Source organism: Cherax quadricarinatus, chromosome 21 (assembly GCF_038502225.1).
Source record: "Cherax quadricarinatus isolate ZL_2023a chromosome 21, ASM3850222v1, whole genome shotgun sequence".
Classification (NCBI taxonomy): domain Eukaryota; kingdom Metazoa; phylum Arthropoda; class Malacostraca; order Decapoda; family Parastacidae; genus Cherax; species Cherax quadricarinatus.
Genome location: NC_091312.1, coordinates 45,302,531 through 45,446,709, shown reverse-complemented (window position 1 = coordinate 45,446,709; position 144,179 = coordinate 45,302,531). Strand labels below are relative to the sequence as shown.

The window sequence follows — 144,179 nt, the reverse complement described above, 5'->3', positions numbered from 1 at the left end:
GCCCAATAAGCCTGACCTCAATTGTAGGCAAATTACTAGAGTCAATTATAGCTGAGATTATAAGAAGCCATCTCGATAAGCATAGCTTGATTAATGATACTCAGCATGGATTCACAAGAGGCCGGTCTTGTCTAACTAATTTATTAACTTTCTTCAGTAAAGCTTTTGAGGCTGTTGACCACAATAAAGAATTTGATTATTTACTTAGATTTTAGTAAGGCTTTTGATAGAGTTCCGCACCATAGATTGTTAAAGAAAGTGGCAGCTCATGGCATTGGGGGAAAAGTGCTCTTGTGGATCGAGTCATGGCTCACTGACAGGAAGCAGAGAGTGTCCATAAATGGGGTTAAATCCGAGTGGGGATCTGTAACAAGTGGCGTTCCACAGGGATCAGTCTTGGGCCCGTTGTTGTTTATAATATATATCAATGATCTTGATGAGGGAATTACTAGTGATATGAGCAAATTCGCCGATGACACAAAGATAGGTAGGATAATTGATTCAAACGTAGATGTTATGGAACTTCAGGAGGATTTAAACAAACTCTATTCTTGGTCAGAAAAGTGGCAGATGCAGTTCAATGTAGATAAATGCAAGGTTCTGAAGCTTGGGAGTGCCCATAACCCTAGTACTTATAAGTTAAATGATGTAGAACTTAGCCATACAGATTGCGAAAAGGACTTGGGGGTTATGGTGAGCAGCAACCTTAAACCAAGACAGCAATGCCTAAGCGTACGTAATAAGGCAAATAGATTACTGGGATTTATATCAAGAAGTGTAAGCAACAGAAGTCCAGAGGGCATACTGCAGCTTTATACATCATTAGTAAGGCCTCACCTAGATTATGCAGCTCAGTTCTGGTCTCCGTATTACAAAATGGACATAAATTCGTTAGAAAACATTCAGCGTAGGATGACTAAATTAATACATAGCATTAGAAATCTTCCTTATGAAGAAAGATTGAAGACTGTTAAGTTACATTCACTTGTTAGACGAAGAATGAGGGGAGACCTGATCGAAGTGTATAAGTGGAAGATAGGTATTAATAAAGGGGATATTAATAAGGTCTTGAGGATGTCTCTCCAAGAGAGAACCCGCAGTAATGGATTTAAATTAGATAAGTTTAGATTTAGAAAGGACATAGGAAAGTATTGGTTTGGAAATAGGGTAGTTGATGAGTGGAACAGTCTACCTAGTTGGGTTATTGAGGCTGGGACTTTGGGTAGTTTCAAATCTAGGTTGGATAAGTACATGAGTGGGAGGGGTTGGATTTGAGTGGGACTTTCACATCAGAGCTTATTTCTTGGGTGGCATTGAAAATTGGGTTGGGCAAATGTTTTGTTAGTGGGATGAATTGTAAAGGACCTGCCTAGTATGGGCCAGCAGGCCTCCTGCAGTGTTCCTCCTTTCTTATGTTCTTATGTTCAAAAACAGGGCTCAAAGTTGGCGAAATCGCAGATGCGTATACGTCGCCGAGACCGCTAACTTCGCGGTAGCGTAATTCCGTGAGTTTTCAACCAAATTTTGTACTTTTGGTGTCATTACCATTGGGAAAAGATTCTCTATCATTTCATAAGAAAACATAATTATTTTTTTCCAAAAATTTATCGACATAGAATGACAGTTTCAGAAAGGGGCTTGTGAGAGTCAAAGGGTTAAAAGTGAATTATACACTGTTAAGAACTGCCTTATTTTCCACTCCTTTTGAGCCCCCAGTGTTGACTATACTATCACAATATTACAGGCATTATCTCCTAAGTAATTCACAAGACTACACAGAAAAATATTTACATTCCATCTACCTGTACTTCATCCTCTCAGCTGGTTACCAAAACACAGGTTACTTTTTATTTTAAGAAAAAATCATTCTAATAGTTTTCTCTCATTTCAAGTAATATCTGATTTAGTATAAAAATTATTCAGAGTAATTTTCAAGCATACCGTAAATCCTCGGTTTACAAGACTTTAGAAATACAGGACAAAATCCGCTCATTTGATTTGGAAACAACTAACAATCTGTTGGTTACAGAATTGTCTGTTATTGTTACAATCATGGCAACAAAGAATCTTCTCTCAAACTACACTATTTGCATTACCAGCCACCTGCTTCCTGTATTAGTCCATTAAATTAAGCATTTACTCTAATAATTTTAAGAATATAAAAAATAAAAAAATATTAAAAACTGTAGTGTAAAGGACCCTTCTGGCAAGACAGTGATGGAGTGAATGATGGTGAAAGTTTTCTTTTTCGGGCCACCCTGCCTTGGTGGGAATCGGCCAGTGTGATAATAATAATAAAAAAAATATTAATATGGTTATAATAATACTGTAGTAATAACAACAACAATAATTACAGTTACTATTGGAAAACATTTCTCAAAAGTACAAAAAATCTATCCATGATTTTGGCTACAAGGTAGCACTACAGTGATGCAATATTGTTCTAATTCACAAAGATACTTTATGATATGACAGTGTTGCAGTTAGCAATAATACATTATGATACCACAGTGTTGCAATTGGCATTAATTCCACCCAATTCTCAATACTCATATTTAAACTGCACCTCAATATTAAGCTTTTATACATATATGGGAAAACAGACCAATTATGTGAAGTTTACACAAGTACAGTAGCATGCTAAATGCTTATTCTTGCATAAGTATACTGTTCTTCTCACACACTTCCCTAATCAATCATTATTCATTTTCCTTACTACAATTTTTTTTATATTCAACTTCCAAACTTTTATAGCTTGGTTTGTTAGGATATAAGCCTATTGGCTAAATGTAGGTAATTAACTCGTAAACGGTCCAAACGTATATATACGTTTTTTCAACATTTTAAAGTATGTAAAAGAAGTAGATCTTTTTTTTTTTAATTTGAAAATGTGTAAAAAAACTTTGATCTACTTTTTTTTTTGTTATATTTGAAAATATGTAAAAAAACTTAGATCTACTATGTGAACGTAGATCTGCCTGGACCGTTTACGGGTTAAGGATGCAGTTAACCTGTTCCTAACACCTCAAATGCTAATCCCTGAAATAAGGATGCAGTTCTCAGGCTATATATACAGAAAAAATTACACCTGTCAGTGTACTGTAAAAACCCTGATCAGAAAAATTTTGAAGACAATAATACTATATCAACTTGTTGAGGCCAAAATACTAAACATAATAAAAAATCTTTACAAGAATGTTCAGCCATTAAACTGTACTTTGATCAATATGATAATAGATTTCTATGGTCCTACATTAACCTTGAAACTTGTTATATTTCATATTACAAGTTTTTACGAGGAAAATGCATATGGAAGCGCCTGTTGCAAGACTATACTATAGCTAGTTACCTATTTCCCATGCCTTGCTAGCATGTACTACTGATACGTCACACTGAAAGTTTCGTGTAGAAAAAGTCACAATATCGTAGCTGGAACAGTTCACAACTAACAAATTGGAGATAATTGTTTAGACAAAGTTTCATTCCATAATGGACCATTATAAAGTCACAACTTGATAATGGTCCTGAACAGACTGAATTGCTCTCAAAATGTTTGTCTCTAATTGTTGATTAGTTATGAATTTTTTCAATGTAAATAAAACATACAAGTAAGAGATACCTAAACACTTTTACATTATTGTAAACAGATAACAATTAAGCTCTAATGAGTATTACAAAGACAGGTCATATGGTTGCATGCACTGCTGTACATTCAGTAGAATGGAGTATTCTGTTAGGTAATGTAATTAAAAAATAGCAAAGTTTGATTGGGTCTCAGGTTAAATATTTCTGTGATACAATTATGGGAAACATTTAAGATATACAATTTATAAGATACAATTATTCAGTATTTATTTGGTTGTGGGTGAGTAAGTGATTTTTGAGAAGAGACTTGAATTTATAAACAGATAATGTTTCTTTTATATTTACATGTAATGAATTCCAGATTTTAGGGCCTTTTATGTGCATTGAGTTTTTGCATAGCGTGAGATGGACACGAGGAACATCAAAGAGTGATCTGTGCCTTGTGTTATGGTCATGTGTTCTGTTGAGGTTGGTAAGGAGACGTTTGAGGGGAGGGTTTATATCAGAGTTAAGTGTTCTATGTATGTAATAGGTGCAGCAATAAGTATGGATGCTTTGTATTGTGAGTAGGTTTAGAGTTTTGAATATTGATGGAGTGTGCTGCCTGTAGTGGGAATTTGTTATTATTCTTACTGCAGCCTTTTGTTGGGTAATTAGTGGTCTGAGATGGTTTATTGTTGTTGAGCCCCATGCACAAATTCCATAGGTGAGATAGGGGTAAATAAATGAGTGATATAGGGCCAGGAGGGCTGACTGTGGAACATAGTACCGTATCTTTGATAGTATGCCTACGGTCTTGGAAATTTTCTTGGAAACTTGTTGTATATGTGTTTAAAATTTGAGTCTATTATCAAGGTGGATTCCTAAGAACTTTCCCTCTGTGAGCTTTGTGCTAGGTGATCCGTTTATCATTATGTTAAGAGGGACATCTGTGGCTCTGTTACCAAACTGAATGAAGTCAGTTTTGTCAATGTTTAGAGTAAGTTTGTTAGTCCTCATCCAGGTAGATATTTTCTGTAATTCGGTATTTACAGTATTGGCCAGCATGACTGGGCTTGGGTGAGAGAAGACGTATGTAGTGTCATCTGCAAATAGTGTGGGTTTGAGTAGTTGTGAAGCATTTGGTAGGTCATTTATGTATATGAGAAAGAGAAGAGGGCCAAGGACACTTCCCTGTGGGACACCAACTGTAATTGGCTGTGTGGAGGAGTTTGCCCCATTTGTGTACACATATTGGCTTCTGTTGCTGAGGTATGACTTTAGGTAGTTGAGGAGTGCCCTCTTATACCATAGTGTGACAATTTTATGTGGAGCAAGTTATGGTCAACTGTATCAAAAGCTTTACGTAAGTCAATGAAGATCCCCAGTGGGACTTCTTTTTTCTCTATTGCAGTGTATAAATGTTCTAGCATGTGTATAATAGCATCATTAGTATTTTTATTATGCCTGAACCCAAATTGGCAGGGGTTGAGAATGCTTTGGGAGATGAGGTAGGAATAGATTCGCTTATGAATTAATTTTTCGAAGATTTTAGAGAGAGGGTGTAAGTCGGATATTGGCCTATAGTTATTCAAGTCAGTTTGGTCTCCTCCTTTATGGATCGGGGTGACCCTTGCTATTTTGAGAACTGTAGGGAAGGAAGAGGATTTGATGGATTTGTTAAAGTGTAGCAACGATTGGTAATAGCACTTGTGACGCTTTTTTGTATATAAAGGGTGGTAGCACTAATCTGTGTACATACTACTCATAACTCCTATTTTCTATTTTAATGTATACCAAAGCAATTCAACTTGTGGTTACAGGATACAGACATGAGAATAACACTCTGGGACACTTGGCCACTTCAAGAACATCATTAGCTTATATCTATTGTCAGTGAAAACAGATACTGTAGTTTGCTTACAAATACATTTTCCCAAGATTTAACAATTAAACCAGTGTCAAACTTGTATGCAACATGTGCAAGGTGCAAACTAAATGCAGGATGCCAAAGGGGTCAATACAGTCCAATAAAGCACTGCAGATGTTCAGGGAGATGACTCATTACTGAAACCAAAGAAGTTTCCTGACTACTGTATTTTCTGGCATATAAGGCATGCTTTTTTTTCCCCTCACAAAAAAGTCTTGGAAAATCATCCTACAGCTTACATGCTCAGGGTCAGGGCCATGGGTAGGCTTTGCGTTACACTTTAGCAGTTGTTTACTAACGTTACATTACAGCTGCTTGGAAACATCGTGCCAGCAAACAGCCAACACTCATGCACCTCATATGCCGGAAAATACGGTGTATCATCTGATTTCCTAACAATATATCAATGATCAGAATACATACTGAACTAGACCAATTTTTACATATAATATTGAGATCTAAACTTTATTGCTACAGATGAATCTATATAACTGAGGCTAATACAGAACAATATTTACCCCTGGGGCACCAGCTAATGTGCACAACCAACACTCGACTACACTGCTGCATGCAGTGGGGCTCAGCCCCACAAGATCTGTACGTTAACACATATATGCAACATTGTACACCAACAATCACACCACACATTTGGAAAGTTCTGTATATTGGCTGTAAATATGACATTTTTGTATATAAACATGACATTTTATATTGGTGTGCCCTAAAGCATAACAAACTCATCTCCAAGTTCTTTATCTTTCAACTCAATGAAATGTTAATAATCTGTAGTGCTTATAAAAGTAAATAATGTGCAATATTATTACAAACTAAATATCCTATTTACAATTAAGCTGTACAAGAAAAGTGTTCCATGCCAGTGAGGGCACAACACTCCAGTCATCATCTGCTCATATCTCACAGGGTAGTGAGGATGCAGTACTTATATGATCACCATCTGCTCACACTTCACAAGGACACAACACACAGGTGTGGTTATCTACTTACACCTCACAAGGACACAACAATCAGGTGTGGTCATCTGCTCACACCTCAAGGCAGGAAATGGCTGGACTACTTGCTCAGAAATATACTACAAAAGCATGAACCAGTGACTTTACTCATCAACATTATATTTGGTTTAGTTTGCAATTTTTATATAGTATTACCATTTCTGGTCTGAAACAAATTATATAGCTAATCTTGTGCTAAACCAATAATGTCATTCATTTTACTACTAGTGACAATGGTAAAGAAAAACAAAAAATATTACCTAAAATTCTGATGAGTAACATTAACAGTGCAACACTGAGGACCCTCCCCATCCCAATAACTCTTAACAACATTTCAACCTTGGTTTTACACAATAGTTTAAACAAATTGGAAAGAATAAATGATGGAAAGAACCATGGACAAAAATTTTTCACTGCTTTACAGCAAGTGTGGCAGGATTTTACCTGCATTTATTTTCCAGCTCAGTTTAAATCTGTGCAGTGAGGTAAAATGTGACAGTCTGCCTTCAGTTTTTAAGTTAATAGCTTTTAGGTTAAGGTTATAGCTTATTAGCTGCATACAGATTATAAAGGATGCAATTCACCTGTACACTAACATCAGTGTACATATAATCAAAGTATATTCTCAGTGGCAGTGCACTGTGCACTGAGTAATTCATACTTCATGTATATCCCACATTTTGAGATAACTTTGATACAACTGTACTACAGTACTATGAACAAATTCCTTAAGCCTTGGATGAGAGTACACAGAAAAACTTTAAGTGCTGTCTTTTAACATTCCATGGACTGTTAAAAGGGCAGCATCCCCACCTTTGACACAGACTCCCTCTATGATTTTTTGTCAGCAACAGCTTTATTACACCAACTTTGATTATACTTCCTTTAGCACTCCTCACTGCCCTTACTAACTCTACCTCTGTTATACTCTTCACCCTTACTGAGCTCTGATCAGGCATATTATACCTTTTAGCACCCTACCCTGCAGTGCTGTATGACCTTTACAGGTTTAGCGCTTGGGTTATGATTATAATATTAATTACAATATTGCATATAATAGATTTTGCACCAGGAAGACGATTGGGTCCTTCAAGCAGTTTCATCTATGCATAATTCAGTACTCTTTAGCAATATCTGTCTCACCCATGTATATGGTTCTACAGGATCTTCAGAAGTGATGCAACCCTTAGAGAAATCACATTTATTAGTAAATTTAATTCTAAGTATGATGGCCATTACAAAGTTCACACAGGTGTTCATAAGATGCGATACCAAATACGGTTTAACATCTTTCTTGATATGCTGTGTAGTGCATGAACAATGATGATCTCTAGGGTCTGCAGTGTCTGACCAGGAGTGAAATTATTATTATAATCAAAGAAAGTGTTAAACCCCAGGAATGAAATAAAGTGTCCTCTGATTGTAATAAAGTTGGTAGAATTACCGACAATATGTAAAGTAAAAGGACACAAGTGCAACTAATGTGACATTTATTGTGGCAACGTTTCACTCTCCAGTAATGGCTTGATAAAGCTCCTGGAGAGCGAAACGTTGCCACAATAAATGTCACATTAGTTGCACTTGTGTCCTTTTACTTTACATGTCCTCTGATTGCTGATTGTAAATATCTAAACCATTTTGCTCTATCACATAAGGATTTTGATTAAAATACAAATTAATGATAATGAAAAATTAGGCAAGTACTCATGGAAAAGCACATTCTGTTAGTTTTAAGAACATATGTATTCCAAATCAACATGAATCAAATCAAATGACTGTATTAAAAAAATATGCTCCTGATAGTTAGCCTACATATTGAATCAAAGGAAGGAGGACCGTTTTGATTTTCGCATTGCGCCTATCCCTAAGCCCCAACAGCCTGATACATTCAGACCGATCTCCTTAACTAGTTGTCTTTGTAAAACCTTTGAAAGAATGATACTTAACAGACTGTACTACAGAATCAGACACCAACTTTCCCCCTATCTCTATGGGTTCATGAAAGGTAAAAGTGTGCAGAACTGTATTTCCACCTTTCTCACTGCACACACCTCTACCAGTTTTACCACTTATCTTGATCTAAAATCTGCATTTGATATTGCGAACAGAACCGTTATACTACATGAACTAGCCAAAATGAATATTGATGGTAGCTTACTCTGCTGGATAATGGGATACCTGTCAAATAGAGTATCCTCTGTCCTTTATCAAGGCTTTAGAAGGGAGTCTAAAGAAATGTCTTTAGGTACACCGCAGGGAGGAGTTCTTAGTCCTATGCTATTTAATATTCTGATTACTGATCTACCTGCCTCACCTAAACATATAGCTATAAGCTATGCTGATGACATCATGATACATACAACAGGGCATAAGAAGATGAGTACCATTCTCAATGAAGTTCATAGAAGTAGGAGACTTTGGAGTGACAGGAGTGTGTGACATTGGAGGATCTTGAATTGTCCTTAGAGGTTTGATAGTAGGAATTACATGTCTCAAGAAGAAAAGATTAAATTAACACTGAAGAAGTACATAGCACAGTCCGCTAAACTGTATTTTATTGAATAAATAGTTTAGGTGTAGGCTTTTAAATGTTTATACTTCTTGAGGAGTGACTGATAAGTCTGATCATTATTTAGTGACACAGTAGGTAGGGTAAGATGAAGGTGAAGCACAAGAAGAATTATGTCACTATAAAAGAGAAGCCAAAGTGAATGAATTAAAGAAGGAGGTAGTGAATGATATGAGGACTAATGGAAGGAACAGTGTGTCAAGTGTAAGTGGTGAGGAGAATTGTCAGAGATACAGTACAGTGGACCCTCGCCTAACGATGGCATCGCATAACGTTAAATCCACCTAGCGATACATTTTAAAGCAAAAATTTTGCCTCGGCTAGCGCTAAAAAACTCGTCGTTCGAGACGCGTCCACGTGTGCGGCCTGAGCCCGCCTCACTTGTTCCGTGGGTGCCAGTGTTTACAAGGCAGCCACCACGGTAGCTTCCAAGCATACAATCGGAACATTTCATATTATCACAGCCTTTTTAGTGATTGCACCTGCAAAATAAGTCACCATGGGCCCCAAGAAAGCTTCTAGTGCCAACCCTACAGGAAAAAGGGTGAGAATTACTATGGATATGAAGAAAGAGATCACTGCTAAGTATGAAAGTGGAGTGCGTGTCTCCGAGCTGGCCAGGTTGTACACAAAACCCCAATAAACCATCTCTACTATTGTGGCCAAGAAAACGGAAATCAAGGAAGCTGTTCTTGCCAAAGGTGCAACTTTGTTTTCGAAACAGAGATCGCAAGTGATAGAAGATGTTGAGAGACTGTTATTGATGTGGATAAACAAAAAACAGATAGCAGGAGATAGCATCTCTCAAGCTATCATATGTGAAAAGGCTAGGAAGTTGCATGATGATTTAATTAGAAAAATACCTGCAACTAGTGGTGATGTGAGTGAATTTAAGGCCAGCAAAGGTTGGTTTGAGAGATTTAAGAATCGTAGTGGCATACATAGTATGATAAGGCATGGTGAGGCTGCCAGTTCGGACCACAAAGCGGCTGAAAAATATGTGCATGAATTCAAGGAGTACATAGACAGTGAAGGACTGAAACCTCAACAAGTGTTTAACTGTGACGAAACAGGCCTGTTTTGGAAGAAAATGCCAAGCAGGACCTACATTACTCAGGAGGAAAAGGCACTCCCAGGACATAAACCTATGAAAGACAGGCTTACTCTTCTAATGTGCTAATGCTAGTGGTGATTGCAAAGTGAAGCCTTTATTGGTGTATCACTCTGAAACTCCCAGAGTGTTCAGGAAAAACAATGTCCTCAAGGCTAATTTGTGTGTGCTGTGGAGGGCAAACAGTAAGTCATGGGTCACTAGGGACTTTTTCTATGACTGGTTACACCATGCATTTGCCCCCAATGTGAAAAATTACCTAATTGAAAAGAAATTAGACCTTAAGTGCCTCCTGGTATTAGACAATGCTCCTGGACTTGCTACCTCAAGTCGTAATGGAAGGGGATTCCCCTTCTAAACAATAACTTCCACTCTCTCCCCTCCTCCCATCCCATCATCACCAGATCTTCAATAAAGGTAAGTGTCATGTAACTGTGCATGTCTTCTTCAGTTTGTGTGTATTAAAATTGATATTTCATGTGGTAAAAATTTTTTTTTGTTCATACTTTGGGGTGTCAGGAACGGATTAATTTGATTTCCATTATTTCTTATGGGGAAAATTAATTCGGCTAACGATAATTTCGCCTAACGTTTAGCTCTCAGGAATGGATTAATATCATTAGGCGGGGGTCCACTGTATTTAAGAGTGTATATAAGCTAGCCACAATAAGATTCGTCCAACTAGGTATATTTCTACACCATAGGAAGGTTAGCATAGGCACCACTGTGACCACAAATGCAAGTTTTTACAGACGAATCTCTAGCTAGCGTGGCTGTGACGAACTCTAGCTCAAGTCCCCTCAAAGCCGTTAACATGACTCACGAAATCGTAATGACACGATTGCAAACAAACCATACCACGGGCGGGACTTGAATCCGCGGTCAGAGAGTCTCAAAACTCCAGACTGTCGCGTTAGCCACTGGACCAGCTAGCCACAATAAGATTCGTCCAACTAGGTATATTTCTACACCATAGGAAGGTTAGCATAGGCACCACTGTGACCACAAATGCAAGATTTTACAGACGAATCTCCAGCTAGCATGGCCGTGACGAACTCTAGCTCAAGTCCCCTCAAAGCCGTTAACATGGCTCACAAAATCATAATGGTTTGTTTGCAATCGGGTCATTATGATTTCGTGAGTCATGTTAACGGCTTTGAGGGGACTTGAGCTAGAGTTTGTCATGGTCATGCTAGCTGGAGATTTGTCTGTAAAAACTTGCATTTGTGGTCACAGTGGTGCCTATGCTAACCTTCCTATGGTGTACAAATATACCTACTTGGACGAATCTTATTGTGGCTAGCTGGTCCAGTGGCTAACGCGACGGTCTGGAGTTTTGAAACTCTCTGACCGCGGGTTCAAGTCCCGCCTGTGGTATGGTTTGTTTGCAATCGCGTCATTACGATTTCGTGAGTTATTGTGTCTAGAGGCTGCATAAATTCACCAGACATATTTTACTATGTCTGCGGGCAATTCACCCTTTCAGATTCCCGGAGCAACATTACTCCTTTATTGAAGCACTTCTACTTTGCTTATTTTGGTTGCAAACTTGGAGACCAGGATAAACCATTTGCACCACACAAAGCTTGCAAGAGTTGCATCATTAAGCTCCAAATGTGGTTAGCTGGAAAACTTAAATGTATGCCCTTTGGAGTAAGAATGGTATGGCAGGAGCAGATGAACCACCATGATGACTGCTACTTTTGTATGACCAAAGTAGCTTGATTCAACAAGAAGACTAAAGATCGCATAATACACCCAAATATTCCTTCAGCAATAAGGTCTATTCCACTCTGAAGATATTCCTGTACCTGTGCTGCCTGAGACATGACAAATTTCATCAGAATCTGATATCAGTGATTCTAAGGAGATGGAAGTAAGACTGTGAACCACAAACAAATGACAATCCCAAACCCTTCAACCAAGTTGAGCTCAATGACTTGGTGAGAGACCTTAACCTTCCAAAAGAAAGTGCACAGTTACTTGGCTCTAGACTGAAGGAACACAGGTTTCTATCTCCTGGAACAACATTCGCTTGGTACCGTCATCATGAAGCGGAATTCACTCGGTTCTTTGACAAAGAGGAATCTTTAGTTTTCTGTTCAAATTTTTCTGGCCTTATTGAACACATGGGAATGTTATACAAAGCAGATGAATGGAGACTCTCCACTGATTCTTCTAAAAGAAGTTTAAAGGCTGTACTTCTCTGCAATGGCAACACAGCTGCATCTGTGTCAATTAACCATAGTGTCCAAATGTCTGAAACTTATGCATATATGAACACACTAATATCTGCAATCAAGTACCAGAATCACAATTTTCTCATTTGGGGCAATTTAAAAGTTATTTCTTTCCTACTAGGTCTTCAAGGTGGATACACCAAGTGTCCCTGTTTTCTGTGTCTTTGGGATAGTAGAGCAGACAGCCAGCACTATGAACAAAAAGACTGGCCACCAAGAACCAGCTTCTTACCCGGAAATCACAACGTGAAAACTGTGCCACTAATTGGCCCCAAGAAAAATCTGCTGCCACCACTCCACATCAAATTAGAGCTAATGAAAAATTCTGTGAAGGCCTTGAACAAGAATGGAACTGCTTTCAAGTACCTGGAGTTAAAGTTTCCTCGTATAAGTGAAGGCAAGCTAAAGGCAGGAATCTTTGTTGGCCCTCAGATTCGGGAATTGATGAAGGATAAGCATTCTGATGAAGCATTAGCAGGTGTCGAGGTGAATGCCTGGTTTTCATTCAAGCAGATTGTCCACAACTTCCTGGTAAACAGGCACTCCCCCGAATATGAAAAAAATGATCCAAGATCTCATTTCAAGTTTCCAACAACTTGGGTCTAGAATGAGTGTGCAGATGTGCTTTTTGCACTCACATCTGGTCATTGAAACGTAATGGTCTCGATGCACAGCACAAGCGAAAATCAAAAATGGTCCACCTTCCTTTGATTCAATATGTAGGCTAACTATCAGGAGCATATTTTTTTAATACAGTCATTTGATTTGATTCATGTTGATTTGGAATACATATGTTCTTAAAACTAACAGAATGTGCTTTTCCATGAGTACTTGCCTAATTTTTCATTATCATTAATTTGTGTTTTATTCAAAATCCTTATGTGATAGAGCAAAATGGTTTAGATATTTACAATCAGCAGCCCAATAATATGAAAGAGCGCAACCCTGAATAAAAATAAAAATTAAAAACATTCCAAATGCAGACCAGTGTATATAATCAAACAACCATTTTGAAAATCAGACTTATGAGGGAAGAGTTTCAGATCTCTAAAATACCATACTAAAAGTTTGTTAGCCATGCATTCCAACAATTTACAAAAGTTTGCTAGATGGGTTTGTAATGAGAAGTATCTTGGGGCTGAAGTACCTGGCTTATGAAAACATAGGACAACTGCAATTTTCCAATGAGGAGAAAGACTCCCACTAGACCAAACAGCATTGAAAAGGTGTAAGAAGATCACTGTAGGGTGTGAGTGTTGATGCCTATGGACTGGCCCAATGTGTACAGTGTTATGTGAGTTAGCAGTGTGTGAAGGGCACATCATAAGATTCCTCAGTGTAACAGGTAAAAATCTATTGGAGTGGACCCCTTCCTGGGTTTGGACTGAAGGAATGAGGTGAAACGATGTAGCCCCTGGGACACACGTGCATGGTGATGCCAAATTGCTGTGGCAACTTCAACTGGGTTAAAACATTCATGAGTAACAATGAGAGCAGGGTCTGGAGAGCACTTGACAGCCAACTTATGTAATTTTTTTGTAGACAACACACATAGAAGTGGTGGTAGTTACAGTATACATGTAAACCCAGCACAAGTTCATTTTGCCAAGTCTCAGAAGGAACTACTATATTACAAGGCAAACACTGAGCTAATACAAGACATATTGCCTAGGAGGTAATTAGATTTAATCCTAGAAAGGGGAGGAGGGTAGTGCTAATTCTTTGAATTTTAGACACATTCACTGGTATCAAGGCATCCCTCACATCCTCTTGAAGGTATAGGAACTCAAGTTAAACTTTCCACATCACAATACTATTATACAACATTTGTATTTACAAAAAAAATGCAAAATCTACCTGGGGTCCCGAGCAGTTCATAATTGTTAAATAGGTATGCCTGTACACGGGTGTAATACCCTTCCCGATAAGAGTTAGTGGAGAAACATGAGGTAACCATGAAGGTATCTGCCTCAGGAAAGATTAGGAAGAGAGCTAGGGGAAAAATGGGAATATTTCCACTCCTGTTTGGTATTATTAAAGCATCAGCAAAGTAAGTTATGAAGGGATTCAGGGAAACCAGGTAGCCGGACTTGAGTCCCGTAGGTGGGAAGTACAGTGCCTGAGCTCTGAAGGAAGAGTGGAGATATGTTGCTGTTTTTGAACTGTCAGTAAGCCTCTGGCAAGACAGTGAAGGAGTGAATGATGATGAAAGTGTTTTTTCTTTTTTGGGTCACCCTACCTCAGTGGGAAATGGCTGATGTATTAATAAAATAAAAAAAAAAATTATTATAGTTACAAAAAAGCATTCAACTCACACAAATTATTCATGTTTTCTTGTAACTCAAACTATGAAATGATGCATAATGCATAAATTTATTAACCCTTTAACAATTACATCATTGATCTCTGCCAGCACTCTGAATAGCTGTAGTCAAGACTGTAGATGAATGGTTCACAGAACCGACACGTTGATAAATTAGACACATGTGCAACTCTTGGATATCTTTATTAAGGAAACATTTCGCCACACAGTGGCTTCATCAGTCCATACACAGGAGAAGCCTGAAGAATAGGAGGAGAATGAGGTAATCAGTCCCTCAACCTTGAGTCAATGTGGTCAGTCCATCAGTCTTGAGTAGAATACGGCATATGAGCGGAGAAGGAGCTTATAAACCGTAGGTAGGAGAGATGCAGCAGTCATAGGTGGTGTCACATTTGCCCAGTGTGGAAGTAGGTCGTGCCCAAGGGTTAGGCAAGCGAAGAATTCATAAGTATTAAGATCCCAAGAAGTTGCAGTGTCTGACAGGATTGTCGGTTCTGTGAACCATTCATCTACAATCCTGTCAGACACTGCAACTTCTTGGGATCTTAATACTTGGGAATTCTTCGCTTGCCTAACCCTTGGGCACGACCTACTTCCACATTGGGCAAATGTGACACCACCTATGACTGCTGCACCTCTCCTACCTACGGTTTATAAGCTCCTTCTCCGCTCATATGCTGTATTCTATTCAAGATTGATGGACTGACCACATCGACTCAAGGTTGAGGGACTGATTACCTCATTCTCCTCCTATTCTTCAGGCTTCTCCTGTGTATGGACTGATGAAGCCACTGTGTGGCGAAACGTTTCCTTAATAAAGATACCCAAGAGTTGCACATGTGTCTAATTTATCAATGTAGTCAAGACTACAGTGTTCTTCAACTCCAAGACTGAGGGACTGTTACCTCATCTTTTGTATATAATTCTTCACTATGTTCTTGTATTGTACTGATAAAGGCACTGGCTGGCAAAATTTCTATAAATAAAGATACTCAGATGTTGCATGTCTAATTCTGCATCTTGTCGGTACTGTATACAACTTACAGTATTTACATTTTTTCTGTTCCCTGATCACCTGTGGTGACATTTATCTCAAAACCACTAAACTTGGGGTCAACATCACTGTCCTCCTAAAAGAAGTGTTAATACAACATGGCATTAGTAAATCCCTTGGGTTTGCCATGCTGTTTGCTCTAGCTGGTGCCAAACTGAACTGGTGCTCCCACTAGGTATTAAATGGTGCCAGCTTTTTTTAATACTGCACACACTAAGTATTAAGATCAATTCTATAATGCTTAGGCCTACCAGGCCTCTGGTGCCAAATTTGAGTGCAGGAAAAACAGTGCAATGATCTATGTCTGAAGCACTAACAGTAATGGGTAGATACACAGTTGGACAGTTAAAGGGTTAAAATGTTCAAAGATTGTATAAAGACAAAGGGGACAAAGGAGAGAGTAAAAATTATAGGGGAATAAGTCTGTTGAGTCCTAGGTAGTAGGTTGGTAGACAGCAACCGCCCAGGGAGGTACTACCGTCCTGCCAAGTGAGTGTAAAACCAAAGCCTGTAATTGTTTTACATGATGGTAGGATTGCTGGTGTCCTTTTTTCTGTCTCATGAACATGCAAGATTTCAGGTATGTCTTGCTACTTCTACTTACACTTAGGTCACACTACACATACATGTTTTTTTTTTTTTTTTTTCAACAAGTCGGTCGTCTCCCACCGAGGCAGGGTGACCCAAAAAAGAAAGAAAATCCCCAAAAAGAAAATACTTTCATCATCATTCAACACTTTCACCACACTCACACATTATCACTGCTTTTGCAGAGGTGCTCAGAATACAACAGTTTAGAAGCATATACGTATAAAGATACACAACATATCCCTCCAAACTGCCAATATCCCAAACCCCTCCTTTAAAGTGCAGGCATTGTACTTCCCATTTCCAGGACTCAAGTCCGACTATATGAAAATAACCGGTTTCCCTGAATCCCTTCACTAAATATTACCCTGCTCACACTCCAACAGATCGTCAGGTCCCAAGAATCATTCGTCTCCATTCACTCCTATCTAACACGCTCATGCACGCTTGCTGGAAGTCCAAGCCCTTCGCCCACAAAACCTCCTTTACCCCCTCTTTCCAACCCTTTCGAGGATGACCCCTACCCCTCTTTCCTTCCCCTATAGATTTATATGCTTTCCATGTCATTCTACTTTGATCCATTCTCTCTAAATGACCAAACCACCTCAACAACCCCTCTTCTGCCCTCTGACTAATGCTTTTATTAACTCCACACCTTCTCCTAATTTCCACACTCCGAATTTTCTGCATAATATTTACACCACATATTGCCCTTAGACAGGACATCTCCACTGCCTCCAACCGTCTCCTCGCTGCTGCATTTACCACCCAAGCTTCACATCCATATAAGAGTGTTGGTACTACTATACTTTCATACATTCCCTTCTTTGCCTCCATAGATAACGTTTTTTGACTCCACATATACCTCAACGCACCACTCACCTTTTTTCCCTCATCAATTCTATGATTAACCTCATCCTTCATAAATCCATCCGCAGACATGTCAACTCCCAAGTATCTGAAAACATTCACTTCTTCCATACTCCTCCTCCCCAATTTGATATCCAATTTTTCTTTATCTAAATCATTTGATACCCTCATCACCTTACTCTTTTCTATGTTCACTTTCAACTTTCTACCTTTACACACATTCTCAAACTCATCCACTAGCCTTTGCAATTTTTCTTTAGAATCTCCCATAAGCACAGTATCATCAGCAAAAAGTAACTGTGTCAATTCCCATTTTGAATTTGATTCCCCATAATTTAATCCCACCCCTCTCCCGAACACCCAAGCATTTACTTTTTTTTACAACCCCATCTATAAATATATTAAACAACCATGGTGACATTACACATCCCTGTCTAAGACCTACTTTTACCGGGAAGTATTCTCCCTCTCTTCTACACACCCTAACCTGAGCCTCACTATCCTCATAAAAGCTCTTTACAGCATTTAGTAACTTACCACCTATTCCATAAACTTGCAACATCTGCCACATTGCTCCTCTATCCACTCTATCATATGCCTTTTCTAAATCCATAAATGCAATAAAAACTTCCCTACCTTTATCTAAATACTGTTCACATATATGCTTCAATGTAAACACTTGATCTACACATCCCCTACCCACTCTGAAGCCTCCTTGCTCATCCACAATTCTACATTCTGTCTTGCCTCTAATTCTTTCAGTTATGACCCTACTGTATACTTTTCCTGGTATACTCAGTAAACTTATTCCTCTATAATTTTTACAATCTCTTTTGTCCCCTTTCCCTTTATATAAAGGGACTATACATGCTCTCCGCCAATCCCTAGGTACCTTCCCCTCTTTCATACATTTATTAAACAAAAGTACCAACCACTCCAACACTATATCCCCCCCTGCTTTTAACATTTCTGTCATGATCCCATCAGTTCCAGCTGCTTTACCCCCTTTCATTCTACGTAATGCCTCATGTACCTCCACCACACTTACATTCTGCTCTTCTTCACTCCTAAAAGATGGTATACCTCCCTGGCCAGTGCATGAAATTACCGCCTCCCTTTCTTCCTCAACATTTAAAAGTTCCTCAAAATATTCTCGCCATCTACCTAATACCTCCCTCTCCCAATCTACTAACTCCCCTACTCTGTTTTTAACGGACAAATCCATACGTTCCCTAGGCTTTCTTAACTTGTTTAACTCACTCCAAAATTTTTTCTTATTTTCATTAAAATTTCTTGACAGTGCCTCTCCCACTCTTTCATCTGCTCTCCTTTTGCACTCTCTCACCACTCTCTTCACCTTTCTTTTACTCTCCATATACTCTGCTCTTCTTATAACACTTCTGCTTTGTAAAAACCTCTCATAAGCTAACTTTTTCTCTTTTATCACACCCTTTACTTCATCATTCCACCAATCACTCCTCTTTCCTCCTGCCCCCACCCTCCTATAACCACAAACTTCTGCCCCACATTCTAACACTGCATTTTTAAAACTATTCCAACCCTCTTCAACCCCCCCCACTACTCATCTTTGCACTAGCCCACCTTTCTGTCAACAGTCGCTTATATCTCGCCCGAACTTCCTCCTCCCTTAGTTTATACACTTTCACCTCCCTCTTACTTGTTGTTGCCACCTTCCTCTTTTCCCATCTACCTCTTACTCTAACTGTAGCTACAACTAAATAATGGTCTGATATATCAGTTGCCCCTCTATAAACATGTACATCCTGGAGCCTACCCATCAACCTTTTATCCACCAATACATAATCTAACAAACTACTTTCATTACGTGCTACATCATACCTTGTATATTTATTTATCCTCTTTTTCATAAAATATGTATTACTTATTATCAAATTTCTTTCTACACATAGCTCAATTAAAGGCTCCCCATTTACATTTACCACATTTACAAGCACATATATACACACCCCTCTGGGTTTTCTTCTATTTTCTTTCTAGTTCTTATTCTTGTTTATTTCCTCTTATCTCCATGGGGAAGTGGAACAGACTTCTTCCTCCATAAGCTATGCATGTTGTAAGAGGCGACTAAAATGCCAGGAGCAAGGGGCTAGTAACCTCTTCTCCTGTATATATTACTAAATGTAAAAGGAGAAACTTTTGTTTTTCCTTTTGGGCCACCCCGCCTCGGTGTGATACGGCCGGTGTGTTGAAAGAAAGGAGTCTGTCGAGTATACCTGGCAAAGTGTATGGTAGTTATTATTGATAGAATTGCGAGTAGCAGGATAACAGATAAACAAGGGGGGAGGGGGTATGTAGACTAAGTGTTTGCAGTGAAACACATAGAACCGTATTTAGATAAGGGTAAAGAAGTTTTTGTGACATTTATGGATTTGGAAAAGGCATATGATAGGGTGGATAGGAGGGCAATGTAGGAGATGTTGCAAATGTATGATAGGAGGTAGGTTATTGAAAGTGGTGAAAAGTTTTTACGAGGATAGTGAGGCTCAGGTTAGAGTATGTAGGCGAGAGGGGGACTATTTCCCAGTAACAGTAGGCCTTAGACATGGATGTGTGATGTCACCATGGTTGTTCAATATATTTATAGATGGGGTTGCAAGAGAAGTGAATGCTTGGGTGATGGCAAGAGGTGTTGGGTTAAAAGATGAAGAATCTAACACAAAGTGGGAGTTGTCACAGTTGCTCTTTGCTGATGACACTGTGCTTTTGGGAGATTCTGAAGAGAAGTTGCAGAGGTTGGTTGATGAGTTTGGTAGGGTATGCAAAAGAAAGAAGTTAAAAGTGAATACAGTGGACCCTCGGTTATCGTAATTAATCCATTCCGGAGAGTGTGACTAAAGCCAAATTTGGCTATTTTCAAATTCATTTTCCCTATACAAAATAATGTAAATCCAATTAACCTGTTCCAGACACCCAAAAGTATTAAAAAAAAATATTTTTTTTTTCATGAAATATACATTTACCTACACAGAAAACAATGAGACATGCAGAATAAAACAATAACAACATGACACTTACCTTTATTAAAGACTTCTTAGTGCACTGAAGACGGGAGGAAGGAAGAGGATGGAGAAATTACTACGTTTTATTTTTTCTGGCCTAAGATGCCTGGTCAGCATAGAATGGGTCTTAACCCTCGGTTTGTGCAGTATTAAAAAATCTGGGACCACTTAGTACCTTGTGGGAGCACCAGTTCAACTGAGCACCAGCTACAGCAAACAGTGAGGCAAACACCAAGGATTCACTGATGTCATGTCATATTAACACTCCCCTTTTAAGAGGAAAGTGTCATCCTGCCAGAATGCCCTATAACCTATGCCCTAAGTAAAAAGAAACAATTCTAGAACTGTAATTTCGGTAGGCTGGCCGGTGGCTGGCTGACTAGCTGTCACTATCTCTGTCTGTCTGTATCTCTATCTCTTTGTCTCTATCTCTGTCTATCTGTCTCTATCTCACAAGAACACATACATAAATACAACTATACATAGTGTAAATTACCTAGGATAACCCAAAAAATCCAGACGAAGTGCTATACTGTGCTTGTAGATAGTGATCGTGTGTAATACCAGTTGGTTCATGAGCAAATCTCTGAGACAAGAGACACAAGCAGACAGAAACACACAGGCAGACAGAAAGACACACAGATAGACAGACAGATATGTTTATGTGTAGCAGTGAAAACAAATAAAGCAAAAGCTCATCAAATGTCACCACTGTCCCCCTCAGGGAAGGTTCCTTGATGTTGGTGAGGGGCTCTTGATTTAGGGAATTGGATCTGTGCTCCAGTTCCCTGAATTAAGCCTGAATGCCTTACACATCCCCCCCCCCAGGCACTGTATAATCCTACGGGTTTAGTGCTTCCCCTTTATAATAATAATAATGTCACCACTGTCATTAGTGGAGTGATAAGATAAGTGACACACTCTTACACGCTTCAAGGGAAATCATTATTATTATTTTTATTATTACTATTATATATGTGGAAATTACATTTACCTAGATGTAACTCATAAGGTACATACCAGTAAATGGTAACAGAGATAATTATTATTTATCAAAGTTACAAAGACAAGTAGGAATTTTAGGACACCTAGGTAGCAAAAAATGTCCCCCTTCGATACCTACAACTGTCATATACACAAGTTGCTCTAGACCTATATTAACCCTTAAACGGTCCAAATGTATATACACGTTCGCGCTCGTAGTGCCCCAAACGTATATATACGTTTCATTTTTTATTCGTTCAAAATTAGTGCGATAGGCCTGAGTCGCCTAGACATGAGAGAATGGGTGTGCGTACTCAGTGTGCGCAGTATACAAAAAATCTGGAAAGCCTGGGTACCACATGGTAGAACCAGTTACATTCAGCTTCATCCTGGGTCAACATCATGGCACATCCTCGTGATTCACTCATGCCTCGTCATATTAACACTACTATTCGAGGAAAGTGATATAGATCGTGAGTTTAGTGGATTTGACACCAATGGGGCCAGTAATATTCAAGGAATTAGTGAAAACACTGACAATAACCCAGATGACCCTCAGCCCATCACCTTTGGGGTAGCGACACCTGTTCTAGGGCCAAGCACTTCTGGGGTAGCCAATGTGGCCACAGCAGACCCTAGGCCAAGCACTTCTGGGGTGGCCAGTGTGGCCACACAAGACCCTGGGCCAAGCACCTCTGGAGTGGCAAGTGTTACCCATAGGCAACTTCGCAAGAGGAAACTATCATTTTCCCAGTGTTTTAGTAGTGATAGTGAAAGTGATATAAGTGATGATAAAATTGATTTTTTGCCAATCGAGGATTCGTCTAGTGATAGTGAAGTTCATTATTCACCAGTGAAGCATACTTTTAGGCGTCGTTATCTACGTTCAGGCAGTGTGCCATATGCAATCCCCAAGGGTCGTGGCAGGTCACTATCCAAAACCCCGGCCACAGATAGTGAAAGTGATCATGAAGGGGAGTATGCGGGGATGGAGGATGAAGTGGTGGGTAGCACGGTGCTTGGACCACATGGCGCAGTGGGTGGATAGACAAAGGACTGCCCAGCATCCCCACAACCATGTGCTGCCTCCACTCCTGTCCCTCCTCCTGCTCCCCCTCACCCCATGCCACAGGTCCACCCTGCACCATGTGATCGTGAGTGGAACTGGACACAAAGTATATTCATGCCACAGCCTTGTGATTTTGATGCTAGTGGAAGTGGTATCTTGCCAGAATGTCCCATAACAAATGAGTCTACAGAGTTAGACTATTTCCAGTTGCACTGTCATGCTTATGTCACATGTCTATAAGAACAATATACGTAACTACTGGTCTACAGACCACTTCATCAGTACTCCAGTTTTTCGTGACCTCCTTCCCTGCAACAGATTCACTCTGTTGCTACGAATGTTGCACTTCTCAGACAGAAACACGCCAAACAGAAATGACCTTCTATACAAAATCAGGGAAGTGTTTATGTATTTGAAGCAGAAATTCAGTACATACTTTTATCCCTTCAAGAACATTGTTGTTAATGAGTCCTTGATTCTGTTCAAGGGATGCCTCTCATTCAAGCAATATATACTGAGCAAACGTAATCGCTTTGGTATAAAACTTTTTGTTATGTGTGACTGTGAGAGTGGTCTTGTGTTGGATGCAATTGTATACACCAGGAAAAACACACTCGATGATGACAGACGGATGTTGGGCATTTCCGGTGATGTTGTTCGCAGGATGATGGAACCATACCTTGGCAAGGGCCATACATTGTACACAGACAACTGGTATACAAGCCCTATGCTCGCTGATTTCCTATGTGTGAACAATACTGATATATGTGGAACAGTGAGAAGGAATAGGAAACATATGCCAAGGTTCACTGGAGGCAGTGTTGAAGGTGAAGTGCAAGTGTTTCATGTTAATGACATCATGGCACTGACGTGGCATGACGAACATGACGTGACATTGCTGTCAACCATCCACAGAAACGAGATGGTACAGACAGACAGACTGAGCAAGTTCAACAAAGAACCTATTGTAAAGCCAGCTGCTGTCGTGGACTATACGAACAATATGCGACTAGTTGACAAGTGTGACATGATGATAGGGTTTGTTGACTGTGTGCGTAGGAGTCGCAAGTGGTATATAAAACTGTTTTTTCACCTTGTAGACATTGCAGTGCTCAATGCATTCAATATGTATGAAATAAAGACTGGAAAACGACAACGTTTTGCAGATTTCTCTCTGAATCTTGTCAAACAGATAGCAAGAAAGTATGGTACCACACCTGTACCTGCCCATCAACAGCGACCTGTCACACCACAACCTGTCCCCCAACCACAGCCAGAGGGGGAAGTGCCAGACCGAATCACTCCTAACTGTCACTATCTGGTACCAATACCACCTACCCAAAAGAAAGAGAATGGCCAGAAAAAGTGTATTGTGTGTGCTACCACCAAAAAACGACCCCAACAGCGGAAGGACACACGATTCATTTGTCACCAGTGTGGGGTGGCACTCTGTATGAATCCATGCTTCATGGAGTATCATACAATTGTGGAGTACTAGAAACATAAGTGGGACATGTAAATACTTGTACATAGTTGTAGATAATAGAATGTGATTCAGCCAGGTGTGCAAAATCACCTGTCAGTGTGTACATGTATGTTTATGACAATATGATAATAATTTCGCATATAATATTGGTGTATAAACAAAAATTGGCATTGATATCAAAAGTTACTATAAAACATAATTATCATATCATGAAAACCAAGAAAATAAAAAAAAAAAAAGGAAGAAAACGGTAAATACGTTGAATTTCTGGAAGTGGCAGCGCTCCATGTTGCCGTCAGGTGATCCCCAAGTACCAACTTCGCGGCCTCACATCTCGGTAAGTACTGGCCCTAAAAATTTTTTTTATGCTAAAACACTTATAAAAATATTCTCTTTTTTTATAATTTTTTTTTTTCAAAATATTCGGGGCGCTGCGCGAGTGAACGTATATATACGTTTGGACCGTTTAAGGGTTAATTGCAAATGAAATATTCATCACCAGGAATTCTGGTAAAATTTATTATAAATTTGTGGACTGTATGTTAAAATTAATAAATGATTACATATACACATTTGTAGAACAGAAGGAGAATTTATAATCATAACACTCACCAATTTGTCTGGAGATTACTGTGTATCATACTCAAAAACCCCTGCCTAATGTTTATGAAGAAAATACTCTCCAGAATTTCTAAACATAAACATAAAGACATACTTGCTGGGGTTCTGAAGCTGTCCTGTCCAGTCGCCTGAATTACCATGTTATGCAGGACTGCAATTCCAACAATTTCAGCTCCTATTTGAGAGGTTTTAAGCCCAATATAACCCCTAGAGCGACGAAAATTATACACATTATATTAGCGTGTTTGTATCACATTCAGCGCTGTATAGCCCTTGTGGCTTAGCGCTTCTTTTTGATTATAATAATAATGTATCACATTCAAAAAAATGGCGACTCTGGTTCCAACAACGCTTCTCCCTGTCGCTGGTTCCAATTTTCATTTACAAATTTTACTAATTTTAATAAAAAATACGCTGGATTTTTTCGGAAAATACATTATTTTCCACAATAAACTCCTGTGTATCCAAAACATTGCAGGGGCCTATAAATACTATGTACACCTACCATTCGACTTATGACCTGCTCGACTTATGACCATGTTTTTTTTTGCCAAATTTCTGGGAAATAAACAACTATTTGTGTTGTACACAGTGTTTATCCTAAACCTTACAATATAAAATACAGTACTAACAGCATAAAAAGTAAAGTAAAACATGAAATACCAAAATAAAACAATAAAATAAAGTCATTACAAAAATGTGATGTTGATATTCAGTAGTAAAGCTCGACTTACGTCCATTTTGACTTACGACTGGTTTCTCGGAAACGAACTCGGTTGTAAGTCGGATGGTAGGTGTATATATTTCTAGACAATAGTATGTGACTAAGGTAGGTGAAAATGCTCACCTGTCATTGTGTTTGTGACTATTTGAGTACTATTTCAGTACCTAATATTAGTGTCAAAACAAAGACTGGCTATCAAATCACAACTACTACTATAAATAGAAATTATCAAACATAAAAATATAAAATATAAAAAACAAGAAAAAAATGTATATCGGCAACACTTCTGAAAGTGGCAGGAGTCGAAACTGCCGTCAGATGAGCATCAAGGGCAAACTTCGTGGGCTCATATCTCGATAAGTACTGACCCTAAAAAATTTTTTTTTTATCCTATGACATGTAGAAAAATAAGCTCTTTATTTCTAAAAAAAAAAAAAAAAAAAAAAATTCAAAATATTCGGAGCGCTGGGCAAGAGAACATAGATGTACGTCTGGACAGTTAATGGGTTAATGCCACTAGGACCAGCTTGAGAGTCCAGTTGGACCCCTGTTGCTCAAAAAAGTGTTCCCGAGAGGTCTGCTTCTGGTGTATGTTAGGAATTGTGGCGGCAGTAGGGGAGTGTGTTTGGAGTTGGGACAAGACAGTCATTCAATATGACACTAATATCAACTCTACGGCTTATTTATCTAGCACAGTTCATCTAATATGATATAATAAGCAATATTAATAACACAGAAACATGATATATACTCTAGAATGAATAAAATATGTTATGTCTCTCTCCCTAACCAACGAGAGTTGCTGTGTTATTTGTTTAGGTGTATATGGGCCACTGAACGATAAGCCTTACATAGTGGTGGTGATGGCAGCAGCAGAGACGGCAGTGTTGTCAGTCACCCTATATGACTCCAACAACATTGGAGGAGTCAGTTTTGTGCTGTCCTTTTTCTTTCAATTAATCCCTTAACTTACTTGCTACACTGTTAATGCTGAAGAAGTCGATAAAGGCTGGCTAGGTGAAGTAGAACTTGATCACACAGCCTTTATCGACTCCTGCTGCTTTAACCCTTTGACTGTTTACGCTGTATAAATACGTCTTACGCGCCAGTTTCTGACGTATACTCAATAATTCTAGCGGCTTCAAATCAAGCGGAAGAAAGCTGGTAGGCCCACATGTGAGAGAATGGGTCTGTGTGGTCAGTGTGCACCACATAAAAAAAATCCTGCAACACACAGTGCGTAATGAGAAAAAAAAACAGAGTTTTTTTTTTTGGATTAAAACGCCGACTTTGAGGTGTATTTTCGTATAGTATTTATCGATGTATTTGCGTTTTCATGGTCTTAGGTGATAAAATGGAAAACATATTACAGAAATAAAGATGATTTTCATTACTTTGACGATGAAAACGACCTTGAAACTGAGCTCAAAGTAGCGGAAATGTTCGATTTTTACCAATGTTCAGGAGTAAACAAATCACACCACATGTCCAGTACACGTCAACTGGGGAGTCTAATATTCTTTCACTAGTGCACTGATATTATTTATACCATTTTTATAATAATGCAGTAGTCTGCATAACAGTAAATTTTGTATTTTTTTGTATGAATAAAAAATCAAAGTAGAAAGCAATAATAATATAAGAGGGGCCTAGAGATGTGACTAATGAACAGAGGATATGTTATTTTAGTGCCAAAAATGTCTACCTTGTTTATTCTGGACCCTATTTTGAAATTGACATCTTTTTTAGTTTGCATGAAACTGGCCAAATTGCCAATTTCTGACTGCTATATTGGGTAGTCCAAATTGGTAAATGGGAGGTTTCTTGTACTCAGCTCATAGACAAAATGTAGTTCTAAAGAAATAGCTATGAGTTTGGTCAACTGGAACAACGGAATTGGCTGAACAGAGGGCTCAAAGTCGGCGAAATCGCCGATACGCATATGTTACCGAGACCGCTAACTTCGTGGGAGCGTAATTCCCTGAGTTTTCAGCCAAATTTCGAACATCTGGTGTCATTACCATCGGGAAAAGATTCTCTATCATTTCATAAGAAAATTTTTTTTGTTTTTTTTTTCAAAAATTTATCGACATAGAATGACAGTTTCAGAAAGGGGCCTGCAACAGTCAAAGGATTAATATCGTACATATCACAGAATCACTGAAGAAGGCACATTCTCCCCTCTCTCTCAGCCCTTTACCAAAGGGCTGGCTGGCACTAGGAACTTCCTTGGGGCCCCATGGTGGCTTATTTAGTAATGTTGCAAGCACTAAAAAGAATGGAATAATACAAAATGTATCGTATGAATGTGTGGGATCGGGCTCACTAGCTGATAAACAATAGCACACTGAGCATTGGGTCGCTGTTGCCATGCGGATGCGTTCAGGGCGAATGACTATTACCGAGCTCAGTGACGATCACCGAGCCAATATTTTTACGAAAAAATGTTATGATTTCCGAATGTTACGAAATCCGACCACTACAATATCTGGGGGGTCCACTGTATAGGAAATAGTAAGGTGATGAGGATAACAAGAAAAATTAGATAACGGAAGAGTGGATATCAGATTGGAGGGAGAGAGTATGGAGGTGAATGTGTTCAGAAATTTTGAAGTGGATGTGTCAGCAGATGGGTCTATGAAGGATGAGGTGAATCATAGAACTGATGAGGGGAAAAAGGTGAGTGGTGCACTGAAGAGTCTCTGGAAACAAAGAACTTTATCCATGAAAGCAAAGAGGGAAATGTATGAGAGTATAGTTATACCAATGCTCTTGTATGGGTGTGAGGCATGGGTTGTGAATTTTGCAACAAGGCGAAGACTAGAGGCAGTGGAGATGTCATGTCTGAGGGCAAAGTGTGGTGTGAATATAATGCAGAGAATCCGTAGTTTGGAGATTAGGAGGGGGTGTGGGATTACCAAAAGTATTATCCAGATGGCAGAGGAGGGGTTACTGAGATGGTTTGGACATGTAGAGAGGCTGGAACAAAATAGAATGACTTCGAGAGTATACAAATCTGTAGTGGAGGGAAGGTGGAGTAAGGGTCGGCCTAGGAAAGGTTGGAGGGAGGGAGGTAAAAGAGGTTTTGTGTGTGAGGAGGTTGGACTTCTAGCAAGTGTGCGTGAGCGTGTTAGATAGGAGCGAATGGAGATAAATGGTTTTTAGGGCTTGACGTGCTGTTGGAGTGTAAGCAAGGTAACATTTATGAAGGGATTCAGGGAAACCGACAGGCCGGACTTGAGTCCTGGAGATGGGAAGTACAGTGTCTGCACTCTGAAGGAGGGGTGTTAATGTTGCTGTTTTATAACTATAGTGTAGGCATGCCTCTGGCAAGACAGTGATGAATGAATGATGAAAGCTTTTCTTTTTCAGGCCACCCTGCCTTGGTGGGAAATGGCCAATGTGTTAATAAAATAAAAATGTTCAAAGATCTGAGAAGCATTTAGAAATACGTATACTCATTTGCTACTGAAGGCAACAAATTTGTGCATGCCATAGCTAAAGCCAGATTGTCCATAGCAGCTGGTCACGTATCTTGTAATAAGAAATGTACCTAAATGTGGCTCTTGTCTGTGGCTTCAGTTCATCTAGGAGTCCAGTTCTTACACAGTTCTTGATTTACTTTTACTACACTATGTTAGCAGAGCTTCACATGTTCTCTTCAAAATATCAACAACAATTTCAAGCCATGAATGCTTATTTTCTTATTCAGAGAAAAAAAAATTGTAAGGGATACCAAACAATTAGTGTTGTGAAATGTAAACATTGTATTTGATAATCTAATCTTTGACCAACTTCGTTATGTGAAACTTAAAATTCAAATCTAAACTCAACTATTCAATGTTAATTTTAAGTTCTAGTTTTAGTCTGCCCAAAATGCTCTGCATAACCACTGGCTTTTCCTTGTAAGAAACTACTAATGCAAATCAAAATTTAATTTTATTGATTGTGTGTATTTCTTTATTTTATCGTTCTGAACATCAATACAAACAACACAAACATGTAATTATATTCTTAATTTCTACTTCTGGTATTTCAGCTGTGTTTGAGAAGTTCTCTTTCCTTCAGGTATGGAGCAAAGTAATTTGGATTGTTGGTAAACAGCTTTATCTTTGTTCTGATTTGCTTCCATGTGTCCTGGAAGTAGTTCTTGCGATCTCTGGCCATGGCCTGTGTGAGACAAAAATGATTATAAACATAATGAACAAGATATACAATGTTAAGAACAGCCTAAACTTCAAGCCAAACAGGGCTGGTAGACTAAGCAATGACTATCTGCTGTCCAAGGCCAAAATCTGAAGTGCTGCTCAAGTGTCCAAGAAATTCTGGAGAGAAAAAAAAAAAAAAAATTCGTATACAGAATTAAAGAGTATATTTTTGTGAAGGTAATAAGACAAAATTTTTTTTTTTCTGATCAGTACTTACCGAGATACAGTGCCGAGAAGTTTGTCCAAAATGACCTGGTGGCGGCAACATTGACGTTTTCCACATACTCACATTACTTTATTTAGCAGTTTTTGTAGTTTTTTCTTTTCTTTTCCAATTTTTTTCTTTTCCTACTAACATTTGGAGCCTGAGAGACCAATACTGTATATAATGTATATGTATAAACTCACTGTATTGAACACAATAACCGCACTAAAGTTATTATCATATTGTTTACCACTTTTGTTTATTACAATAAACATGCACAAATCTTGTATAATACTAATGTTCTATCATGTATTTACATATTTACAATCACTGGACATGTTTTTAGAACTGCTGGAGCTTGTGGAAGTCCTTGAAACAAGGCACCATGCACATAGGTACCTTACATTCCTCACACATAAACCAAGTGCCTTTGCGTCTTTGTTGCCGGCGTTTTGTTTGTGCACAGACAATGCATCTCTTCTGAGCAAATTTCTTCTTGGTTGAGGGAAGCTGTATTATGAAATGATCACTGTCCCTCCTCAAACGCATGGGTATATTCTGAGGAGTTCAAGGACCTTGTTGTATAGCAGGTGTTGTTACCTGGTACTTCATTATGAGTTGTCTGACAACAGACAAACAAAATTCACCATACGGTGGTCTGTTGCCAGTCTTCATTTGGTACATATTATATGCATTGAGCATTGAAATATCCATGAGATGGAAGAAAAGTTTCATGTACCACTTGTAACTCTTACGAACACAATCAACAAAGCCAACCTGCATGTCACATTTGTCAACCAAGCACATGTTTTGTGTACAATCAATCACTGTCACTGGTTTTCGAATACGTTCATTAGCCACTCGATCAACTTTGCGACTGTTTTGCATTTTGTTATGGTGAATGGTTGTCAACAATGTGACATCTTGTTTGTCATGCCACCGTAATGCCATGATGTCATTGGCAGTAAACACCTACACGTCATCACCATGAGCACCTGCATTGAACCTGGGCATATGTTCACGATTAGAACGCACTGTGCCACACACATCTGTCTTGCTCACTTGCAAGAAATCACTGAGTAAAGGGCTTGTGTACCAGTTATCGGTATAAAATGTATGCCCCTTACCAAGATAAGGTGCCATCATGCTTCTCACTACGTCACCTGAGATACCCAATAACATCTTGGTATCTTTCAATGTTTTACTTCCCGTGTATACAACAATATCCAACACCAGGCCACTGTCACAGTCACAGAGTACAAACAGTTTTATACCAAAGTGTTTCCTCTTGCTCGGTATATACTGCTTGAATGACAGCCTACCTTTGAACAAAATCAAAGATTGGTCAATTACAAGATTCTTGAATGGATAAAAGTACATGTTGAACTTCTGTTTGAGATACATAAAACATTTCTAATCTTGTATAACCTGTCACTTCTGTCAGGCCTGGTTTTGTCAGAGAAGTGCAACATATGTAACAGTAAGATAAACCTGTTCACTGGGATGATTTCACTGAAGACCGGGGTAGAAATTAGCCGATCTGTGGACCAGTATGCTTTTATATTATGCTTATAGACATGAGGCATAAGCATTATTGTTGCAAAAAGCAAATACATTTCTGCAACAGTTGTCTCTTTCCACTGGTGTAGTTTTGACTGTGGTGATATCATCATATTTGCCATGGTGTACTCAAAATACTTGTTACTTTCCCTGACAATAATTTCCATCAAGGGCTGGTCAAAGAATATTTCAAAAAATCCCAGTTCATTGGCCGTGGTTCCAAGGGAACAAGTAGGTAGAATCCCACTTTGAGAGTCATCAAATTGGTGGGGATTGGGAACAAAATTGGGATCTTGCTGCCAATCCCAGATACGGTTTGCTGGTGGATACTGGACATGATAGGCTGGTTATGCAGGTGGTTGTGGTTGTGGTGGACTGGTGGCTGACGCTCTGCTTTGTCCTTGAACTGCGGAGTCAGCAGCGTGGGTTCCAGCCTGGGCTGGTGAGTCACACATGGCCGTGGCACTACCATCACCACTACCACCATCTACTGATGCCTGTGGTCTATCCATGCCAAGTGTAGCCACATTATCTTCACTATCAGTCTATACCTGGTGTAGGGCCACGGGATGTACTCCGGGATGTACTCTGTCCCCTGGGCACTGCATAGGGTACACTACCCGAGTGCATGCGGCAGTGTACATACCGACGCTTCACTGGTGAATATGTTTCCTCACTATCACTACTCGAATGATCGTCAAGAGCAATAAAATCACAATCCACGTCACTATCATCATCATTACTGAAGTCAGAGGTCTAGCCATGCGAAAATAATAGTTTTCTCTTGCGTTGAGGTACAACTGACCGTGACTGAGGAGTGCCCACACCAGAGGTAGAAGGTTGAGGAGAGTCAGGGTTTTCTGTGCTATTATCGATATCCTGGTCATTCCTTTCGGTCACTAACTGATCAAAGCCAAAGAATTTGTCTTCATTTCCACTTCCATCAGTGTCAGAACTATCAGCTAGGAAGAGGAGAATCCCAATTTTTCTTGGAGTGAGCGCTGCCTTGCGACGAGGCATGGTGAACAAAGGTAACTGAGCTGGTGTTCCCACAATGCCATGTGGGCGCCTAGATTTTTTGTTTATGGCGCACACCCATCACGCAGACCCGTTCTCTCACATGCAGGCCTATGAGCATTTTCGTGCTAAATTTGACGGCGCTAGAATTTTGCCGTAGATCTATGGTTTGGACCCTGAACGTGAAGCCGTAGATCTACGGGACGGACTCTGAAAGGGTTAAGCCAGTAATTACCTGATCCCTCCTACCAGGAGGTTACTGCCTGTCAATACCCATAATAGACTCCTCTCACCAAAGTGCTAAAGCTACCATCAAAAAATGCTAGATTTAACACTCTTTACTAAGCTTTCATTTTAGAATGAATATCTCTGACGGGAAAATGAATTATGAAGAGTGAAAATTTCTGACTGAAGGAACCGAGGGTCACAAATGCGGAGAGCATGGAGAAAGAGGGAGATAAGAACACTCTTCTTGACAGAGGAAGCATGATAAGAAAAGTAGTGATTGTACATGTACGTCGTCGTAAACTCCTCTCTTCTATGTGCGGGTTGTTTGTGTATCGTTCCAGTGACAGTACTGTGCCTTTTCTGTTATTTACTAAACCTAAATAGTTAAGTAGCAGTTTAACCCGTAAACGGTACAAACATATACGTTTTTTCAACATTTGAAAGTATGTAAAAAAAGTTGATCTTCTTTTTGTTTTTTTTTTACATTTGAAAATGTGTAAAAAAACTTTGATCTACTTTTTTTTTGTTATATTTGAAAATATGTAAAAAAAAAGGTAGATCTACTTTTGTAGCACTACACACGTGAACGCAGATCTGCTTGGACCGTTTACGGGTTAATTTTAATCTGCCTATCTACTAATTAACTCTTTCACTGTTGGTGCCGTATAAGTATGGCTTACAAGCCAGTGTTGGTGATGTATTAGTATGCCAAAATTCTAGCAGCTTCAAATCTAGCAGGAGAAAGCTTGTAGACCTACGTGTGAGAGAATGGGTCTGCGTGGTCAGTGTACACAGTGCAAAAGAAATCGGGGAGCCAGTGGTGCATTGTGGGAGTCCCATTTCAGTAGGCCTTGTTTACCATGCTTTGCAGTAAGAAATACCTCACTCTCCGGCAAATTGGGGATCTTCTATTCCCAAGTGATAGTTCTAACACAGTTGGAAGTGTCAGTGAAGATGAATTTCATGGTTCTGAGGAGTTTGTGACCGAAAGCAATGCCCAGGACACCAGAAATAGTCTTGAAAACCCAGACGACCATCAACCTAGTATAACCCAAGAAAGTCAGACAAAGTGACTTATTTCCATATGGGTGGTGGGGAAGATAGCATGTTTGTTGGGGAAGACGGTATGAGTAATGGGTGGTGGTGGTGGTTGTGTAATGCATCATGTGACACCAGCCATGCCACTCTCAGCACATCCACAACAAAGGCTACTTTCAACCACCCACAAACAACCTTCTACAAGCTATAGCAGTTCTAAGAACGTGTCCAGTGACTCTATGTGTGTGTATATATATTATAGAACAATAGTAATGAACAACTTTCTTTATTGTTGATTTGTGTAAACAGGTTTTGTAAATAATGTAATAATAATATCTGTGCAGTTATTGTGTGATGTATACAATGAGTGGATATATATACCTTACATATTATATTGGTCTCACAGGCCACAAAAGTCACTTGAAAAAATAAAATATTAAAAAATAAAAGAAAAATAGAATAGAAGTAAAAATAATGTTACCGAGTGAGTGGCAGTTGGCAATGTTGCTGCTAGCGGTTCACTTTGTCAACTTCACACCTCTATATCTCAGTAAGTACTGAATACAAAAAAAAAATCTTTTAACCCTTAACCCTTTCAGGGTCCATGCCATAGATCAATGGCTTTACGTTGAGGGTCCAAACCGTAGATCTACACCATGAGCTCAGCTCACTCTGATAAGCTGTGAGCGGTAAATCTGGGCCTAGATATGAGAGAATACATCTATGTGGCATGTGTGCACCACATAAAACAAATCCTGCAGCACACACTGCATAATGAGAAAAAAACAGACCATAATTTTCGATTAAAACAGCAAGTTTGCAGTGTTATTTTGTACATTTTTTATAGATATATTTGCAATTTCTTTGTCTCATTTGATAGAATGGAAGATATATTACAGAAATAGAGATGATTTTGATTGGTTTTAATACTGAAAATGGCTTGAAACTAAGCTCAAAGTAGCGAAAATGTTAAATTTTTGCCAACGTTCAAGAGTAAACAAATGACCTCACAAGTCTAATACACACCAGCTGGTGGGTCTAATATACATTCACAAGTGTGCTGATATTATTTATACATTTATTACAATATTGCATGACAGTAAATCTTCTATTTTTTGGTTTGAATAAAAATTCATGATGTGAATTAAAACTCAAAATGGAATTCATTTGTAAAGCCTGAAAACATAACTAATGAACAGAGGAAATGTTAGTTTAGTGCCAGGAATGCCTGCATTGTTTATCATGGACACTATTTTGAAACTGGAATATTTTGAACTTTGCATTAAACTGGCCAAATTACCAATTTCCGATTATTTTGTAGTTGAAACAGTTGACTTGGCGATTTCATGTGTTCAATCGATAGAATAGAAGTAATACTAGTGAAATAGCTAAGAATTTGGTTGACTGGGATAATGTAATTGGCCTAAAATGGGAGTCAAAATCTGCAAAATCGCCAATGCATAAATATCGCTGACATCAAAATTCGCTAGAGCATAATTTTGTCAATTTTCCATCAAATTTCATACTTTTTGTTTTATTACCTTCAGAAAAAGATTCTCTTATCATTTCACAAGAAAAAAATAACAAAATTATTTTTTGAAAATTCTTGGACACTGATGCTCACTTTGAAATTTGGCTTCTGGATCCTGAAAGGGTTAAACTGTCCAAACGTAGATCTACATTCATGTGCAAAGCACTCCGACCCACGTTCGGAACCCCCTGCACATGGACGTAATCTACATTGAGACAGTTTAACCCTTTGACTGTCACAAGCCCCTTTCGGAAACTGTCATTCTACATCGCAAAATAATCGAAAAAAAAAAAAAATTCTTACCAAAATGTTAGGATTATTTTACTGTGTTTTAAGCCTAAATTTTTTTTTTTGCCATCAGTACTTACTGAGATACAGACGTGCAAAGTTGGCAGAAAATGTGTGGTGTATGGCAACAGTGGCAAATGACGCCTACCTGGTATTCTTTTATTATTTTATTAACACACTGGCCGATTCCCACCAAGGCAGGGTGGCCCGAAAAAAGAAAAACTTTCACCATCATTCACTCCATCACTGTCTTGCCAGAAGGGTGCTTTACACTACAGTTTTTAAACTGCAACATTAACACCACTGCTTCAGAGTGCAGGCACCGTACTTCCCATCTCCAGGACTCAAGTCCGGCCTGCCGGTTTCCCTGAATCCCTTCATAAATGTTACTTTGCTCACACTCCAACAGCACGTCAAGTATACTTTTATTTACCCCAATTCGAAGGTTTCTTGTATTTTCCAATACAGTGGTCCCTCGTTTTTCGTAATTAATCCGTTCCTGGAGCAGTTACTATAAACGAAATTTACGATTTACGAATCAATTTTCCCCATAAGAAATAATGTAAATACAATTAATCCGTTCCTGACACCCAGAAGTATTAAAACAAAAATTTTTTTTACATGAAATATACATGTAGTACATAAACAATACAATGGGAAATGATGAATAAAACATTAACAGCATAACACTTACCTTTATTGGAGATTCTTCTTAGTGTATGGGAGACTGGAGGAGGAGAGAGAGTGGATTATTTATAGTTTGGAAGGGGAATCCCCTTCCAGCAACACCTCAGGTATCAATTGCTTTTCTGGGGTTGCTTGTCTTCTCTGTTTCTTAATGCCACTAGGACCACCTTGAGAGTCACTGGAGTCCTTTCTCGCAAAATAACTGCGGAGAGAGCTCTGTTTCTGGCGTCTCTGTAACACTTCCCTAAAATGGCTCAAGACTTTGTCACTGTACATGTTGCCAACCTGGCTTGCAACAACCTTGTTAGGGTGATGTTTCTCCATAAAGCTTTCCATCTTACCCCACATAGTAAAAATCTCTTTTAATTTCGGAAGAAGGCACCTTCTTCCATCTCTCTTCCTCCTCCTCTGCAGCAAGATTCTGAGTTGCGATCTGTTGCTCTTCCTGCTGAAGCTCTTGCAGCTCCTCAGTGGTGAGCTCTTCGTTGTGGTCTTCCACCAATTCTTCCACATCCTCCAAACTCACATCCAACCCCATGGAACTCCCCAGTGCCACAATTGATTTTACAACAGATATAGGCTCATCAGGGTCAGTCCCAAACCCTTCAAAATCCCTCTTGTCGACACAATCTGGCCACAATTTTCTCCAGGCAGAGTTCAAAGTCCTGGTAGTCACTCTCTCCCAAGCCATACCTATAAGGGTTATGCAATGGAGGATGCTGAAGTGTTCTCTCCAAAATTCCCTTAGGGTCAAGTGAGTGTCTGTGGTCACAGTCAAGCACCTTTGAAACATTGCTTTTGTGTAGAGTTTTTTAAAGTTTGCAATGACCTGCTGGTCCATGGGCTGGAGGAGAGGAGTGGTATTCAGGGGTTAAGAACTTTACTGTGATGAACCCAAACTCCTCGAAAATTAGGTCATCCAAGTTTGGAGGATGAGCAGGTGCATTGTCCATTGCTTGCAGGCACTTGAGATCCAATTTCTTTTCCAGGAGATACTCCTTCACACTAGGGCCAAACACTTCATTGAACCACTCGACGAAAATTTCCCTCGTGACCCATGCCTTACTATTAGATTTCCAAAACACACACAATTTACTCTTCATAACATTGTTTTTCCTGAACACTCTGGGATTTTCAGAATGGTACACTAGTAATGGCTTCACTTTGAAATCTCCATTAGCATTAGCACAGAACATTAGCGTCAGCCTGTCTTTCATAGGCTTGTGTCCTGGCATTGCCTTTTCCTCTTGTGTAATGAAGGTCCTCTTTGGCATTTTCTTCCAAAAGAGGCCTGTTTCGTCACAATTGAACACTTGTTCAGGTTTCAGTCCTTCAGCCTCTATGTACTCCTGGAATTCATGCACATATTTTTCAGCCGCCTTGTGGTCCGAACTGGTAGCCTCACCATGCCTTACCACACTGTGTATGCCAGTACGGTTCTTAAATCTTTCAAACCAGCCTTTGCTGGCCTTAAATTCACTCACATCCCCAATATTTGCAGGCAATTTCTTTACCAAATCTTCATGCAACTGCCTAGCCTTTTCACAAATAATCGAAGTCATAAGAGTATCTCCTGCTAATTGTTTCTCATTTATCCACACCAATAATAACTTCTCGACCTCTTCGAGTACTGGTGATCTCATTTTTGTCAGCATAGTTACCTCCTTTGCAACAACAGCATCCTTGATTTCCTTTTTCTTGGCCACTATGGAACATAAGGTTGTGTAGGGTCTCTTATACATCCTGGACAGTTCGGCCACACTTGTACCACTTTCATATTGTTCAATGATGGTTTTCTTAAATTCAATCATATTTCTCACCTTCTTTACCACAGGCTTGGCACTAGGAGCTTTCTTTGGAGCCATGGTAGCTTATTTAGTACTTGCAAGCACTAAAATAAATGAAATATTTCGCTGGAGCACGTGAGGGGACCTTCGCTCACTGGTAAACAATGCCAGACTGGCTGCCGCCACGGCTCATGCCGTGGGTACGCGTCCCGGATGAACTACGACTTGCTAGTCAACCTATGAAAAGCGAGTCCATGTTTATACGAAAATACCCCTATGATTGGCGAATTTTACAATAGCCGAGAACTACGAAAAGCGAGGGACCACTATTTTTTTTTCTAAGTAACTTGTGTGGCCTGTGAGACTAAAGTATGGTGCATTGTTCAAATATATACTCATTGTTTATAACACAATAACTGAACAAACATTATCACTATTAGATTGTGTACACAACTTTACACAAACAAACAATACAAAACATTGTTTATTACTATTGCTCCATAATATATATACATATGTAAAGTCACTGAACACTTTCCTAGAACTGCTGCAGCTTGTGGAACTCTCTGAAACATGGGTATATGCAGAGTGGTACTTGACACTTCTCACACATAAAACGAGTGCGTCTGCGTGTTTGTGGGCGTTTTGTGGTATGTCCACATACAAAACACCTCTTCTGAGCACTTTTCTTGAAAGCAGGAGGAGGCAGTTGTATGGGGTAGTGATCACCAGGCCTCAAACAAGATGGCATGAGTTGGTAATTTCGTGGGCGCTGGTCTATTGCAGGTGTTGCTCCTTGGTACTTGGCGATTATTTGTCTGATGACTGACAAACAAAATTCACCATACAGTGGGCCCCCGCCTAACGTTGGCATCACATAACGTTAAATCCACGTAGCAATACATTTTATCGCTAAAATTTTGCCTCACATAACGCTAAAAAACTCGCTCAACGCGTTTCCTCCGAGACGCGTCTTTGTGCGGCCTGAGCCAGCCTCACTTGTGCCGCCGGTGGCATTGTTTACAAGCCAGCCTCCGCGGTAACATCCAAGCATACAATCGGAACATTTCGTATTATTACAGCGTTTTTAGTGATTTCACCTGCAAAATAAGTGACCATGGGCCCCAAGAAAGCTTCTAGTGCCAACCCTACAGGAATAAGAGTGAGAATTACTATGGAGATGAAGAAAGAGATCATTGCTAAGTATGAAAGTGGAGTGCATGTGTCCGAGCTGGTCAGGTTGTATAGTAAACCCCAATCAACCATCGCTACTATTGTGTCCAAGAAAACGGCAATCAAGGAAGCTGTTCTTGCCAAAGGTGCAACTTTGTTTTTGAAACAGAGGTCGCAAGTGATTGAAGATGTTGAGAGACTCTTATTGGTGTGGATAAACGAAAAACAGATAGCAGGAGACAGCATCTTTCAGCGATCATAAGTGAAAAGGCTAGGAAGTTGCATGAGGATTTAATTAGAAAAATGCCTGCAACTAGTGATGATGTGAGTGAATTTAAGGCCAGCAAAGGTTGGTTTGAGAGATTTAAGAAGCGTAGTGGCATACATAGTGTGATAAGGCATGGTGAGGCTGCCAGTTCGGATCACAAAGCAACTGAAAAATATGTGCAGGAATTCAAGGAGTACATAGACAGTGAAGGACTGAAACCTGAGCAAGTGCTTAATTGTGACGAAACAGGCCTGTTTTGGAAGAAAATGCCAAGCAGGACCTACATTACTGAGGAGGAAAAGGCACTCCCAGGACATAAGCCTATGAAAGACAGGCTTACTCTGTTATAATGTGTGCCAATGCTAGTGGTGATTGCAAAGTGAAGCCTTTATTAGTGTATCACTCTGAAACTCCCAGAGCGTTCAGGCAAAAGAATATCCTCAAGGCTAATTTGTGTGTGCTGTGGAGGGCAAACAGTAAGGCATGGGTCACTAGGGACTTTTTCTATGACTGGTTACACCAAGCATTTGCCCCCAATGTGAAAAATTACCTAACTGAAAAGAAATTAGACCTTAAGTGCCTCCTGGTGTTAGACAATGCCCCTGGTCATCCTACAGACTTGGCAGAGCGACTTTGTGGGGACATGAGCTTCATTAAGGTCAAGTTTTTGCCTCCTAATACCACTCCTCTCCTGCAGCCCATGGATCAGCAGGTTATTGCAAACTTCATAAAATTGTACACAAAAGCTCTGTTTGAAAGGTGCTTTGTAGTGACCTCAGAAACTCAATTGAGTTTTGGAGAGATCACTTTAATATCCTCAATTGTGTAAACCTTATGGGTAAGGCTTGGGAGGGAGTGACTAAGAGGACCTTGAACTCTGCTTTGAAGAAACTGTGGCCAGAATGTGTAGACCAAAGGGATTTTGAAGGATTTGAGGCTAACCCTGAGAGGCGTATGCCAGTTGAGGAATCAATTGTGGCATTGGGGAAGTCCTTGGGGTTGGAGGTTAGTGGGGAGGATGTGGAAGAGTTGGTGGAGGAGGACAATGAAGAACTAACCACTGATGAGCTGCTAGATCATCTTCAACAGCAAGAGGCCAGACCTGAGGAAACTGCTTTGGAGGAGGGGAGAGAGAAATTGAAGAAGTTGCCTACTTCAAAGATTAAGGAAATCTGTGCAATGTGGCTTAAAGTGCAAACCTTTATGGATGAAAATCACCCTCGGACAGCTGTTGCAAGCCGTGTTGGCAACCTGTACACTGACAATGTTGTGAACCACTTTAGGAAAGTCATAAAGGAACGAGAGGTACAGACCTCAATGGACAGATATGTTGTGCGACAGAAGTCCAGTGACTCTGGAGCTGGTCCTAGTGGCATTAAAAGAAGAAGGGAAGTAACCCCGGAAAAGCACTTGACACCTCAAGTCCTAATGGAAGGGGATTCCCCTTCTAAACACTAAGACCATCAACACTCTCCCCTCCTCCCATCCCATCAATCATCACCAGATCTTCAATAAAGGTAAGTGTCATGTAATTGTGCATGTCTTCTTCAGTTTGTGTGTATTAAAATTAATATTTCATGTGGTAAAATTTTTTTTTTTCATACTTTTGGGTGTCAGGAATGGATTTATTTGATTTCCATTATTTCTTATGGGGAAAATTAATTCGCATAACGATAATTTCCCCTAACATTGAGCTCTCAGGAACGGATTAATAGCGTTATGTGAGGGTCCACTGTATTTTGGTTTGTTGTTGGTCCTCAACTTGTATAAGTTATAAGCATTTAGCACGGAAATATCAAGAAGATAGAAAAAATGTTTCATATACCACTTATAACTCTTGCATACACAATCAGCAAATGCAATCTGCATGTCACATTTGTCCACTAAGCGCATATTGAGGTTGTAGTCCATGACAGCTGTAGGTTGTAGAATGGGCTCATTGGTCTCTCTACTGTGCCTGCCAGTGTGTGCCATTTCTTTTTGGTGAACTGATGTCAACAATGTGACATCACTTTTGTCAAGCCACCGAAATGCCATGAAGTCATTGGCAGCAAAGGCCTGCACCTCACCTCTGCGAGTGCCAGCATCGAACCTTGGCATATATTTATGATTACCACGTACAGTGGACCCCCGGTTAACGAACTTTTTTCATTTCAGTAGTATGTTCAGGTGCCAGTACTGACCGAATTTTTTCCCATAAGGAATATTGTGAAGTAGATTAGTCCATTTCAGACCCCCAAACATACACGTACAAACGCACTTACATAAATACACTTACATAATTGGTCGCATTTGGAGGTGATCGTTAAGCGGGGGTCCACTGTACTGTGCCACACACGTCTGTCAGGTTCACTCGCAAGAAATCACTGAGTATGGAGCTTGTGTACCGGTTATCAGTATATAATATATGCCCCTTACCAAGATATGGTTCCATCATTGATCAAACCACATCACCAGAGATGCCCAATAACTTCCTAGTATCTCTCAATGTATTACTGCCATTGTACACAATAATAAACAAAACAAGACCACTTTTGGAATCACACAGTACAAATAACTTTATACCAAAGCATTTCCTCTTGCTTGGTATGTATTGCTTGAATGAGAATCTTCCTTTGAATAAAATCAAAGACTCATCAAAAACAAGCTTCCTGAAGGGATAAAAATACATGCAACACTTTTGTTTCAGGTACATAAACACATTTCTGATCTTATATAACCTATTGCTTCTGTCAGGCCTTGTTTTGTCTGAAAAGTGTAACATACGTAACAGTATCAAAAAACGATTCACACCTATAATGTCACTAAAACCTAGGGTTGAAATCAGGCATTCTGCTGCCCAGTATGTGGTGACAGTGTGCTTATACACATGTGGCATAAGCATTATTGTGGCAAAAAACAGGTACATCTCTGCCACAGTTGTGTCCTTCCACTGGTGTAGCCATGATCTTGGTGAGAGAATTGCATTTGCCATGGTGTACTCATAGTATGTGTTGGTTTCCCTGACAATAATGTCCATCAGGGGTTCATCGAAGAATAACTGAAAGCATTCCAGTTCAGTAGCATTGTTCCCAAGTGTACATGATGGCCGTATTCCACTTTGCGTTTCATCAAAGTCATGGGGACTGGGAACAAACTCATCACCTTCCTGCCAATCCCAGATGCGGTCTGCTGGTGGGTTCTGGATATTGAAACGTGGTTGTGGTTGTTCAGGTTGTGGGAGTGTGGGGTTGGGTGAGGCTGGTTGTAGTTGTGCAGAGTCAGCAGTGTCAGCAGTAGCGTGGCCCACTGCTGGTGCCACATGACTCATGCCACCATCACTATCACCTGCTGCCTCACTCACATCATTCATACCCATCGTAACAATATCGTCATCTTCACTATCAGGTCATGGTGTAGGGCCATGGGATGTGCTCCGAGATTTACTTCTTCCCCTTGGAACAGCATAAGACACACTACCAGACCGCATGCTACGTCGTATATACTACCGCTTCACTGGGGAATATTCACCCTCACTGTCGCAACTAGAACTGCTTTCAACAGCTTTGAAATCACTATCACTATCACTTTCACTGCTCACATCTGAGTCTTGTACACGGGCAAATAGTTTTCCCTTTCGTCCTGGTACAGGTGAACGTGAAGGCCCAGCACCAGAGGTGGAAGGTCGTGGGTCATCTGGGTTTTCATCACTAATTACGTTATCCTGGGCACTGTTTTCGGTCACACCCGCTTGAAAACCATGGAATTCACTTTCACTGACACTTTCATCGCTGTTAGAGCTATCACTTGGGAACAAAAGACCTCCAATCCGCCAAGGAGTGAGGTACCTCTTACTGCGAGGCATGGTGAAAATGGACTACCAAGATGGCGTTCCCACAATGCACCACTGAGTCCCAGATTTTTTTTCACAGGGTGCACACCCACCACTCATACCCACTCTCTCATGAAGGCCTACCAGCTTTCTCCCGCTTGATTTGAAGCCGCTAGAATTTATGCGTATAACTATGTCAGAAACAGTGGCGCGTAAGACATACAGTGGTCCCTCAATAATCGTCCATAATCCGTTCCTGGAAGTGGGACTATTATCAAAATGGACGATTTTCGAATCAATTTTCCCCATAAGAAATAATGTAAATCCAATTAATTCGTTCCAGACACCCAGAAGTATCAACAAAATTTTTTTTTTTTTACCTAAAAGATAGATTTACATGCACAAAAGAATGAACATTCAACAACCTGTCGGTATTTTATACCATTTTAATCTTCAACATTCAACATGACAGTTGCAGCTTTATGTGAACCTTCTTCTTCTAATCTTCCTAGACGATACATCACTGCCCTTAAGAACCTCGCCAATGACCCCAACATTATCGTCACCACCGCCGACAAAGGAGGTGGAGTCGTCATCCTCAACACCAGTGACTACAACACTAAAATGATGGACCTTTTGAATGATCAATCTACATACGAACCCATCGGCACTCAACAGTGGGAGACGCTCACCAAAGATTTTCTATACAAAACCAGACAAATACTCAAACGCACTAGAGAAGGGAAGAAACTTCTGTACTTGTTACCAAGCAACCCTAAACCAGCATACATGTATGGTTTACCCAAGACCCATAAACACAATATTCCACTCAGACCAATCACGTCAGGAATAGGCAGTGCTCCACACAAACTAGCCGGAGTTCTTGCCAAACATCTTTCCTGCCTTCTGGGGACAATCAGCCCCGCTCATCTTAAACACTCAGGTGACCTTCTCAACCGCATCCGTAACCTCTCCATCCGTAACAAGAAACTAAGCAGTTTGGATGTGACTTCCCTCTTCACAAAAGTACCTACCAAAAAAGCCATCGAGGTTCTACGACGTAAAGTCAATCAGGACCTTAATCTTCCTCTACCTCCCAGAGATTTTGTCGACTTAATTGAACTCTGTGTTAATTTCAACTGTTTTTCTTTCAATAACAAGCTCTACAAACAAACCTACGGCATGGGAATGGGGTCCCCCATAAGTGCCGTCCTAGCCAACTTATACATGGAACACCTAGAGTCCCAACACTTCGCCAACATCATCCCTTCAAGCGTCACTTGGTTACGTTACATGGACGATGTCCTCGTAATAACTCCAAAACGTTTTGATATACAGGATCTTCAGGCAAGGCTCAACGCAGTTGAACCGGCGATCCAGTTTACACTAGAAGAAGAGGCCAATGACAAGCTACCTTTCCTCGACGTCCTCATTCACAAAGTAGACAACAACCTAAGATTTCAAGTTTATCGGAAACCCACCAATAAAAATGATCTCACACACTTCTATTCCAGTCAAGATACCAAGGCCAAAAGAGGCATCATCATCGGGTTTTTCCTAAGAGCATACCGAATTCGTAGTCCTGAGTTTCTTGAAGAGGAGTGTACATACATTCACCAAACATTCACTGAGTTACATTTTCCTTCTTTTTTCATCAAAGACTGCAAGAAAAGAGCTCTTCAGATCATAAATTCTCTACACATCAACACCACTCCCAGCAAAGTTATAATTCTTCCCAACAGCCAGGTTGCACTGAACGTCTCAAAAGTACTTTCACAAGCTAACACCAGAGTCGCCATCGCTTCTAGCACTTCAATAAAGGATATAACCAGGACAAAATCCAAGCACCACGAACCAGTCAATGCAGGAGTTTACACTATACCCTGTGGAGGCTGTGACAAGATTTACGTAGGTGAAACAGCCAGAAACCTCGACACCCGCCTCAATGAACACGTTTACGCATGTAGGAACGATAACTTGAACAACGCCTGTGTACAACACCGAAATTCCACCAATCATCTCATGAAATTCAGAGACGCCCAATTAGTGATCAAAGAAACTAATTTCCGCAGACGCAAGTGCCTCGAATCAGCACTGATCGCTGTTTCGAATACAATTAAACAAAACAACGGCAGCTTCACCATCTCCGAAGTCTTAGCAAGAATCCTCCTGAAAACAGTAAACCCTGCCATCACATAGTCTCTCCTGTTATACTACACAAAGCACAGAGAGTGAACACTGAAACAAGCTGCCTCATTCCAGTCTATATTTGTCCAACCTATTTTTATGTTACCCAAGTAATAGCTTTTATATCCTTTTACTCATGTACGAATTAATTGCTCTACCATATTGTATTACTTTTGCCACTACCATTACTACTACTACCACCACTAGTGAACATCAAAATGGTACCTCACTAGTATTACACCTCACTCTGAGCCTTTATATACCCTCTGTGTCCATGTATTGTTTGTAATGGCTTGATAAAGCTCCTGGAGAGCGAAACGTTGCCACAATAAATGTCACATTAGTTGCACTTGTGTCCTTTTACTTTACATGACAGTTACCTTTATTGAAGGCTGTTGTTGATGAATGGAAGACAGGGAGGAGGAGAGAGGGAAGAGAGGTTATTTGGAAGGGGAATCCCCCTCCATAAGGACTCTAGGGCACTAATAAAATGTATAAATGAACATTGGTAATAGGGGTAGTTGATGAGTGGAACGGTCTGCCTAGTAGGGTGATCGAAGCTAAAACATTGGGTAGTTTCAAATTTAGGTTGGATAAATACACTAGTGAGAGGGGTTGGATTTGAGTCGGACTTGCACCTGAGCTTATTGCTTGGGTAGCATTTGTTCTATTAGTGGGTTGGATTTGTGAAGGACTGGCCTAATATAGGCCAACAGGCTTAATGCAGTGTTCCTCCTTTCCAATGTTCTAAAAGCTATGGCTTGGGTAGTTTCAAATTTAGGTTGGATAAATACACGAGTGAAAGGGGTTGGATTTGAGTCGGACTTGCACCTGAGCATATTGCTTGGGTAGCATTTGTTCTGTTAGTGGGTTGGATTTGTGAAGGACCAGCCTAGTATGGGCCAGCAGGCCTGTTGCAGTGTTCCTACTTTCTTAAGTTCTTATTTAACATCACACTTACCAGTAGGGTGATCGAGGCTAGGACCTTGGGTAGCTTTACGAAGAGACTGGACAAATATACGAGTTGGAGGAGCTGAGTTTGATTTGAGTCATTGGGTATGGGAGTAAATTCTTGGGTAGCTTTGGGTGGAGGTCATTTTGATAAGGACCTGCCTTGTATGGGCCAGTAGACCTGCAGTGTTCTTCCATTGTTATGTTCTTATTGGCTATTTGTTTGTGTAAGGGAGGGATGGCAAGTTTGTTTGTAGATGAATGGTTCAGAGAACCGACATGTTGATAAATTAGACACATGTGCAACTCTTGGGTATCTTTATTGAGGAAACGTTTCGCCACACAGTGGCTTCATCAGTCCATACGTAGGAGAAACTTGAGGGACTGATTACCTCATTCTCCTCCTGTTCTTCAAGTTTCTCCTACGTATGGACTGATGAAGCCACTGTGTGGCGAAACGTTTCCTCAATAAAGATACCCAAGAGTTGCACATGTGTCTAATTTATCAAGTTTGTTGTTGGAGAATATGACACTAATATCAACTCTATGGCTTATTTATCTATCACAATTCAACTAATATGACATAATAAACAATATTAATAACATAGAAACATGGAATATACTCTAGAATGAATAAAGTAAGTCATTACATGTGTCACAAGAGGTGTTGTATTGTGTTGTTGTTGGGTATATAAGGGCCACTGAGTGTAAGCCGTCCATAATGGTGGTGAAGCAGCAGCTGAGTCGGCGGTGGTTTTTGTAGCCCTATATAACTCCAACAACATTGGAGGATATCTTGAACTAGCCCATCAATTTGGGAAGGACCTACTTCCACTGGGGAATCCCGCCTACCAGTGACTATGCCCTCGTCTGCTACACGTCCCTTTCACTGACGCCTATATAAGCGCCAGTCTCCTTGCCTGTGCTTCAGAATCTCTACAACCACGGTGCTCTAAACACAACCTCCAAGGCCGAGGGACTGATTACCTCATCTTTTGTATATAGTTCTTCGTTTTTCTTATTATGTCCAAGAATTTGTATTGATAAAGCCACTGGATGGCAAAACGTCTACAATAAAGATAACCAGATGTTGCACAAGTGTCTTAACTTTCATCAACATTGGAGGAGTTGGTAGAATCACTAAAGGAACCCACTACCACCATCACTACGACCTTCTACCACTATTACAACTCTTACCACCATCACTGCTACCTTCTACCACCATCACTACTACCTTCTACCACCATCACTACTACCTTCTACCACCATCACTACTACCTTCTACCACCATCACTACCACCAAAGAAAGCTTCTAGTGCCAGCCCTTTGGTAAAGAATGTGAAAAACACATAATTTATGAAAAAGTTTGTAGAAAAATACAAAGATGGTGGTGGTAGAGTGGAAGCAGTTGTTTTAGTGGTTGATGAACATAAGAAAGGAGGATCACTGCAGCAGGCCTGTTGACCCATGCTCGGCAGGTCCTTTACAATTCACCCCACTAACGAAACATTTTCCCAACCCAGTCCTCAATGCTACCCAAGAAATAAGCTCTGATAACTCTATCCACTCATTTGGGACTTGCAAATGAGTGGATAGAGTTATCAGAGCTTATTTCTTGGGTAGCATTGAGGACTGGGTTGGGAAAATGTTTCGTTAGTGGGATGAATTGTAAAGGACCTGCTGAGCATGGGTCAATAGGCCTGCTGCAGTGATCCTCCTTTCTTATGTTCATCAGCCACTATCACAACTGCTTCCACTCTACCACCACCATCTTTGTATTTTTCTACAAACTTTTTCATAAATTATGTGTTTCTCACATTCTTTACCAAAGGGCTGGCACTAGAAGCTTTATTTGGAGCCATGGTAGCTTATTTAGCACTTGCAAGCACTAAAATCAATGGAATATTATGAAATATTTCGTAGGAGCATGCGAGGGGACCGTCACTCACTGGTAAACAATGGCACACTGGCTGGGAAGGAAAGGCTGAAGCGGCTCAGAGCGTGAGTACGCGTCCGGGACGAAGGACTATTAGGACTATTAGCGAGTTACCGGATCATTTGCGAGCCAACATTTTGACGAAAAAACAGGACTATTTCCGAAACGGACGACTTTCAGGCCGGACGATTATTGAGGGACCACTGTATATATACGACCGAAACAGTCAAAGGGTTAAGGGTTAAAACACTTAGAAAAATATTAAGATTTTGGTAAAAGATATTTTTTTTAAATATTTTTCAATACGTACTGAGAGCAAGTTTGTGAGCAAGGGTCTCGACAGTGAAAGGGTTAAAATGTCTTAACATTCTCCTAACTGGACTGTGTGCAACATGCACAAATTCTATAGCAAAAAAACAATTCCAGTTCTAAATATGTTCTATTTCAATTTCAGTCTTTCTCTGCTTGACACCCAGTACCTACTTACACTAAGCCCAAGAGACACTAATCTATGATTATACATATCTTAAGAGCTTGTTCTCTCTGGAAACTCCTCATTCTTGAGGAAGCAACCAAATGCAATGTCTTCCCAGGAGTTTTAAAATACCTTTGTAAAACAATAAATAATACAGAAAATATAATAATATTAAGAGGCAAAGCTTTCCAGCACAGCAATTACCAGTTACAAAAAGAGCATGTAAAAGAACGAGAAAAGTCCATAACAGATGAGAAAAATCATGAAAGAGAGAAAGGCATATTGAAGGAAAAATAAGAAACAGACTGAAAAGTGTAGGTGGCAGGAAATAAATGTGGATGTAAAATATGGAGCAGGTCATAAAGTGCCACAAGTAAAAGTACAGTGGACCTTCCCTTTTCGTCGATCTCCGTTATCTCCGATTTCCATTTTCACCAAGTCCTTTCATCAAAATACAGTGGTCCCTTGCTTTTCGTAGTTCTCGACAATCGTAAAATTCGCCTATCATAGGGGTATTTTCGTATAAACATGGACTCGCTTTTCATAGGTTGACTAGCAAGTCGTAGTTCGTCAGGGATGCGTACCCACGGCGTGAGCCGTGGCGGCAGCCAGTCTGGCATTGTTTACCAGTGAGCAAACGTCCCCTCACGTGCTCCAGCGAAATATTTTATTTATTTTAGTGCTTGCAAGTACTAAATAAGCTACCATGGCTCCAAAGAAAGCTCCTAGTGCCAAGCCTGTGGTAAAGAAGGTGAGAAATACGATTGAATTTAAGAAAACCATCATTGAACAATATGAAAGTGGTACAAGTGTGGCCGAACTGTCCAGGATGTATAAGAAACCCTACACAACCTTATGTTCCCTAGTGGCCAAGAAAAAGGAAATCAAGGACGCTGTTGTTGCAAAGGGGGTAACTATGCTGACAAAAATGAGATCAACAGTACTCGAAGAGGTTGAGAAGTTATTATTGGTGTGGATAAATGAGAAACAATTAGCTGGAGATACTCTTATGACTTCGATTATTTGTGAAAAGGCTAGGCAGTTGCATGAAAATTTGGTAAAGAAATTGCCTGCAAATAGTGGTGATGTGAGTGAATTTAAGGCCAGCAAAGGCTGGTTTGAGAGATTTAAGAACCATACTGGCATACACAGTGTGGTAAGGCATGGTGAGGCTGCCAGTTCGGACCACAAGGCGGCTGAAAAATATGTGCATGAATTCCAGGAGTGCATAGAGGCTGAAGGACTGAAACCTGAACAAGTGTTCAATTGTGACGAAACAGGCCTCTTTTGGAAGAAAATGCCAAAGAGGGCCTTTATTACACAAGAGGAAAAGGCAATGCCAGGACACAAGCCTATGAAAGACAGGCTGATGCTAATGTTCTGTGCTAATGCTAGTGGGGATTTCAAAGTGAAGCCATTATTAGTGTACCATTCTGAAAATCCCAGAGTGTTCAGGAAAAACAATGTTATGAAGAGTAAATTGTGTGTGTTTTGGAAATCTAATAGTAAGGCATGGGTCACGAGGGAAATTTTCGTCAAGTGGTTCAATGAAGTGTTTGGCCCTAGTGTGAAGGAGTATCTCCTGGAAAAGAAATTGGATCTCAAGTGCCTGCTAGTAATGGACAATGCACCTGCTCATCCTCCAAACTTGGATGACCTAATTTTCGAGGAGTTTGGGTTCATCACAGTAAAGTTCTTGCCCCCGAATACCACTCCTCTCCTCCAGCCCATGGACCAGCAGGTCATTGCAAACTTTAAAAAACTCTACACAAAAGCAATGTTTCACAGGTGCTTGACTGTGACCACAGACACTCACTTGACCCTAAGGGAATTTTGGAGAGAACACTTCAGCATCCTCCATTGCATAACCCTTATAGGTATGGCTTGGGAGGGAGTGACTACCAGGACTTGGAACTCTGCCTGAAGAAAATTGTGGCCAGATTGTGTCGACAAGAGGGATTTTGAAGGGTTTGGGACTGACCCTGATGAGCCTATATCTGTTGTAAAATCAATTGTGGCACTGGGGAGTTCCATGGGGTTGGATGTGAGTTTGGAGGATGTGGAAGAATTGGTGGAAGACCACAACGAAGAGCTCACCACTGAGGAGCTGCAAGAGTTTCAGCAGGAAGAGCAACAGATCGCAGCTCAGAATCTTGCTGCAGAGGAGGAAGAGAGATGGAAGAAGGTGCCTTCTTCAGAAATTAAAAGAGATTTTTACTATGTGGGGCAAGATGGAAAGCTTTATGGAGAAACATCACCCTAACAAGGTTGTTGCAAGCCAGGTTGGCAACATGTACAGTGACAAAGTCTTGGGCCATTTTAGGGAAGTGTTAAAGAGACGCCAGAAGCAGAGCTCTCTCCACATTTATTTTGCGAGACAGGACTCCAGTGACCCTCAAGGTGGTCTTAGTGGCATTAAGAAACAGAGAAGACAAGCAACCCCAGAAAAGCAATTGGTACCTGAGGTGTTGCTGGAAGGGGATTCCCCTTCCAAACTATAAACAATCCACTCTCCCTCCTCCTACAGTCTCCCATACACTAAGAAGAATCTCCAATAATGGTAAGTGTTATGCTGTTAATGTTTCATTCATCATTTCCCATTGTATTGTTTATGTACTACATGTACATTTCATGTAAAAATTTTTTTTTGTTTTAATACTTCTGGGTGTCAGGAACGGATTAATTGTATTTACATTATTTCTTATGGGGAAAATTGAATCGTAAATCGTAAATTTCGTTTATAGTAACGGCTCCAGGAACGGATTAATTACGAAAAACGAGGGACCACTGTATTGGTTTCACTTTTGTCGATTTCCTCTGTTTTCATCAATGGTACGAAACCTGTCCAGTGCCCAGTGTGCACACAAAGCCGTCTCCCATTCGCATTCTGAGGCAGTGTCGCGTTGTTTCTTGGCGAGTGAACATATCGTGCGAGGTCACATGAAACATTTCGTAATACGTAATCCATTGTTTTTGGCACTTGTTTACTGTGTGTGACTGCTAAATAAGCCACCATGGGTCCAAAGAAAGCTCCTAGTGTCAGTCCATTGGTAAAGAAAGTGAGGAACACAATAGAATTAAAGAAAGAAATTGTACAAAGTACCAAAGTGGAGGAGGAAGAGAGAGGGGAGAATGTTCCTTCTTCAGTGATTCTATGATATGTACAATACTAAAGCAGCACGAGTCAATAAAGGCTATAGCGTCGGCCAGCAATAAAGTGTAGCATTAACAGTGTAGAAAGTAAGTTAAGTGATTAATTGATAGAAAAAGGACAGCACAAACCTAACTCCTCCAATGCTATTAGAGCTATATAGGGCTACTGACAACACCACCGCCTCTGCTGCTGCCTTCACCACCACTATGTATGGCTTATGCTCTTAGTGGCCCTTATACACCCAGCAACAACACACCACCACTCGTGACATACACAATGACTTATTTTATTTATTCTAGAGTATATGTCATGTTTCTATGTCATTGTTTATTATGTCATATTAGATAAATTGTGATAGATAAATAAGCCGTAGAGTTGATATTAGTGTCATATTGAAGCATACTGTCCTGTCTCCAACAATAAACTCGCCTTCCTCTCCCCTCTGCCCCATCTGCTATACACCAACAAGAGTCTTCAATAAAGGTAAGTGTGATGTTAAATGTTCATTTATACATTCTTATTAGTGCTTTATATTTATTTGTCATTCTTTTCTGCATGTAAATCTATATTTAGGATAATTTTTTTTTTTTAAATACTTCTGGGTGTCTGAAACGAATTAACTGGATTTACAGTGGACCCTCCGTTTTTTCTTTGATCGCCGTTATCACTGATTTTGGTTTTGGTTGACTTTTTTCGTCGATTTTTTGGTGCAGTTTTTGTCAATTACCTAGATTTTCATCAATCGCATGGAACCTGTTCAGTGCTCAGCGTGCAGACAAAGACGCCTCCCACACCATCTCAGCCAGTGAAGCATTGTTTCTTGGTGAGTGAATATGTCCTGCCAGGCCATACGAAACATATCGTAATAATCCATTACTTTTGCCACTTGTTTGTGTATGACTGCTAAATAAGTCACCATGGGCCCAAAAAAAAGCTTCTAGTGCCAGCCCTTTGGTAAAGTGAGAAACATGATATAATTCAAGAAAAACTTTGTAGAAAAATACAAAAGCAGTGGTGGTAGAGGGTGGTAGTGATGGTGGCAGAGGGTAGTAGTGATGGTGGTAGAGGGTGGTAGTGATGGTGGTAGAGGGTGGTAGTGATGGTGGTAGAGGGTGATAGTGATGGTGGTAGAGGGTAGTGGTGATGGTGGTAGAGGGTAGTAGTGGATGTGATGGTGGTAGTGATGGTGGCAGAGGGTGGTAGTGGTTGTGATGGTGGTAGAGGGTGCCTTTTTCAGTGATTCAGCAATTCTACTAACTCCTCCAATGTTGTTGGAGTTATATAGGGCTACAGAAAACACCGCTGCCTCAGCTGCAGCCTTCACCAACATTATGTACGGCTTATGCTCACAGTGGCCCTTATACACCCAACAACAACAACAGAACACCTGTTGTTACATACATAATGACTTATTTTATTCATTCTAGAGTATATGTCATGTTTCTATGTTATTAATATTGTTTATTATGTCATATTAGTTGAACTGTGATAGATAAATGAGCCGTAGAGTTTATATTAGTGTCATATTCTCCAATAATAAACTCTCCTCTCACTCTCCTCCCTCTCCCCTCCACCCAGTCTGCCATACACCAACAAGTCTTTTCAATAAAGTTAAGTGTGATGTTAAATGTTCATTTATATATTTTATTAGTGCTTTACATTTATTTGTCATTCTTTTTTGCATGTAAATCTATATTTAACTAGGAAAGTGACCCCTGATAAGGACTTGGTACCTAGAGTCCTTATGGAGGAGGATTTCCCTTCCAAACAATAACCTTTCTTCCCTCTCCCCAACTCCCTGTCTTCCATCCATCAACAACAGCCTTCAATAAAGGTAAGTGTCATGTGTAATGTTCATTCTTTTGTGCATGTAAATCTAAGTTAAAAAAAATTTTTTTGTTGGTACTTCTGGGTGTCTGGAACGAATTAATTCCAGTTACACCATTTCTTATGGGGAAAATGGTTTTGGTTTTGGCCGATGGCTCTGGAACGGATTAAACACGAAAACCAAGGGTCCACTGTACATTATTTCTTATGGGCAAAATGGTTTCAGTTTTCGCCGATCTCTCTGGAATGGATTAAAGACGAAAAGGGAGGGTCCACTGTATAGAAAGAGAAAGAAAAGATCAGAGCAAGGCTTTCATGAGTGACTGAGGCAAATATGTCTGTTACTATTCCATCATTTTTTGAAGGATATAATAAGATGATTTTCAATTATCTATTGCACTTTCCCAACATTATTATGTTTTCTATTACAGTGGAACCCTATTTAATGAAATAGATAGGGACTGGAAAAAGAGGTTTGTGAAGCAAATCACATTTTACCCACAGAAGGCCATGTTATACCTTGAGATGGGAACTGGAACAATAATATTTTATATCTGATGCTTATTAACTTTGTCAATTATGAAATTTAAAAAAATGCATACCTGTCAGAGACAAGTACATCAGTACAGGCAGTGTGGTGTTATACCCCTATTTATATGTTCTTGACAAAAAAAAATATGAAAAATTGCCAAAATATTAAGTAGTCAGGATACATCACCTCGTGTTTTTGTTACTGTTGGGTTAAAGGGTTGTAACAGTCCCAGGTCATCACCATTTCCCGAGCCAATGCAACCTTTCAACTCAAGTTGCAAGTCTCTGGGCTGTTACAATTTATCAACACAACAATATCCAACTGTCTTGGGATGGATGATTCTATCAGGACTATTGAAAAGGACACTCGTATACAACTCAAGACATTAATTAAAGGAAACATTTTACTAAAACTGACAAAATGTTTCCTGTAATAAATATCCTGAGATGTACACAAGTATCCCCCCTTCCACAGTGTGTCAGTATCTCTATACATTTACAACTATCCAATAAGAGCATCTTGCTAAAAGTTGCTACTGTACTGAAAGTTATTGTACTGGTGCTTCTCAATTTATATTCATTACAATCTTAATTGATGGTACAAAGAAGGGAAAGAAGGGAGGAGTGATGGAAGTAATAGTATAAAATATGACATTTTTACTGGCAGAGTTTCTCTCTCAGACACGACCAGGACCAGGCACACCCTGGGTGAAACATGATTTACATACAGTAGGGCCCCAATTTACAAGGTTTTGCACTTATGACACTGGCATTTTGCACCCAATTAATTTCATACTAACATGTGATACTCACATTTGATGGTGAGGATTATTTATGCTGGTGGAGAAGTGTTCAAGAAAAGCAGTGCTTTGACCAGCAGTTGAAACTAAACATTCTGACACATTCGCTGCCTTTTAAAAGAAAAGAGCTGTGCATTGTGACTGAAAAGCACAAGAGCAGTGGTAGTGATACAAAAGTGCCATGGAAAAGGAAATCTGGCTTTTAGGATGGCAGGGAAAGTGTTAATCCATTTTACATTATTTCTTATGGAAAAAAAGGTTCTGAGTACCAAACAACTGACTTACAAAGAATTTTCATGGACACATTAATGTCAGAAGTTGAGGCACCACTGTATTGTCATCAGTTCCTCACATTTTAAATGAAGGTCTGGAGACCTGTTTTTCCCAGAGTGATAAACAGTATACTGTACTGTATTTATGGGATTAGATCAGGTGTATCTGAGAGAGAGAGCTAAGAAAGGAGTAGAAGGATCAGTTATGACAGGAAAACAGAAAATACAAATGAATAAATTCAGGGATTATGTGTGTGTGTCTGTGTGTCTTTCTGTCTGCCTGTGTGTGTGTGTGTGTGTCTTTCTGTCTGCCTGTGTGCGTGTCTTTCTGTCTGCCTGTGTGTGTGTGTCTTTCTGTCTGCCTTGTCTCTCTTGTCTGCACTTCTCTCTTGTCTCAGAGTTGCTCATGAACCAACTGGTATTACACGATCACGTCTGATTCCTCAACAAGTGAAAATGCGTATTACTTGCCAGCCATACTTATTATGCATTATATTATCTACAAGCACAGAATAGCAATATGTCTGGAGTTTTTGGGCTATCCTAGGTAATTTCCACTATGTATACAGTGGAACCTCTGCTTATGAGTGTGGCATGCAAAGAGTACGTAACCCTTATTCGGCGCATGTACACACCCTCATTTACAGGCTATCTCCCCCAACCAGCGAACCAGGTTGCTAAGAGTTGTTGATGGGGCCCCGTCGTTCAACTAGTGACCAGGTTCTAGCCAATAAGAAGATGGTTTTGGCAATCGCAGAGGTTATGTGGGTACCGCTCTCCTGTCTGCCCTGGTCATTCCCATCTAGAGCTGGTTGAAGCACGGTCTGCTATCTTGTGGCTTCTATTTCTGCCTTGCTTACCGTGGAGTGCACTATACTTATCACTGTACATAGTGTACATATTGCTGTTCTAAATTGGTGAAGGATAATATAAGTCTAAACTTTTTCTGCTGTGTTTATTTTGCTCCCATTACACCCGGGATAACAGGCCATTTGGAATCCTGGGTTGTAATATGGGGGCCTGTCCGGGAGCTGGAGCTGGACTTAGAGAAACGGTTGAGCTTAGGGTGAAGCTTGTAGCAGGAACATTGTGCAGCTTGCTGTCTGGCATTGCTTTACAAATTTTGCGTGTCAGTTGCTTTATGGTCAGCCTTGCTATTGTGTAATCGTTCAACAGCTTGCTACTAGCTTGTTTGGTGTGCTCGCTTCGCTACGGTCAATCTTCTAGAACAGTGTAGCTGTCTGGCATTGCTTTACAAATTTTGTGTGTCAGTTGTTACTAGCCTGTTCGGTGTGGAGAATTTTGCAGTCGGCTTTGCTTGTATGCATATTCTGCAATCGTACTGTGCATAGCTAAGCGTGTTCTGCAAATTAACGTGTTACGTTGGGGTATTCTGCAATCGTACTGTGCATAGCGAATAACTTATGCCACCTAGACGAGTCAGACGTCTGGTGTCGGCATTTACTTTGCATAACCTACCTAAATTGTCCCTACAGCGTTGTTGGCAAATTGCTCGTTCCATTGGCATTAAATACAAACGCACTCTCACAGCTGCGCAACTGCGTTCACTGATTGCTGACAAATTTATAGAAGAAGAGATGGCACATCAGACTCCTCCCTCTACGGGAGCTAGGGCAAAAACTCCTAAGTTCTCGCACGAGGAAGATGATACACCTACGGAGCAAAACGGTCAGTATAGTGCAGCTGGGTTGTCTCAGGGTGAATCAGCGTCGTTGGCACTTGAGCTGGCAAAAATCAATCTTGAGCAAACTAGGGAACAGAGAGCATTCGCAAGGGAAGAATTTGATAGGGAAAGAGAAAGGAGGCAGTTTTTGCATTCTGTAAATGATTTTAGTTTACAAAAAGCAGTACAGCTTGTTCCCCGCTTCAATGAGGCCGAACCAGAGCAATTTTTCGAAAGCTTCGAAAATCAGGCTCGAGCCTTGAGGTGGCCGGAACAGCATTGGGCATCATTGGTTCATACAGCATTATTGGGTAAGGCACAGGAATTTACGTCAGTATTAAATGACGCTGAATTTTCTGATTATCAAGTAGTGAAGACCACAGTGTTGGGAGCATATACGTGTATCCCAGCCAAATATAAAATTTTTTTTAAGCTGGGCAGACGACAGCTTGGTCAATCCCTAGTGGACTTTGTGAGACAGCAAACCAAAGCTTTTACCAGCTGGTATAAAGCAAGTGGTGTCTCTACCTTTGAGGAGCTGGTGCAGCTTATTCTGATTGATAACCTGCTGGAGTCTGTGGGACCAGAGGTTCGAGTCTTTCTGCAGGATCGTGACTTAACCACTGCATTGGAGGCAGCCAGGTTGGCTGATACCTTCGAAACTAACCGCTCCTTGTCCGAGCGGTCCTGTCTCTCTTTTCAACAGCCTGGCATGAGCAGAGATCGTCAACCTTGGAGAATGAAGTGCCAGCCGGAGGGAGAACGTCTACGTCAGCCAAATAAGCCACCTGGTGAGCCACGCTTCTCAACATATGGTCCACCTGCGGAGAGGCAAACTACTCATGGTGCATCTCGACAACAGTATCCAGAGAGACACCAGCCAGAACGACACCATTTGCAACGTCAGCAGGGAGTAAAGGGCAAGCCTGTCATCTGCTTCCTCTGCAACAAAGTAGGTCACATCCATCCCAACTGCCCCCATAAACCCCAACCCATTGGGAAAATCTCTAATATCCCTAGTAACATGTCCCGTAGAGAAGTAGAAAAAGGTATGGCCCCTTATTATTGCAAGTCTAATTTCCCTTCAGGAAAACTCAGAAACAACTACAGTAAAGACCTTTAGAGATACTGGAGCATATTGCTCACTTGTAAGAGAAGGAATATTACCCCTTTCAGAGAATACTTCTTTGAATTCCTCTGTTTTATTGGAAGCATTTGGAGGAGCTATATATTCTGTTCCTTTGCATAAAATTTATGTACAGTGCAAATATTACACTGGGTACTTGACTGTAGGTGTCTCAAAAGGATTCCCCATGAAAGATGCCATGTTATTACTGGGTAATAACATTACTACTGTTAGTTCATGTCCTGAACCTATAATGATTAATTCTTCTCCGGTGTTGGCCATAACTCGGGCAACATCCCAAGGGTTGTCTGGAGGGAATGTTGACCTATCCTTGGACGACTCCGATCTCGGAATAGCCACATTGTTTTACGAGGAAAACTGGCCAGAGCCTCGTAGATCAAGTGAACAGACCCCGATCAAGCCTTCCTATTCCCAGGTTGCAGGATTGCCAGATGTCTCTGTTTCCATGCCCGAGGGACTGTCCTTCCGGGAGGAACAACGAAAGGACCCTTCTTTAAAATTCGCTTTTGAGGCAGCCATGGGTAAATCCTCTTTGGGTCATCCGGTCAAGTATGAAGTTAAAAACGATTATTTGATCTGCACTGAGACTGGTAAGGAGATAGAGGGCCGGCAATTGTATGACAGGTTAGTGGTTCCAACAAAGTATAGACCTCAAATATTAAATATAGCTCATAATACGTCATTAGGAGGTCACTTAGGAATTACAAAAACCTTGTATAGAATCACAAAAGAATTTTATTGGCCAAAATTAAAGAAAGATGTGAGGAATCATATTAGGTGTTGCCGAGAATGTCAGCAAGTTGGGAAACCTGGGCATTCCATTAAACCTTCACCTCTCCAACCTATACCTGCTGATGGAGAACCTTTTGCAGATTTAATTATAGATTGTGTAGGTCCACTACCTAGCTCAAAGTCTGGAAATCAGTATTTATTTACGATTATGGATAAAGTAACCAGATACCCTGAAGCAATTCCCATGTGCAGTATTAATACTAAAGCTATTCTCAAAGCTTTAACAAAATTCATTTCTTGTTTTGGCATTCCTAAAACTATTCAAAGTGATCAAGGTACTAACTTTACTGCCAAAGCATTTAGGGAAGTATTAATTAGGTTAGGGATAATCCACAACTTATCCACTGCCTATCATCCTCAGTCCCAAGGCGCCTTGGAAAGATTTCATCAGACATTAAAAACAATGATGAGAACTTTTTGCATGCACTTTCCTACAGACTGGGATGAATCACTACCTTTGTTGCTGTTCTCAGTACGAGAGACGGTGCAAGAGTCTACAGGGTATAGTCCGTTTGAGCTGATCTTTGGGCACAATGTACGAGGTCCTCTTCGGGTGCTCAAAGAAAGATGGATGGGAGAAGACGTTAGCTCAACACTCTACAACCCGTCTTCAAGGTTGCAGGTGGCACGTCAGTTAGCCAAGGCTAACCTAAAGACAGCTCAAAGTAAGATGAAACAGAGGTATGACAGAAATGCACAATTCCGCTCCTTCCATCCAGGAGACAAGGTGTTGGTGCAGGAACCTATACCTGGACACACCATGAAAGCTAGATTTACGGGACCTATGCAGATTGTAAGTAGATTATCTGATGTAAATTATGTGGTAGCTCCCATTGATAAGACCTCAAAAACTAAAACTTTCCACATTAATCAATTAAAGTATTTCCATACACCAGATAAAGTCCCAGTAATGACTCTGTCCTCTATCTCTGAGGACGACTCTGACTCTTTGCACTCTATCTCTGAAATTAATATTATACTTTCAAATTCTGTCCTCCTCAAGGATCCTAGCCCTTTAATGGAGGGATTATCTGAAACGCAAGCAACAAATTTAACGGAGCTTCTACAGTCATATCCTAATATTTTTTCGGATGTGCCGAAAAAATGTAAGTTAGGTTATCATGATGTAGATGTGGGAAACTCTAAACCAATTAAACTCTCCCCCTACAGAGCTAATCCTGAAAAGCAAAGGATACTTCAGCAGGAAGTAGAATTTTTGTTAAAGCATGGTTTAGTGGAGGAGGAGTCTAGTCCATGGGCTTCACCGTGCATCCTTGTGAAGAAGGCTGATGGAGGGTTTCGTATGTGTACAGACTACCGTAAAGTGAATGAGGTCACAATTACAGATGCTTACCCTCTTCCTCGTCTGGATGACGTAATTGACTTTGTGGGTAAGGCTACTTTTGTGTCCAAGTTAGATCTCCTTAAAGGCTACTATCAGGTACCTTTGACAGATAAGGCGAAGGAAATCTCTGCCTTCATAATTCCAGGAGGTCATTATCAATACACAGTTACCCCCTTCGGAATGAAAAATTCCCCCTCTTCATTCCATTCAGAAACTTATCCATCAGGCTATTAAAGAACTTGAAGGCATGGCAGCGTACCTAGATGATATTGTTGTGGTGTCTGATACTTGGGATCAACACCTACTTAGACTTAAGGCTCTTTTTGAGACCTTTAAGGTTTCCCATTTAACAGTTAATTTATCTAAATCTTCCTTTGGCCAGGCCACTGTCACTTTTCTAGGCCATGAAGTAGGTAGTGGTAAAGTTGCACCTAAACTTGCTAAAGTTCTTTCTATTAAAGATTATCCAGTTCCTCATGATAGGAAATCTCTTCAACGTTTCCTAGGCATGATAGGATTTTACAGAAGATTCTGTAAGAATTTCTCAGATATTGTAGCCCCTCTTACCAGTCACAAAGTTCCCTTTCACTGGACCTCAGACTGTAACACTGCTTTTAATAAAGCAAAAAGATTATTGTGTACTGCACCCATTCTCTTGTCTCCAGACTTCTCCAAACCTTTTTCATTACAGGTTTTTGCTTGCGAGTCTGGGGTTGGGGCAGTACTATTACAAATCGGGAACAAGGAGTTGCAGCCTGTAGCATACTTTTCAGCCAAGTTCCAGCCACATCAGAGGGCTTACTCTACCATTGAAAAAGAAGCCCTCGAGCTGGTACTGGCTTTGGAGCATTTCGATGTTTATGTGGGCCAGACATCGCAGGTGGTCACAGTCTACAGTGATCACAATCCTCTAGTATATCTCCAAGCCATGAAGAACCACAACACAAGGCTTATGCACTGGACGCTAAGGCTGCAGCCCTATAATATTTCCATTAAATATATTGCTGGCAAAGAAAATATGTTGGCAGACTCTTTATCTAGAGTCTAATATTTTTATTTATTTAGGTTAGGATGTTATTTGTGGTAACCCCTTTTCACGCTCTTTTTTTTTTATCCCCTTGTGTGGGTTTTTTTTTTAGTGAGGGGATGCGGGCTACCGTCCGCCTGTATCTTGGACCTATGCTAGCCTGTCTGACTGCTGTCTCATTCTAAGTTTAGGGTTTGGCTTTTGGTCACGAGAAAAGCTGAGCTCTATCTAAGAGTTGGATGGTGGAGAGGAAAGGCGGTCCCATTATTTTGTGCCATGGCGGAATGGTTACCACTGGGAGGTGGCAGCCTAATCCTGAGCCTTCTCGGGGTGGGGGCGTGGCATGCAATGAGTACGTAACCCTTATTCGGCGCATGTACACACCCTCATTTACAGGCTATCTCCCCCAACCAGCGAACCAGGTTGCTAAGAGTTGATGATGGGGCCCCGTCGTTCAACTAGTGACCAGGTTCTAGCCAATAAGAAGATGGTTTTGGCAATTGCAGAGGTTATGTGGGTACCACTCTCCTGTCTGCCCTGGTCATTCCCATCTAGAGCTGGTTGAAGCACGGTCTGCTATCTTGTGGCTTCTATTTCTGCCTTGCTTACCGTGGAGTGCACTAAACTTATCACTGTACATAGTGTACATATTGCTGTTCTAAATTGGTGGAAGGATAATATAAGTCTAAACTTTTTCTGCTGTGTTTATTTTGCTCTCATTACGCCCGGGATAACAGGCCATTTGGAATCCTGGGTTGTAATAACGAGTATAATCCATTCCGTGACCTAGCTCATAACCCGATCTGCTCGTATGCCGAGTCAATTTTCCTCATTTAAATTAACTGAAATGCCATTAACCCCTTCAGGGTCCAAGGCCAAAATCTGAAGTGGTGCTCCAGTGTCCAAGAAATTTTGAAAAAAAAAAAAAAAAACTTATAGAATTAAAGAGTTTATTTTTGTGAAGGTAATAAGACAAAGAAAAAAAATATTTCTGATCAGTACTTACCGAGATACAGCGGCGGGAAGTTGACTCAAAATGACCGGGTGGCGGCAACATCAGTGACTTCCGCAAAATCCCATTTTTTTTATTTTACGTTTTTTATATTTTTTCTTTTCTTTTCTAATTTTTTCTTTTTCTAATAACATTTGTGGCCTGTGAGACCAGTATAATATATACTGTATAAGTGTACACTCATTGTATTCCACGCAATAACTGCACTAATTTGTTTATCATTATATTGCTTACAAAACTTGTTTACAAGTTTATTGTAAACAAAATGATGAAAATATTAGTGTGGTTATTGTGTTGAATACAACGATACCATATAGTACCATATGGTACAATGACACCATTTGATACAATGGTACCATATGATACAATGGTACCATATGGCATAATGGTACCATATGGTACCATATGATGCAATGGTACCATATGGTACATTGTGCCATATGGTTCATTGTACTATATGGTACTGTTGTATTCAACACAATAAACACTAATATTTTCATTATTTTGTTTACAATAGTTTACAACAAAAATATGTTGTGTACGAATGGTATATAATACCGACAAGATGAGAGTAAGACACATGTGTAACATCTGGGTATCTTTATTGTAGACGTTTCGCCATCCAGTGGCTTTATCAATACAAATTCCAGGACATAACTTGAAGACAGTAGAACTATGTACAGAAGATGAGGTAATCAGTCCCTCAACCTAGGAGTAGGTGCGAACAGCACGACTATGGTGCTGTTCGCACCTACTCCTAGGTTGAGGGACTGATTACCTCATCTTCTGTACATAGTTCTACTGTCTTCAAGTTATGTCCTGGAATTTGTATTGATAAAGCCACTGGATGGCGAAACGTCTACAATAAAGATACCCAGATGTTACACATGTGTCTTACTCTCAACAAAAATATGCAAAAAGTTATATATTAGTAATGTTTTATTATACATTTACAAGTGTACAGGAACTTGACGCGTTCCTTGAGGTGGATGACAAAGCACTTTGTCTGGGAAACTGGAGAGTCAGTAGCTAGCTTGCGTCGCCACTCAGTCTTGGCTGGTGTCTCATGCCACCAACACCTATTGACCATATGGTAAACGGTATCATATGTTACAGGGTACCATATGGTACATTGTACTATATGGTACAGGGTACCATGCAGTACAGGATAACATATGATGCAGGGTACCATATGGCACAGGGTACCATATGGCACAGGGTACCATACAGTACAGGACACCATATGGTACAGATACAGGGATAACTATGGGAATAAGTCACCCTGACTTTTTTGGGTTATCCTAGGATTTTATATGTATGCTAATATGTATGATAATCTATGTAATTGTATTTCTGTATACCTGAATAAACTTACTCAAGTGCATGTGGCATCATAAGCAAGTTTATTTAGTTATACACAAATAAAGTTACATAGAATATCATACTTAGCAGCATATGTTTGGAGAACCTAGGATAACCCAAAAAAGTCAGACAGACTTATTTCCATTAGGGTCCCTGTACCCTGTACCATATGGTATAATGTACCATATGGTACAATGTACTATATGGTACAGGGTACCATATGGTACCACTCTACCATACGATACCATTGTACCATATACCATTGTATGACATGGCACCATTGTACCATATGGTACCATTGTACCATATGGCACAATGGTACCATATGGTTCAAAACCATAGAATTCGTCTTCATCTCCACTTCCATCAGTCTTAGAACTGTAAGTTGTGAAGAGGAGAGTCAGAATTCGCCCGGAGAGTGAGTGGGGAGTGAGAGCTTCCTTGCCGCCAGGCACAATGAACAAAGCTACTTTGCCAGCGTTCCCACAATGCCATGCGGGCGTCCAGATTTTTTCTATGGTGTGCACACGGACCACCCAGACCCATTCTCTCAGATGTAGGCCTACCAGCCTTCTCGCACTAAATTTGACGCCGCTAGAATTTTGGCGTAGATCTACGGTTTGGACCCTGAACGTAAAGCTGTAGATCTACGGGACAGACCTTGAAAGGGTTAATCCGTTCCAGCAGAATTCCTGCTCTGGAGGTAGGACAAAACACTTGAATATGAAGCTAATATCAACTCTCTGGCTTATTTATCACAATTCATCTGACATAATAAACAATAAAATTAACACAGAAACCTGATATATACTCTAGAACGAATAAAACATGTCACTGTGTGACAAGTGGTGGCGGCCATTCCACTCTCGCTCTGAAACCATCTTCCCATGCTTCCCCTTCTGAGGTGTTAAGAGAAAACTGAAATAAGAAATACTGTATAAAAACTTAAAAAAAAACATAATAGAGAATGTAAAGAAATAAACTGGTGTATGTACAGCATTTTTTTTTTTTATTATCACACTGGCCGATTCCCATCAAGGCAGGGTGGCCCGACAAACAAAAACTTTCACCATCATTCACTCCATCACTGTCTTGCCAGAAGGGTGCTTTACACTACAGTTTTTAAACTGCAACATTAACACCCCTCCTTCAGAGTGCAGGCATTGTACTTCCCATCTCCAGGACTCAAGTCCGGCCTGCCGGTTTCCCTGAACCCCTTCATAAATGTTACTTTGCTCACACTCCAACAGCACGTCAAGTATTAAAAACCATTTGTCTCCATTCACTCCTATCAAACACGCTCACGCATGCCCCCACCACGCTTCCAGCCTCCAGTTCGGTTCATATGAGTGCAGGACGAAGATACTCAGGAACCTAGCTGTGTTTATTTACATACACATTTTCTTATTTTCATTGTCATTTGTTAAATCTGCCAAGCAATCATGGCATACAAGTGTTGCTGAAAGTGACAAGAAAAGGTTTAAGCGTTCAAGTCTAGGAATTGAGAAGAAAATTGAGATATTAGACAAGCTTAAGAGTGGATTACATGTGGTGGATATAGCGAGGGCCTATGGCCTTAACAAAGCGTCGGTTCGTACAATTAAAAAGAACGAGGCAAATATACGAGCTTGTGTAATGAATAACCCAAGATGTCATCTCATGAAAAGAATAACAAGTAGGTCCCAACAAGTAAATAAAACAGAAAACTTGTTGCTTGAGTGGATTGAATAAATCAAAGAAGGGTGCACCACTTAATTTCCTCTTACTTAGGGAAAAGGCCTTACAGTTGTTTAAAGCAGTGTGTGATAAGGAAGGCCTGAAAAAGTGTGTGTGTTTAGCACAGGCTGGTTCCACACCTTTAAGTTGCATAATAAGTTACTTAATATTAAGTTTTCTGGCGAAAGTGCTTCAGCTGATCATACAGCATCAAGTAATTTCCCTGCTGAATTGCAGGAAATTTTTTCTGAGAGTGGCTATGAGCCACATCAAGTATTTAATGCCTGATGAGACAAGTTATTATTTATTTTATTAACCCTTTGGGGGTTGGCAGGTCTTCTCAGAGACTTGTTCTCAGGGTCGGCCAAATTTAAAAAAAAAAAAAAAAAAAAAAAAATTATATTTTCTTATGAAAAGATAGAGAATCTTTTCCCGTTCATAATGACACCAAAAAGTATGAAATTTGATGGAAAACTTATGGAAATATGCTCTTGCAAAGTTAGAGGTCTCGACGATGTTTACGCATCGACGATTTTGCCCACTTTGAGCCATATTTTCGGCCAATTCCAGTGTACTAGTTGACAAAAATCATAACTATTTCGCTAGAACTCCATTTTTTCTATTGAATGAGTACAAGAAACCACCCATTTACCGATTTCAACTATCCAATACAGTGGTCAGAATTTAGCAATTTTGCCAATTTCACACAAATTTCAAAAGGTGCCAATTTCCAAATAGTCCAGAATAAACAAGAAAGACATTCCTGGCACTAAAATAACATTTCCTCTGTTCATTAGTCACGTTCCCACGCCCCTCTTACATTCTTTTGCTTTCCACTTTGAATTTTTATTCTCACAAAAAAATAGAAGATTTACTGTTATGCAGACTACTGCATTAGTGTAGAAATGGTATAAATAACATCAGCGCACTTGTGAAAGAATATTAGACTCACCAGTGACGTGTATTGGAAGCTTGGCATGATTTGTTTACTTTTGATCTTTGGTAAAAATCGAACATTTCTGCTACTTTGAGCTCAATTTCAAGGTACTTTTCATTGTAAAATCAGTCAAAACCATCTCAATTTCTGTAATATGTCTTCCATTCTATAAAATGAGACCAGGAAAACTAGAATACAAAAATAAATACCATACGAAAATACAGTGCAAAGTCGCTGTTTTAATCCAAAAACATGGTCAAAGTTTTTTTTTCTCATTACGCACCGTGTGCTGCAGGATTTTTTTTTATACTGCGCACACTGACCACATAGACCCATTCTTTCATATGTAGGCCTACCAGCTTTCTCTCACTAGATTTGACGGCGCTAGAATTTATGCGTACTAGCACATAAAAAAAACCCTGCTCATAAGCCGTACTAGTACGGCCGAAACCCTGAAAGGGTTAACACACTGGCCGATTCCCACCAAGGCAGGGTGACCCGAAAAAGAAAAACTTTCACTATCATTCACTCCATCACTGTCTTGCCAGAGGGGTGTTTTACATTACAGTTTTTAAACTGCAACATTAACACCCTTCCTTCAGAGTGCAGGCACTGTACTTCCCATCTCCAGGACTCAAGTCCGGCCTGCTGGTTTCCCTGAATCCACTTCATAAATGTTACTTTGCTCACACTCCAACAGCACGTCAAGTATTAAAAACCATTTGTCTCCATTCACTCCTATCAAACACGCTCACGCATGCCCGCTGGAAGTCCAAGCCCCTAGCACACAAAACCTCCTTTACCCCCTCCCTCCAACCTTTCCTAGGCCGACCTCTACCCCGCCTTCCTTCCGCAACAGACTGATACACTCTTGAAGTCATTGTTTTGCTCCATTCTCTCTACATGTCCGAACCACCTCAACAACCCTTCCTCAGCCCTCTGGACAACAGTTTTGGCAATCCTGCACCTCCTCCTAACTTCCAAACTACGAATTATCTGCATTATATTCACACCACACGTCCTCAGACATGACATCTCCACTGCCTCCAGCCTTCTCCTCGGTGCAACATTCATCACCCATACTTCACACCCATATAAGAGCGTTGGTAAAACTATACTCTCATACATTCCCCTCTTTGCCTCCAAGGACAAAGTTCTTTGTCTCCACAGACTCCTAAGCGCACCGCTCACCCTTTTCCCCTCATCAATTCTATGATTCACCTCATCTTTCATAGATCCATCCACTGACACGTCCACTCCCAAATATCTGAATACATTCACCTCCTCCATACTCTCTCCCTCCAATCTGATACCCAATCTTTCATCACCTAATCTTTTTATCCTCATAACCTTACTCTTTCCTGTATTCACTTTTAATTTTCTTCTTTTACATATCCTACCAAATTCATCCACCAACCTCTGCAACTTCTCTTCAGAATCTCCCAAGAGCACAGTGTCATCAGCAAAGAGCAATTGAGACAACTCCCAACACGAACTTATATCAGTCAGCAAGAGAAGAGTGCACCAGGCTTCAAGACAGCAAAGGACCACTTCACCTTGCTCCTTTGCGGTAATGCATCAGGTGATTTCTAGTGTAAGCCCATGGTTATTTACCGCTCTAAGAATCCAAACATAATGTAGTAGGCTTTGTCAGTGTTAAGTGTAAGTTTATTGGCTGTCATCCAAGTCAGAATTTTGAGCAGCTCCTTGTTGACAATGGTGTTGAGGGTGGCAAGATTAGGGTGGGATATGAAGCAAGTCACGTCGTCAGCAAAGAGAATGGGTTTCAGGTGTTGGGATACGTTTGGAAGATCATTAATGTAAATGAGGAAGAGCAGGGGACCAAGGACACTTCCCTGAGGAGCTCCAGTATCAAGTGGCCGTGTTGATGAGGCTGTGTCTTTAATGGTGAGATACTGATACCTATTAGTAAGGTAGGATTTGAAATATGCAAGCACATGGCCTCTTATACCATAATGGTTAAGTTTGTGGAGTAGGATGCCATGGTCTACTGTGTCAAACGCTTTTCTTAGGTCAATAAAAATTCCTAGTGGATATTCCTTATTTTCCAATGCTGTGTAAAGCAGATCTAGCATTTTTACAATTGCATCATTAGTGCTTTTATTTTTCCTGAATCCAAATTGGCAGGAGTTGAGTATGTTTTGTGCCGTTATAAATGAATATGTATATAGTCTCCTGTGCACGAGTTTCTCGAAGATTTTGGATAGCAATGGTAAGTTTGAAATTGGCCTATAGTTGTCTACATCTGTAGGGTCACCACCTTTATGTATTGGTGTAACCCTTGCTGTCTTGAGTAGTTTCGGGAAAGTGCTAGTTTCTAGTGACTTGTTAAAAAGTAATGTAATAGCATGCGAAAGAACATGGGCCGCTCGCTTGTACAATAATGGTGAGACATGAGACAGACTCTCTGAGTTATTTTTGAGTGACTTTATAATCGTGGTGACTTCCGTGGGCTCAGTTGGTACAAGATAGAGGGAATTTGGAAAATTCCCATTGAGGTAGTCCCCAGCACGGGCGTTGGTACGTGGGATTTTACTTGCGAGATCAGATCCTATGTTTGAGAAGAGGTCGTTTAACTTGTTAGCTTTATCAATGGGATGCAGTGGTGTTTCATTAGGTTTGGTTAGGACAATATTCTTGTTTTTTTTTTCAGTGAGTCTCCAGAATCTGGGAAAGTGTTTTCCAGGTCTTTTTTATATCTCTTCTTGTGTCAGTGAATCTGCTGGAGCAGTACAGTTGTTTGGCTTTCTTTATTAATTTGGTGAGAACTGTTGAATATTGTTTAAGAATATCTTTGTGTATTAAGCCCTGTCTATATTGCTTTTCACATTGGTGTTTCTTATCAATGGATTTCAGAATGCTGCTGGTTAGCCATGAGCAACCGAGCCATTTATTCGTGATCTGTTTCGTTTTTATAGGACAATGTTTGTTGTATAGTCTGAGTATTTTGTTAAGAAAAATGTCTGACCAATCATCAATACCATTGGCATTGGAGAATTCTGTAGGCCAGTCAACAGTCTCTAGGTCTGGTGTGAAATTCCTTATTGAGGCCTCGTTATGGAGTCTAAATGAAATTTTGTTGAATTCGAGTGGTGGCTTACTAATGTTTGTTAAGAGGAAGGTAGGGTAGTGGTCTGTAGTGCTGTCTGTGATTATCCCTGATTTAAGAGGGGCTAGTATATTGGTCCATATGTGGTCTATTATGGTTGCACTTGTCTCAGTGAGCCTGGTTGGTCTAGTTATTGTTGGTATGAGAAGTGTGTTGTTCATATTGTTGAAATCAGTTACAGGCTGATCATCTGGTAGGCCAAGGTTGATATTGAAGTCTCCAGTTAAGAGAAGGTGGTGCTTGTTCATTTGTCTGTTTGTTATTAGTGCCTTTAGATTCTCACTGAAATTTGGGATGTTTGTGTGGGGTATCCGGTAAATGCCACCGATTGTTATAGGCGTCTTAAGGTTTTTTACAGTAAAATTAGCAAAAATGTATTCCCCATATTCATCACTCAAGCAAGTGGTGCTAATACAAGATAGTTGGTTAGAGTAATAGATTGCAATACCACCCCCAACTTGGTACGGTCTGCAGTTGTGGATTGCTGTGTATCCTGGTAGTGGGTAGATATCTATTGTGTCCTGCTTAAGCCAGGTCTCAGCAAGAATAATGCAGGAGAAGGGTGTCTTTAGCGACTCATGGAGTGCCAGGAGGTCATCATAGTGTTTGCTTAAGGACCTGATGTTGTAGTTAAGAACTGATAGACTTTGAGCAGTGTTCAGGATAGTGCTGGCTTGTGATGCTGTGTAATAAAGGCAGTTACTTTCCAATAAGTTCTGATTGTGTGTTAGATTATGGAGGTTTAGATCAGGGTCAACGTGATCATTCATCTTTTAGGTTTAAGTAGTGGTTATTTATATCCTGTATTGTGCAGCGAGTTCTAATACTGATATCTGTAGTAGTGGGAAGGTTGGATAAGTATATAGCTAAAGCACTTTGGTCATATAGAGTATAGTCACTAATAAACATAATGAAGTTGAAATTGTCTATGTGTTGTGCTAGAATGAGCTAAAGTATAACTAGGTATAAACTAATACTATAAAAATACAAATTACAAATAGCACTAGACTCACTCTTATAATTGCACTAAGGTCTAATATAATGAATTTGGTGTAGTCTATGTATTAAGCTAGAATGAGCTAAAGTACAACTAGGTATAAACTATTTTTTTTTTTTTTTTTTTTTTTTTTTTTTTTTTTTTTTTTATTATCACACCGGCCGATTCCCACCAAGGCAGGGTGGCCCGAAAAAGAAAAACTTTCACCATCATTCACTCCATCACTGTCTTGCCAGAAGGGTGCTTTACACTACAGTTTTTAAACTGCAACATTAACACCCCTCCTTCAGAGTGCAGGCACTGTACTTCCCATCTCCAGAACTCAAGTCCGGCCTGCCGGTTTCCCTGAATCCCTTCATAAATGTTACTTTGCTCACACTCCAACAGCACGTCAAGTATTAAAAACCATTTGTCTCCATTCACTCCTATCAAACACGCTCACGCATGCCTGCTGGAAGTCCAAGCCCCTCGCACACAAAACCTCCTTTACCCCCTCCCTCCAACCCTTCCTAGGCCGACCCCTACCCCGCCTTCCTTCCACTACAGACTGATACACTCTTGAAGTCATTCTGTTTCGCTCCATTCTCTCTACATGTCCGAACCACCTCAACAACCCTTCCTCAGCCCTCTGGACAACAGTTTTGGTAATCCCGCACCTCCTCCTAACTTCCAAACTACGAATTCTCTGCATTATATTCACACCACACATTGCCCTCAGACATGACATCTCCACTGCCTCCAGCCTTCTCCTCGCTGCAACATTCATCACCCACGCTTCACACCCATATAAGAGCGTTGGTAAAACTATACTCTCATACATTCCCCTCTTTGCCTCCAAGGACAAAGTTCTTTGTCTCCACAGACTCCTAAGTGCACCACTCACTCTTTTTCCCTCATCAATTCTATGATTCACCTCATCTTTCATAGACCCATCCGCTGACACGTCCACTCCCAAATATCTGAATACGTTCACCTCCTCCATACTCTCTCCCTCCAATCTGATATTCAATCTTTCATCACCTAATCTTTTTGTTATCCTCATAACCTTACTCTTTCCTGTATTCACCTTTAATTTTCTTCTTTTGCACACCCTACCAAATTCATCCACCAATCTCTGCAACTTCTCTTCAGAATCTCCCAAGAGCACAGTGTCATCAGCAAAGAGCAGCTGTGACAACTCCCACTTTGTGTGTGATTCTTTATCTTTTAACTCCACGCCTCTTGCCAAGACCCTCGCATTTACTTCTCTTACAACCCCATCTATAAATATATTAAACAACCACGGTGACATCACACATCCTTGTCCAAGGCCTACTTTTACTGGGAAAAAATTTCCCTCTTTCCTACATACTCTAACTTGAGCCTCACTATCCTCGTAAAAACTCTTCACTGCTTTCAGTAACCTACCTCCTACACCATACACTTGCAACATCTGCCACATTGCCCCCCTATCCACCCTGTCATACGCCTTTTCCAAATCCATAAATGCCACAAAGACCTCTTTAGCCTTATCTAAATACTGTTCACTTATATGTTTCACTGTAAACACCTGGTCCACACACCCCCTACCTTTCCTAAAGCCTCCTTGTTCATCTGCTATCCTATTCTCCGTCTTACTCTTAATTCTTTCAATTATAACTCTACCATACACTTTACCAGGTACACTCAACAGACTTATCCCCCTATAATTTTTGCACTCTCTTTTATCCCCTTTGCCTTTATACAAAGGAACTATGCATGCTCTCTGCCAATCCCTAGGTACCTTACCCTCTTCCATACATTTATTAAATAATTGCACCAACCACTCCAAAACTATATCCCCACCTGCTTATAAACTAATAATATAATAATACAAGTTAAAAAGGTACAAGATTCTCACTTGCAATTGCACTAAGGTCTAATATAAGTTGTTAACAAGAACAAGAGTATAACTAGATTGAAATTGACAAGATAAAATACACAAATTTATGTTCCAAAAGAATAAAATAGAAAAATAAAAATGGCAATGACTTGGTTATAATATGATAGTAAGATGGTACAAAGGATAATATAAAGGTTGGAGGTGAATATACAAACTTGAAAATTTGGCAACAAAAGGTTAAGAAAAGTATAAAATAATGATTAATGTACAAAAGTAAAATTGACTGGTAGTAAATATGGAGTTTAATAAAATTTTAGTAAGTAATAATGATTACAAGAAATATAAATAAAAATAAAATGAAAAAAGAAATGTTTATTTCAAGTACTAAATTTTAAGAACAGTTATTTGGATTCAATATTGCACTGGTAGTTATACTAGATCTTAATTGGCAGTACAAGGTATTTAAGAGTAAGGAACTACTCTAAGATAGTAAATGTGGTATTAAAACAGGTTATGGTAATTAAACAAGTAATGGTAATTAAAATAATGCCAAAAATGTTGAGAGTAAATTGTACTGATGGTAAAAAATGGTATTTGATAATAAATTTGGTAAGTAATAGCAATTAATAGTATTTAAAGAAATATGAGGTTGTAATATGGACAGATAAAGTATTAATTAAGCAAATATTTAAAACAATAGTAATTAAGAAAATTATATAACATAAGGTGACTTATGCTTACTAGTAAAATCACATTATTGAGGTAGTTGATTTTTGATTACTAAGAGATTGTACTGTGAAATTTGTACAATAATGGAGCAAAACATACACTACACGTAGGCTTTTAGGTTGGACATTGTTTAGTTATTCTCTGTAAGGTTAATATCCCTGAGAAATCGTGATAGATCATTCTCGTTCGTGATTGTGTACAGTTGACCTACATTTGTTTTCCTAACTAGAATTTTCCCATCCCGTGTGAAGCATTGGTGTATTGTGTCATTATTCTCTTGTTTAAGTTTTCTGACTCTATACAGGAGGTTCCGACGTTTTTTGGTGAGACACTCTTTTATGTATACATGTTTCTTTACTTTAATAAACGTAAAAGTAGGCCTTAGACAAGGATGTGTGATGTCACCGTGGTTGTTTAATATATTTATAGATGAGGTTGTAAGAGAAGTAAATGCGAGGGTCTTGACAAGAGGCGTGGAGTTAAAAGATAAAGAATCACACACAAAGTGGGAGTTGTCACAGCTGCTCTTTGCTGATGACACTGTGCTCTTGGGAGATTCTGAAGAGAAGTTGCAGAGATTGGTGGATGAATTTGGTAGGGTGTGCAAAAGAAGAAAATTAAAGGTGAATACAGGAAAGAGTAAGGTTATGAGGATAACAAAAAGATTAGGTGATGAAAGATTGAATATCAGATTGGAGGGAGAGTGTATGGAGGAGGTGAATGTATTCAGATATTTGGGAGTGGACGTGTCAGCGGATGGGTCAATGAAAGATGAGGTGAATCATAGAATTGATGAGGGAAAAAGAGTGAGTGGTGCACTTAGGAGTCTGTGGAGACAAAGAACTTTGTCCTTGGAGGCAAAGAGGGGAATGTATGAGAGTATAGTTTTACCAACGCTCTTATATGGGTGTGAAGCATGGGTGATGAATGTTGCAGCGAGGAGAAGGCTGGAGGCAGTGGAGATGTCATGTCTGAGGGCAATGTGTGGTGTGAATATAACGCAGAGAATTCGTAGTTTGGAAGTTAGGAGGAGGTGCGGGATTACCAAAACTGTTGTCCAGAGGGCTGAGGAAGGGTTGTTGAGGTGGTTCGGACATGTAGAGAGAATGGAGCGAAACAGAATGACTTCAAGAGTGTATCAGTCTGTAGTGGAAGGAAGGCGGGGTAGGGGCAGGCCTAGGAAAGGTTGGAGAGAGGGGGTAAAGGAGGTTTTGTGTGCGAGGGGCTTGGACTTCCAGCAGGTATGCGTGAGCGTGTTTTATAGGAGTGAATGGAGACAAATGGTTTTTAATACTTGACGTGCTGTTGGAGTGTGAGCAAAGTAACATTTATGAAGGGGTTCAGGGAAACCGGCAGGCCGGACTTGAGTCCTGGAGATGGGAAGTACAGTGCCTGCACTCTGAAGGAGGGGTGTTAATGTTGCAGTTTAAAAACTGTAGTGTAAAGCACCCTTCTGGCAAGACAGTGATGGAGTGAATGATGATGAAAGTTTTTCTTTTTCGGGCCACCCTGCCTTGGTGGGAATCGGCCAGTGTGATAATAATAAAAAATAAAAAAAATAATTAAGTCTTTTTTCATGTCATGTGAGTGGAATCTAAGCATAACACTTTTTCTACCATGGGATCCTAGCAACCTGGCTTCCTTCATTTCTGACTCTGGTACTGTAACTTTTGTTTGGTCCTTAATGATCTGGAGAGTAATTTCTTTACTGTTTGTTTGGTTCATATCACTGGGAAAAAGTGGACTGTTAACTATTACTGCGTCCGATAGTTTATCTTGCTCAGTTTTACCTTCTTGGAGAGCAAAGTAGTCACTGAACTGGTTATCCATGTTGTTCTTCCATTCTTTTACTGCTTCTTCAGCCTTTGTATTAAGAGATATTATTTGTTCTGTATGGCTATCTATGACTGTTTGGATGGTCTTGCCACAGTTAGTCATTCCTGGTGTTAATAACTTTTGCTCAAGACTGAGGATTTTGTTCTCGAGTTGTGTCATCCTGGTGTCTTGTTTTGTTAGCGTCTCTCGAAGATTCATATTTTCAATAACTAAGGTGGAGATGCATGACTTTAGGGTATCTGGATCGTTGGTCATACCTGAGGGACTACTTGGTAGGTTGAATCTGGAGAAGAGAGAGGTGGTAGAGGTGGAGGCAGCCATGTTTGGTGTTATTGTTGTGGTGTCACCCTGGGTGGTGAGAGGGGTGGTAGATGAGCCGGCGTCGTCCTGGGTACACTTGTTGAATAGTCAATTTTTCGGTGTTTTCTTGCTGGCCTTGGTGCTGTTTCCTCTGAGATTACGCCTCATAATACTACAGGAATTGTTGTAGTTAAGAAGAAGTTGTAGTTATACAAAGCTGAGGGTTACGTTATTTGGCTGGCAGCGGGGTGTTGCTTTGGGTTTGAGGGAAGTCTTCCTTTGATCTCTATGATTTTTGATTTGTAGGTTTCACTGTTGGTAATCTTTGGTCATTCTGGGTGCTATGTTGGGTAGTGCAGTTTTGCTTGCAACTAGGTCATCATAGGAGCATTGGTGGCTCTGGTTGTTGGAGAAAAGTACGGAGCTTGGAGGTCGCTGCTGTTGCTGCCGCTGCTGCCGTTAAGAGCAGGTAGGATAATTTACTTTGAATTTAAAATTGTTTCAATTTCATTATTGCATATTGCTGATGATTGCTACACCATTTACTCACTACTTCAAACTTATAAATGTTTTAATCTCATTGTTTTAAAATGTACTAAATTGTAATACTTCATATTGCAAATTGTTTTAATCTGTCCTACATTATAATACTGTACTTTTTATAAACTGTATCAAAACTGTAATTATTCTATACCGAACTACTCTACTACATTTATTAAAGCCATACAGTATTACCTAATAGAATACTCAATTCTCTTGTGCTCATTGTAACTCGAGTAATGATCAGATGAACTGTTAGTGCTTTATTAATCTTAAGTTAATTTTAAGTTTGTCCGAAATGCTCTGCATATAAAGGGGCTTTTGGCATGAACACCCAACTATTATATTCCTTTGTACAACCATGTATCACGTCAAAATAAAAATTATTATTGGTAGGATTACTGGTCTCTTTTTAAGGCTCATAAACATGCAAGGCTGCAGGTATGTCTTGTAACTTCTACTTATACCTTCTACTTATATCTCCACTGCCTCCAACCGCCTCCTCACTGCTGCATTCACAACCCAAGCTTCACACCCATATAAGAGTGTTGGTACTACTATACTTTCATACATTCCCTTCTTTGCCTCCATAGATAACGTTTTTTGTCTCCACATATACCTCAAAGCACCACTCCCCTTTTTTCCCTCATCAATTCTATGATTAACCTCATCCTTCATAAATCCATCCGCCGACACGTCAACTCTCAAGTATCTGAAATCATTCACTTCTTCCATACTCCTCCTCCCCAATTTAATATCCAATTTTTCTTTATCTAAATCATTTGATACCCTCATCACCTTACTCTCTTCTATGTTCACTTTCAACTTTCTACCTTTACACACACTCCAAAACTCATCCACTAACCTTTGCAGTTTTTCTTTAGAATCTCCCATAAGCACAGTATCATCAGCAAAAAGCAACTGTGACAATTCCCATTTTGTATTTAATTCCCCATAATTTAATCCCACCCCTCTCCTGAACACCCTAGCATTTTACTTCTTTTACAACCTCATCTATAAATATATTAAACCACCATGGTGACATTACACATCCCTGTCTAAAACCACTTTTACTGGGAAGTAGTCTCCCTCTCTTCTACACACCCTAACCTGAGCCTCACTATCCTCATAAAAACTCTTTACAGCACTTAGTAACTTACCACCTATTCCATATACTTGCAACATCTGTCACATTGCTCCCCTATCCACTCTATCATATGCCTTTTCTAAATCCATAAATGCAATAAAAACTTCCCTACCTTTATCTAAATACTGTTCACATATATGCTTCAACGTAAACACTTGATCTACACATTCCCTACCCACTCTGAAACCTCCTTGCTCATCCGCATTCCTACATTCCGTCTTACCTCTAATTCTTTCAATTATAACCCTAACGTACACTTTTCCTGGTATACTCAGTAAACTACTACTTCTTCTTCAACACACCGGCTGTATCCCACTGAAACGGGGTGGCCCAAAAGGAAAAACAAAAGTTTCTCCTTTTACATTTAGTAATATATACAGGAGAAGGGGTTACTAACCTCTTGCTCCCGGCATTTTAGTCGCCTCTTACGACACGCATGGCTTACAGAGGAAGAATTCTGTTCCACTTCCCCATGGAGACTCGGTAAACTTATTCCTCTATAATTTTTACAATCTCTTCTGTCCCCCTTCCCTTTATATAAAGGGACTATACATGCTCTCCGCCAATCCCTAGGTACCTTCCCCTCTTTCATACATTTATTAAACAAAAATACCAACCACTCCAACACTATATCCCCCCTTGCTTTTAACATTTCTGTCATGATCCTATCAGTTCCAGCTGCTTTACCCCCATTTCATTCTATGTAATGCCTCACACACCTCCCCCACACTCACATCCTGTTCTTCTTCACTCCTAAAAGATGGAATACCTCCCTGGCCAGTGCATGAAATTACCGCTTCCCTTTCTTCATTGACATTTAAAAGTTCCTCAAAATATTCTCGCCATCTACCCAAAACCTCCATCTCCCCATCTACTAACTCCCCTACTCTGTTTTTAGCTGATAAATCCATTCATTCTCTAGGCTTTCTTAACTTGTTTAACTCACTCCAAAATTTCTTCTTATTTTCACTAAAATTCCTTGACAGTGCCTCTCCCACTCTATCATCTGCTCTCCTTTTGAACTCTCACCACTCTCTTCACCTTTCTTTTACTCTCCATATACTCTCCTCTTCTTATAACGCTTCTGCTTTGTAAAAACCTCTCATAAGCTAACTTTTTCTCTTTTATCACACCCTTTACTTCATCATTCCACCAATTACTCCTCTTTACTCCTGCACCCACCCTCCTATAACCACACACATCTGCCCCACATTCTAATACTGCATTTTTAAAACTATTCCAACCCTCTTCAACCCCCCACTACTCATACTTGCACCAGCCAACCTTTCTGCCAATAGTTGCTTATATCTCACCTGAACTTCCTCCTCCCTTAGTTTATACACGTTCACCTTCCTCTTTCTTCTTGTTGCCAATTTCCTCTTTTCCCATCTACCTCTTACTCTAACTGTAGCTACAACTAAATAATGATCCAATATATCAGTTGCCCCTCTATAAACGTGTACATCCTGGAGCCTACCCATCAACCTTTTATCCACCAATACATAATCTAACTACTTTCATTACGTGCTATATCATACCTTGTATATTTATTTATCCTCTTCTTCATAAAATATGTATTACTTATTACCAAACCTCTTTCTACACATAGCTCAATTAAAGGCTCCCCATTTTCATTTACCCCTGGCACCCAAAATTTACCTACTACTCCCTCCACAACATTTTTGCCCACTTTAGCACTGAAATCCCCAACCATCATTACTCTCACACTTGGTTCAAAACTCCCCACGCATTCACTCAACATTTCCCAAAATCTCTCTCTCTCTACACTTCTCTCTTCTCCAGGTGCATATATGCTTATTATAACCCACTTTTCACATCCAACCTTTATTTTACTCCACATAATCCTTGAATTAATACATTTATAGTCCCTCTTTTCCTGCCATAACTTATCCTTCAACATTATTGCTACTCCTTCTTTAGCTTTAACTCTATTTGAAACCCCTGGCCTAATCCCATTTATTCCTCTCCACTGAAACTCTCACACCCCCTTCAGCTTTGTTTCACTTAAAGCCAGGGCATCCAGCTTCTTCTCATTCATAACATCCACAATCATCTCTTTCTTATCATTTGCACAACATCCACGCACATTCAGACTTCCCACTTTAACAATTTTCTTCTTATTCTTTTTAGTAATTAATACACACCCCTCTGGGTTTTCTTTTATTTTATTACTAGTTCTCATTCTTGTTTATTTCCTGTTATCTCCATGGAAAAGTGGAACAGAATTCTTCCTCCGTAAGCCATGCGTGTTGTAAGAAGCGACTAAAATGCTGGGAACAAGGGGCTAGTAACCCCTTCTCCTGTATAAATTACTAAATTGAAAAAGAGAAACATTTGTTTTTCTTTTTGGGCCACCCTGCCTCGGTGGGGTACAGCCAGTTTGTTGGAAAAAACAAAAAAACTGAGAAAAATCATAATTTGGCAGAACTGAAGGTTTGCATCCACTTGCTGGATGCAAACCTTCAATTCTGTAGATGTGTAAAACATTTTTAAGTCTTCGTGTTACATTCATATGACAGGATAGTCGCTGTTCATAGCACAATCTTTTCAAAATAACTATTCCCTTAACAACCTGCAACAGAATAAATACGGAAATACACATATGCATTTACCTTGTAATCATCCCCATACTTGTCCAGCATAGCAGTAGCATATTTCACCTGAGCATTTGTCAGACGTACACTAAAACGTTCTTTCTGGTTATCTTGATTAACTGTCTCCTCCAGCTGCCGTACCTGGGTAAGTGGAAATTACACGTATAAGACTAACACATGTAGATTAAAAGAAAATATAATCATGACAAAATGTACTTACAATTTTCATGGATTCATATATGCTGCCTGCTGCTACTGTAGGCCTCAGCTAAACTGTTTGGGGTCACCTAACACCTCATGCCTGGGGAAGAAAATCTATACACCCAGGTGGGTCCATGTGATGCACCATGGGAAACACTACCTTTGCAGCACACCAAGACTTGTTTTACCATCACCAGTGAATGTTCCTGCCAGCAAATAGGGTGTAGAAATGCCTTTATTATAATTTCAGTCAAAAGACACACCAGCATGTCAATTTTCATTCCAGGATAACCCAATAAAGTCAAACAATGTGACTATTTCCATGTTTTGAGGAACTTCATGCCCATAAAACAAATGTAATAGCATAAGATTTCCTTATATGTATATATTGCTAGAAGATAAAATAAAATTCAAAAGAACTAAGATAAAAAAAAAAAAATTTCACCTATTTACAGTAGTCCCCAGAAGTTTGCGGAGGTTACGTTCCAAGACCACCCATAAATTTGGAAAAACCGCAAATTCTGAACATGGTAAAAAATGCCTATAAATGCCTATTTTTACAGTTTAAACCATAAATATGCCCCCCAAAACACTTTATTTTAACCCTTAAACTGTCCAAGCAGATCTACGTTCACATGCATAGTGCTCCAAAAGTAGATCTACTTTTTTTTTTTACATACAGTGGTCCCTCGATAATCGTAGGGCTCGAGAGTAGTAATTTTCGAAAATCGTAGCGATCTTTTCGTAAAAACATGGGCTCGCTAATCATAGATTAACTCGCGAATAGTCATTCGTCCGGGGCACATACTCACGCTCTGAGCTGGGGCGGCCTCCCTTCCCAGCCAGTGTGGAACGAACGAAATATTCTAGGTAAGACCCCAGAGGGGTGAGGGGGAAGATTGGATAGACGAAGACTAGATCTTGAGAGGAGTGTCCTTAGTCTTAGAGAAAGAGCCAGGGCTTGACCCAGCAGCAGAGCTGAACATGAAGGAGTTTGCAAGAAGGAGCTTGAGAGTCAGGATACACGGGCAAGCTTGATCGATGACTCGGGAGCACTGCAGTGTGCATCCCATCAACGGGTGGTGTTGACGGGCGTGAGGCGAGAGGCGGGCTAGAGGCAGCAGCTAGTGATGACGTGACTTCTTATGTGCGATCTATTAACCAGTGTGGCATTGTTTACCGGTGAGCAACGGTCCCCTCACTTGCTCATACGAAATATTTCATAATATTCCATTCATTTTAGTGCTTGCAAGTACTAAATAAGCTACCATGGCTCCAAAGAAAGCTCCTAGTGCCAAGCCTTTGGTAAAGAAGGTGAGAAATACGACTGAATTTAAGAAAAACATCATTGAACAATATGAAAGTGGTGTACATATGGCCGAACTGGCCAGGATGTATAACAAACCCCATACAGCCATAGCTTCCATTGTGGCCAAGAAAAAGGAAATCAAGGACGCTATTGTTGCAAAGGGGCTAAATATGCTGACAAAAATGAGATCACCAGTACTCGAAGAGGTTGAGAAGTTATTATTGGTGTGGATAAACGAGAAACAATTAGCAGAAGACAATATTATGACGTCGATTATTTGTGAAAAGGCTAGGCAGTTGCATGACGATCTGGTAAAGAAATTGCCTGCAACTAGTGGTGATGTGAGTGAATTTAAGGCCAGCAAAGGTTGGTTTGAGAGATTTAAGAACTGTAGTGGCATACACAGTGTGGTAAGGCATGGTGAGGCTGCCAGTTCGGACCACAAAGTGGCTGAAAAATATGTGCATGAATTCAAGGAGTACATAGAGGCTGAAGGACTGAAACCTGAACAAGTGTTCAACTGTGACAAAACAGGCCTCTTTTGAAAGAAAATGTCAAAGAGGACCTACATTACTCAGGAGGAAAAGGCACTGCCAGGACACAAGCCTATGAAAGACAGGCTGACGCTCATGTTCTGTGCTAATGCTAGTGGGGATTTCAGAGTGAAGCCGTTACTAGTGTACCATTCTGAAAATCCCAGAGTGTTCAGGAAAAGCAATGCTATGAAGAGTAAATTGTGTGTGTTTTGGAAATCTAATAGTAAGGCATGGGTCACTAGGGAAATTTTCGTCGAGTGGTTCAATTAAATGTTTGGCCCTAGAGTGAAGAAGTACCTCCTGGAAAAGAAATTGGATCTCAAGTGCCTCCTAGTAATGGACAATGCACCTGCTCATCCTCCAAACTTGGATGACCTAATTTTCGAGGAGTTTGGGTTCATCACGTTAAGTTCTTGCCCCCGAATACCACTCCTCTCCTCCAGCCCATGGATCAGCAGGTCATTGCAAACTTGAAAAAACTCTACACCAAAGCAATGTTTCAAAAGTGCTTGAATGTGACCTCAGACACTCACTTGACCCTAAGAGATTTTTGGAGAGAACACTTCAGCAACCTCCATTGCATAACCCTTATAGGTATGGCTTGGGAGGGAGTGACTACCAGAACTTTGAACTCTGCCTGGAGAAACTTGTGGCCAGATTGTGTCAACAAGAGGGATTTTGAAGGGTTTGGGGCTGACCCTGATGAGCCTATGCCTGTTGTTAAATCTATTGTGGCACTGGGGAGTTCCATGGGGTTGGATGTGAGTTTGGAGGATGTGGAAGAGTTGGTGGAAGACCACAACAAAGAGCTCACCACTGAGGAACTGCAAGAGCTTCAGCACGAAAAGCAACAGATCGAAACTCAGAATCTTGCTGCAGAGGAGGAGGAAGAGAGATGGAAGAAGTTGCCTTCTTCAGAAATTAGGGAGATTTTTGAAATGTGGGGTAAGATGGAAAGATTTATGGAGAAGCATCACCCTGACAAGGCTGTTGCAAGCCATGATGGCAACATGTACAGTGACAAAGTCTTGGCCCATTTTAGGGAAGTGTTAAAGAGACCCCAGAAACAGTTATTTTGCGAGACAGGACTCCAGTGACTCTCAAGGTGGTCCTAGTGGCATTAAGAAACAGAGAAGAGAAGTAACCCCAGAAAAGCAATTGGTACCTGAGGTGTTGATGGAAGGGGATTCCCCTTCCAAACTGTAAATAATCCAATCTCTCTCCTCCTACAGTCTTCTATACACTAAGAAGAATCGTCAATAAAGGTAAGCGTTATGCTGTTAATGTTTCATTCATCATGTTCCATTGTATTGTTTATGTACTACATCTATATTTCATGTAATAAATATTTTTGTTTTAGTACTTCTGGGTGTCAGGAACGAATTAATTGTATTTACGTACATTATTTCTTATGGAGAAAATTGATTCGAAATCGTAGATTTCGATAATAGTAACACTTCCAGGAACGGATTAATTACGAAAAACGAGGGACCACTGTATTTTCAATAATAAAAAAAAAAAAAATAGATCAAAGTTTTTTTTTAAACTTTTTCAAATGTAAAAAAAAAAATATCTACTTTTTTTATACTTTCAAATGTTGAAAAAACGCAGATCTACGTTTGGACAGTTTAAGGGTTAATTACTAACTCAGCTTCATACACGACCCTGAAAAAAAAAAATGTAAAGATAAACCCATATACAGTGGAACCTCAAATTTCTAACGTATTGCTTATCGAACTCTTCGAAAATAGAACCCTTTTTTCGAACCAACTTTGTCCCAATTATTGAACTCGCCCCTATTTTCGAACCGCTGGGTACCAGACCTGTCCGGTTTTGTTGATGCTTGAGTGAACACTGACCTGCGCTCTCATTCAAACATTTTACGATTATTTCATGTTTAGTGCTTATGGGGCTGTGAAATATGCTACAATGGGCCCAAAGAAACTTGCTAGTGATACCCCTGTGTTAAAGAAAGTGAGAAACACCATAGATGTGAAGAAGAAAATAATACAGAAGTGGAATGATGTCCAAATGTTTGTGGAGAAGTACCACCCTGAGCAAGCTGAAACAAGCCATCTTTGCAACAAGCTCAGTGACAGAACCATGTCCCATTTTAGGGAAATCTTAAAGAGGCACCAGAAACAGAGGACTGTGGACAGTTATTTTGCAAGACAGGGGTCCAGTGACTCTCAAGCTGGTCCTAGTGGCATTAAAAGACAGAGAAGGGAAGTAACCCCACACCAATCTTCAATAAAGGTAAGTAAAATGTTATTTTTTTTATTTTTTTTTCAACAAGTCGGTCGTCTCCCACCGAGGTAGGGTGACCCAAAAAAGAAAGAAAATCCCCAAAAAGAAAATACTTTCATCATCATTCAACACTTTCACCACACTCACACATTATCACTGCTTTTGCAGAGGTGCTCAGAATACAACAGTTTAGAAGCATATACGTATAAAGATACACAACATATCCCTCCAAACTGCCAATATCCCAAACCCCTCCTTTAAAGTGCAGGCATTGTACTTCCCATTTCCAGGACTCAAGTCCGACTATATGAAAATAACCGGTTTCCCTGAATCCCTTCACTAAATATTACCCTGCTCACACTCCAACAGATCGTCAGGTCCCAAGTATCATTCGTCTCCATTCACTCCTATCTAACACGCTCATGCACGCTTGCTGGAAGTCATATGTTATATGTTATAAGTTATATGTTTATTTAAATCTATTAATACATAATTGAACACTATACAGTGGACCCCCGGTTTACGATATTATTTCATTCCAGAAGTATGTTCAGGTGCCATTACTGAACAAATTTGTTCCTATAAAAAAAAAAAGTCTGAACAAGTTATTTGCATCTTAATAACAAATAAGGAACAAACCGTCAGAATCTGAAGACTATCAGGTATGACAAATAAAATTATCACTTTCACTTACCACTTCTGTTGGTTTCTCCTTTTTCTTCACTTGCACTACACCATTCTTTCTTCCTTGTCTCTGTAAGATTTTAATTATATAAGAATCTGTGTATCAAACAATTGGCATGCAATAATATCTTTCCTTAGCATAGAGATAAAAGTTACCTTTATATTCATGTAAAATATTTGTCAAATAACTAAGTTAACATTCAAGTAAATCACTGGAGTTAAAGCAAATATTACACCTTCATAAATAGTAGTGTTGAATGTATTGCTTGGAAAGTAAATTCATTAAAATTGCATTTATGACTAAATCATAAACTGTAATGGCTGTATAGTACATGAAGTGTCAACTTTAGCACAACTTGTATACAGTGGCAGGTATTAATGACAAATATGGTAGAAAGCCACTTGGTGCATAACAAATCTTGATCATCAATAATGTTTTGCTTTCGATAGAGCTTTATCACATCAACTAGAAAAAAAAACAGTAGCTTACAAATGCATCAAAATACAGGATGAGTGGAAGATTCTTAGTCATAAATCTTGACAGCAATCTAAAATTCCTAGGCATACAGCTTGGCAGCAAGCTAAAATTTCTAGCACATTTCTAAGAAAATTTTCAAAACAGTAGGCATACTCTCAAAATCAGGCTACAATTATATCAACCTTCATTACTCTATATTTTCTAGTCTATCCTTACCTCACCTATGGCATATATGCAGGGAAAGTACTGTCATCCAAGGCACAGTACTTACCCCACTTCTCTTCCTCATTCTCATTTCTGACATAGAAGGGATATAAATCATAGTATCCTTTGCAGATGATGCTAGAATTCATACGACAGGTCCAAGTCACTTGGACCTGCCTTGCATGGGGCAGTAGGCCTGTTGCAGTGTTCCTTCTTTCTTATGTTCTTATGACAGTGGCATCCAAGGAAGACACAGCGAGCCTCAAAACTGATATCAACCAAATTTTCCAGTGGGCTACTGACAACAATCAGGGCAAATTTCATTTACTATGTCATGGAAGAATAAAGAAATTAAAAACGAGATTGGAGCACAAGACAAACTCAAACCCTCCAACAGAACCTAAGTCACATGTGAGAGACCTTGTAGTTATGTCAGAAAAATCTCAAATTCTAGAAGCATAACAATGTTGTGACTGCAACTGAAAGAAAAATAATAGACTGGATAACTAAAACCTTCAAAATAAGACAAACTAAGCCAATGATGATACTCTAAGTTCTCTCTATAGGATGGAACACTGATGTGTCCTAACAGCTTTGCAAAATTGCTGAGTAGGAAAATGTAAAGAGAATCTTCACAGCTCATACAAACTCAATGAAACACCTACATTAATGGGAGTACTTAAGTTCCTAGAACTGTACACCTTAGAATGTAAGCAATAAAGATACATTAAAATGTACACCTAGAAGATACTAGAGACTGGTCCCAAACCTGGGCACTGAAATTACTACTACCTGCCCCCACCCTCCTATAACCACAAACTTCTGCCCCACATTCTAATACTGCATTTTTAAAACTATTCCAACCCCCCCTACTACTCATCTTTGCACTAGCCCACCTTTCTGCCAACAGTCGCTTATATCTCCCCCGAACTTCCTCTTCCCTTAGTTTATACACTTTCACCTCCCTCTTACTTGTTGTTGCCACCTTCCTCTTTTCCCATCTACCTCTTACTCAAACTGTAGCTACAACTAAATAATGATCCGATATATCAGTTGCCCCTCTATAAACATGTACATCCTGGAGCCTACCCATCAACCTTTTATCCACCAATACATAATCTAACAAACTACTTTCATTACGTGCTACATCATGCCTTGTATATTTATTTATCCTCTTTTTCATAAAATATGTATTACTTATTACCAAATCTCTTTCTACACATAGCTCAATTAAAGGCTTCCCATTTACATTTACCCCTGGCACCCCAAATTTACCTACTACTCCCTCCATAACATTTTTACCCACTTTAGCATTGAAATCCCCAACCACCATTACTCTCACACTTGATTCAAAGTTCCCCACGCATTCACTCAACATTTCCCAAAATCTCTCTCTCTCCTCTACACCTCTTTCTTCTCCAGGTGCATACACGCTTACTATAACCCACTTTTCACATCCAATCTTTATTTTACTCCACATAATCCTTGAATTAATACATTTATAGTCCCTCTTTTCCTGCCATAGCTTATCCTTCAACATTATTGCTACTCCTTCTTTAGCTCTAACTCTATTTGAAACCCCTGACCTAATCCCATTTATTCCTCTCTATTGAAACTCTCCCACCCCCTTCAGCTTCGTTTCACTTAAAGCCAGAACATCCAGCTTCTTCTCATTCATAACATCCACAATCATCTCTTTCTTATCATTTGCACAACATCCATGCACATTCAGACTTCCCACTTTGACAATTTTCTTCTTCTTTTTAGTAATCTTTACAGGAAAAGGGGTTACTAGCCCATTGTTCCCGGCATTTTAGTTGACTTTTACAACACGCATGGCTTACGGAGGAAAGATTCTTATTCCACTTCCCCATGGATATAAAAGGAAAAGTAATAAGACCAAGAACTATTAAGATAAAATCAAAGAAAACTCAGATGAGTGTGCACAAATAAACGTGTACATGTATGTGTAGTGTGACCTAAGTGTAAGTAGAAGTAGCAAGACATACCTGTAATCTTGCATATTTATGAGACAGACACCAGCAATCCTACCATCATGTAAAACAATTACAGGCTTTTGTTTTACGTTCACTTGGCAGGACGGTAGTACCTCCATGGGTGGTTGCTGTCTACCAACCTACTGCCATTATTAAACAAAAATACCAACCACTCCAACACTATATCCCCCCTTGCTTTTAACATTTCTGTCATGATCCCGTCAGTTCCAGCTGCTGTACCCCCTTTCATTCTATGTAATGCCTCACACACCTCCCCCACACTCACATCCTGTTCTTCTTCACTCCTAAAAGATGGCATACCTCCTTGACCAGTGCATGAAATTACTGCCTCCCTTTCTTCTTTGGCATTTACAAGTTCCTCAAAATATTCTCGCCATCTACCCAATACCTTCATCTCCCCATCTACTAACTCCCCTACTCTGTTTTTAACTGACAAATCCATTTGTTCCCTAGGCTTTCTTAACTTGCTTAACTCACTCCAAAATTTTTTCTTTTTTTTTTTTCATTAAAATTTCTCGACAGTGCTTCTCCCACTCTATCATCTGCTCTCCTTTTGCACTCTCTCACCACTCTCTTCACCTTTCTTTTGCTCTCCATATACTCTACTCTTCTTATAACACTTCTGCTTTGTAAAAACCTCTCATAAGCTAACTTTTTCTCTCTTATCGCACCCTTTACTTTATCATTCCACCAATCACTCCTCTTTCCTCCTGCACCCACCATCCTATAACCACAAACTTCTGCCCCACATTCTAATACTGCATTTTTAAAACTATTCCAACCCTCTTCAGCCCCCCCACTACTCATCCTTGCTCTAGTCCACCTTTCTGCCAATATTTGCTTATATCTCACCCGAACTTCCTCCTCCCTTAGTTTATACACTTTCACCTCCCTCTTACTTCTTGTTGCCATTTTCCTCTTTTCCCATCTACCTCTTACTCTAACTGTAGCTACAACTAAATAATGATCCAATATATCAGTTGCCCCTCTATAAACGTGTACATCCTGGAGCCTACCCATCAACCTTTTATCCACCAATACATAATCTAACCAACTACGTACTTTCATTATGTGCTATATCATACCTTGTATATTTATCCTCTTCTTCATAAAATATGTATTACTTATTACCAAACCTCTTTCTACACATCTCTCAATTAAAGGCTCCCCATTTTCATTTACCCCTGGCACCCAAAATTTACCTACTACTCCCTCCACAACATTTTTGCCCACTTTAGCATTGAAATCCCCAACCACCATTACTCTCACACTTGGTTCAACACTCCCCACGCATTCACTCAACATTTCCCAAAATCTCTCTCTCTCTCCTCTACACTTCTCTCTTCTCCAGGTGCATATATGCTTACTATAACCCACTTTTCACATCCAACCTTTATTTTACTCCACATAATCCTTGAATTAATACATTTATAGTCCCTCTTTTCCTGCCATAACTTATCCTTCAACATTATTGCTACTCCTTCTTTAGCACTAACTCTATTTGAAACACCTGACCTAATCCCATTTATTCCTCTCCACTGAAACTCTCCTACCCCCTTCAGCTTTGTTTCACTTAAAGCCAGGACATCCAGCTTCTTCTCATTCATAAGATTCACAATCATCTCTTTCTTATCATTTGCACAACATCCACGCACATTCAGACTTCCCACTTTGACAATTTTTTTCTTCTTATTCTTTTTAGTAATTACAGGAAAAGGGGTTACTAGCCCATTGTTCCTAGCATTTTAATTGACTTTTACAACATGCATGGCTTACGGAGGATTCTAATTCCACTTCCCCATGGATATAAAAGGAAAAGTAATAAGACCAAGAACTATTAAGATAAAATCAAAGAAAACTCAGATGAATGTGTATAAATAAACATGTACATGTATGTGTAGTGTGACCTAAGTGTAAGTAGAAGTAGCAAGACATACCTGAAATCTTGCATGTTTCTTCTTCTTTCTTTCAACACACCAGCCGTATCCCACCGAGGCAGGGTTTACCTGGAGAGACCTGGAGAGAGTTCCGGGGGTCAACGCCCCCGCGGCCCAGTCTGTGACCAGGGTGGCCCAAAAGGAAAAACTAAAGTTTCTCCTTTTACATTTAGTAATATATACAGGAGAAGAGGTTACTAGCCCCTTGCTCCCGGCATTTTAGTTACCTCCTACAACACGCATGGCTTATGGAGGAAGAATTCTGTTCCACTTCCCCATGGAGGTAAGAGAAAATAAACAACAAGAACAAGAACTAGTAAGAAAATATTAGAAAACCCAGAGGGGTGTGTATATATATGCTTGTACATGTATGTGTAGTGTGACCTAAGTGTAAGTAGAAGTAGCAAGACATACCTGAAATCTTGCATGTTTATGAGGCAGAAAAAAGCACCAGCAATCCTACCATCATGTAAAACAATTACAGGTTTCCGGTTTACACTCACTTGGCAGGACGGTAGTACCTCCCTGGGCGGTACATAAGAACCTTAATAATGAGAGAGACTGTAACTCACCTGACTGGTTATTGGCAGAGCTCTGTCCAGGTGATAGACAAGTCCCATGTTGGTTATGTTTGTAGGTGCTGGTTTAGATGCATCCCACGCTTTCTTAACTGGCAAACTGAAATACAATTTTTTTTTAAAAACATCAATAATTCAAATTTAAAGGTTGTACATGCAAGAAATTAAACATCCTTAGAGTAATGTATGCTCTCAAGTGAAGACAAAAATTCTATGAACAAAGTTTTTGGCTAAAATAAATAGGGGGTTCATGCATTCATGGGTAATATTGCTGAAGGACTGAAATCTGTATATTGTGATCCATATGAGTATGAATGTTATATGTACAGTAGGGCCCCACTCATACGGCAGGTTAGGCTCCAGGCTACCGCTGGAAAGTGGACATCGTCGGAAAGCACAACACCATTTTTTCCACTTATAAATACATCTAAATGCCAGATAAGTTTACACAAACATATATTAACCCTTTGACTGTTTACGTCGTATATATTCATCTTACGCGCCACTGTTTCTGATGTATTAATACGCACGTGTAAATTCTAGTGGCTTCAAATCAAGCGGGAGAAAGCTAGTAGGCCCACATGTGAGAGAATGGGTTTGTGCATGCAGCACGCAGTGCATAATGAGAAAAAAACTGACCGTTTTTTTGGATTAAAACGCTGACTGACGTGCATTTTCGTGTAGTATTTATCGTTGTATTCTCGTTTTCATGGTCTCAGGTGATAAAATTGAAAACATATTACAGAAATAGAGATGATTTTGATTACTTTCACAATGAAAACAATCTTGAAATTGAGCTCAAAGTAGCAGAAATGTTCGATTTTTACCAATGTTCAGGAGTAAGCAAATCACACCACATGTCCAATACATGTCAACTGGGGAGTCTAATATTCTTTCACTAGTGCACTGATATTATTTATATCATTTTTACAATAATGTAGTAGTCTGCATAACAGTAAATCTTGTATTTTTTTGTATGAATAAAAATCAAAATAGAAAGCAATAGTAATATAAGAGGGACCTAGAGACATGACTAATGAACAGAGGTTATGTTATTTTAGTGCCAAGAATGTCTACATTGTTTATTCTGGACCCTATTTTGAAATCGGCATCTTTTTTAATTTGCGTGAAATTGGCCAAATTGCCAATTTTTGACCACTTTATTGGGTAGTTCAAATCGGTAAATGGGTGGTTTCTTGTACTCAACTGATAGATAAAATGGAGTTCTAAAGAAATAGCTATGAGTTTGGTCAACTGGAACAACGGAACTGACTAAAAACAGGGCTCAAAGTCGGCAAAATCACCGATACGTATATGTCGCCGAGACCGCTAACTTCGCGGGAGTGTAATTCCGTGAGTTTTTGACCAAACTTCATACTTTTGGTGTCATTACCATAGGAAAAAGATTCTCTATCATTTCATAAGAAAAAATAATTTTTTTTTTCCAAAAATTTATCGACATAGAATGACAGTTTCAGAAAGGGGCTTGCGACAGTCAAAGGGTTAAGTTAGCAATACACACACAGTACATTCATTACTTACTTTAAAATATTTGTAGTCTTAATGTAGGGTGAGAGGCAAGTAGTATTTATTTGTAGGAAGTCAGGTATAGGAGGTATGGTAGACAGCCAGGACACCCCACCCACACATAATATATTATGACATTTAACTCCTTAACTGAACAAACATAGATCTACATTGTTACCACCAGCGCTCCAAACGTAGATCAACGTTTTATTTTTCCTGCCTCCAAATTTGGTACGATTGGCCTGAGATGCCTGATCAGTATAGAATGGGTCTTAATACTCGGTGTCAGCAGTATTAAAAAAATCTGGGACCACTACCTTGTGGGAGCATGTTCGGCAGGCTAGCTGGATGGGTGGCCAGTTGGCTGGCCAGTTGCTGGCCAGTTGGCTGGCTGACTGACTGGCTGGCTGATTGACTTTGATTGTCTGTCTGTCTGTCTCCGTCTCTGTCTGTCCCCATCTCAGTCTCTGTCCCCATCTCGGTCTCTGTCCATCCCTGTCTCTATCCATCCCTGTCTCTATCCATCCCTACCTCTGTCTATCCCTGTCTCACAGGTACACAAATACAATTATTCAGTGTAAGTTACCTAGGGTAACCCCCCAAAAATCCAGACAAAGTGTTATACAGTGCTTGTATATATAAGGCATAATAAGCATGACTGGCAAGTAATACACATTTTCACATGTTCAGGAGGACCTAGTAGCAATCAGTGAAGAGGCAATGCTAGGAGCTATGTCTCAACCCCTGCAACCACAAGTGAGTACAAACAGGTGAGTAGAGAGAGATAAGAAGACAGATAAACAGAGACAGAGCTAGACAGACAGTGACAGATACACAGACAGACAGACAGCGACAGATATGTTTGAGTGTAACAATGAAAACAAAGCCAAGGTAGTGCACAATCATCAGATGTCACTCCACTGCTGCACTGTCAGCATAGGAGTGACACTCTTCTTACACCACACTTCAAGGAGTTTCATATATACTCCAGCATGTCTAAAACATTGCTGGGACCTATAAATACTTTCTATATATTTCTAGACAATAGTATGTGACCAAGGCAGATGAAAATGTTCACCTATCAGTGTGTTTGTGACTATGTACTACTTCAGTACCTAATATTAGTGTCAGAACAAACATTGGTTATGTAATCATAGGAGCTACTGCAAATTGTAATCATCAGGAAAAAAAAAAAAAGGTATATTGGCAACACTTCTGCAAGCGGCAGGACTCCATGTTGCTGTCAGGTTAGCATCCAGCACCAACTTCGTGGCCTTGTATCTCAGTAAATACTGACCCTAAAAAAAATTTTTTTTTTTGGTCTTATTACACACGGAAAATTACCCTCTTTAATTACAAAAAAAAAAATTTTTTTTTTGCAAAATATTCGGAGCGCTGGGCGAGAGAACGTAGATCTACATTAGGATAGTTAATCCCTTGACTGTCGACACCCCCAATCCTGAAGTGTCTCCTGGTGTCGCAAAAAAAAAAAAAAAATCTTATGAAATGATAGAGAATCTTTTCCCGATAGTAATGACACCAAAAACACGAAATTTGATGGAAAACTGATGGAATTATGCTCTCGCGAAGTTAGCAACCTTGGTGATACAGTGGACCCCCGCATAGCGATATTAATCCGTGCAAGAGAGCTCATTGTTATGCGAAATTATCGTTATGCGAATGAATTTTCCCCATAAGAAATAATGGAAATCAAATTAATCCGTGCAAGACACCCAAAAGTATGAAAAAAAAATTTTACCACATGAAATATACATTTTCCTACACACAAAGAGAAGGATGCATGCACAATAGTATAGTAGTACATGCACAATATATATTGTGCATGTACTACTCTACTAAATGAAGAATAAATGACACTTACCTTTATTGAAGATGCAGCAATGACTGATGAGACACTGTGTCCTGGGAGTGCCTTTTCCTCCTGAGTACTGTAGGTCCTGTTTGGCATTTTCTTCCAGAACAGGCCTTATCACACTGTGTATGCCACTACGATTCTTAAATCTCTCAAACCAACCTTTGCTGGCTTAAAATTCACCAATATGAGCACTAGTTCCAGGCATTTTTCCCTGTTCACCTGGGTGTTAGTCGACTGGTGTGGGTTGCATCCTGGGAGACAAGATTAAGGACCCCAATGGAAATAAGTTAGACAGTCTTCGATGACACTGACTTTTTTGGGTTATCCTGGGTGGCAAATCCTCTGGGGTTAATTGTTTCTTGGTATTCTCAATAAGCCACACCAACAACGGTGCTACAGCAGCAGCAGCAGCAGCTGACAGTGCTACAGCAGCAGCAGACGATGCTACAGCAGCAGCAGACGGTACTACAGCAGCAGCAGACGGTACTACAGCAGCAGCAGCAGCAGCTGACGGTGGTACAACAGCAGCAGCAGCTGACAGTGCTACAGCAGCAGCAGACGATGCTACAGCAGCAGCAGACGGTACTACAGCAGCAGCAGACGGTACTACAGCAGCAGCAGCAACTGACGGTGGTACAACAGCAGCAGCAGCTGACAGTGCTACAGCAGCAGCAGACGATGCTACAGCAGCAGCAGACGATGCTACAGCAGCAGCAGACAGTACTACAGCAGCACCTGACGGTGGTACAACAGCAGCAGCAGCTGACAGTGCTACAGCAGCAGCTGATGGTGGTACAGCAGCAGCAGCAGCAGCTGATGGTGCTACAGCAGCAGCAGCAGCAGCAGCTGACAGTGCTGCAGCAGCAGCAGCAGCTGACAGTGCTGCAGCAGCAGCAGCAGCTGACAGTGCAGCAGCAGCTGATGGTGGTACAGCAGCAGCAGCAGCTGTACCACCAATAGTAGCGATGGTTGATTGGGGTTTATTATACAACCTGGCCAGCTCGGAGACACGCACTCCACTTTCATACTTATCAATGATCTTTTTCTTCATCTCTATAGTAATTCTCACCCTTATTGCTGTAGGGTTGGCACTAGAAGCTTTCTTGGGGCCCATGGTCACTTATTTTGCAGATAAAATCACCGAAAACACTGTAATAATGCGAAATGTTCCGATTGTATGCTTGGATGTTACCGCGGAGGCTGGCTGGTAAACAATGCCACCGGCGGAACATGTGAGCGTGGCTCAGGCTGCACATAGACGCGTCTCAGACGAACAGCGTTGAGCGGGCTTTTTAGAGGTATGCGAGGCAAAATCTTGGCGATAAAATGTAGCGGTATGCGGATTTAACGTTATGTAAGGCCAACGGTATGCGGGGGTCCACTGTATTTACAAATCGGCGATTTCGCCCACTTTGAGCCCTATTTTCGGCTAATTCCATTGTTTCAGTCGACCAAACTCATAGCTATTTCTTTAGAGCTCCATTTTTTTTCTATCGACTGAGTACAAGAAACTGCCCATTTACCGATTTCAACTATCCAATAACGTGGTCAGAAATTTGCAATTTGGCCAATTTCACGAAAATTAAAAAATATGACAATTTCAAAATAAGGTCCAGAATGAACAATGCAGACATTCCTGGCTCTAAAATAACATTTTCTTTGTTCATCAGTCACATCTCCAAGCCCCTCTGATATTACTCTTGATTTCTGTTTTGAATTTTTTTCAAACAAAAAATAGAAGATTTACTGTTATGCAGACTACTGCAATACTATAATAATTGTATAAATAACATCAACCCATTCATGACTGCATATTAGAATGGCTAGTTGGATATTTATTGGACAACGACATCATTTGTTTACTTTTGAACATCGGCAAAAATCAAACATTTCCCCTAGTTTGTGCTCCATTTCCAGGTTCTTTTTATAGTAAAATGAATCAAAATCACCTCTATTTCTATAATATGTTTTCCATTCTATCAAATGAGACCAAGAAAACAAGGATACAACCATAAATACTATATGAAAATAGACCACAAAGTCGGCATTTTAATTAAAAAAAAAAAAAAAAAAAACGGTCAGTTTTTTTTTCTCATTATGCACTGCATGCTCCAGGATTTTTTTTTTATATGGTGCACACTGACCACACAGACCCATTCTCTCACATGTGGGCCTTCCAGCTTTCTCCTGCTTGATCTGAAGCCGCTAGAATTTATGAGTACATACACGTCAAACACGGCACCTCGTAAGACGTATATATACGACCTCAACAGTCAAAGAGTTAAGGGCTTAAGCATTAGTATTAGTTTTCCGAAAATGCATTGCATACTATAAGCTTTCTTTTGTCTAACAATGTTTTATTACATGTAAACTACATTATTTCTGTGCAGCACAAAAAGAAATAAAAATCTGAAATTGAATAAATAGAGAAATAATAAGAATAACAAATACAGCATCTAGTCATGTAGCAGTGCTCAATAACAATGTATTTCCTAGATGTGATGTATGACCAGTTACAAAACATAAAAACCTCACCAGTCAATGCATGGGTTGATCTTTTTTTTCATTTTCATTTGCTTTCTGTTCGAATTTGCTCGATACCGAAACTTGGAACGGTTCTTCTTTCTTGATCTAACCCCCATTGTTCAAGCTTTTCTGAAAAGAAATGATTGTGTGAAAATGCTGCAAACTGGAAACTTATTACCCATAACAAATCAAGTTGGACTTAAACTAAATTATATCTATGTCTTAAAAATGGAAGCCAACAAAATAAAAATAAATCATGCTGGCAATTAACTGAAAAAATGTTGTATACAGTTTCAAGGAATGAATAAAACTCGTACCTGTATACACATATTTGTATATGCATGTACAGTGGACCCTCGCTTATTGGCCGTTCTGGATATCAGCCATTCCAGATTTCAGCCTCTTTTTCGGCTGAAATTCTATCCCAGATTTCGGCCATCAACTTGGAAATCGGCCGTATTGGACGCATCGATGCACAACTCTGCCGCATTCATGAGTCAGTCTAACAGTCTCTGGGCAAGTGAGCAAGACTCCATGCATTTGTCCAAACATTTTGTCATAATTCATTGTTTTTTGTGGTTGTTTATTGAGTGCAACTGCAAAATAAGTCACCATGGGCCCAAAGAAAGTTCCTAGTGCCAGCCCTTTGGTAAAGAAAGTGGGAAACATGATAGAATTCAAGGCAGGCAGGCATAGAGGCAAGGAGTGTAGCAGGCATGCTGGGAGTGTAGCAGGCATGCTGGGAGTGTAGCAGGCAGGGAGGGAGTGTAGCAGGAAGGCAGGAAGTGTAGCAGGCAGGGAGGGAGTGTAGCAGGCATGCAGGGAGTGTAGCAGGAAGGCAGGAAGTGTAGCAGGCAGGGAGGGAGTATAGCAAGCAGGGAGGGAGTGTAGCAAGCAGGGAGGCAGGGAATGGACAGCTTTTTTGTGCAACAGGGATGCAGTGACTCTCAAGCTGGTTCTAGTGGCAGAAAAGACAAAGAAGGAAAGTGATCCCTCCTTGCCTTCTTCCATATGCCAATAAGAGTCTTCAATAAAGATATGTAATGTTCATTTATTAGTAAAATTAGTGCTTTATATTTTCTCTCTGTTTTGTATATGTAAAATTATAGTTAATCTTCAAAAAATGTATTTTTTGTTAATATTTTTGGGTGTCTGGAATGGATTAACTGTCTTTACATTAATTCTTATTGGAAATATTATTACAGTTTTTGACCTTTTCAGATTTAGACCGAACTTCTGGAACAGATTACGGCTGATAACAAAGGGTCCACTGTATACCCCCCCCACACACACACACCTAGTAACTAAAACAAGCATGCATCTACACGCATGGTGAGGCGGGGGAGGGGGGTGGGGGTTTAAATCAAGCTGTGACCCAACCATTTGTAAGTAACCAGACACACACATGCATGTGGGCACACAAAAGTAATTATATAAGTACAATACAGTGGACCCTCGCCTAACGATATTAATCCGTTCCTGAGAGCTCATCGTTAGCCGAATTAATTTTCCCCATAAGAAATAATGGAAATCAAATTAATCCGTTCCTGACACCCCAAAGTATGAAAAAAAAAAAAATTTTACCACATGAAATATACATTTTTATACTCCCAATGAGAAGAAGACATGCACAATTACTACTCTACTAAATAAAGAATGCATGACACTTACCTTTATTGAAGATCTGGTAATGATTGATGGGATGGGAGGAGGGGAGATGGTGGAAGTTGTTATTGTTTGGAAGGGGAATCCCCTTCCATGAAGACTTGAGGTAGCAAGTCCTTTTCCGGGGTTACTTCCCTTCTACTTTTAACCCCTTCAGGGTCCAAGGCCAAAATCTGAAGTGGTGCCCCAGTGTCCAAGAATTTTCCAAAAAAAAAATTTATTTTTTCTTCTTATGAAATGGTAGAGAATCTTTTTGTGAAGGTAATAAAACAAAAAGTACTAAATTTGATGGAAAATTGGCGAAATTATGCTCTCGCGAATTTTGATGTGTCAGCGATATTTACGAATCGGCGATTTTGCCGACTTTGACTCCCATTTTAGGCCAATTACATCATTCCAGTCGACCAAATTCTTAGCTATTTCACTAGTATTACTTCTATTCTATCGATTGAGCACAAGAAATCGCCAAGTCAACTGTTTCAACTACAAAATAAAGTGATCGGAAATTGGTAATTTGGCCAATTTAACACAAAGTTCAAAATATTCCAATTTCAAAATAGCATCCAGAATAAACAATGTAGGTATTCCTGGCATTAAACTAACATTTCCTCTGTTCATTAGTTACGTTTTGAGGCTTTACAAATAAATCCCATTTTGATTTTTTATTCACAATGAATTTTTATTCACACCAAAAAATAGAAGATTTACTGTTATGCAATATTGTAATAATTGTATAAATATCACCACCACATTTGTGAATGTATATTAGACCCACCAGCTGGTGTGTATTAGATGTGTGAGGTCGTTTGTTTACTCTTGAACATCGGCAAAAATTTAACATTTACGCTACTTTGAGCTCAGTTTCAAGCCATTTCCAGTGCTAAAACCAATCAAAATCATCTCTATTTCTGTAATATGTCTTCCATTCTAGCAAATGAGACCAAGAAATTGCAAATACAACTACAAAAAACATACGAAAAAACACTGCAAAGTTGCTGTTTTAATCGAAAATCTTGGTTTCAGTTTTTTTCTCTCATTATACACAGTGTGCTGCAGGATTTGTTTTATGTGGTGCACACATACCACATAGATGTATTCTCTCATATCTAGGCCCAAGTGTACCACTCACAGTTTATCAGAGTGAGCTGAGCTCATGACGTAGATCTACGGTTTGGACCCTGAATGTAAAGCCGTAGATCTATGGGACGGACCCTGAAAGGGTTAATGCCACTAGGACCAGCTTGAGAGTCACTGGACCTCTGTTGCACAACAAATCTGTCCATAGAGCTCTGTACCTCGGATTCCTTTAAGATTTTCCTAAAATGAGACACAACATTGTCATTGTAATAGTCACCAGCACGGCTTGCAATAGCTGTGTTAGGGTGATTTTTCACCTATAAAGGTTTGCACTTCAACCCACTTTGCACACGTTTCCTTAATCTTTGATGTAGGCACAATGGATCCCACAACTGGCATAGGCTTCTCAGGGTTAGCCCCAATCCCTTCAAAATCTTTCTCAATTTCCATACTAATTCTCACCCTTTTTACCACAGGGTTGACACTAGAAGCTTTGTAATAAAGTTGGTAGAATTACCGACAATATGTAAAGTAAAAGGACACAAGTGCAACTAATGTGACATTTATTGTGGCAACGTTTCGCTCTCCAGGAGCTTTATCAAGCCATTACAAACAATACATGGACACAGAGGGTATATAAAGGCTCAGAGTGAGGTGAATACTAGTGAGGTACCATTTCGATGTTCACTAGTGGTAGTAGTGGTAGTGACAAAAGTAATACAATATGGTAGAGCAATTAATTCGTACATGAGTAAAAGGATATAAAAGCTATTACTTGGGTAACATAAAAATAGGTTGGACAAATATAAACTGGAATGAGGCAGCTTGTTTCAGTGTTCACTCTCTGTGCTTGGTGTAGTATAACAGGAGAGACTATGTGATGGCAGGGTTTACTGTTTTCAGGAGGATTCTTGCTAAGACTTCGGAGATGGTGAAGCTGCCGTTGTTTTGTTTAATTGTATTCGAAACAGCACTCAGTGCTGATTCGAGGCACTTGCGTCTGCGGAAATTAGTTTCTTTGATCACTAATTGGGCGTCTCTGAATTTCATGAGATGATTGGTGGAATTTCGGTGTTGTACACAGGCGTTGTTCAGGTTATCGTTCCTACATGCGTAAATGTGTTCATTGAGGCGGGTGTCGAGGTTTCTGGCTGTTTCACCTACGTAAATCTTGTCACAGCCTCCACAGGGTATAGTGTATAAATGTCACATTAGTTGCACTTGTGTCCTTTTACTTTACTAGAAGCTTTCTTGGGGCCCATGGTGACTTATTTTGGAGTTACAAGCACTAAAAACACTGGGATAAGGTGAAATGTACTGAATGTATGCATAGATGCTACCCCACTGGCTGGCTTGTAAACACTGGCCACACGTGAACAGGTCATGGACGAATCACGTTGAGCAAGTTTTTTATCGTTAGGCAGGGCAAAATTTTGACGCTCAAACGCTTCATTAGGTGGATTTAACGTTATGCGATGCGTTCGTTAGGCGAGGGTCCACTGTATTGTGTATATGACTAAACTGCATTTCAAGTGACTCAAGCTGGTCCCAGTGCCATTAAAAGACAAAGAAGGGAAGTAACCCCGGAAAAGGACTTGGTACCTGAAGTCTTCATGGAAGGGGATTCCCCTTCCAAACAATAGTGTACCTTCATCCTCTCCCCTCCTCACATCTTCCATCTACCCAGATGTCTTCAATAAAGGTAAGTGTAATGTTATTATTTTATATACAGGTTTCCCTCAACATTCGCGAGGGTTAGGGGATCAAGAGCCTCGTGAATGTTGAAAAATCGCGAATGTTTGGTGCCCCAATACATTGTAGGGAAATATAATACAATACTTCTTCCTTAACTTGTTGAACCACGATCAATCATAAAATACATGAAAATGTCGTAAATTGTACTAAATACATGTTATGGTTTAATAACAGGTATGTTATTAAATACCACTGCCTCCACTTTCTCGACCACTGCGAGTTCCTACAACCCTCCCTCCGACCCTCCCAACTGGCAGCCAGCCCTCCCATCATTGTGGTGAGTGTTTTGTTTGTTCATTATTAACTATTAAACTACAGTATAAATAATGTAAACCCATTCATGACTGCATATTGGAATGGCTATTCGGACAGGCAGTGGGTGAGGCAGTGGGTGAGGCAGTGGGTGAGGCAGTGGGTGAGGCAGTGGTTGAGGCAATGGTAGAGGCAGTGCGTGAGGCAGTGCGTGAGGCAGTGCGTGAGGCAGTGGGTGAGGCAGTGGGTGAGGCAGTGGGTGAGGCAGTGGGTGAGGCAGTGGGTGAGGCAGTGGGTGAGGCAGTGGGTGAGGCAGTGGGTGAGGCAATGGTAGAGGCAGTGGTAGAAGCAGTGGTTGAGGCAGTGGGTGAGGCAGTGGGTGAGGCAATGGTAGAGGCAGTGGGTGAGGCAGTGGGTGAGGCAGTGGGTGAGGCAGTGGGTGAGGCAGTGGGTGAGGCAGTGGGTGAGGCAGTGGTTGAGGCAGTGGTTGAGGCAGTGGTAGAGGCAGCAGTTGAGGCAATGGTAGAGGCAGCAGTTGAGGCAGTGGTATTTAATAACATGTTATAAATAATAATAATACATATTACTAATAACATGTATTATTATTATTATTATTATTATTATTATTGTGACCAGGGAGGCCTGGTCACAGACCGGGCCGCGGGGGCGTTGACCCCCGGAACTCTCTCCAGGTAAACTCCAGGTAATATGTTATTAAATACCACTGCCTCACCTGCTGCCTCAACTGCTGCCTCACCCACTGCCTCATCTGCTGCCTCACCCACTGCCTCTACTGCTGACTCAACCACTGCCTCACACACTGCCTCTACCATTGCCTCAACCACTGCCTCACCCAATGCCTCAACCGCTTCCCCAACCACTGCCTCAACCACTCCAGTCGCATTCAATCTACAAGCACCAAACACAATGAATTATTGTGAAATGTTTAGAAGAGCACGGAGACTAATGCTCACTCCAGCATAAACAAAGCCACACTGACGATGTGTCAACCACTCCTTCGTATTTTTGTACAATTTCTTTCTTCAATTCTATTGTATTTACTATTATTATAATTTATTATCATCATTATTAGTATTATTACTACTACTACTATTGTTATTATTAGCAGTAGCAGAAATGTTTGATTCTTTGCTGAGTTCAAGAGTCAACACATGATGTCACCGTCCAATACCTGTCCAAATAGTCATTCCAATATGCAATCCTGAATGGGTTTACATTATTTATACTGTAGTTTAATAGCAAATAATGAACAAACAAAACATTCACCACACTGGTGAGAGGGCTGGCTGCCAGTTGGGGGGGTCAGAGGGAGGGTAGTAGGGACTCGCAGGTGGCGGGAAACTTAAATACGATTTGGCGGCTGGGAATTTGGCAGTCGGTAATTCGCGAATGTGTGAAGCCCGTGAAAGTTGAAAACGTGAATGTTGAGGGAGGCCTGTATGTTGTACAGTAGACCGTCATTTAACACTATAGTTACATTCCTGAAAATGGCGTGTTAGGTAAAACCGTGTTAGATGAATTGAAGAACTTATGGGAAAATTAGGGTTACATTCCTGGGAGCTCCAAAAAAGCCAAACAACTTTTTTTTAGGCCTCCACATCTTAGAAAAATAAAAGTGAATATGTAATTGTAGTTCATTGTTGTGATGTATTATGTTGTTTTTACTGGTTAAGACTACAAATGTAACAGAAATAATAGTATTTCTTACCTTAAATTGTGGGTGCTGGTGTTTGTGGATAATTGTGAAGAGTGCAGAGTTTTGCTGTGGCCCTACCGGGATGAGATGGATGATAGAGGTTCTGGTACTAAAGGTACTGATGGTTGTGCTGGAGTGTTTAAATCATTCAGTCAGTCAGTTAAGCCAGTAAGTCATTCAGTCAAGTCAGTAAGTCACACAAACTTATGTTTACCTCTTTTTATGTGTACAAAGTAACACTTCATTAAGGCCACAGGTTATTTATGTCTTGTCTAATATCTTTGTTTCCTTCGTTAATTCTGACTTAAATGCTTTTATGTACCTTTTCTTGCCACTTTCAGCAACACTGGTATGCCTACTGGGTGTCATGATTCCTTGGCAGATATAAGATATAGTAATTAAAAGTTCAAAACAGAATTCATAAACACAGCTAGCTGGTAGCAGAAAAATACCGGACATGTATAAACTACGAATGCTGGAATGGTGAGGTGGTGTCACTGGGTGGCAGGGGATGGCAGAAGGTCTCCCCGGCTGATCCACAACAAGGCGGCCACTTGAGGAAAAGGAATTTTTTTTCCTTCCCGCAAACTGAACCTTGTTTAATTTTACGATGTGTTACATAAAATTGTGCCGCCATTCTTCAATTGTGCTATACCCGAATCGTGCCAAATAAACTCATGTTAAATGACGGTCTATTGTACTTGATTTCTCATTGTTTTCTGTATATAAATCTTTATTTAATTTGGAAAAAATATACTTTTTTTAATATTTTTGGGTGACTAGAACAGATTAATTGTATTTCCATTATTTCTTATGGGGAGAATGGTTTTGCCATTCATGAATTTCAACTTTCAGCACACTCTCTGGAATGGATTAATCACAAAAAAAAATGAGGGTCCACTGTATAGTGTTTATCCAGATATGATCAAGTAAAGAGGCATTTGTCTCAGATTCTTGTAGGTTTTGTTATACTGGTGGCCCTCCACATTCACGAGTTCCACTTTCGTGAGCTTCGAACATTTGCGAATGCCCAGCTGCCAATCATATTTATGCTTCCAGCTGTGTCCCTACTACCCTCCCTCTTACCCCTTCAACCGGCAGCCAGCCTGCCACTAACTCGGTCACTGTCCAGTTACTCAGGACAAGGTTAACAAAGTCGCGAGGATGACTGTGGAGCTAGCAAGGCTAGTTGGTGGTGAAGGGTTTGAGGACATGCAGGAGGGTGAGGTGAGAGAACTAACTGAAGAACATGCATTGGGCCTAAATGATGAAGAGTTGCTGGAGAATGTGCAGGCAGAGAATAAGGATGAAGAAGAGAAGAGTGTTGCTGAGGCCAGTCAACCTAAAGCCCTCACCCTTGAAAAAACCAGGTCAGGCGATGAGAATGACAGCAGAGCTCAAACAATTTTTTTATGACAGACTCATCGATGCTGAGGGCTTTGAAGGTGATGAATGACATTGATAGGAGCATAATTCCCTACAAAACTCTGTAGATTTTTTTTTTTTATAAACACACCGGCCGATTCCCACCAAGGCAGGGTGGCCAGAAAAAGAAAAACTTTCACCATCATTCACTCCATCATTGTCTTGCCAGAAGGGTGCTTTACACTACAGTTTTTAAACTGCAACATTAACACCCCTCCTTCAGAGTGCAGGCACTGTACTTCCCATCTCCAGGACTCAAGTCCGGCCTGCCGGTTTCCCTGAATCCCTTCATAAACGTTACTTTGCTCATACTCCAACAGCACGTCAAGTATTAAAAACCATTTGTCTCCATTCACTCCTATCAAACACGCTCACGCATGCCTGCTGGAAGTCCAAGCCCCTCGCACACAAAACCTCCTTTACCCCCTCCCTCCAACCTTTCCTAGGCCGACCCCTACCCCACCTTCCTTCCACTACAGACTGATACACTCTTGAAGTCACTATTTCGCTCCATTCTCTCTACATATCCGAACCACCTCAACAACCCTTCCTCAGCCCTCTGGACAACAGTTTTGGCAATCCCGCACCTCCTCCTAACTTCCAAACTACGAATTCTCTGCATTATATTCACACCACACATTGTCCTCAGAAATGACATCTCCACTGCCTCCAGCCTTCTCCTCACTGCAACATTCATCACCCATGCTTCACACCCATATAAGAGCGTTGGTAAAACTATACTCTCATACATTCCCTCTTTGCCTCCAAGGACAAGAGGAGACTGTCTCAGTTGCCCATCACAATGTTCTTCACAAGGAAACCTGCCACTACTCCCATTGCTAACTCTGACTCTAGCAATGTCGATGATCCACTGCCTATTATCAGCCGTGATGCTGGCAGTAAAGAGTTAGAATCCACACACTAGATTCATCATGCCATGCAGTTACGCTCCATATAATCACCTCCATTCAACTGTCATCAGTAACTGCATGGCTATCATCACCATCATCATCGTCACTGTTATCATCATCACAAGTCGTCAGAGTTCATCTGCCTAACCTTACAACTGGTGTGTGTTTTATTTGTTCATTGTTTTAAAACTATAACAAGTATGTATATAAAGTACAATACATGTATGTATTTTACAATGCTTTCATGTGTTTTATGACTGCTCATGGTTCAATAGGTTAAGGAAGCAGTATTGTTAGGCTAAGTAAATGATATTATTATATTTCCGTAAAAAAATGTTTGTGCACCAAACATTCGCGAATTTTCAACATTCGCGAGGTTCTTGATCCCCTAACCCTCGCAAATGTGGAGGGCCACCCGTAGTTGGCAGAAGTAAGCAGCTGCTTATAATGCTTGTGAATTTAGTTACTTGTGGATCATAGTCATGGATGAGGTTTATGTTGAAGTCCACTGTACGTATCAGGTGGTGTTTATTCATCTCTGCGTCAGTTATCACGTTTCATAGTTTTTCACTAAATGAATAAATATTGGAGTGAGGTACTCTGTAGATTGCTCCAACTGTTAAGGTTTTTTAAGGTCTTCGGATTTAAATTTGGCAAATATATATTCACCATAGTCATCCCTTGTGCAAGTAGATTTTATACATTCAAGTTCATCAGAGTAGTATACAGCTGTGCCACCTCCTAATTGGTCTGGCCTACAATTGTGTAAGGCCATGTAGCTAGAGATGGCATAGATGTTAGTAACATCATATATTAGCCATGTTTCAGTGAGAGTAATGATAGACATACTGACATTTAGAGAACCGAGTAGTGCTTGGAGATCATCATAGTGTTTGCTTAATGATCTGACATTATAATTCAATACTGTTATGTTATTTTTGGCACTGGGTAATGTCTTAGCTTGACTGGCAGTGTAATAAAGGTAATTATTGTTAGGATCGTGTCATTTTTTTTTTCTTTATTAACACACTGGCTGATTCCCACCAAGGCAGGGTGGCCCGAAAAAGAAAAACTTTCACAATCATTCACTCCATCATTGTCTTGCCAGAAGGGTGCTTTACACTACAGTTTTTAAACTGCAGCATTAACACCCCTCCTTCAGAGTGCAGGCACTGTACTTCCCATCTCCAGGACTCAAGTCCAGCCTGCCAGTTTCCCTGAATCCCTTCATAAATGTTACTTAGCTCTCACTCCAACAGCACATCAAGTATTAAAAACCATTTGTCTCCATTCACTCCTATCAAACTCGCTCACGCATGCCCGCTGGAAGTCCAAGCCCCTAGCACACAAAACCTCCATTACCCCCTCCCTCCAACCTTTCCTAGGCCGACCCCTACCCCGCCTTCCTTCCACTACAGACTGATACACTCTTGAAGTCATTCTGTTTCGCTCCATTCTCTCTACATGTCCGAACCACCTCAACAACCCTTCCTCAGCCCTCTGGACAAGTTTTGGCAATCCCGCACCTCCTCCTAACTTCCAAACTACAAATTCTCTGCATTATATTCACACCACACATTGCCCTCAGACATGACATCTCCACTGCCTCCAGCCTCCTCCTCGCTGCAACATTCATCACCCATGCTTCACACCCATACAGGAGCGTTGGTAAAACTATACTCTCATACATTCCCCTCTTTGCTTCCAATGACAAATTTCTTTGTCTCCACAGACTCCTAAGTGCACCGCTCACCCTTTTCCCCTCATCAATTCTATGATTCACCTCATCTTTCATAGACCCATCCGCTGACACGTCCACTCCCAAATATCTGAATACATTCACCTCCTCCATACTCTCTCCTTCCAATCTGATATCCAATCTTTCATCACCTAATCTTTTTGTTATCCTCATAACCTTACTCTTTCCTGTATTCACTTTCAATTTTCTTCTTTTACATACCCTACCAAATTCATCCACCAATCTTTGCAACTTCTCTTCAGAATCACCCAAGAGCACAGAGTCATCAGCAAAGAGCAACTGTGACAACTCCCACTGTATGTGTGATTCTTTATCTTTTAACTCCACACCTCTTGCCAAGACCCTTGCATTTACTTCTCTTACAACCCCATCTATAAATATATTGAACAACTACGGTGACATCACACATCCTTGTCTAAGGCCTACTTTTACTGGGAAATAATCTCCCTCTTTCCTACATACTCTAACTTGAGCCTCACTATCCTCGTAAAAACTCTTCACTGCTTTCAGTAACCTACCTCCTATACCATACATCTGCAACATCTGCCACATTGCCCCCCTATCCACCCTGTCATACGCCTTTTCCAAATCCATAAATGCCACAAAGACCTCTTTAGCCTTATCTAAATACTGTTCACTTATATGTTTCACTGTAATTATTATTATAATCAAAAAGAAGCGCTAAGCCACAAGGGCTATACAGCGCTGCAGGGTAGGGAAGGAAGCAAGGGTATTGGATGGCAGAAGGGAGGAGGGATGATCAGTAGGTTACAGAAAACAGCGGGGCAGGGGATAGTACGGGGGTAGAGGGTAGCAAGAGATTGAAGTAGAAAGGGCTGAAGGTATCAGAATTTGTGAAGTAAGTCAGTTGTTGTCAAAAAGTCAATGACAGAGTCCGGATGAAAGGTGGGTCCATCAGCGAGAAGGGAAGGTAAAGAGAGAGCAGTGGAGCGAAGACGACGACGGAGGTAAATTCTGCGTGCTCGATGATAAAGTGGGCAGTCCAACAGAATGTGGCTGACTGATAATGGAGCTTGGCAATTCTCAGAGAGGAGCAGGGTGCCTTTCCATGAGATATCCACGAGTAAGACGAGTATGGCCAATGCGAAGACGGGAGAGAGTAGTCTCCCAACCTCGACACTGGTGATAAGACAACGGCCAGTAACCTATACTTGGTTTAATAGACTGAAGTTTGTTGCCGAGCATAGTAGACCAACAGTGTTGCCAACGGGTGTGAAGGTGGGAAGATATTGCAGCAAAATAGTCCGTAAATGGAATACCTCTATATGAAACTGGTAGGTCATGTACTGCTGACCGCGCAGCAGTGTCTGCCTGTTCATTGCCCTGTACGTCAACATGACCAGGGACCCAACAAAAGACAATATCTTTATGCTTGGTAAAGATGCGGCGTAGCCAAAGTTGGATAAGGAGGACTAAGGGGTGAGGTATCAAATTTCTGTATAGCCTGTAAAGCACTAAGGGAGTCTGAGACAACCACAAATGATGACACAGGCATAGATGCAATACGGATAAGTGCTGCAAGGATGGCATACAATTCAGCAGTAAAAATACTAGCCGAAGATAGTAAATGCCCTCGTACGACGCTGTCCGGAAACACTGCTACGAATCCTACGCTGTCAGAAGACTTAGAGCCATCTGTGTACACAGCAATGGCATGAGAATGAGAGTGAAAGTGGCCAAGAAAAAGAGAGCGGGAAGCGACCGTAGACAGTTGGGCTTTCGAGCAAGGGAGAGAGAAAGAACAGACTCGAACAGCTGGAACTTCCCAGGGGGGTAGGGAAAGGTGAGATGCTACATGAACATAGAAAGGTGGTAATTGAAGAGAAGATAACAGCGAATGAAGGCAAAGAGAGAAGGGACGGAGTAAACAGGGGCGGCGAACAAATAAAGAATGTCTACTAATATCAGTGACCATTCTATAAATGGAAGGATTGCGGAGATCATGAGAGCGTACATAGTAGCGAAGGCAATGGGCATCACGGCGATTGGATAAGGATGGAACATTCGCTTCTGCATAGAGGCTCTCGACAGGGGAAGAGCGAAAAGCACCAAGGCATAAACGTAATCCTTGGTGATGAATGGGGTTAAGGCTAGAGAGAGTAGCAGGAGATGCCGCTGAATAGATCTGGTCACCATAATCAAGTTTCGATAAAATAAGGGTGGAATGTAGGCGAAGGAGGGTTCGACGATCAGCTCCCCATAAAAGACGAGCAAGGGTTTTAAGAAGGTTCAGCCGGCTGTGACAAGTTGCCTTCAGAGAGGTAATGTGAGGTTTCCAGGATAACCTACGATCAAAGAGGAGGCCCAGAAACTTGACTGTATCACGTTCAGGGATACGGGAGCCATAGAGGTACAAAGGATGATCGAAGATGACAGAGCGTCTAGTGAAAGTAATTTGGTGGGTTTTAGTGCTGGAAAATTTAAACCCACGTGTGGTGGCCCAATTGGAAACACGGTCGACTGCATGCTGGAGAGAAACTGTAATGAGGTGACAGTCAGCGCCTGCACAGGCAATAGCGAAGTCATCAACATAGAGTGATGACCAAATATTTGATGGAAGACTAGAGGCCAAATCATTAATAGCAAGGAGAAAAAGTGTTGTGCTCAGAACACATCCCTGGGGGACACCTTCAGCTTGGATAAAGTCCGGGGAGAGCACATTATTAACCCAAACACGGAAATGCCTGTCAGTTAAAAAGTTCTTAAGGAAGGATGGAAGATTGCCTCGAAGGCCTAAGGAGTGGGCTTGGGCTAAAATATTATACCGCCAAGTTGTGTCATATGCCTTCTCAAGGTCAAAAAATATGGCAATAACCGAGTGGTTATTCGCAAAGGCCTTACGAACATACGTATCCAAGCGTAGTAAGGGGTCTATGGTAGAACGTCCCTTACGAAAGCCATATTGACGAGTGGAGAGACTGTTGTGTGTCTCTAAATACCACACTAAACGTCTATTTACTAGGCGTTCCATCACTTTGCAAACTGCACTGGTAAGAGCAATGGGACGATAGTGGGAGGTTTCATGTCCCGTGTTTCACTGTAAACACCTGGTCCACACACCCCCCTACCTTTCCTAAAGCCTCCTTGTTCATCTGCTATCCTATTCTCCGTCTTACTCTTAATTCTTTCAATAATAGCTCTACCATACACTTTACCAGGTATACTCAATAGACTTGTCCCCCTATAACTTTTGCACTCTCTTTTGTCCCCTTTGCCTTTATACAGTGGACCCCCGCATAACGATGGCATCACATAGCGATTTTTCCGCATACCGATTACTTTTATCGCAAAATTTTTGCCGCGCATACCGATTAAAAACCCGCTTACCGATTTTCGTCCGAGACGCGTCCAATGTGCCCTCAGCCAGCCTCACATGTGCCGGCCGTCCCATTGTTTACCAGCCAGCCTCCGCGGTAACATCCAAGCATACACTCGGAATATTTCGTATTATTACAGTGTTTTCGGTGCTGTTTCTGGAAAATAAGTGACCATGGGCCCCAAGAAAGCTTCTAGTGCCAACCCTGTGGTAAAAAGGGTGAGAATTAGTATGGAAATTAAGAAAGATTTTGAAGGGTTTGGGGCTAACCCTGAGAAGCCTATGCCAGTTGTGGAATCCATTGTGCCTACTTCAAAGATTAAGGAAATGTGTGCACAGTGGGTTGAACTGCAAACCTTTATAGATGAAAATCACCCTGACACAGCTGTTGCAAGCCGTGCTGGTGACTATTTCAATGACAATGTTGTGGCCCATTTTAGACAAATCGTAAAGGAACGGGAGGTACAGAGCTCTATGGACAGATTTGTTGTGCGACAGAGGTCCAGTGACTCTGAAGCTGGTCCTAGTGGCATTAAAAGAAGAAGGGAAGTAACCCCGGAAAAGGACTTGCTACCTCAAGTCGTAATGGAAGGGGATTCCCCTTCTAAACAGTAAGAAGATAATGCTCTCCCCTCCTCCCATCCCATCAATCATCACCAGATCTTCAATAAAAGTAAGTGTCATTTAATTGTGCATGCCTTTTTCAGTTTGTGTGTATTAAAATTAACATTTCATGTGGTAAAAAAAAATTTTTTTCATACTTTTGGGCGTCTTGCACGGATTAATTTGATTTCCATTATTTCTTATGGGGAAAATTCATTCGCATAACGATTATTTCGCATAACGATGAGCCCTCTTGCACGGATTAAAATCGTTAACCGGGGGTCCACTGTACAGCGGAACTATGCATGGTCTCTGCCAATCCCTAGGTACCTTACCCTCTTCCATACATTTATTAAATAATAGCACCAACCACTCCAGAACTATATCCCCATCTGCTTCTAACATTTCTATCTTTATCCCATCAATCCCAGCTGCCTTACCCCCTTTCATTTTACCTACTGTCTCACGAACTTCCCCCACACTCACAACTGGCTCTTCCTAACTCCTACAAGATGTTATTCCTCCTTGCCCAATACATGAAATCACAGCTTCCCTATCTTCATCAACATTTAACAGTTCTTCAAAATATTCCCTCCATCTTCCCAATACCTTTAACTCTCCATTTAATAACTCTCCTCTCCTATTTTTAACTGACAAATCCACTTGTTCTCTAGACTTCCTTAACTTGTTAATCTCACTCCAAAACTTTTTCTTATTTTCAACAAAATTTGTTGATGTTAGGTAAGACACACACATGCAACAGTTAGGTATCTTCATTTCGAAACATTTCGCCTACACAGTAGGCTTCTTCAGTCGAGTACAGAAAAGTTGATAGAAGCAGAAGACGTGAAAACGATGTAATCAGTCCATCACCCTTGAAGTTTTGAGGTGGTTAGTCCCTCAGTCTGGAGAAGAATATTGTTCCATAGGCTGAAACAATATTTGCTCTCTTTTTACATTGCTTCACCACTCTCTGTCATTTAATAAGAGGTTAATATCAGGATCAATGTTTGCAATCATATGATTAAAGCAGGATTAAGGATGTATATATAACAGAAAAGATACTATTAACTATTAATAAGCTGATATAATGACTATGACAAGTATTAAATTTTTTTTTTTTTGTATGTTATGAGTTTTCTCAATTTTTATCAGTTTTATGCCAGTAATGTCCTTACCATTTACCACCTGTAAGTTAGAGCATATTTACTTTCATCCTAGGTAGTAGGTTGATAGCAACCACCCAGGGAGGTAGTACTACTATCCGACCAAGTGACTTGTAAAACAGAAGCCTGCATTTGTTTTACATGATGGTAGGATTGCTGGTGTCTTTCTTCTGTCTCATAAACAAGCAAGCTTTCAGGTATGTCTTGCTACTTCTACTTACACTTAGGTCACACTACATATGCATTTACAAGCATATATATACACACTCCTCTGTATTTTCTTCTATTTTCTTACTATTTCTTATTCTTGTTTATTTCCTCTCATCTCCATGAGGAAGTGGAACAGAATTCTTCCTCTTTAAGTCATGCATGTCGTAAGAGACGACTAACATGCCAGAAGCAAGGGGCTAGTAACTCCTTTTCCTGTATACATTACTAAAGAGAAACTTTTGTTTTTCTTTTTAAGCCACCCTGCCTCGGTGGGATATGGCTGGTTTGTTGAAAGATGAAGAAAGACAAGTATTAAATCAATATTGCACACTTTTAGGATTCAATATTGCACTGGAGGTAATATGAAAATTTATAAAAGGTAGTACAAAGTACTGGTATGCAGAGAACTATTATAAAAGAATACAGAGAGACTAAACAAATAATGATACAAAAATATAAAATGGACTGATAGTAAATATGGTATTAAACAAATTTAAACAGTAAGATTTGACTTACAGCACAAAATGCAAGCACAAGAATGGTACACAATATCGACAAGATGAAATTGAGACACATGTGCAACACCTGGGTATCTTTATTGTAGACATTTTGCCATCCAGTGGCTTTATCAATACAAAGTCCAGGACATAATTTGAATACAGTAGAGCTATATACAAAAGATGAGGTAATCAGTTCCTCAGCCTTGGAGTTGGTTCGAAGAGCACTGTAGTCGTGGAGGTTCTGGAGCAAAGGCAAGGAGCCTGGCGCTTATATACTAACGTCAGGCGGAAAGGGGATGTGTAGCAGACAAGGGCAAAGTCACTGGTAGGCGAGATTCCTCAGTGGAAGTAGGTCCTACCCAAAGAGATGGGTTAGTTGTAGTAGTAGTTGTCGTAGCTGGGAAGGTTATGTGCATGTCCTCAGAATCAAGATTCCATGATGTTGCAATCTCTGATGAGTTGTACAAGAATGGTATACAATGCCAACAACATGAAATTAAGACACATGTGCAACACCTGGGTATCTTTATTGTAGAAGTTTTGCCATCCAGTGGCTTTATCAATACAAATTCCAGGACATAATTTGAATACAGTAGAACTATATACAGAAGATGAGGTAATCAGTCCCTCAGCCTTGGAGTTGGTTCGAAGAGCACCGTAGTCATGGAGGTTCTGGAGCAGAGGACACGTACATAACCTTCTTCACAGCTATGACAACTACTACTACAACTAACGCATCTCTTTGGGTAGGACCTACTTCCACTGGGAAATTCTGCCTACCAGTGACTATCCCCTCATCTGCTACATGTCCCCTTTTCACTTGATGTTAGTATATAAGCACCAGGCTCCTTGCCTCTACTCCAGAACCTCCACGACTACGGTGCTCTTTGCACCAACTCCAAGGCTGAGGGACTGATTACCTCATCTTCTGTATACAGTTCTACTGTCTTCAAATTATGTCCTGGAATTTGTATTGATAAGCCACTGGATGGTGAAACGTCTACAATAAAGATACCCAGACGTTGCACATGTGTCTTAATTTCAAACTGTAAGCAAGTAATAGAATAAAAAAAATAAAAACATATGATATGAGGTAGTTGGTACTAACTAATAAAAGATAGTGCAAGGATCTGTTAAGGACTAATCGGTTAATCAGTCTCGGTAAGATCAGCATCCCTAAGGAAGTTGAAGAGTTTATGATTAGTCATGATTTACAGTCCCAATAATTGAATCAGGTCTAGTAAAAGCTCATGAAACAGACTGTGGGGTATAGGGGAATCTTACCCATCCTCACGAAAATTGGAAAAATTTAATATTTGTTAATTTTAGGTCGATTTCAATCTACTTCTGGTACTGATACCTATGAAATTCATCTCTATTTTAGTACAGTAGAACCCCCATATCCACTGATTGGTTATCTGCAGTTTCAGTTTTCCTCAGTTTACTGTGGCTCAAAAATACCTCTTAATTTTGCATAATAATGGTCACAAAGCACAAAAATCGAGAAGCTGGCAGTTCAAAGCCTAATATAAGCTTCCCATCAGTGAAAAAGTGATAATTCTCCACTTATTGTGTATAATTTATCAGTTAAACTTTATAATACAGCCTCTCCTCACTTAACGCCAGAGTTCCATTCCTAACACTGCGTCGATAAATGAATTCGTCACTAAATGAGGAGCATAATATAATGATATTGGGTTTATGTCAACCATCTTTGATATTGTTTTCATGTCACCCATGCACCATTTATAACATTTTTAGTACAGTGGACCCCCGCATAACGCTATTAATCCGTTCCTGAGAGCTCAATGTTAAGCGAAATTATCGTTATGCGAATTAATTTTCCCATAAGAAATAATGGAAATCAAATCCGTGCAAGACACCCAAAAGTATGAAAAAAAGAATTTTACCACATGAAATATTAATTTTAATACACACAAACTTAAGAAAACATGCACAGTTACATGACACTTACCTTTATTGAAGATGTGGTGATGATTGATGGGATGGGAGGAGGGGAGACTAGATGGTTTTAGTGTTTAGAAGGGGAATCCCCTTCCATTAGGACTTGAGGTGTCAAGTCCTTTTCCGGGGTTGCTTCCCTTCTTCTTTTAATGCCACTAGGACCAGCTTCAGAGTCACTGGACTTCTGTTAGGTAAGACACAACCTGTCGGTATTTTATACCATTTTAATGTTCACTGGACTTCTGTCGCACAACATATCTGTCCATAGTGGCCTGTACCTCTCGTTCCTTTATGACTTTCCTAAAGTGTTTCACAACAGTGTCAGTGTAATAGTCACAAGCACGGCTTGCAATAGCTGCCTGAGGGTGATTTTCATCCATGAAGGTTTGCACTTCAAGCCACTTTGCACAGATTTCCTTAATCTTTGAAGTAGGCAACTTCTTCAATTTCTCTCTCCCCTCCTCCAAAGCAATTTCCTCAGGTGTGGCCTCTTGCTGTTGAAGTTGATCTAGCAGCTCATCAGTGGTTAGTTCTTCATTGTCCTCCTCCACCAACTCTTCCACATCCTCCCCACTAACCCCCAACCCCAAGGACTTCCCCAATGCCACAACTGATTCCTCAACTGGCATACTCCTCTCAGGGTTAGCCTCAAATCCTTCAAAATCCCTTTGGTCTACACATTCTGGCCACAGTTTCTTCCAAGCAGAGTTCAAGGTCCTCTTAGTCACTTCCTCCCAAGCCTTACCTATAAGGTTTACACAATTGAGGATATTAAAGTGATCTCTCCAAAACTCTCTTAGAGTCAATTGAGTTTCTGAGGTCACTACAAAGCACCTTTCAAACAGAGCTTTTGTGTACAGTTTTTTGAAGTTTGCAATAACCTGCTGGTCCATGGGCTGCAGGAGAGGAGTGGTATTAAGAGGCAAAAACTTGACCTTAATGAAGCTCATGTCCCCACAAAGTCGCTCTGCCACGTCTGTAGGATGACCAGGGGCATTGTCTAACACCAGGAGGCACTTAAGGTCTAATTTCTTTTCAGTTAGGTAATTTTTCACAGTGGGGGCAAATGCTTGGTGTAACCAGTCATAGAAAAAGTCCCTAGTGACCCATGCCTTATTGTTTGCCCTCCTCAGCACACACAAATTAGCCTTGAGGATATTCTTTTGCCTGAACGCTCTGGGAGTTTCAGAGTGATACACTAATAAAGGCTTCACTTTGCAATCACCACTAGCATTGGCACACATGAGAAGAGTAAGCCTGTCTTTCATAGGCTTATGTCCTGGGAGTGCCTTTTCCTCCTGAGTAATGTAGGTCCTGCTTGGCATTTTCTTCCAAAACAGGCCTGTTTCATCACAATTAAACACTTGTTCAGGTTTCAGTCCTTCACTGTCTATGTACTCCTTGAATTCATGCACATATTTTTCAGCTGCTTTTTGGTCCGAACTGGCAGCCTCACCATGCCTTATCACTATGTATGCCACTACGCCTCTTAAACCTCTCAAACCAACCTTTGATGGCTTTAAATTCACTCACATCATCACTAGTTGCAGGCATTTTTCTAATTAAATCCTCGTGCAACTTTCTAGCCTTTTCACTTATGATCGCTTGAGAGATGCTATCTCCTGCTATCTGTTTTTCGTTTATCCACACCAATAACAGTCTCTCAACATCTTCTATCACTTGCGATCTCTGTTTCGAAAGCACAGTTAAACCTTTGGCAAGAACAGCTTCCTTGATTGCTGTTCTCTTGGACATAATAGAAGCGATGGTTGATTGGGGTTTGCTATACAACCTGGCCAGCTCGGAGACACGCACTCCACTTTCATACTTAGCAATGATCTCTTTCTTCATCTCCACAGTAATTCTCACCCTTATTCCTGTAGGGTTGGCACTAGAAGCTTTCTTGGGGCCCATGGTCACTTATTTTTCAGGTGAAATCACTATAAAAAGGCTGTAATAATACGAAATGTTCCAATTGTATACTTGAATGTTACCGCGGAAGCTGGCTTGTAAACAATGCCACTGACAGAACAAGTGAGGCTGGCTCAGGCCGCATGGACGTGTCTCGGACGAATCGCGTTGAGCGAATTTTTTAGCACTACACGAGGCAAAATTTTAGCGATAAAATGTATCGCTATGCGGATTTAACACTATGCGATGCCAACGTTATGCGGGGGTCCACTGTATACATATTTTGAAATGTTTATACAATAGTGTACTGTACATTGTAATAAAAAGAATAGAGGATATCAGCTCTACTGGTCAGAGAGCCTGTCCTAAGTCTGAGTTGTCAGTAAATGAGTACGTCACTAAGTTAGGAGAGGCTGTAGGTATGATCTTTCAACGTGCCGGCCGTATCCCACCGAGGCGGGGTGGCCCAAAAAGAAAAACAAAAGTTTCTCTTTTTAACTTTAGTAATATATACAGGAGAAGGGGTTACTACCCCCTTGCTCCCGGCATTTTAGTCACCTCTTACAACACACATGGCTTACGGAGGAAGAATTCTGTTCCATTTCCCCATGGAGATAAGCAGAAATAAACAAGAACAAGAACTAGTAAGAAGATAGAAGAAAACCCAGAGGTGTGTGTATATATATGCTTGTACATATATGTGTAGTGTGACCTAAGTGTAAGTACAGTAACAAACAGTACATGAAATATTGCATGTTTATGAGACAGAAAAAAAGACACCAGCAATCCTACCATCATGTAAAACAGGTATAGCATTTTCACAATTGAGTCATTTGTGCTTTTGTTTTTCCTGAAGCCAAATTGGCAGGGCTTGAGGATTTTTGTGCTGTATAGCCCTTGTGGCTTAGCGCTTCTTTTTTATTATAATAATAATAATAATAATGAGGATTTTTGTGCTGTTATAAAGGAGTATAATCTCTTGTGCACGAGTTTCTTGAAGATTTTGGATAGGAACAGCAAGTTTGATATTATCCTGTAGTTGTTTTGGTGTAACCTTTCCTAACTTGAGTAGTGTGTCTAGTGCTGCTCTCTAGTGATTTGTTAAAGAGGATTGAAATAATGGGCGAAATAACATATTCCTCTCGTGTGTAATGGCGGGACTTGAGTCAGATTTACTGATTTATTTTTATGTGACTTAATAATTGTGGTGACTTGTGTGGGCTCGGTTGGTGCAACATAGATGGAAGTTGGTCAATTCCAGTTTAATTTAGTGGCGAGATTTGAACCTAGCAGTAAGTAGGTACCTGGGTTAGTCACCTGGTGTGGGTGGCATCCTGGGGGAACAAGACTAAAGGACCACAATGGATATAAGCCAAGACAGTCCTGGATGACGCACCAAATCTTATTTTATCTTATCTTAAGCAGCCAACTGGGTGGGGTGGGGGGCGAAACGTTTCCTCGGTATGTTCAACTCTGCACGTGTCTGCCCTTACTGTATCACAGCTCCCTGGTCACCCTCAACACAAATTATTACCTTCAAAGTTCACCCAATAAATGTTAATACAGCAGGAACAGTAGCAGGAGCAGCAGGAACAGTGGTATGAGCAGCAGGATCAGCAGCAGGTGCAGGACCCTCGTGTGTACAGTGTTATTAACACGTTCCTGAGCGTTAGCAGGAGGTGACGTCACTACCTACACCACTTCCTCAGCACCACAAGGAGAACATCACTATGTTGTTTACTTTTCATAATAATAATAATAATAATAATAATAATAATAATATTATTATTATTATTATTATTATTATTATTATTATTATTATTATTATTATAATTATTATTATTATTATTATTATTATTATTATTATTATTATTATTATTATTATTATTATTATTATTATTATTATTATTATTATTATTATTATTGTTGTTATTATTATTAATCGATAAGGAAAACATACGAAGTCTCCCTTATTATCAACGCACTAAAAAACAAGGCAGGAGATTTAAATACCTTACCACCCTTTATATACAAAAAAGTGTCACAAGTACTATCACCAATCATTGCAACACTCTTTAACAAATCCATTGAATCCTCCACCTTCCCTACAGTTCTCAAAATAGCAAGGGTCACCCCGATCCATAAAGGAGGAGACCAAACAGAGTTGAATAACTATAGGCCAATATCCAACTTACACCCTCTCTCAAAAATCTTCGAAAAATTAATTCATAAACGAATCTACTCCTACCTCATCTCCCAAAACTTTCTCAACCCCTGCCAATTTGGATTCAGGCCTAATAAAAATACTAATGATGCTATTATACACATGCTAGAACATATATACACTGCAATAGAGAAAAAAGAAGTCCCACTGGGGATCTTCATTGACTTACGTAAAGCTTTTGATACAGTTGACCATGACTTGCTCCACGTAAAATTGTCACACTATGGTATAAGAGGGCACTCCCTCAACTACCTCAAGTCATACCTCAGCAACAGAAGCCAATATGTGTACGCAAATGGGGCAAGCTCTTCCGCACAACCAATTACAGTTGGTGTCCCACAGGGAAGTGTCCTTGGCCCTCTTCTCTTTCTCCTATACATAAATGACCTACCAAATGCTTCGCAATTACTCAAACCCACACTTTTTGCAGATGACACTACATACATCTTCTCTCACCCGAGCCCAGTCACACTAGCCAATACTGTAAACACCGAATTACAGAAAATATCTACCTGGATGAGGACTTACAAACTTACACTAAACATCGACAAAACCTACTTCATTCAGTTTGGTAACAGAGCTACAGATGTACCTCTTAACATAACGATAAACGGATCACCTATCACAAAGCTAACAGAGGGAAAATTCTTAGGAATCCACCTTGATAATAGACTCAAATTTCATACACATATACAACAAATTTCTAAGAAAATTTCCAAGACTGTAGGCATACTATCGAAGATACGGTACTATGTTCCACAGTCAGCCCTCCTGGCCCTATATCACTCTCTTATTTACCCCTATCTCACCTATGGAATTTGTGCATGGGGCTCAACAACAATTAACCATCTCAGACCACTAATTACCCAACAAAAGGCTGCAGTTAGAATGATAACAAATTCTCACTACAGGCAGCAGTTTTTTTAGTTTAATATGTTTATTATGCACCCCATACCCATCCTGTGGGCGATACATAATGGGTCCAGGGACTGGGCCTCAAAGTTTTGATAGCTGAGCAAGTTACAGAGGTAATGAATTCACAATTTACAAAGGTAATGAACTCACAATTTACAAAGGTAATGAACTCCAGGTAGGTCTAGTCATAATCATGACAAGTTACAAAGGTATTTACAGATTACAGAGGTACACAATGGGTCCAGGGACCGGGCTCCAAAGTTTTGATGGCTGAACTAGGTACAAGGTAATGAACTCACAAGTTACAGGCAGCACACTCCACCAATATTCAAAACACTCAACCTACTCACCATACAAAACATCCATACTTATTACTGCACCTATTACATACATAGAACACTTAACTCTGATATTAACCCTCCCCTCAAACATCTCCTTACCAACCTCAACAGAACACATGACCATAATACAAGGCACAGATCACTCTTTGATGTTCCTCGTGTCCATCTCACGCTATGCAAAAACTCAATGCACATAAAAGGCCCTAAAATATGGAATTCATTACCTGTAAATATAAAAGAAACACTACCTGTTTATAAATTCAAGTCTCTTCTCAAAGATCACTTACTCACCCAAAACCAAATAAATACTGAATAACTGAACCTTATAAATTGTATATCCTAAATGTTACTCACAATTATATCACATAAATGTTAAACCTAGGACCCAATCTAACTTTGTTATTTTTTAAATACACTACCTAACAGAATACTCCATTCTACTGAATGTACAACAATGCATGCAACCATATGACCTGTCTTTGTAATACTCATTTGTGCTTTATAGTTATCTGTTTACAATAATGTCTTATCACTGATTTCATCATTACTTAGTTAATCTTAAGTTAATTTTAAGCCAGCCCGTAATGCTATGCATATAAGTGGCTTTGGCATGCTGCTCTTACCTGTATTTTTTTGTACCTCTGTATGTATGCTTAAATTACTAAATAAATAAATAAATACCATATAAAAATAGGTCATTAGAACTGCAGCTGAAACCTCTTGGTGTTCCAAAACCAACTAACTTCCATAATAATCATACCTCCTTTAAAAATCACACCTACTACAATGATCCTAAACTTCGAACACTGAAATGCACTGCTTGTAAACTAAGCCTAGCCTATAGAAAATATCATACCCCTGAAATGCTGAAGCTCTTTCAAATTTATCATTACAAGAACAGGCCTACTGGCCCATGCCAGGCAGGTCCATGTCACCCGCCGGCTTAGACCAATGACCCACCTTATCAGGTCAAATCCACTTAAGGAAGGATAACAGCATCAGGCCCACTAGCACAAGCTAGTCAGGTCCAGCTCACACCCTCCCACACCTACTCATTACATTATGTATTTATCCAACCTATTTTTAAAACTACACAACGTTTTAGCTTCTATGACGGTACTCGGGAGTTTCTTCCACTCATTCAAAACTCTATTACCAAACCAGTGCTTTCCTATATCCTTCCTGAATCTGAATTTTTCCAACTTAAAACCGTTACTGCGAGTCCTGTCTAGGCTAGATATTTTCAGCAGGAGGGGTGTTAATGTTGCAGTTTAAAAACTGTAGTGTAAAGCACCCTTCTGGCAAGACAGTGATGGAGTGAATGATGGTGAAAGTTTTTCTTTTTCGGGCCACCCTGCCTTGGTGGGAATCGGCCAGTGTGATAATAAAATAAAATAAAATTTACATCCCCTTTATTTATTCCTGTTTTCCATTTATACTTCTCAATCATATCCCCCCTAATTCTACACCTTTCTAGATAGTGCAGATTCAGGGCCCTCAGTCTATCCTCATAGGGAAGATTTCTGATATATAGGATCAACTTTGTCATCCTCCGTTGTACGTTTTCCAGTGCATTTATATCCATTCTGTAATACGGTGACCAAAACTGTGCAGCATAATCTAAATGAGGCCTAACCAAAGTTTTGGTCTCCATGCCGCTCAGTTCTGGTCATAATGCCGCTCAGTTTTGGTCTTAATTCTGCTCGGTGTTGGTCTCCTTACTACAGGATGGATATAGACACAAACAGAGAAGAATGAAGATAGACTTCGAGTCTTGAATCTCCACTCTCTGGAGAGACGTAGAATAATGGGAGATATTTGATTATTTTATTATAACGTACAATATGCGTCAGTATGTTTTAAACTCCAATCCGTACCTACTCTCTGTCTTTTTGCTTGACGCTTATAGTGGGCTGAAGAATCATCTCTTGCCAATGTCCAGCAATAGTCTGTAAGTATTCATTTTTCCATGGTTGAAATATCTTGGTGAAACCTTTCACCATGTTCCTGGAGTTTACCTGGAGAGAGTTCCGGGGGTCAACGCCCCCGCGGCCCGGTCTGTGACCAGGCCTCCTGGTGGATCAGAGCCTGATCAACCAGGCTGTTACTGCTGGCTGCACGCAAACCAACGTACGAGCCACAGCCCGGCTGGTCAGGTACCGACTTTAAGTGCTTGTCCAGTGCCAGCTTGAAGACTGCCAGGGGTCTGTTGGTAATCCCCCTTATGCATGCTGGGAGGCAGTTGAACAGTCTCGGGCCCCTGACACTTATTGTATGGTCTCTTAACGTGCTAGTTACACCCCTGCTTTTCATTGGGGTGATGTTGCATCGTCTGCCAAGTCTTTTGCTTTCGTTGTGAGTGATTTTCGTGTGCAAGTTCGGTACTAGTCCCTCTAGGATTTTCCTGGAGTTTACCTGGAGAGAGTTCCGGGGGTCAACGCCCCCGCGGCCCAGTCTGTGACCAGGCCTCCTGGTGGATCAGAGCCTGATCAACCAGGCTGTTGCTGCTGGCTGCACGCAAACCAACGTACGAGCCACAGCCCGGCTGATCCGGAACTGACTTTAGGTGCTTGTCCAGTGCCAGCTTGAAGACTGCCAGGGGTCTGTTGGTAATCCCCCTTATGTGTGCTGGGAGGCAGTTGAACAGTCTCGGGCCCCTGACACTTATTGTATGGTCTCTTAACGTGCTAGTGACACCCCTGCTTTTCATTGGGGGGATGGTGCATCGTCTGCCAAGTCTTTTGCTTTCGTAGTGAGTGATTTTCGTGTGCAAGTTCGGTACTAGTCCCTCTAGGATTTTCCAGGTGTATATAATCATGTATCTCTCCCTCCTGCGTTCCAGGGAATACAGGTTTAGGAACCTCAAGCGCTCCCAATAATTGAGGTGTTTTATCTCCGTTATGCGCGCCGTGAAAGTTCTCTGTACATTTTCTAGGTCGGCAATTTCACCTGCCTTGAAAGGTGCTGTTAGTGTGCAGCAATATTCCAGCCTAGATAGAACAAGTGACCTGAAGAGTGTCATCATGGGCTTGGCCTCCCTAGTTTTGAAGGTTCTCATTATCCATCCTGTCATTTTTCTAGCAGATGCGATTGATACAATGTTATGGTCCTTGAAGGTGAGATCCTCCGACTTGATCACTCCCAGGTCTTTGACGTTGGTGTTTCGCTCTATTTTGTGGCCAGAATTTGTTTTGTACTCTGATGAAGATTTAATTTCCTCATGTTTACCATATCTGAGTAATTGAAATTTCTCATCGTTGAACTTCATATTGTTTTCTGCAGCCCACTGAAAGATTTGGTTGATGTCCGCCTGGAGCTTTGCAGTGTCTGCAATGGAAGACACTGTCATGCAGATTCGGGTGTCATCTGCAAAGGAAGACACGGTGCTGTGGCTGACATCCTTGTCTATGTCGGATATGAGGATGAGGAACAAGATGGGAGCGAGTACTGTGCCTTGTGGAACAGAGCTTTTCACCGTAGCTGCCTCGGACTTTACTCTGTTGACGACTACTCTTTGTGTTCTGTTTGTGAAGAAATTATAGATCCATCTACCAACTTTTCCTGTTATTCCTTTAGCACTAACTGCCCCACAGTTCGCAGGAAAAAAGTCTAAATGTTAGTCCAAAGAGTGGATCTGAAGTGACATAGTACATCCCATGTTCTTGTAAGCCTTGATGAGGTTTTCCATCAATTCTTTATAGTTGCCTTCCCTTCTGTTTCCGATAAATCCCTTCGCCACTAACTTGAATGCTTCCCAGCAGCTTTTTCTCCCCATGAAAGTCTGATTCAAAGTCACCATCAAGAAGCTCCCAAATCTGAGGACCATTGAAGACTCCCTCTCTTATCTTAGCGTCGTTCAGCGAGGGGAATTTTGATATTAAATACTTGAAACCCTGACCGGATTTGTCCATAGTTTTTACAAAGTTTTTCATGAGTCCCAGTTTTATATGTAGTGGTGGTAGCAAAATTTTGTTTGGTTCAATGAGAGGTGGATGTTGAACATTTTTCATCCCAGACTCCAATGATTGACGAGGTGATCAGTCTCTCATGATGTAGTGGGAACCTCTTGCATGGCTATCCCATTCACATATTATAAGTTTAAAATGTGTTTGACTAAGAAAATCACCAACCTTTCACCTCAAAATATAAACTTGCACATCACAACCACCTTCTATGACTGCTGGAACAATAATGAAGGGCAGTGAGACTGTGAGTGTGGTAAGAAACACACTGCCGCAAGCCTGTTGGAACCTGTTGTGACACGTAGGTGTACATTGAAAAGTAGAGCTAGCAAGCAATTTTAACCATAATATTCCTTTTCAGTGACCTAAAATTAGTTGGAAATTGCTACTCTGGTCTCGGAAGCATTTTGGTTGTTGGCCAGTGTTATCTTTACTGAGAAAACAGATACTTAACGGGCGTCCTCCTCGATTGACAGGTGCAGTCCGCAGGATCCAGTTGCATGATAGGTCTCGACTAGAATATGTAACGAGATACAGGTATCTAGGCTTTGAGGTCCTATTACTTGGACCTGTTGTAACAAGACTTTGTCGCCAATACAAAGACAGGCTGAGAGCACTTAGAGTTGTGACAGGTTTTCATCCCGGGTATAGTGCAAATGTTAAAATTGTGAGGAATATATATTTTGCCTATATTAGATCATTGGTTGATTATGCCGCACCCCTACTTGCTCTTATGTCTGATTGGAAACTTGAAGGGCAGGAAAAACTGCAGAACGAAGCAATGAGGATCATCTTAGGGTGCCCTCGTACTGTCAAAATTCTAATTATGCGGAAAGAACTTGACATTCCAAGCATCAGAGATCGCGTCACTGAAAGAAATGTCCTCACTCGGGTCAATATTCTCAGGTAAACCCATCCGAACCCTTACACAGAAGCCCTCCAAACTTTCTTCAGCACTGCTGAACACTCCTCCAGATGATCATAAAAACTGGGACTGACCTCCGAATAAACCAGATACATTATCAATGTCAAGTAAGGCAACAGCGGCACTTCCCCCTCCATGGAATATTACCCCATTCCAACCCACTATCCCTCCCAAAATTTCCTAAATCCCAACCAAAGCTTCACCTTGAAGCCAAGCAGGATGCCTTAAGCTGTACTGATAACTTATTCACACAGCACACTCTTTCACAAATTATTTATGTTAATGGTTCTGTTCATCAATCCACTGGTGCAGCTGGTAGTGCTGCTGTATAGAAACTGGAGTACGCATCAATAATTGCGCCTCTACCCTTCAAACAGAACTGTTCACCATACTCCTTGCACTCAAATGCGTTCATGTATCTAAGGCTGACACTTTAAATGTAACTGATTCCCTATCATCCATAAATGCTTTCAACTCCTTAAGTATGAATTGTGGCACGCTTGTATCAAAAGTCAGACACAGGTATGGTAGGATTCTAGACTGTGCAGCCGAAGTGAAGCTCCCGCTTCACACACGGAGGGCCCGGGTTCGATTCCCGGCGGGTGGAAACATTTCGACACGTTTCCTTACACCTGTTGTCCTGTTCACCTAGCAGTAAATAGGTACCTGGGTGTTAGTCGACTGGTGTGGGTCACATCCTGGGGGACAAGATTAAGGACCCCAATGGAAATAAATTAGACAGTCCTCGATGACGCACTGACTTTCTTGGGTTATCCTGGGTGGCTAACCCTCCGGGGTTAAAAATCCGAACGAAATCTTATCTTATCTTAATTGGTTAAGTTATACACCTTCAAAGAGGGAGTTGATTACAGTCTTGGGCTGTCAGTTAGCAGTCTGAGAACAATAATACGAAAAGAACTTTAACTGGACTTGATTGACCTAAGACTGAGGGAGACTGACACCAGTCAGTCCACCTATCATCATTCTATCTCGCAGGAGCAGCCACATGTCTATAGTGCATCCAACAAAATAAGCAGACTCTTGGATGTCGTTACGGCCCGACTCCGGCTGGGATACAAGTATTTTTGGCAGGTTAAATCACCACTACCAGATATAGACCAAACGAAATGTAAATTTTTTCTGATGGACAGTTGTCATACCTTGCCTCACTATGTTCTGGAATGCCAAAAAATTAATGAATTCAGAGACTACTCACTCAAAAATGTTCAAGAAATGGCAAAGTATTTTATCCACAGTGTTATATTACAGACCATTCTGGAAAAAATACCTTGACTTTGTTCACTACAGATAAAACATTACCAGTGTGTGTGTGTGTGTGTGCTCACCTATTTGTGGTTGCAGGGGTCGAGTCATAGCTCCTGGCCCCGCCTCTTCACTGATTGCTACTAAGTCCTCTCTCTCCCTGCTCCATGAGCTTTATCATACCTCGCCTTAAAACTATGTATGGTTCCAGCCTCAACTACATCACTTTCTAGGCTATTCCATGGCCTGACTACTCTATGACTGAAGAAATACTTCCTAACATCCCTTTGATTCATCTGAGTCTTCAATTTCCAATTGTGACCTCTTGTGTCTGTGTCCCATCTCTGGAACATCCCGTCTTTGTCCACCTTGTCTATTCCGCGCAGTATTTTACATGTTGTTATCATGTCTCCCCTGACCCTCCTGTCCTCCAGTGTCGTCAGGCCGATTTCCCTCAACCTTTCTTCGTAGAACAACCCCCTTAGCTCTGGGACTAGCCTTGTTGCAAACCTTTGTACTTTCTCTAATTTCTTGACGTGCTTGACCAGGTGTGGATTCCAAACTGGTGCTGCATACTCCAGTATGGGCCGGACGTAAATGGTATACAGAGTCTTGAACGATTCCTTACTGAAGTATCGGAACGCTATCCGTAGGTTTGCCAGACGCCCGTATGCTGCAGCAGTTATCTGATTGATGTGCACCTCAGGAGATATGCTCGGTGTTATACTCACCCCCAGATCTTTCTCCTTGAGTGAGGTTTGCAGTCTTTGGCCATCTAGACTATATTGTGTCTGCGGTCTTCTTTGCCCTTCACCAATATTCATGACTTTGCATTTGGCAGGGTTAAACTCAAGGAGCCGGTTGCTGGACCAGGCTTGTAGTCTGTCCAGGTCTCTTTGTAGTCCTGCCTGATCCTCGTCCGATTTGATTCTTCTCATTAACTTCACATCATCTGCAAACAAGGACACTTCTGAGTCTATCCCTTCCGTTATGTCATTCACATATACCAAAAACAGCACAGGCCCTAGGACTGACCCCTGTGGAACCCTGCTTGTCACAGGCGCCCACTCTGACACCTCGTCACGTACCATGGCTCGTTGTTGCCTCCCTGTCAGGTATTCTCTGATCCATTGCAGTGCCTTTCCTGTTATGTGTGCCTGATCCTCTAGCTTTTGCAGTAACCTCTTGTGAGGAACTGTGTCGAAGGCCTTCTTGCAGTCCAAAAAGATGCAGTCGATCCACCCCTCTCTCTCTTGTCTTACTTCTGTCACCTTGTCATAAAACTCCAGTAGGTTTGTGACACAGGATTTTCCTTCCCTGAAACCGTGCTGGTTGTCAATTATACACTTGTTTCTTTCCAGGTGCTCCATCATTCTCCTCCTGATGATCTTCTCCATGACTTTGCATACTATACGCGTTAGTAATACAGGTCTGTAGTTTAATGCCTCATGTCTGTCTCCCTTTTTAAAAATTGGGACTACATTTGCCATCTTCCATACCTCAGGGAGCTGCCTAGTTTCAATGGATGTGTTGAAGATCTTTGTTAATGGCACACACAATATCTCTGCTCCCTCTCTAAGGACCCACGGAGAGATGTTGTCTGGTCCCACTGCCTTTGAGGTGTCAAGTTCACACAGCAGCTTCTTTGCCTCCTCCTTGGTTATGTGTACCTCATCCAGCACTTGTTGGTGTACCCCCCTGTTCTGATTTCCTGGAGTCCTACTGGTTTCCACTGTAAATACTTCTTTAAATCTCGTGTTGAGCTCCTCACATACCTCTCGGTCGTTTCTTGTGAATTCCCCATCACCCTTCCTCAGTCTGATTACCTGATCCTTGACTGTTGTTTTCCTCCTGATGTGTCTATACAACAGCTTCGGGTCAGACTTGACTTTCGATGCTATGTCATTTTCATATTGTCGCTGAGCCTCCCTTCTTATCTGTGCATATTCGTTTCTGGCTCTTCGGCTAATCTCTTTATTTTCCTGAGTTCTCTGTCTTCTGTACCTTTTCCATTCTCTAGTACACCTAGTTTTTACCTCCCTATACCTTTGGTTGAACCAAGGACTCGTTCTGTTCTTCCCATTATTTCTGTTTCCCTTGGGAACAAACCTTTCCTCTGCCTCCTTGCATTTTGTTGTCACATATTCCATCATTTCTTCTACTGTACACAAATAACCCACACATAAAAGAGAGAAGCTTACGACGACGTTTCGGTCCGACTTGGACCATTTACAAAGTGTGACTTTGTAAATGGTCCAAGTCGGACCGACACGTCGTCGTAAGCTTCTCTCTTTTATGTGCGGGTTATTTGTGTATCGTTCCAGTCACGGTATTGTGCCTTTTTTTGTTATTTCTTCTACTGGTTTTCCTGTCAGTTCCCTCTCCCATTGAATGTCTTGCAGAAAGTTCCTCATGCCTGAGTAGTTCCCCCCTTTTGTAGTTTGGTTTTTCCCATCCTATTCCTGCTACTCTCTCCACTTGGAGCTCAGCTATGTAGTCAAAGCACAGAACCACATGATCACTAGCTCCTAGGGGCCTTTCATACATGAGTTCTGTGGTGGGTTGTACATTACTGCAATTATCACCTTTTGTCTCTCAGACTGGATTGTTCCTACTAAGTAGTCCCTTTCGCCCGTGCCATCCATTCCTTCCATTTTCTCAAAACCCCACAGGTTTTTAATGAGCAGTGCAACTCCTCCTACCCCTCTCCTCCCTCTGTCTTTCCTGAGGATTTGATATCCGGGTGGAAAAATTGCATCTGTTATCATTCTGGTGAGTTTTGTTTCTGTGAGTGCTATTATGCCTGGGGATGTCTCCTTGATTCTTTTATGCCACTCCTCACACTTATTTGTTATTCCATCTGCATTTGTATACCACACCTTCAACTTCTTTTCTAAGACTGTGGTCTGGGGGGTATATTGGGGTTGGGGAAGTGGGAGACCTGATAGGGAACTATGAGTGGTTGCTGTGGGGGTGGAGTTTGTAATGCAGTCGGTGGGGGCATTGGATATGGCATGGGTGTTTTGGTTTAGAATGTTTGGTTGCACTGGGGTTCACCTGGTTGGGGGGCTTCTATAGGAAGTCGTGAAGGAGGCTGTATTTGATCTTCTTCCTGGGTCTGGGATCTCCTGACTATCTCCTCCATCCCCTCTCTTTCTTCCTTTCGCCTTTGTACCATCTCATTCAGTTTCTGCCTTTCTTCTTCGAGATACACCTTCCTGTATGCCGGCATGTCCCTTAATCTTGCTTTCTCCTGCAGGATCCTGTTCCGAGTCGATTCTGCCTTGTGTGTGTGTGTGTGTGTGTGTGTGTGTGTGTGTGTGTGTGTGTGTGTGTGTGTGTGTGTGTGTGTGTGTGTGTGTGCGTGTGTATGTGTGTGCTCACCCAGTTATGGTTGCAGGGGTCGAGTTATAGCTCCTGGTCCCACCTCTCCATGAGCTTCATCATATCTCTTCTTAAGGCTATGTATGGATCCTGCCTCCACTTCATCACTCTCCAGACTGTTCCATTTCCTGACAACCCTATTACTAAAGAAGTACTTCCTAACATCCCTGTGACTCATCTGAGTTTTCAACTTCCAGCTGTGACCCCTTGTTGCTGTGTCACATCTCTGAAACATTCTCTCCCTATCCACCTTGTCAATTCCTCTCAGTATTTACCACTTGCGCTAAAGTGGTTGGGACACTTACCTTTCTTACCCTCCTCTCCTCCACCCTCCCATCCTTTTCCAGTATTTCCATCCTTCCCCATCCTTGTTCCTCCCCATCTTACTGCAGCTCTGGTCGTATTTGAGTTTGAGTATTTTACATGTTGTTATCACGTCTCCCCTATCCTCCTGTCATCTAGTGTTGTCAGTTTGAGTTGCATTAGCCTCTCCTCGTAAGACAAACCCCTCAGCTCCCAGACTAGTCTTGTTATAAACCATTGTACTTTCTCTAATTTCTTGACGTGTTTTAACCAGGTGTGGGTTCCATTCTGGTGCTGTATATGGGCCTGACGTACACGGTCTACAGTATCGTGAATGACTCCTTACTTAGATGTCATAATGCTATTCTCAGGTTTTCATGCTGCAGCTGTTATTTGGTTGATGTGCGCCACAGATGTGCTCGGTATGATGCTCACTCCAAGATTCTTTTCCTTGAGTGAATTTTGCAACAGCTGACCTCTTAGGCTGTACTCCGTCTGCTGTCTCCTTTGTCCTTCCCCAAGATTCATAATTTTGCACTTGCTGAGGTTAAACTCCAGGAGCCATTTATCAGACCAGGTTTATATCCTGTGCAGATCCCCTTATAGGTTTACCTAATCCTTGTATTCTCCTCATTAGTTTCACATCGTCTGCGAACAGAGACACCTCTGACTCTATCCCTTCTGTCATCTCATTCACATATAGGAGAAAGAGCACCAGACCTAGGACTGATCCTTATGGAACCCCACTCGACACATGAATCCACTCTGACAGCTTGTCTCGTATCGACACACACTGTTTCCTACCTGTCAGGTATTTCTGATCCATTGCAGTACTTTCCCTCCTATTCCTGCCTGCTCCTCCAGCTTTTCAATCAGTCTCTTGTGTGTTACTGTGTCGAAAGCGTCTAACTCTCCAAGAAGATGTGGTCTACCCATCTCTCTCTCTTTTGTCTTTTTTTTTTTTTTACCTTGTCATAGAACTCAAATAGGTTTGTGATGCAGAATCTCTCTTCCCTGAAGCCGTGCTGGTTGTCATGTATTAGTCCATTGTTTTCTAGGAATGGACTAATACACAACTCTTTTCCTGATAATCTTCTCCATAACTTTATATACATGTCAGCAACACTGGTCTGTAACTTATTGCAGCCTGTCTGTTTCCTTTCTCAAAAATCGGGACTACATTGGCTGTCATCCACACCTCAGGCAGTTGCCCTGTTTTGATAGATTTATTGAAGATTGTTGTTAGTGGCACACATAGTCCATCTGCTCCGTCTCTCAGGACCCAAGGAGAGATATTATCTGGGCCAACCGCCTTCGAGGTATCTAGCTCCCCTAGCACTTTCTTCACCTCCTTTTCGGTTGTGTGCACCCTACCACCTCGGGTCGCTGGAAACCTCTCTGTCTTCACTGTGAACACCTTCATGAATCGCGAGCTGGTCGTTCCTTGTGAACGACCAGGAGCCATTTGTTGGACCAGACTTGTAGTCTTTCCAGATCCCCTTGTAATCTTAACTAATCCTCGCACTCTTATATTCTTCTCGTCAGTTTCACATCATCAGCAAACAGTGACAATTCTGAATCTATTCCTTTCACCATGTTATTCACGTGTACAAGAAACAGCACCGGACCAGAACTGACCCTTGTGGAACCCCACAGGACACATGCACCCACTCTGACATTTCATCAAGTACCAACAGTCGTTGCTTCCTTCCTGTCAGGTATTCCCTGTACCATTGCGGTACTTTCCCTATTATTCCTGCCTGCTCCTCTAATTTTTGCACCAGTCTCTTGTGTGGTACTGTGTCAAAAGCCTTCTTGCAGTCCAAAAAGATGCAATCCTTTTCCTTGAGTAAGGTTTGCAGTCTTTGGCCACCTAGCCTATAATCTGTCTTCTTTGCCATTCCCCGATCTTCATGACTTTGCATTTGGGAGGGGGGCTATTCATGACAAGGCTGAGTGAAGCATTGATGACAAGGCTGAGTGAAGCATTGATGACAAGGCTGAGTGAAACATTGATGACGAGGCTGAGTGAAACATTTTACTGCACATAATGACGATAAGAATTGTTAGTTCGAGGAGCTAGTTGCTGGATCAAGCTTCCAGCCTGTCCAGGTCTCTTTGTAGTCCTACCTGATCCTCATCTGATTCAATTTTCATCATTAAATTCACATCATTTGCAAACAGGGACATTTCTGAGTCTATCCCTTCCGTCATATCATTCACATATACCACTGGTCCTAGGACTGACACCTGTGGAACCCCGCTCGTCACAGGTGCCCACTGTGATACCTCTTTACATACCATGACTCGTTGTTGCCTCCTTGTCAGGTATTCTCCGATCCATTGCAGTGCCCTTCCTGTTATACGTGCCTGATCCTCTAGCTTTTGCACTAATCTCTTGTGAGGAACTGTGTCGAAGGCCTTCTTGCAGTCCAAGAAAATACAATCTACCCACCCCTCTCTCTCGTGTCTTACTTTCGCTACCTTGTCATAAAACTCCAGTAGGTTTGTGATACATGATTTGCCTTCCATGAAACCATGCTGGTTGTCATTTATAAGCTTGTTCCATTATAGGTGCTCCACCACTCTCCTGGTTATCTTCTCCATGACTTTATATACTATACACGTCAGTGACACTGGTCTATAATTTAGTGCTTCATTTCTGTTTCTTTTCTTAAAGATGGGGACTACATTTGCCTTCTTCCATATTTCAGGTAGTTGCCCAGTTTCAAGGGAAGTGTTGAAGATTTTGGTTAGTGGCACACATAGTGTCTTTGCTCCCTCTCGAAGGACCCACAGAGAGATGTTGTCCGGTCCCACCGCCTTTGAGGTATGAAGGTCTCTTAGGAGCTTCTCCACCTCCTCAATTGTGTGTAATTCATTCAACACTTGTTGGTATATCCCTTGTTGCTGTACCCCATTGTTTTGTCTTCCCAGTGTCCCTTCAGCCTCCACTGCAAATATTTCCTGAAATCTCATGTTGAGCTCCTCACATACTTCTTGGTCATTTCTTGTGAGTTCCCCCTCCTTCTTTCCTCTGCCTGATTACCTAGTCCTTGGCTGTTGTCTTCCTCCTGATGTGGCTGTAAAGCAGTTTCGAGTCAGACTTGATTTTCGATGCTATATCGTTTTCATACTGCCGCTGCGCCTTCCTCCTAATCTGTGCATACTCGTTTCTGGCTCGTCGACTAATCTCTTTATTATTGTGTATCTTTATTTTCCTGAGTCCTTTGTCTTCTGTACTTTTTCCATTCACTAGAGCACTTAGTTTTTGCCTCCCTACACCTTCGGGTAAACCAAGGGCTCGTTCTGTCCTTCTCATTATTTATATTACCCTTGGGAGCAAACCTTTCCTCTGCCTCCTTGCATTTTGTTGTTACAAAGTCCATCATTTCGTTTACTGATTTTCCTACCAGCTCCTGTTCCCACTGAACCTCCTGCAGGAAGGTCCTCATTCCTGTGTAGTCCCCCCTTTCATAGTTTGGCTTTTCCCTTTCTACTCCTTTTACCCTCTCCACTTGTATACTACACCAGACATACACCAGGAACACAAGTTAGTATACTACACCAGACATACACCAGGAACACACACAAGTTAGTACACCAGACATACACCAGGAACACAAGTTAGTATACTACACCAGACATACACCAGAAACACAAGTTATTATACTACACCAGACATACACCAGGAACACAAGTTAGTATACTACACCAGACATACACCAGGAACACAAGTTAGTATACTACACCAGACATACACCAGGAACACAAGTTAGTATACTACACCAGACATACACCAGGAACACACGTTATTATACTACACCAGACATACACCAGGAACACAAGTTAGTATACTACACCAGACATACACCAGGAACACACGTTATTATACTACACCAGACATACACCAGGAACACAAGTTAGTATACTACACCAGACATACACCAGGAACACACGTTATTATACTACACCAGACATACACCAGGAACACAAGTTAGTATACTACACCAGACATACACCAGGAACACAAGTTAGTATACTACACCAGACATACACCAGGAACACAAGTTAGTATACTACACCAGACATACACCAGGACATACACGTTAGTATACTACACCAGACATACACCAGGAACACACGTTAGTATACTACACCAGACATACACCAGGAACACAAGTTAGTATACTACACCAGACATACACCAGGAACACAAGTTAGTATACTACACCAGACATACACCAGGAACACAAGTTATTATACTACACCAGACATACACCAGGAACACAAGTTATTATACTACACATACACCAGACATGCACCAGGAACACAAGTTAGTATACTACACAAGACATACACCAGGAACACAAGTTAGTATACTACACCAGACATACACCAGGAACACAAGTTGTTATAATACACCAGACATACACCAGGAACACAAGTTAGTATACTACACCAGACATACACCAGGAACACACGTTATTATACTACACCAGACATACACCAGGAACACAAGTTAGTATACTACACCAGACATACACCAGGAACACACGTTGTTATAATACACCAGACATACACCAGGAACACAAGTTAGTATACTACACCAGACATACACCAGGAACACAAGTTAGTATACTACACCAGACATACACCAGGAACACAAGTTAGTATACTACACCAGACATACACCAGGAACACAAGTTAGTATACTACACCAGACATACACCAGGAACACAAGTTAGTATACTACACCAGACATACACCAGGAACACAAGTTAGTATACTACACCAGACATACACCAGGAACACAAGTTATTATACTACACCAGACATACACCAGGAACACAAGTTAGTATACTACACCAGACATACACCAGGAACACAAGTTAGTATACTACACCAGACATACACCAGGAACACAAGTTAGTATACTACACCAGACATACACCAGGAACACAAGTTATTATACTACACCAGACATACACCAGGAACACACGTTATTATACTACACCAGACATACACCAGGAACACAAGTTATTATACTACACCAGACATACACCAGGAACACAAGTTAGTATACTACACCAGACATACACCAGGAACACAAGTTATTATACTACACCAGACATACACCAGGAACACAAGTTAGTATACTACACCAGACATACACCAGGAACACACGTTATTATACTACACCAGACATACACCAGGAACACAAGTTAGTATACTACACCAGACATACTCCAGGAACACACGTTATTATATTACACCAGACATACACCAGGAACACAAGTGAGTATATTACACCAGACATACACCAGGAACAAAAGTTAGTATACTACACCAGACATACACCAGGAACACAAGTTAGTATTAGACATATACGTTATTATACTATACCAGACATACACCAGGAACACAAGTTAGTATACTACACCAGACATACACCAGGAACACAAGTTAGTATACTACACCAGACATACACCAGGAACACAAGTTAGTATACTACACCAGACATACACCAGGAACACAAGTTAGTATACTACACCAGACATACACCAGGAACACAAGTTAGTATACTACACCAGACATACACCAGGAACACAAGTTAGTATACTACACCAGACATACAACAGGAACACCAGTATACTACACCAGACATACACACAAGTTATTATACTACACCAGACATACACCAGGAACACAAGTTAGTATACTACACCAGACATACACCAGGAACACAGTTAGTATACTACACCAGACATACACCAGGAACACAAGTTATATACTATACTACACCAGACATACACCAGGAACACACGTTGTTATACTACACCAGACATACACCAGGAACACACGTTAGTATACTACACCAGACATACACCAGGAACACACACGTTAGTATACTACACCAGACATACACCAGGAACACAAGTTAGTATACTACACCAGACATACACCAGGAACACAAGTTAGTATACTACACCAGACATACACCAGGAACACAAGTTAGTATACTACACCAGACATACACCAGGAACACACGTTGTTATAATACACCAGACATACACCAGGAACACAAGTTAGTATACTACACCAGACATACACCAGGAACACAAGTTAACACACCAGACATACACCAGGAACACAAGTTAGTATACTACACCAGACATACACCAGGAACACACGTTGTTATAATACACCAGACATACACCAGGAACACAAGTTAGTATACTACACCAGACATACACCAGGAACACACGTTATTATACTACACCAGACATACACCAGGAACACAAGTTAGTATACTACACCAGACATACACCAGGAACACAGTATACTACACCAGACATACACCAGGAACACAAGTTAGTATACTACACCAGACATACACCAGGAACACAAGTTATTATACTACACCAGACATACACCAGAAACACACGTTAGTATACTACACCAGACATAGTATACTACACCAGACATACACCAGGAACACAAGTTATTATACTACACCAGACATACACCAGGAACACAAGTTAGTATACTACACCAGACATACACCAGGAACACAAGTTAGTATACTACACCAGACATACACCAGGAACACAAGTTAGTATACTACACCAGACATACACCAGGAACACAAGTTAGTATACTACACCAGACATACACCAGGAACACAAGTTAGTATACTACACCAGACATACACCAGGAACACAAGTTAGTATACTACACCAGACATACACCAGGAACACAAGTTAGTATACTACACCAGTTAGAACACACGTTAGTATACTACACCAGACATACACCAAGAACACACGTTAGTATACTACACCAGACATACACCAGACATACACCAGGAACACACGTTAGTATACTAAACCAAAAATACACCAGGAATACACGTTAGTATACTACACCAGACATACACCAGGAACACACGTTAGTATACTACACCAGACATACACCAGGAACACACGTTAGTTATAAGTTAGTATACACCAGACATTCACCAGGAACACACGTTATTATAATACACCAGACATACACCAGGAACACACGTTAGTATACTACACCAGACATACACCAGGAACACACGTTAGTATACTACACCAGACATACACCAGGAACACACGTTAGTATACTACACCAGACATACACCAGGAACACAAGTTAGTATACTACACCAGACATACACCAGGAACACACGTTAGTATACTACACCAGACATACACCAGGAACACAAGTTAGTATACTACACCAGACATACACCAGGAACACAAGTTAGTATACTACACCAGACATACACCAGGAACACAAGTTAGTATACTACACCAGACATACACCAGGAACACAAGTATACTACATCAGACATACACCAGGAACACAAGTTATTATACTACACCAGACATACACCAGGAACACAAGTTATTATACTACACCAGACATACACCAGGAACACAAGTGAGTATATTACACCAGACATACACCAGGAACAAAAGTTAGTATACTACACCAGACATACACCAGGAACACAAGTTAGTATACTACACCAGACATACACCAGGAACACACGTTATTATACTACACCAGACATACACCAGGAACACACGTTATTATACTACACCAGACATACACCAGGAACACACGTTAGTATACTACACCAGACATACACCAGGAACACAAGTTAGTATACTACACCAGACATACACCAGGAACACAAGTTATTATACTACACCAGACATACACCAGGAACACACGTTAGTATACTACACCAGACATACACCAGGAACACAAGTTAGTATACTACACCAGACATACACCAGGAACACAAGTTAGTATACTACACCAGACATACACCAGGAACACAAGTTAGTATACTACACCAGACATACACCAGGAACACAAGTTATTATACTACACCAGACATACACCAGGAACACACGTTATTATACTACACCAGACATACACCAGGAACACAAGTTAGTATACTACACCAGACATACACCAGGAACACACAAGTTAGTATACTACACCAGACATACACCAGGAACACACGTTATTATACTACACCAGACATACACCAGGAACACAAGTTAGTATACTACACCAGACATACACCAGGAACACAAGTTAGTATACTACACCAGACATACACCAGGAACACAAGTTAGTATACTACACCAGACATACACCAGGAACACACGTTATTATACTACACCAGACATACACCAGGAACACAAGTTAGTATACTACACCAGACATACACCAGGAACACAAGTTATTATACTACACCAGACATACACCAGGAACACAAGTTAGTATACTACACCAGACATACACCAGGAACACAAGTTAGTATACTACACCAGACATACACCAGGAACACAAGTTAGTATACTACACCAGACATACACCAGGAACACACGTTATTATACTACACCAGACATACACCAGGAACACAAGTTAGTATACTACACCAGACATACACCAGGAACACACGTTATTATACTACACCAGACATACACCAGGAACACAAGTTAGTATACTACACCAGACATACACCAGGAACACACGTTATTATACTACACCAGACATACACCAGGAACACAAGTTAGTATACTACACCAGACATACACCAGGAACACAAGTTAGTATACTACACCAGACATACACCAGGAACACAAGTTAGTATACTACACCAGACATACACAGGAACACAAGTTAGTATACTACACCAGACATACACCAGGAACACAAGTTAGTATACTACACAAGACATACACCAGGAACACACATACACCAGGAACACAAGTTAGTATACTACACCAGACATACACCAGGAACACAAGTTAGTATACTACACCAGACATACACCAGGAACACAAGTTAGTATACTACACCAGACATACACCAGGAACACAAGTTAGTATACTACACCAGACATACACCAGGAACACAAGTTAGTATACTACACCAGACATACACCAGGAACATACACCAGGAACACAAGTTAGTATACTACACCAGACATACACCAGGAACACAAGTTAGTATACTACACCAGACATACACCAGGAACACACGTTATTATACTACACCAGACATACACCAGTTATTATACTACACCAGAACACAAGTTAGTATACTACACCAGACATACACCAGGAACACACGTTAGTTATACTACACCAGACATACACCAGGAACACAAGTTAGTATACTACACCAGACATACACCAGGAACACAAGTTACACCAGGAACACAAGTTAGTATACTACACCAGACATACACCAGGAACACAAGTTAGTATACTACACCAGACATACACCAGGAACACAAGTTAGTATACTACACCAGACATACACCAGGAACACAAGTTAGTATACTACACCAGACATACACCAGGAACACAAGTTATTATACTACACCAGACATACACCAGGAACACAAGTTAGTATACTACACCAGACATACACCAGGAACACAAGTTAGTATACTACACCAGACATACACCAGGAACACAAGTTAGTATACTACACCAGACATACACCAGGAACACAAGTTAGTATACTACACCAGACATACACCAGGAACACAAGTTAGTATACTACACCAGACATACACCAGGAACACACGTTATTATACTACACCAGACATACACCAGGAACACAAGTTAGTATACTACACCAGACATACACCAGGAACACAAGTTAGTATACTACACCAGACATACACCAGGAACACAAGTTAGTATACTACACCAGACATACACCAGGAACACAAGTTAGTATACTACACCAGACATACACCAGGAACACAAGTTAGTATACTACACCAGACATACACCAGGAACACAAGTTAGTTAGTATACTACACCAGACATACACCAGGAACACAAGTTAGTATATAATACACCAGACATACACCAAGAACACAAGTTAGTATACTACACCAGACATACACCAGGAACACAAGTTAGTATACTAAACCAGACATACACCAGGAACACAAGTTAGTATACTACACCAGACATACACCAGGAACACAGTTAGTTAGTTAGTATACTACACCAGACATACACCAGGAACACAAGTTAGTATACTACACCAGACATAAACCAGGAACACAAGTTATTATACTACACCAGACATACACCAGGAACACAAGTATACTACACCAGACATAGTTATTATACTACACCAGACATACACCAGGAACACAGTTAGTTACACCAGGAACACAGTATACTACACCAGACATACACCAGGAACACAAGTTATTATACTACACCAGACATACACCAGGAACACAAGTTAGTATACTACACCAGACATACACCAGGAACACAAGTTAGTATACTACACCAGACATACACCAGGAACACAAGTTAGTATACTACACCAGACATACACCAGGAACACAAGTTAGTATACTACACCAGACATACACCAGGAACACAAGTTAGTATACTACACCAGACATACACCAGGAACACACGTTATTATACTACACCAGACATACACCAGGAACACAAGTTAGTATACTACACCAGACATACACCAGGAACACACGTTATTATACTACACCAGACATACACCAGGAACACAAGTTAGTATACTACACCAGACATACACCAGGAACACACGTTATTATACTACACCAGACATACACCAGGAACACAAGTTAGTATACTACACCAGACATACACCAGGAACACAAGTTAGTATACTACACCAGACATACACCAGGAACACAAGTTAGTATACTACACCAGACATACACCAGGAACACAAGTTAGTATACTACACCAGACATACACCAGGAACACAAGTTAGTATACTACACCAGACATACACCAGGAACACAAGTTAGTATACTACACCAGACATACACCAGGAACACAAGTTAGTATACTACACCAGACATACACCAGGAACACAAGTTAGTATACTACACCAGACATACACCAGGAACACAAGTTAGTATACTACACCAGACATACACCAGGAACACACGTTGTTATACTACACCAGACATACACCAGGAACACACGTTATTATACTACACCAGACATACACCAGGAACACACGTTATTATACTACACCAGACATACACCAGGAACACACGTTATTATACTACACCAGACATACACCAGGAACACAAGTTAGTATACTACACCAGACATACACCAGGAACACAAGTTAGTAAACTACACCAGACATACACCAGGAACACACGTTGTTATACTACACCAGACATACACCAGGAACACACGTTATTATACTACACCAGACATACACCAGGAACACAAGTTAGTATACTACACCAGACATACACCAGGAACACAAGTTAGTATACTACACCAGAACACAAGTTAGTAAACTACACCAGACATACACCAGGAACACAAGTTAGTATACTACACCAGACATACACCAGGAACACAAGTTAGTATACTACACCAGACATACACCAGGAACACACGTTATTATACTACACCAGACATACACCAGGAACACAAGTTAGTATACTACACCAGACATACACCAGGAACACAAGTTAGTATACTACACCAGACATACACCAGGAACACACGTTACACCAGGAACACACGTTATACTACACCAGACATACACCAGGAACACACGTTATTATACTACACCAGACATACACCAGGAACACACGTTGTTATAATTCACCAGACATACACCAGGAACACAAGTCAGTATACTACACCAGACATACACCAGGAACACAGGTTAGTATACTACACCAGACATACACCAGGAACACAAGTTAGTATACTACACCAGACATACACCAGGAACACACGTTAGTATACTACACCAGACATACAGGAACCAGTTATTAACACACCAGTTAGTTATACTACACCAGACATACACCAGGAACACAAGTTAGTATACTACACCAGACATACACCAGGAACACACGTTATTATACTACACCAGACATACACCAGGAACACACGTTATTATACTACACCAGACATACACCAGGAACACAAGTTAGTATACTACACCAGACATACACCAGGAACACACGTTATTATACTACACCAGACATACACCAGGAACACAAGTTAGTATACTACACCAGACATACACCAGGAACACACGTTATTATACTACACCAGACATACACCAGGAACACACGTTATTATACTACACCAGACATACACCAGGAACACACGTTATTATACTACACCAGACATACACCAGGAACACAAGTTAGTATACTACACCAGACATACACCAGGAACACACGTTAGTATACTACACCAGACATACACCAGGAACACACGTTAGTATACTACACCAGACATACACCAGGAACACAAGTTAGTATACTACACCAGACATACACCAGGAACACACGTTATTATACTACACCAGACATACACCAGGAACACAAGTTAGTATACTACACCAGACATACACCAGGAACACAAGTTAGTATACTACACCAGACATACACCAGGAACACAAGTTAGTATACTACACCAGACATACACCAGGTATACTACACCAGACATACACCAGGAACACACGTTAGTATACTACACCAGACATACACCAGGAACACACGTTATTATACTACACCAGACATACACCAGGAACACACGTTAGTATACTACACCAGACATACAACAGGAACACACGTTAGTATACTACATCAGACATACACCAGGAACACACGTTAATATACTAAACCAAAAATACACCAGGAATACACGTTAGTATACTACACCAGACATACACCAGGAACACAATACCCAGTACCAACAATACCACCAGTCCGATAACATTCTTCTTTGCAAATATACAGGGTCTAAAGCCAGCAACAAACAACAAAATACCTTTCATCCGTGGACTGCTTGCAGAGGCAAAGGCAATGTTCGCGGCTTTCACTGAGACCCACATAAAGGATCACTTGGACAACGAAATATGGATCCCAGGTTACAACCTATACAGATGTGACAGAGTGAACAGGCAAAAGGGGGGGGGGGGGTTGGCCTGTACATTGCAGAGTCACTTGTTTGCACAGAACTGCTTAATGCCTCAAATGATGTAGTGGAAGTTTTAGCAGTAAAGGTCGAGAACCAAAACCTAGTCATTGTGGTAGTCTACAAGCCTCCGGATGCAACATCCCAGCAATTCCAGGAACAGCTGTTAAAAATTGACCACTGTCTGGAAAATCTTCCAGCTCTTGCACCCAACATCTTGCTCCTGGGGGATTTCAACTTAAGGCACCTAAAATGGAGGAATATAGCAAATAATATTGTTGCAGTAATAACACCAGGAGGCAGCTCTGATGAAAACTCACACTCACACGAGCTTTTAAATCTCTGCACAAAATTCAATTTAAACCAGCAAATAATAGAGCCTACTAGGCTGGAGAATACACTAGACCTCATCTTCACTAACAATGATGATCTGATAAGAAATGTCACCATATCAAAAACAATATACTCAGATCACAACATAATTGAGGTTCAGACATGTATGCGTGGAGCCCCAGACCGACATAATGAGACTAGTCACGAGGGAGCATTCACCAAATTCAACTTCAATAACAAAAACATAAAGTGGGACCAAGTAAACCAAGTCCTAACCGATATAAGCTGGGAAGATATACTAAGCAACACAGACCCAAACTTATGCCTAGAACAGATTAACTCGGTGGCACTCGATGTATGCACAAGGCTTATTCCTCTAAGAAAAAGGAGGAGTAGATGTAAAATAGAAAGAGACAGGCGCTCCCTTTACAGGCGACGGAAAAGAATAACAGAGCGGCTAAAAGAGGTCAATATATCTGAAATGCGTAGGGAGACACTGGTCAGAGAAATAGCAAGCATCGAACTTAAGCTAAAAGAATCCTTTAGGAGTCAGGAATCGCGGGAAGAACTAAAAGCCATAAATGAAACCGAAAGAAACCCAAAGTATTTCTTCTCCTATGCCAAATCAAAATCGAGAACAACGTCCAGTATTGGGCCCCTAGTTAAACAAGATGGGTCCTACACAGATGACAGCAAGGAAATGAGTGAGCTACTCAAGTCCCAATATGACTCAGTTTTTAGCAAGCCGCTAACCAGACTGAGAGTCGAAGATCAAAATGAATTTTTTATGAGAGCCACAAAATTTGATTAACACAAGCCTATCCGATGTTATCCTGACGCCAAATGACTTCGAACAGGCGATAAATGACAAGCCCATGCACTCTGCCCCAGGGCCAGACTCATGAAACTCTGTGTTCATCAAGAACTGCAAGAAGCCCCTATCACGAGCCTTTTCCATCCTATGGAGAGGGAGCATGGACACGGGGGTCGTCCCACAGTTACTAAAAACAACAGACATAGCCCCACTCCACAAAGGGGGCAGTAAAGCAACAGCAAAGAACTACAGACCAATAGCACTAACATCCCATATCATAAAAATCTTTGAAAGGGTCCTAAGAAGCAAGATCACCACCCATCTAGAAACCCATCAGTTACACAACCCAGGGCAACATGGGTTTAGAACAGGTCGCTCCTGTCTGTCTCAACTATTGGATCACGACGACAAGGTCCTAAATGCACTAGAAGAGAAAAAGAATGCAGATGTAATATATACAGACTTTGCAAAAGCCTTCGACAAGTGTGACCATGGCGTAATAGCGCACAAAATGCGTGCTAAAGGAATAACAGGAAAAGTCGGTCGATGGATCTATAATTTTCTCACTAACAGAACACAGAGAGTAGTCGTCAACAGAGTAAAGTCCGAGGCAACTACGGTGAAAAGCTCTGTTCCACATGGCACAGTACTCGCTCCCATCTTGTTCCTCATCCTCATATCCGACATAGACAAGGATGTCAGCCACAGCACCGTGTCTTCCTTTGCAGATGACACCCGAATCTGCATGACAGTGTCTTCCATTGCAGACACTGCAAGGCTCCAGGCGGACATCAACCAAATCTTTCAGTGGGCTGCAGAAAACAATATGAAGTTCAACGATGAGAAATTTCAATTACTCAGATATGGTAAACATGAGGAAATTAAATCTTCATCAGAGTACAAAACAAATTCTGGCCACAAAATAGAGCGAAACACCAACGTCAAAGACCTGGGAGTGATCATGTCGGAGGATCTCACCTTCAAGGACCATAACATTGTATGAATC

At 40.6% G+C, this 144,179-nt stretch overlaps 1 protein-coding gene and 1 long non-coding RNA gene across 4 annotated transcripts; both read right to left on the bottom strand.

Annotated features, from left to right (window-relative positions):
• Positions 1 to 29,116: 29,116 nt before the first annotated feature.
• LOC128689179 (nucleolar protein 16) lies at positions 29,117 to 117,362 on the bottom strand. 3 transcript variants are annotated; one of them, XM_070087417.1, is made up of 6 exons: positions 117,204 to 117,362; positions 95,426 to 95,545; positions 89,482 to 89,587; positions 84,283 to 84,342; positions 79,314 to 79,436; positions 29,117 to 29,354 (listed from the first exon to the last, which is right to left on the bottom strand). In XM_070087417.1, the coding sequence occupies exons 2-6, from the start codon at positions 95,530 to 95,532 to the stop codon at positions 29,220 to 29,222; spliced, it is 531 nt and encodes a 176-aa protein (XP_069943518.1). In that variant the 5' UTR covers positions 95,533 to 95,545; positions 117,204 to 117,362; the 3' UTR covers positions 29,117 to 29,219. The 3 variants fall into 3 exon arrangements, with proteins under 3 accessions (XP_069943518.1, XP_069943521.1, XP_069943520.1); XM_070087420.1 differs by having other exon boundaries at positions 95,426 to 95,540; positions 117,204 to 117,356; XM_070087419.1 differs by lacking the exon at positions 117,204 to 117,362 and adding an exon at positions 116,974 to 117,115.
• Positions 45,571 to 53,147, bottom strand: LOC138853044 (uncharacterized). The gene is made up of 3 exons (XR_011392296.1): positions 52,947 to 53,147; positions 46,774 to 47,191; positions 45,571 to 46,338 (listed from the first exon to the last, which is right to left on the bottom strand). It is a non-coding gene; the product is annotated as an uncharacterized lncRNA (long non-coding RNA).
• Positions 117,363 to 144,179: the final 26,817 nt, after the last annotated feature.

What these genes read in the sequence shown, in the direction of transcription:
- LOC128689179 (XM_070087417.1), bottom strand. Translation starts at nt 95,532, where the DNA reads ATGGGGGTTAGATCAAGAAAGAAGAACCGTTCCAAGTTTCGGTATCGA. An exon ending in CTCTGCCAATAACCAGTCAG is followed by an intron (nt 84,343 to 89,481) that starts GTGAGTTACAGT and finishes AAAATCTTACAG; the next exon opens with AGACAAGGAAGAAAGAATGG. An exon ending in AGTATGGGGATGATTACAAG is followed by an intron (nt 29,355 to 79,313) that starts GTAAATGCATAT and finishes TGTCTCACACAG; the next exon opens with GCCATGGCCAGAGATCGCAA.